General features: G+C 50.8%; 1 protein-coding gene, 10 non-coding genes and 7 pseudogenes across 11 annotated transcripts; 14 read left to right on the top strand and 4 right to left on the bottom strand.

Moving 5' to 3' along the window:
- Positions 1 to 1,744: 1,744 nt before the first annotated feature.
- On the bottom strand, positions 1,745 to 1,908 carry LOC140455835 (U1 spliceosomal RNA). Its single transcript, XR_011953066.1, has one exon. It is a non-coding gene; the product is annotated as a U1 spliceosomal RNA (small nuclear RNA).
- Positions 1,909 to 5,543: 3,635 nt separating this feature from the next.
- Positions 5,544 to 5,707, bottom strand: LOC140455807 (U1 spliceosomal RNA). Its single transcript, XR_011953055.1, has one exon. It is a non-coding gene; the product is annotated as a U1 spliceosomal RNA (small nuclear RNA).
- A 4,039-nt stretch (positions 5,708 to 9,746) lies between these two features.
- On the bottom strand, positions 9,747 to 9,912 carry LOC140455805 (U1 spliceosomal RNA). Its single transcript, XR_011953054.1, has one exon. It is a non-coding gene; the product is annotated as a U1 spliceosomal RNA (small nuclear RNA).
- Positions 9,913 to 19,331: 9,419 nt separating this feature from the next.
- Positions 19,332 to 19,970, bottom strand: LOC140455597 (heat shock 70 kDa protein-like; the record flags this gene model as incomplete). Its single annotated transcript, XM_072550511.1, has 1 exon — positions 19,332 to 19,970. A coding segment is annotated over one exon (639 nt), but the record flags the coding sequence as incomplete, so codon positions are not given.
- A 28,351-nt stretch (positions 19,971 to 48,321) lies between these two features.
- Positions 48,322 to 48,485, top strand: LOC140455792 (U1 spliceosomal RNA). Its single transcript, XR_011953043.1, has one exon. It is a non-coding gene; the product is annotated as a U1 spliceosomal RNA (small nuclear RNA).
- A 4,041-nt stretch (positions 48,486 to 52,526) lies between these two features.
- LOC140455786 (U1 spliceosomal RNA) lies at positions 52,527 to 52,691 on the top strand. Its single transcript, XR_011953038.1, has one exon. It is a non-coding gene; the product is annotated as a U1 spliceosomal RNA (small nuclear RNA).
- Positions 52,692 to 61,719: 9,028 nt separating this feature from the next.
- Positions 61,720 to 61,869, top strand: LOC140455824 (U1 spliceosomal RNA; annotated as a pseudogene).
- Positions 61,870 to 65,927: 4,058 nt separating this feature from the next.
- LOC140455823 (U1 spliceosomal RNA) lies at positions 65,928 to 66,077 on the top strand (annotated as a pseudogene).
- A 4,058-nt stretch (positions 66,078 to 70,135) lies between these two features.
- Positions 70,136 to 70,285, top strand: LOC140455822 (U1 spliceosomal RNA; annotated as a pseudogene).
- A 4,039-nt stretch (positions 70,286 to 74,324) lies between these two features.
- LOC140455834 (U1 spliceosomal RNA) lies at positions 74,325 to 74,488 on the top strand. The gene has a single exon (XR_011953065.1). It is a non-coding gene; the product is annotated as a U1 spliceosomal RNA (small nuclear RNA).
- A 17,627-nt stretch (positions 74,489 to 92,115) lies between these two features.
- On the top strand, positions 92,116 to 92,279 carry LOC140455779 (U1 spliceosomal RNA). The gene has a single exon (XR_011953032.1). It is a non-coding gene; the product is annotated as a U1 spliceosomal RNA (small nuclear RNA).
- Positions 92,280 to 96,337: 4,058 nt separating this feature from the next.
- LOC140455821 (U1 spliceosomal RNA) lies at positions 96,338 to 96,487 on the top strand (annotated as a pseudogene).
- A 4,058-nt stretch (positions 96,488 to 100,545) lies between these two features.
- Positions 100,546 to 100,695, top strand: LOC140455820 (U1 spliceosomal RNA; annotated as a pseudogene).
- A 4,058-nt stretch (positions 100,696 to 104,753) lies between these two features.
- Positions 104,754 to 104,903, top strand: LOC140455819 (U1 spliceosomal RNA; annotated as a pseudogene).
- Positions 104,904 to 108,961: 4,058 nt separating this feature from the next.
- On the top strand, positions 108,962 to 109,111 carry LOC140455818 (U1 spliceosomal RNA; annotated as a pseudogene).
- Positions 109,112 to 118,121: 9,010 nt separating this feature from the next.
- On the top strand, positions 118,122 to 118,286 carry LOC140455785 (U1 spliceosomal RNA). The gene has a single exon (XR_011953036.1). It is a non-coding gene; the product is annotated as a U1 spliceosomal RNA (small nuclear RNA).
- A 4,041-nt stretch (positions 118,287 to 122,327) lies between these two features.
- Positions 122,328 to 122,491, top strand: LOC140455771 (U1 spliceosomal RNA). The gene has a single exon (XR_011953024.1). It is a non-coding gene; the product is annotated as a U1 spliceosomal RNA (small nuclear RNA).
- A 4,039-nt stretch (positions 122,492 to 126,530) lies between these two features.
- On the top strand, positions 126,531 to 126,694 carry LOC140455833 (U1 spliceosomal RNA). The gene has a single exon (XR_011953064.1). It is a non-coding gene; the product is annotated as a U1 spliceosomal RNA (small nuclear RNA).
- Positions 126,695 to 143,513: the final 16,819 nt, after the last annotated feature.

Genomic DNA, 143,513 nt, shown 5'->3' with positions numbered 1-143,513 from the left:
CAGGATGTACATGTATTTGGAAAGGCAAGGACTGATTCGGGATAGTCAACATGGCTTTGTGTGTGGGAAATCCTATCTCCCAAAGTCGATTGAGTTTTTTGAAGAAGTACCAAAGAGGATTGATGAGGGCAGAGCGGTAGATGTGATCTATATGGACTTCAGTGAGGTGTTTGACAAGGTTCCCCATGGGAGACTGGTTAGCAAGGTCAGGGCTCACAGAATAAAGAGAGAACTCGGCATTTGGTACAGAACTGGTTCAAAGGCAGAAGACAGAGGTTGGTGGTGGGAGGTTGTTTTTCAGACTGGAGGCCTGTGACCAGTGGATTGCCACAAGGATTAGTGCTGGGTTCTCCACTTTTTGTCATTTACATGAATGATTTGGATGTGAGCATGAGAGATATAATTAGTAAGTTTGCTCATGACACCAAAATTGGAGGTGTAGTGGACAGCGAAGAAGGTTACCTCAGATTACAACGGGATCTTGATCAGATGGGCCAATGGGCAGAAGTGGCAGATGGAGTTTAACTCAGATAAATGCAACATGCTGCATTTTGAAAGCAAATCTTAGCAGGACGCATACACTTGACGGTAAGGTCCTCGAGAGTGTTGCTGAACAAAGAGACCTTGGAGTGCAGGTTCATAGCTCCTTGAAAGAGGAGTCACAGGTAGATAGAATAGTGAAGAAGGCGTTTGGTATGCTTTCTTTTATTGTCAGAGTACTGAGGACAGGAGTTGGGAGGTCATGCTGCGTCTGTACAGGACATTGGTTAGGCCACTGTTGGAATATTGCATGCAATTCTGGTCTCCTTCCTATCGGAAAGATGTTGTGAAACCTGGAAGGGTTTAGAAAAGATTTACAAGGATGTTGCCAGTGTTGGAAGATTTGAGCTATAGGGAAAGGCTGAACAGGCTGGGGCTGTTTTCCCTGGACCGTCGGAGGCTGAGGGGTGACTTTCTAGAGGTTTATATAATCATGAGGGGAATGGATAGTATGAATACACCAAGTCTTTTCCCTGGGGTCCGGTGGTCCAGAACTAGAGGGCATAGGTTTAGGGTGAGAGGGTCAAAGATATAAAAGCGACCTAAGGGGCAAAGATTTGACTTAGAGGATGGTACGTGTATGGAATGAGCTGCCAGAGGAAGTGGTGGAGGCTGGTACAATTGCAAGACTTAAAAGGCATTTAGATGTGTATATGAATAGGAAGGATTGAGGGATATGGGCCGGGTGCTGTCAAGCAGGAATAGATTGGGTTGGGGTATCAGGTTGGCATGGACAAGTTGGACCGAAGGGTCTGTTTCCATGCTGTAGATCTGGTATTAGAGTGTGCGGCATGGCCAATTGGGGCCGAACAGCCTGCCTCCATCCTGTAAAGTTGTATGATTAGATGACGGCATCCACCGTCTCCTTTTACCTGGAGCAGGTGGTGAAGAATCAGTGGACAGAGCTGAATATAATCTGTCGAATAAATTGTTGAAAGAGGCATTTTGAGCAATAGTGGAATAGGCAGGCGGTAAATAGAGGGAAATGGAGCAAATGCGGGGTGGGTGGGGGGGATATTTGAATGGCTTGGTCGTGTTGTGAAAAGCCTTGAAGATAGCGGTTTATTGCAGGATGAAATAAGACGCGCGGCATTACGTGTGGATTTGAGTGAAACTGAAGTGAACACAGATGCAGAATAAAAAAAAGCCGCAAAAAGCACAAGTCAGCGACATCTATTGGATCATCTGATTTTTGTTTGTAAATCAGGGGAGAGCGCGAACGCAGTCCCCCACTACCACAAATTTTGCAGTCGAGTATCCCGCATTTGGGGACATCGCAGGCGTCAGCACACCCGAAGTGCAATAGGATAGCCTCGTCCTGGGAGAACCTTTTTTTTTATTTCAAAAATATACTTTATTCATAAATGATTTGATGGTCTGTACATTGGATCATGCCATACATATGTCCATATTTACAAACACAGATTCGACTTTATTCTTGTCCTTTACAATCCTGTGCATTTTTTCAATCTTGTATATATACATATATTTGGCTGAGGCATCAGCAGAGCCCAAAAAAACGTCTGTATGGGCCCCCTGTTCTTCTTTCGGCACGCCGATCTTACACAGTGGTCTTTCCCCACCGCGCCTTGGCGGCAGCTGCCCCAAGCTTCAGCGCGTCCCTCAACACGTAGTCTTGGACCTTGGAATGTGCCAGTCTGCAACACTCGGTCGGGGTCAACTCCTTCAGCTGGAAGATCAACAGGTTTCGGACCGCCCAGAGAGCGTCCTTCACCGAGTTGATGATCCTCCAGGCGCAGTTAATGTTCGTCTCGGTGTGAGTCCCGGGGAACAGGCCGTAGAGCACGGAGTCCCGCGTCACGGCGCTGCTCGGGACGAACCTCGACAAGCACCACTGCATTCCTCTCCAGACTTCCTCTGCAAAGGCACATTCCAGAAGGAGGTGTGTGACAGTCTCGTCCCCCCCGCAGCCACTTCGAGGGCAGCGTGCGGTGCGGCAGAGAGTCCGGGCGTGTATAAAGGATCTCACAGGCAGAGCCCTTCTCACCACCAGCCAAGCCACGTCTTGGTGCTTGTTGGAAAGTTCTGGCGATGAGGCATTCTGCCAAATGGCTTTGACAGTCTGTTCAGTGAACCGCTCGACAGGATCCGCCCTCTCCTTTTCCCGAAGGGTCTCAAGGACGCTACGTGCTGACCCCTTCCTGATGGACTTGTGGTTAAAGGTGTTTTTCCTCATAAATTTCTCCACGAAGGACAGGTGATACGGAACGGTCCAACTACTCGGAGCGTTCCGCGGCAGCGAGGCCAGGACCATCCTTCGCAACACCGGGGACAGGTAGAACCTCAGTACGTAGTGACACTTGGTGTTTGCGTACCGGGGATCCACGCACAACTTGATGCAGCCACACACAAAGGTGGCCATCAGGGTGAGGGTGGCATTGGGCGTGTTTTTTCCCCCATTGCACCGGTCTTTGTACATTGAGTCTCTTCGGACCCGGTCCACCTTTGATCTCCAAATGAATTGGAAGATGGCCCGGGTGACTGCGGCGGCACAGGTCCTGGGGATAGGCCAGACCTGGCAGGCTCGCATCCTTCTTGATGGATTCGGCAAATGGCTCTATGCAACACACAAACAAGGCGGGTGAGAGGGGGCATCCCTGCCTGACTCCAGATCTTACAGGGAAGCTATCTGATTCCCACCCATTGATTGAGACTGCACTGACAATGTTGGTGTAGAGCAGTCTGATCCAATTTCCGATTCCCTCCCCAAAGCCCATTTTGGAGAGGACATCCCTCATATATGTATGCGATATCCTGTCAAAGGCTTTCTCCTGGTCCAGGCTGATGAGGCATGTGTCCACCCCCCTGTCCTGCACGTAGGCGATCGTATCCCTGAGGAGTGCGAGACTCTCAGAGATCTTCCTGCCTGGTACAGCACAGGTTTGGTCCGGGTCGATCACCGATCCCAGAGCAGACCTGACCCGGTTGGCGATGACCTTTGACAGGATTTTGTAGTCTGCATTTAACAGTGAGATCGGTCTCCAATTTCTAATTTCCTCCCTCTCCCCCTTCCGCTTGTAGACGAGGGTGATGATGCCTTTCCTCATGGATTCACTCATGGTACCTGCCCAGAGCATACTGACATACACCTCCAGCAGGTCCTGGCCGATCAAGTCCCAAAGAGCGGAATAAACCTCGACCGGTAAGCCGTCGCTTCCGGGAGTTTTATTCTTTTCGAAGGACTCAAGGGCCTTGGTCAGTTCATCCAGATATAGCGGCTGGTCCAGCCTCTCTCGTGTTCCGTCATCTAGGACCTCCGTGATAGAGGACAGGAACGACTGGGAGGCCGCGCTGTCGGTCGGCTTCGAGTCATACAGGCTGGCGTAGAAGGATTTGCTGATCCTCATGACGTCAGCCTGAGATGACGTTACCGAGCCATCTTCTTTCTTCAGGCTGCTGAGCACGGAGCTCTCTTTGTGCACCTTCTGGAAGAAGAAACGTGAGCACGTCTCGTCCTGCTCCACCGAGCGGACCCTGGACCGGAAGATTATCCTGGAGGCCTCCGAGGCAAAGAGCGAGGCTTGCTGGCCCTTCACCTCCTTGAGGTCCTCCGTGACATCCACCCCCATCGTCTGCAGCAGGAGCAGGTTCTGTATACTTTCCTGGAGCTGGGACAGTTTTCCCCGCCTCTCTCTCGCCTCCTGGACACCTTTGAGGATAAAGAACCTCTTGATGTTCCCTTTTACCGTTTCCCACCAGTCCGCTGGAGACTCAAAGAGGGGCTTCACGGTTCTCCAACCTGCGTAATCCCTCTTGAGCTCTTCGATGTTTCCCGGGGTCAACAGCTTAGTGTTCAGTTTCCACGTTCCCTTGCCCGCCCGCTGTTCGTCCTGTAGGTGACAGTCGGCCAGCAGGAGGCAGTGGTCAGAGAAGAACACCGGCTTGACGTCGGTGGATCTGACCGAGAGCGTTCGGGACACAAACAGGTAATCTATCCTTGAGCGGATAGACCCGTCTGCCCGTGACCAGGTGTATCTACGCTGCGCTCCGTCTGCAGGGGCGCTGAAGACGTCGTGCAGCTTGGCGTCTTTGACCGTTTCCATCAGGGCCCTGGACGTAGCGTCCGGTTTACAAAATACCTTCTGTAATTGATCTGTGGGTCGACTTTCAAGGAAGCGTGAACCGACACTCCAAGGTCTTTATGTTCAGCAACACTCCCTACATTCAGAGTGTGGCAAATTCATGGAATTCACTGCCACAGAAGGCCTAGTCAGTTACAAATCACACCACAACAGGTTCATTTGGAAGCACTAGCTTTCAGAGCGCTGCTCCTTCATCACGTGGTTGGGGAGAATAAGATTGTAAGACACAGAATTGAGAGCAAAAGTTTACAGTGTGATGTAACTGAAATTATATACCGAAAAAGACCTCGATTGTTTGTTAAGTCTCTCATGTTTTAGAATGACTATGTTGGTTTCTGTTCTTTCACACATAATCACAAAATGGAGACAATAGATTGGTGAGCCTAACGGCTGTGGTTGCTAAGTTGTGAGAGAGGATTCTGAGAGTTAGGATCTCGAGGCATTTGGGGAGGCGAGGACCCATTTGGAACAGTCAGTGTGGCTTTGTGCGTGGCAAATGGTGAAAGTTGCTCTCTGGTCTTCCAAAAAATTGTTGGTCTTCCAGAACAAGGAGTCGACCTTTCCCACGTGTTGGAGGCACATTCCAAGGTCCAGGACTACATGCTGAGAGAGGCAAGGACTGATTCGGGATAGTCAACATGGCTTTGTGTGTGGGAAATCATATCTCCCAAAGTTGATTGAGTTTTTTGAAGAAGTACCAAAGAGGATTGATGAGGGCAGAGCGGTCCTGTTGTGAAAAGCATTGAAGATAGCGGTTTATTGCAGGATGAAATAAGAGGGGCGGCATTACGTGTGGATTTGAGTGAAACTGAAGTGAACATAGATACAGGGATATATTAGAAGCCGCACGAAGCACAAATGAGCGACATTTATAGGATCATCTGACTTTTGCTTGTAATTCAGGGGAGAGCGCGAACGCAGTCCCCCACTACCACAAATTTTGCAGTCGAGTATCCCGCATTTGGGGACATCGCAGGCGTCAGCACACCCGAAGTGCAATGGGATAGCCTCGTCCTGGGAGAACCTTTTTTTTTTATTTCAAAATATACTTTATTCATAAATGATTTGATGGTCTGTACATTGGATCATGCCATACATATGTCCATATTTACAAACACAGATTCGACTTTATTCTTGTCCTTTACAATCCTGTGCATTTTTTCCATCTTGTATATATACATATATTTGGCTGGGGCATCAGCAGAGCCCAAAAAAACGTCTGTATGGGCCCCCTGTTCTTCTTTCGGCAGGCCGATCTTACACGGTGGTCTTTCCCCACCGCGCCTTGGCGGCAGCTGCCCCAAGCTTCAGCGCGTCCCTCAACACGTAGTCTTGGACCTTGGAATGTGCCAGTCTGCAACACTCGGTCGGGGTCAACTCCTTCAGCTGGAAGATCAACAGGTTTCGGACCGCCCAGAGAGCGTCCTTCACCGAGTTGATGATCCTCCAGGCGCAGTTAATGTTCGTCTCGGTGTGAGTCCCGGGGAACAGGCCGTAGAGCACGGAGTCCCGCGTCACGGCGCTGCTCGGGACGAACCTCGACAAGCACCACTGCATTCCTCTCCAGACTTCCTCTGCATAGGCACATTCCAGAAGGAGGTGTGTGACAGTCTCGTCCCCCCCGCAGCCACTTCGAGGGCAGCGTGCGGTGCGGCAGAGAGTCCGGGCGTGCATAAAGGATCTCACAGGCAGAGCCCTTCTCACCACCAGCCAAGCCACGTCTTGGTGCTTGTTGGAAAGTTCTGGCGATGAGGCATTCTGCCAAATGGCTTTGACAGTCTGCTCAGGGAACCGCTCGACAGGATCCGCCCTCTCCTTTTCCCGAAGGGTCTCAAGGACGCTACGTGCTGACCACTTCCTGATGGACTTGTGGTCAAAGGTGTTTTTCCTCATAAATTTCTCCACGAAGGACAGGTGATACGGAACGGTCCAACTACTCGGAGCGTTCCGCGGCAGCGAGGCCAGGCCCATCCTTCGCAACACCGGGGACAGGTAGAACCTCAGTACGTAGTGACACTTGGTGTTTGCGTACCGGGGATCCACGCACAGCTTGATGCAGCCACACACAAAGGTGGCCATCAGGGTGAGGGTGGCATTGGGCGTGTTTTTTCCCCCATTGCACCGGTCTTTGTACATTGAGTCTCTTCGGACCCGGTCCATCTTTGATCTCCAAATGAATTGGAAGATGGCCCGGGTGACTGCGGCGGCACAGGTCCTGGGGATAGGCCAGACCTGTGCCACATATAGCAATACTGAGAGGACCTCACACCTGATGACCAGGTTTTTTCCCGCGATGGAGAGCGACCGTTGCCCCCATCTGCCTAGTTTCTGTCTCATCTTCCTGATCCGCTCCTCCCAGGTCTTGGCGCACGCCCCAGCCCCCCCGAACCAAATACCCAGCACCTTCAGGTGGTCAGTCCTGACGGTGAAGGGGATAGAGGATTGGTCGGCCCAGTTCCCGAAGAGCATGGCCTCGCTCTTGCCTCGGTTTACCTTGGCCCCCGAGGCCCGTTCGAACTGGTCGCAGATGCACACGAGTCTGTGCACGGACAGCGGATCCGAGCAGAAAACAGCGACGTCATCCATGTACAGGGAGGCCTTAACCTGCAGGCCCCCGCTGCCAGGAATAGTCACCCCCCTCAGGCTCGCATCCTTCCTGATGGATTCGGCAAATGGCTCTATGCAACACACAAACAAGGCGGGTGAGAGGGGGCATCCCTGCCTGACTCCAGATCTTACAGGGAAGCTATCTGATTCCCACCCATTGATTGAGACTGCACTGACAATGTTGGTGTAGAGCAGTCTGATCCAATTTCCGATTCCCTCCCCAAAGCCCATTTTGGAGAGGACATCCCTCATATATGTATGCGATATCCTGTCAAAGGCTTTCTCCTGGTCCAGGCTGATGAGGCAGGTGTCCACCCCCCTGTCCTGCACGTAGGCGATCGTATCCCTGAGGAGTGCGAGACTCTCAGAGATCTTCCTGCCCGGTACAGCACAGGTTTGGTCCGGGTGGATCACCGATCCCAGAGCAGACCTGACCCGGTTGGCGATGACCTTTGACAGGATTTTGTAGTCTGCATTTAACAGTGAGATCGGTCTCCAATTTCTAATTTCCTCCCTCTCCCCCTTCCGCTTGTAGACGAGGGTGATGATGCCTTTCCTCATGGATTCACTCATGGTACCTGCCCGGAGCATACTGACATACACCTCCAGCAGGTCCTGGCCGATCAAGTCCCAAAGAGCGGAATAAACCTCGACCGGTAAGCCGTCGCTTCCGGGAGTTTTATTCTTTTCGAAGGACTCGAGGGCCTTGGTCAGTTCATCCAGAGATAGCGGCTGGTCCAGCCTCTCTCGTGTTCCGTCATCTAGGACCTCCGTGATAGAGGACAGGAACGACTGGGAGGCCGCGCTGTCGGTCGGCTTCGAGTCATACAGGCTGGCGTAGAAGGATTTGCTGATCCTCATGACGTCAGCCTGAGATGACGTTACCGAGCCATCTTCTTTCTTCAGGCTGCTGAGCACGGAGCTCTCTTTGTGCACCTTCTGGAAGAAGAAACGTGAGCACGTCTCGTCCTGCTCCACCGAGCGGACCCTGGACCGGAAGATTATCCTGGAGGCCTCCGAGGCAAAGAGCGAGGCTTGCTGGCCCTTCACCTCCTTGAGGTCCTCCGTGACATCCACCCCCATCGTCTGCAGCAGGAGCAGGTTCTGCATACTTTCCTGGAGCTGGGACAGTTTTCCCCGCCTCTCTCTCGCCTCCTGGACACCTTTGAGGATAAAGAACCTCTTGATGTTCCCTTTTACCGTTTCCCACCAGTCCGCTGGAGACTCAAAGAGGGGCTTCACGGTTCTCCAACCTGCGTAATCCCTCTTGAGCTCTTCGATGTTTCCCGGGGTCAACAGCTTAGTGTTCAGTTTCCACGTTCCCTTGCCCGCCCGCTGTTCGTCCTGTAGGTGACAGTCGGCCAGCAGGAGGCAGTGGTCAGAGAAGAACACCGGCTTGACGTCGGTGGATCTGACCGAGAGCGTTCGGGACACAAACAGGTAATCTATCCTTGAGCGGATAGACCCGTCTGCCCGTGACCAGGTGTATCTACGCTGCGCTCCGTCTGCAGGGGCGCTGAAGACGTCGTGCAGCTTGGCGTCTTTGACCGTTTCCATCAGGGCCCTGGACGTAGCGTCCGGTTTACAAAATACCTTCTGTAATTGATCTGTGAGTCGACTTTCAAGGAAGCGTGAACCGACACTCCAAGGTCTTTATGTTCAGCAACACTCCCTACATTCAGAGTGTGGCAAATTCATGGAATTCACTGCCACAGAAGGCCTAGTCAGTTACAAATCACACCACAACAGGTTCATTTGGAAGCACTAGCTTTCAGAGCACTGCTCCTTCATCACGTGGTTGGGGAGAATAAGATTGTAAGACACAGAATTGAGAGCAAAAGTTTACAGTGTGATGTAACTGAAATTATATACCGAAAAAGACCTTGATTGTTTGTTAAGTCTCTCATGTTTTAGAATGACTATGTTGGTTTCTGTTCTTTCACACATAATCACAAAATGGAGACAATAGATTGGTGAGCCTAACGGCTGTGGTTGCTAAGTTGTGAGAGAGGATTCTGAGAGTTAGGATCTCGAGGCATTTGGGGAGGCGAGGACCCATTTGGAACAGTCAGTGTGGCTTTGTGCGTGGCAAATGGTGAAAGTTGCTCTCTGGTCTTCCAAAAAATTGTTGGTCTTCCAGAACAAGGAGTCGACCTTTCCCACGTGTTGGAGGCACATTCCAAGGTCCAGGACTACATGCTGAGAGAGGCAAGGACTGATTCGGGATAGTCAACATGGCTTTGTGTGTGGGAAATCATATCTCCCAAAGTTGATTGAGTTTTTTGAAGAAGTACCAAAGAGGATTGATGAGGGCAGAGCGGTCCTGTTGTGAAAAGCATTGAAGATAGCGGTTTATTGCAGGATGAAATAAGAGGGGCGGCATTACGTGTGGATTTGAGTGAAACTGAAGTGAACATAGATACAGGGATATATTAGAAGCCGCACGAAGCACAAATGAGCGACATCTATAGGATCATCTGACTTTTGCTTGTAATTCAGGGGAGAGCGCGAACGCAGTCCCCCACTACCACAAATTTTGCAGTCGAGTATCCCGCATTTGGGGACATCGCAGGCGTCAGCACACCCGAAGTGCAATGGGATAGCCTCGTCCTGGGAGAACCTTTTTTTTTTTATTTCAAAAATATACTTTATTCATAAATGATTTGATGGTCTGTACATTGGATCATGCCATACATATGTCCATATTTACAAACACAGATTCGACTTTATTCTTGTCCTTTACAATCCTGTGCATTTTTTCAATCTTGTATATATACATATATTTGGCTGAGGCATCAGCAGAGCCCAAAAAAACATCTGTATGGGCCCCCTGTTCTTCTTTCGGCAGGCCGATCTTACACGGTGGTCTTTCCCCACCGCGCCTTGGCGGCAGCTGCCCCAAGCTTCAGCGCGTCCCTCAACACGTAGTCTTGGACCTTGGAATGTGCCAGTCTGCAACACTCGGTCGGGGTCAACTCCTTCAGCTGGAAGATCAACAGGTTTCGGACCGCCCAGAGAGCGTCCTTCACCGAGTTGATGATCCTCCAGGCGCAGTTAATGTTCGTCTCGGTGTGAGTCCCGGGGAACAGGCCGTAGAGCACGGAGTCCCGCGTCACGGCGCTGCTCGGGACGAACCTCGACAAGCACCACTGCATTCCTCTCCAGACTTCCTCTGCATAGGCACATTCCAGAAGGAGGTGTGTGACAGTCTCGTCCCCCCCGCAGCCACTTCGAGGGCAGCGTGCGGTGCGGCAGAGAGTCCGGGCGTGCATAAAGGATCTCACAGGCAGAGCCCTTCTCACCACCAGCCAAGCCACGTCTTGGTGCTTGTTGGAAAGTTCTGGCGATGAGGCATTCTGCCAAATGGCTTTGACAGTCTGCTCAGGGAACCGCTCGACAGGATCCGCCCTCTCCTTTTCCCGAAGGGTCTCAAGGACGCTACGTGCTGACCACTTCCTGATGGACTTGTGGTCAAAGGTGTTTTTCCTCATAAATTTCTCCACGAAGGACAGGTGATACGGAACGGTCCAACTACTCGGAGCGTTCCGCGGCAGCGAGGCCAGGCCCATCCTTCGCAACACCGGGGACAGGTAGAACCTCAGTACGTAGTGACACTTGGTGTTTGCGTACCGGGGATCCACGCACAGCTTGATGCAGCCACACACAAAGGTGGCCATCAGGGTGAGGGTGGCATTGGGCGTGTTTTTTCCCCCATTGCACCGGTCTTTGTACATAGAGTCTCTTCGGACCCGGTCCATCTTTGATCTCCAAATGAATTGGAAGATGGCCCGGGTGACTGCGGCGGCACAGGTCCTGGGGATAGGCCAGACCTGTGCCACATATAGCAATACTGAGAGTACCTCACACCTGATGACCAGGTTTTTTCCCGCGATGGAGAGCGACCGTTGCCCCCATCTGCCTAGTTTCTGTCTCATCTTCCTGATCCGCTCCTCCCAGGTCTTGGCGCACGCCCCAGCCCCCCCGAACCAAATACCCAGCACCTTCAGGTGGTCAGTCCTGACGGTGAAGGGGATAGAGGATTGGTCGGCCCAGTTCCCGAAGAGCATGGCCTCGCTCTTGCCTCGGTTTACCTTGGCCCCCGAGGCCCGTTCGAACTGGTCGCAGATGCACACGAGTCTGTGCACGGACAGCGGATCCGAGCAGAAAACAGCGACGTCATCCATGTACAGGGAGGCCTTAACCTGCAGGCCCCCGCTGCCAGGAATAGTCACCCCTCTCAGGCTCGCATCCTTCCTGATGGATTCGGCAAATGGCTCTATGCAACACACAAACAAGGCGGGTGAGAGGGGGCATCCCTGCCTGACTCCAGATCTTACAGGGAAGCTATCTGATTCCCACCCATTGATTGAGACTGCACTGACAATGTTGGTGTAGAGCAGTCTGATCCAATTTCCGATTCCCTCCCCAAAGCCCATTTTGGAGAGGACATCCCTCATATATGTATGCGATATCCTGTCAAAGGCTTTCTCCTGGTCCAGGCTGATGAGGCAGGTGTCCACCCCCCTGTCCTGCACGTAGGCGATCGTATCCCTGAGGAGTGCGAGACTCTCAGAGATCTTCCTGCCCGGTACAGCACAGGTTTGGTCCGGGTGGATCACCGATCCCAGAGCAGACCTGACCCGGTTGGCGATGACCTTTGACAGGATTTTGTAGTCTGCATTTAACAGTGAGATCGGTCTCCAATTTCTAATTTCCTCCCTCTCCCCCTTCCGCTTGTAGACGAGGGTGATGATGCCTTTCCTCATGGATTCACTCATGGTACCTGCCCGGAGCATACTGACATACACCTCCAGCAGGTCCTGGCCGATCAAGTCCCAAAGAGCGGAATAAACCTCGACCGGTAAGCCGTCGCTTCCGGGAGTTTTATTCTTTTCGAAGGACTCGAGGGCCTTGGTCAGTTCATCCAGAGATAGCGGCTGGTCCAGCCTCTCTCGTGTTCCGTCATCTAGGACCTCCGTGATAGAGGACAGGAACGACTGGGAGGCCGCGCTGTCGGTCGGCTTCGAGTCATACAGGCTGGCGTAGAAGGATTTGCTGATCCTCATGACGTCAGCCTGAGATGACGTTACCGAGCCATCTTCTTTCTTCAGGCTGCTGAGCACGGAGCTCTCTTTGTGCACCTTCTGGAAGAAGAAACGTGAGCACGTCTCGTCCTGCTCCACCGAGCGGACCCTGGACCGGAAGATTATCCTGGAGGCCTCCGAGGCGAAGAGCGAGGCTTGCTGGCCCTTCACCTCCTTGAGGTCCTCCGTGACATCCACCCCCATCGTCTGCAGCAGGAGCAGGTTCTGCATACTTTCCTGGAGCTGGGACAGTTTTCCCCGCCTCTCTCTCGCCTCCTGGACACCTTTGAGGATAAAGAACCTCTTGATGTTCCCTTTTACCGTTTCCCACCAGTCCGCTGGAGACTCAAAGAGGGGCTTCACGGTTCTCCAACCTGCGTAATCCCTCTTGAGCTCTTCGATGTTTCCCGGGGTCAACAGCTTAGTGTTCAGTTTCCACGTTCCCTTGCCCGCCCGCTGTTCGTCCTGTAGGTGACAGTCGGCCAGCAGGAGGCAGTGGTCAGAGAAGAACACCGGCTTGACGTCGGTGGATCTGACCGAGAGCGTTCGGGACACAAACAGGTAATCTATCCTTGAGCGGATAGACCCGTCTGCCCGTGACCAGGTGTATCTACGCTGCGCTCCGTCTGCAGGGGCGCTGAAGACGTCGTGCAGCTTGGCGTCTTTGACCGTTTCCATCAGGGCCCTGGACGTAGCGTCCGGTTTACTGTCCCCCCCGCCGGATCGTCCATCAGCATCAATGATGCAGTTGAAGTCTCCGGCCAGAATGACCGGCCTGGACGTAGCCAGCAGCAGTGGAAGCTGTTGCAGGACGGCCAACCGTTCACTCTTACCCACTGGGGCGTACACGTTGATTAGTCTCACGGGAGCGTTTCTGTATTTGACGTCCACGACGAGGAGGCGCCCGCCCACCACCTCCTTAACCTCGGAGATGGTGAAGTTGCCTCCCCGCAACAGGATACCCAGGCCGGAGGCGCGGCTATCGTTGCCCCCCGACCACACTGACGGCCCGTGGGCCCACAAGCTCGACCATCTCCTGTAACTGCTGAGGTGCGGTATCCCGCACTCCTGCAGAAACAGGACATCGGCTTTGACGTTGGCCAGGAAGGCCAGCGTTGAAACACATCGCGTAGCCGCTTTAATGCTACGCACATTTATGCTGGCAATTTTAAACCCCATTTTAACAGTTTGCGGGGTTACCAGTGTCCATTTTCTTCTGGTCTTGCTCCAGTGGGGTAGCTGCGTGCATCCCCGTGGTGACAGCAAACTGCTGGACCTTCCCAGGGCTGAGGTAGTTGTCCGGCTCCACGCTGGAGTCATTTCCCCGCTCTGGTGTCATCGTGTCAGACCCAGGGTCCGCATCGCCCCGTTCTCCATCTGACATCAGGGCTGTCACTGGGACGCTGCTCCCAGTTCCCTGGAGCTGTGGGCCGGTGGGTACCCCTTGGTTCTCACCGGGTAGGGGGAGGCCTTCACCCATCCCCTCAGAGGGATCGTCTTTTCCTTCTTGGGCGGTGTTGCCCTCCTTTCTCCCCACGGCGCTCTGCCTCTTCCTCCGGAGGCGACCCTTCTTGCGCCCGTCCTCACCCTCGGAGGAGCTGCCTGTATCCTCCTCTTGGAGGTGTCTCTTCCCCCTTCGCTTGGTGGCTTTGGGGCCCTCGAGAGGTTTCCTTTTCCTGTTTTTAACGATAATCCACTGCTCTGCCTCCTTTGATCCCTCCTCTTCCATTTCCTCCGTCTGTCTTGCAGGAGCTTGGGTCGGCTGCTGCATCTCCCCGCTGTCTGCTGCCTGCTCCTCTACAACTTTCCCTTCCTTCTGGGTGCCTCCAGGCACCGTTCCTTTGCTGATTCGCGGTACCTCGTTAGACTTTGTCGGTCCGCGGCTCGTGTTGCCACCTCCGGCCATCTGTGCGTAGGTGGCGGCTCCTCGTCTCGGGCAGGCCTTGTACATGTGGCCCGCCTCCCCGCACAGGTTGCAGCTCTTTTCCTCCCGACAGTCCTTTGTCAAGTGACCCTCCTGTTTGCAGTTCCTGCAGATGGTCACTTTGCAATCCACCGCCACGTGTCCCGACTTCCCGCAGGTTCGGCACACTTTGGGCTGCCCTGCATATGTCAGGTAGCCTCTGCTCCCTCCGATTGCGAAGCTCGAGGGTGGGTGGAGGATGTTCCCACTGTCATCGGCCCTCAGAGTTACCTTGACCTGCCTCTTACTGGTCCAGATCCCAAAGGGGTCGATCACATCGGTGGCTTCTCCCTCGACTTGGACGTACCTTCCCAGGAAGGTCAGGACATCAGCCGCTGGAACGTAGGGGTTGTACATATGGATTGTAACAACCCGGTTCCTCTGTGCAGGAAGCACACACAATGGCGTCGCCGACAAGATGGAGAACAGCGGCTCCCCTTCCTTCTCCTTGAAGACCTTCAGGAGCTGTTCGCACTGCTTCACGCTTCTGAAGGTCACATCGAAGTAGCCTGCCCCAGGGAAATCCTGCAGGCAGTACACGTCTGCGGCTGCAAGGCCGCAACACTCCAGCAGAACTTTCTTCACAAACACCCTCCGATCCACCGGTGTGTGCTCCTCCACCTTCTTCACAGTCACCCTGACTGTGTTCCGAATGCCCTGGCCCGGGCGGCGAGTGGCTGCTGAGGCCATAGCTCAGAGGTTGGCTGGTCCCTGAATTGGCGTTAGGCCGAAGCCAGCATGAAGATCCACCAAGAGCAGGTCAGCACAACCAAACGATCCTCCAACGTCCAATCACGATCCAGCGATGGTCTCCAGCAGCTCCGACGACTCGCAACACGACCCCCGCAGTTTTTCCCCCGCCAGCACGCTTCTGCTGCGTCGAACCTCCAACACTCGAGAGAACCACCTTGGTGATCATGGTATCTCCCCTGCCAGGTAAGTATGCTCATTACTCTCACTCGCTCAAACCCAACAACAGCCCATACCTCTTACACTCATACTAACTGCGTTTTCGAAAATCGGAAATACATCTCTCTAAGGTTCCCTGCCTGTACAACAGCGCAATTTCTCACCTGGATCACAGAACATCCAGAAAGACTCAGGTTTCACTGAATACGACACTCACTGGGCGACGTGAGAAGCTGCGCTAATTTGCATTTCGTCCTTAAACGGAAATACTCCGCTCCGCCCCGCCCCGCCCCCTTCACAGTATCTCCTCTTTCACCAAAACAAAGCCGCAGAATTCTCTCATACACTTGAAGCACTCTGTTATCAAACACTATTTACAATGTGAGGTGAACGCGAATAAAAGCAATTTGTAAGCTTTGCTGGTGAAACTTGAAAGATATTTTGAAATCACTTGTTCCTAATTCCTACAAATTGAACAAATCTTCTTTTGTGAAACTGCAGCTTTGCAATCTTCCCCCCTCTGTGTTCCACCATGTAAATCAATCACTTCAGGAGACCTCACGGTTAAGATTAAAGGTGCCAGGAACAAGGAAATATTCCTCAACGCTGTTTAGATGTGACATTAAACTGAGAGCACCACCTTTTCTGGATGCACATTCCATGTTTTCAACACCCTCTGTTGTTTCGAAAAACAGTCGCCTGTGATTCAAATGTAAATATTATTTTCATATATGTCTTTGATTTACTTGCACTAATAATGACACGTGGTTATTATGGTTGAAGTACAAGATTAGATTCCCTACGGTGTGGAAACAGGCCCTTCAGCCCAACAAGTCCACACAGACCCTTGGAAGAGGAATCCACCCAGAACCATTTCCCCTCTGATGCACCCAACACTACAGGCAATTTTAGCACTGCCAATTCACTTAACCTGCACACAGTCGCCCGAGGCTGGAATCAAACCCGTGTCCCTGGTGCTGTGAGGCAGCGGTGCTAACCACTGAGCCACCGTGCTACTCCCATATAGCACCTCTATAAAACCCATCTGTCCTTCTCATTTCCAGAGCAACTTTACAGTTCTTTAATGCCTGTGCCCTCTGGCTTTGAGAACGCAAGATAATGTTTAATTTTAAAAATTATACTTTATTCATTTAAATGTCTTTACATATATATGGTGGCTCAGTGGTTAGCACATGTGAGAGGTAATTTCGGTTTAAACTTTAAGATGTGCCTGGACCACAGACTGATCCATAATAAAAGACAAAACTTTTGTTTCTTTTCTAGAACATTTTATATACTCAAAAGTAGAATAGTTTAAATTGTGCATATTGCTGACAATTTGTAAGCAGAGTGACGTCTTTTCTAAAACATTAGACTTTTTGTTTTTTTTCTAAAAACATTTTGTATACTCAAAAGTAGAATAGTTTAAATTGTGCAGAATGCTGACAATTTGTGAGCAGAGTAAAACAAGCAGGCCCTTGATTGACGAAACCATAAACACAGACAGTGAAGGAGAAGTCCTTGACTGATAGAGGCTGCAAGACAGGGAAACGACTCGAGAGACATCTGCTACAGATTGATACAGAGACATCTGCTACAGCACAGAGAAGAATAAGTCTTTGACTGATAAGACTACAGGGAGAGAAAAATAACACCTCTAGGGTCTGGAGACATTTGTTGCAGACTTTGTGATAAGGATGCAAGTTGGAGAATAATGATGTTCTTAAGAATGTGAACCTCATGGCTCATTAAGAGCCAGGAAGGGGAGGGTCTGGAGACATTTGTTGCAGACTTTGTGATAAGGATACAAGTTGGAGAATAATGATGTTTTTTTTTAAGAATGTGAACCTCATGGCTCGTTAGAACCAAGGAGGGGAGGGACTTGTACTGTATATAATGAGAAACTTTGTAAGCCTCGGCGCGCCTTTTACTCAGAAGGCTGCCCGACTCTGCAGACTTGCTAATAAAACTTTGTTTTCCTGAATTTGTCTAGAGCGATTATTAAGAAGCGATTTTCGTTTCTAACAACTTGGGGGCTCGTCGTCCGGGATCAACACTCCGGCCGCGGGGGGAGCTGAGGAAGGACATCGGAGAAGGTGCACCCTGCTGATTTCAGCAGTCCCTGATTCCTTGCTTGTCGCCCCGCGCGGCTTGAGCGAGTGATATCCGGGAGGCTCAGGAAAACAAAGGAGGGGTGTACCCGAGGCAGTGGGGACGGTTAACGATCGAGTAATTTCGGTGCACCGAACCCAGGTAAGAAAAACTTGCGGGGACCGTGTTTCCGGACGCCTGGGGACCTACGGGGTGCCTGTGGATTTTTCTACAGAGACGTAGGACTCAGGTATCTAGAGACCGGGGCTGGCCTGTGAGGGATTTTGCAGAGACCGTGTTTGCGGAGGAACGTGGACCTACGGGGTGCCTGTGATCTGTTTCACAGAGACGTAGGACACAGGAATCCAAAGACCGGGGGTGCCTGCAAAGGAACCTGGGCGATCACGGGACTGAAGGTCCGGGAATTGGCTACATTGTGATAGATTATCACGGGGGAAATATGAAGTCCTCGGAAATGGAAAATAAGGGATCTAAGGCGATTAAGGGATGGGCTGGGGTATGTTTTGTTATTTGTAGATAGAATAAGTATAAGTAGCAGGAAATGATCTTGGAAACATATGTTGTAAAATCCATATAAGTGGGAGCTTATAAAAATAATGGGTAAAGATGCTGCTGGGAGTTGTCCACAGACCCATCAACAGTAGCTTTCTTTGGGACAGAATAGTTCAGGGAGAAAATAAGGTGTGTAAAAAACAGGCAGTATATTTATCACTGGTGATTTTAATTTTCATGTAGATTGGGAAAATCAAGTTGCCTAAGGAAGTCAGAAGGACACTTTTCTAGAATCATATGTTCTACATCCAAATGGGAATCAAGCTATTTTGCGTCTGATAATATATACTGAGGAAGGTTTAATACATGATCACAAAGTAAAAATAAACTCTAAAGGTTACAGTGACCATAATATGATAGAAGTTAGCATTCATGTTAAGAGTAAGAAACTTGGGTTGAAAACAACTGTGCTATAAACTCGAAGAAGGTAGGCATTGTGCAGAGTTAACTGGAGTGGACTCAGAAAGAAGTTTAATAGAAAAGACAACTAATGAACAACTGCACACTTTTATGAAAATAGTTCATGACTCCCAGTTTCCTCAGTGAGGAAAAATGATTCCAGGAAGGGAATATCAAAGAATGATTAACCAAGGGAAAAAAAAAACAGACAGAGTTGAAAGAAAAGTCATAAAAATGGAAAAGATTGTGAGAGAATCAATGTCTGGAAGGTATCAAAAAAAAACTTAAATTTTGCTGCAAACAAAAAAAAATTTATGACAGCAACAGACACACAATGCATGAAAATTGGTCCTATCCACTTAATGATTCAAATGGTTAAACAAGCTTTTGGAGAACACAAAGGACATCATCTGAAAATTGGTTGTGCACGGAGAGAAATTGTATTATTGATAGCCACTGCTCGGATGTTATGCATTTTCCACCAAAGATATTTAATTGTGATTACTTTCCCCAATAATTGCATACAAATTAAGTCTGCAAAGGCTGCCAATTGTTATAACACCACCTTCTTGTGGTCTGTATGAAAATAGAATCTCTGTTGTATACTATATATTATAAGGGAACACTGTTCCAACTACATGACAGAAAGAATAGCTGGCTTGCTTAACTGTAAGTATAACCTGTCTAAACAATAACTTCTCAGGATTAGTGACAACTGACTGAATTTCTGAATCATACGGTGCATTCTTGTAGTGTGCAGAAAACTGAGAAAGAACTCCATTAGCAGCTAAAAGGGTGTAAACTACTCAATGTATAAAACATACAGGAAACAGTTTGCAGAAAAATTCACCATTGACACGTTTAATTGCTACCATTCAAACACCCAAACTTCAGAAATGTAGGCCATCATTTACCTAACTGTGCAAATGTCCAAATCAACTGGGTTTACAGAAGCCCCGAGAAATTCTAAAGGACTGTTGCAATTTCAGGGAGGTGGGGGGATGGAATGGTGGAGAAGAGAGACCAACTGAAAATGATATTACTTTGAAGAGAGTTAAAGTTTCAATCAACCTCTTCAATTGTTGGTCCACCAGAAGGGTCCTTTCTGACTTGTTCTGAGAATGGCCCTTCGGGCATACCTCCCTGGTAAAGTTTGGCAATGATGGGCTTGCATATTTTTTTCAAATCTTTCAACTGCTGCTCAAAGTCCTCCTTCTCTGCTGTTTGGTTTGCCTCCAGCCAGGAGATGGCCTGGTTACACTTTTCGATGACTTTGTTCTTATCTTCCTCACTGATCTTGCCTTTCGTTTTCTCTTCCTCCACTGAACTCTTCATGTTAAATGCGTCCGACTCCAGGGAATTCTTGGCTGTAATTTTCTCACGCTGCATATCATCCTGACCTTTGTACCTCTCCGCTTCCTGCACTATCCTCTCGATCTCCTCCTTACTCAACCTGCCCTTGTTATTGGTGATGGTGATTTTGCTCTCTTTGCCAGTGCTCTTGTCCACAGCAGAGACATTCAAGATGCCATTTGCGTCAATATCAAAGGTGACCTCAATCTGTGGTACACCACGTGGCGCAGGAGGGATCCCACTGAGGTCAAATTTGCCCAAGAGAACTCCGGAGGAAAGGTCTCCTGGCTCACACTCCGCCGCTCGACTTCCTCTTGCATAAGGTGGAGCCCGGAGACTGGGTACTTGTTAAGACCTGGAAGGCCGAAAAGCTCCAGCCGCGGTGGGAAGGACCGTTCCTGGTTCTGTTAACAACTGAAGCAGCTGTTCGGACGAAAGAGAAAGGGTGGGTCCACGCATCGAGGATAAAGGGGCCTGTTCCGCCTGAAGGAGAAAGCACTTGGACATGCGAGCAAGGGGACAAGCCGTTGGTGGTAAAACTGAAAAGACAGCAATAATGAACTCTACTTGGACTGTATTGGTGGGGATATTGATCAATTTACTCCTGTATGTGGGGGAGGGTGAGGGGAGATGTGACAAATGTCGAACTATAGTAAGACTTGGGATTTGAATCTACTCGGGAACATTGTGTCCCATTCCTATGTGGACGATTGGTGTTACGATGTGAGTGCACGACACGAATGTTGGGAGGATGGGAGACCCTATTATCAGGTATATAATAAAGGATACGGTGGCAAAATCCGTGGATGCCCTATAAATGACCGCTGGGTGTCTATTAGCAAAACTGGGAGGTGGGACCTATCCTCCGTGTTGCTCAGGGAACAGGTTGACAGAGTCAAGGAGACCAAGATACAAATCACTGATCGGGGGTTGGGGAAAGAGCAAGACCGTCAGGGAACGGTCGTGCTCTCTAAAGTGCCATCGGTATACGAAGAGGTAGAAGGAAAGATTGAACTCCCTGATGTTACACAAAACCTGTTTATTGATCTCACCTGTAGAATAGCCACTGTTTTAAATGTTAGCAATTGCTGGGTTTGTGGGGGGCCGCATATGTCGGAACAATGGCCGTGGACTGGTCAAAGCTTAGACATAGGGGAATTGCTTCAAACCACTTGGACACATGTCAACGAAAGGAAAAGCCAGGGGTGGAGACTGACAAATAGCCCTGAGGGCCAGTTATGTGTTGAAGGAAAGGGGACCGTGGAGGTAGGAATTAGTCCCTGTCAGAGTATATTGGATGCGACCACACGAGTATGGTGGCCTAAGGATATCACATGGTACATTGCAAAACAGGAGAACCGCAATTGTGTGAGGCTGGGTGATGACTCTCGGTTTTGGAATTGTAGCGGCTCCGGCCCTTATGAGGGCATTCCTGGGGTAAAAGAGGTGTGGAATAAAGTTGCGAAACAGGGGGGGCCTGCTCCAGATGGCCTATTTTGGATATGCGGTAATCAGGCATATTCCAAACTCCCCATGGGATGGGCTGGAGTATGCTTCCTGGGTCTAATACGACCTGAATTCTTCCTATTACCCCGGGAGGAAGGCGATGATTTGGGAATTAAACTCTTTGACTCCCTGCGTAGGTCGCCAAGAGGTATCCAAGTCGGTGATTGGGGGGATGAGTGGCCACCGGCCCGGATTATTGAATACTACGGGCCAGCTACATGGGCACAGGACGGATCATGGGGATACCGTACTCCTATCTATATGTTAAATCGAATTATCAGGCTCCAAGCAGTCGTAGAGGTCATTACTAACCAGACCGCTCTGGCCCTGGAGCTGCTGGCTAAGCAGCAGGATCAGATGAGGGCTGCTATATATCAAAACCGACTTGCCTTGGATTATCTCTTGGCCTCGGAGGGGGGCGTGTGCGGAAAGTTTAACCTGACAAACTGCTGTCTAGAAATTGACGATAATGGTAAAGCGGTTTTGGAAATTTCCGATGAAATTCGGAAATTGGCCCACGTGCCAGTACAATCTTGGCGTCCTCTTAGTGGCATCGGATGGTGGGATGGTCTCCTAAGTGGTAGTTGGTGGCGCACAGCGTTGCTGATGGTTGGAGGGGGCATGATTCTTCTTCTCGTACTACCCTGCCTAATCCCCTGTATTCAGTTTTTAATTCAGAAAAATATTTCCCGACTCCAGGCAGTGGTGGTTCCACAACATGGGACGCGTGAACTTAAAGTGATGTTGCTGCGAAAGACCAAGGATTTCCCGGGCCCTTGAGGAGGGGGGGGTTATCTTGGTCAGGCACATCTTAAAGAAAGAAAAGGGTGGAATTGTGAGAGGTAATTTCGGTTTAAACTTTAAGATGTGCCTGGACCACAGACTGATCCATAATAAAAGACAAAACTTTTGTTTCTTTTCTAGAACATTTTATATACTCAAAAGTAGAATAGTTTAAATTGTGCATATTGCTGACAATTTGTAAGCAGAGTGACGTCTTTTCTAAAACATTAGACTTTTTGTTTTTTTTCTAAAAACATTTTGTATACTCAAAAGTAGAATAGTTTAAATTGTGCAGAATGCTGACAATTTGTGAGCAGAGTAAAACAAGCAGGCCCTTGATTGACGAAACCATAAACACAGACAGTGAAGGAGAAGTCCTTGACTGATAGAGGCTGCAAGACAGGGAAACGACTCGAGAGACATCTGCTACAGATTGATACAGAGACATCTGCTACAGCACAGAGAAGAATAAGTCTTTGACTGATAAGACTACAGGGAGAGAAAAATAACACCTCTAGGGTCTGGAGACATTTGTTGCAGACTTTGTGATAAGGATGCAAGTTGGAGAATAATGATGTTCTTAAGAATGTGAACCTCATGGCTCATTAAGAGCCAGGAAGGGGAGGGTCTGGAGACATTTGTTGCAGACTTTGTGATAAGGATACAAGTTGGAGAATAATGATGTTTTTTTTAAGAATGTGAACCTCATGGCTCGTTAGAACCAAGGAGGGGAGGGACTTGTACTGTATATAATGAGAAACTTTGTAAGCCTCGGCGCGCCTTTTACTCAGAAGGCTGCCCGACTCTGCAGACTTGCTAATAAAACTTTGTTTTCCTGAATTTGTCTAGAGCGATTATTAAGAAGCGATTTTCGTTTCTAACAGCACAGCTGCCTCACAGCATCAGAGTCCCAGGTTCAATCCAGCCTTGGACGACTGTCTGTGTGGAGTTTGCACATCCTCCCTGTGTCTGAGTGGGTTTCCTCCGAGTGCTCCGGCTTCCTCCCACAGTCCAAGGATGTGCAGGTCAGGTGAATCGGACGTGCTAGGTTGCCCATAGTGTTAGGTGCATTAGTCAGAGGGAAATGGGTCAAGGTGGGTTACTGTCCGGAGAGTCGGTGTGAACTGGTTGGGCCCAAGGGCCTTTTTCCATACTCTAGGGAATCTAATCATATATATTTTTTATCACAAATGCAGGGTACAGTAGCATATCAAAGAGACGAATAAACATTGGAGTTTTACTCTAATCAACAAACAAACAAAAGGCATCTCTTATTTGTGCAAGATTGCATTTTCAGAGAGTGATAAAGAGGTTTATACTACCCCAAACTGAAGATCAGGCTGTTCCTCCTGCTCCCAAGGTTTCTGATTCTTGGTGCTAATGTTCTCTTTGGAGTGTGTGAGGGAACCCGTCTGATCGGAGTTGCTTTATTTGACAGGAGGCTGGAAGAACACAGCAAGCCAGGCAACTTCAGGAGATGGAGAAGTCAATGTTTCGGGACTAACCCTTCATCAGGACTGGGCTTTGAACGACTTATCTGGGTCACCTCTGAGTGCTGTTGGGCAGCAACGGTTTGATGTAAGAATGGAATTAGCATAAATTAGTTACTTGATGTTAATTGACATTCTACCTCGGGAAGACTGTTACAAAAGACAGTGTCGGATATTGTAATTTCCCTATTGACTGAGCGGACCCTGGAGCCGAACTGTCTCAATTGCAGTTCGACTGAAATTCAGATCTACTGTTCCACCCGAAACCTTGCAGCATTGTCCTGCCAACACCTATTCAATCAATCAAGTTGAATGGCCTGTATATCTGTCTGACTTGATCCAAGTGAATGCTGCAAGCTTCCTGCCTTCATACCGCAGTTCCCACTGTCCTATTAAAACCTATTCCATATTCAAAGTTTGGGAGAAGATTTGTAGCTCGGGTGCTCGTTGTTGTGGTTCTGTTCGCCGAGCTGGGACATTAAGAACATAATGAAGAACATAATTATACTACCAGCAGACAAAGGCAGAATGACGGTCATCCTGGACAAAGCAGAGTACATGCAAAAAGCACAACAACTACTTGTAGATACCAAATCCCAGCTCGGCGAACACAACCACAACCTATTCCATATCATCAATCAGGGTAACAGGTGTGCATACCTGTTGGTCTGGCCTGATCCAACTTCAGTGATCCAGTTTTCCCAATAGGCCATTCAATTGGCCAATGTTGTTTTCAGAATCCCAAAAGAGCCTGTAATTTCTTTAAAAGGGACAAGATAGCAGACCATCCCTCCCAGATCGTCTCAACACCTTCTATGCTCGCTTTGAGCAGAATTTCGGTGGAGAGGTAACACCTATTCCGACAAGTCCTAATGAACCTATCCCAACAGTCACTGCATCAGAGGTCAGATCAGTTTTCCTTCGTGTGAATCCAAGGAGAGCGATGGGACCAGATGGAGTACCAGGCCGTGCACTCAGGGCATGCGCAGATCAACTGGCAGATGTCTTCTCGGACATCTTCCAGCTCTCCCTGAAGCAGGCTACTGTCGCTGCCTGTTTCAAGAGGGCCAACATCATCCCTGTGCCTAAGAAGGCTCGTGCAGCATGTCTCAATGACTACTGCCCTGTGGCCCTCACTTTGGTGGTCAGGAAGTGCTTTGAAAAGCTGGTCATTGCATTCATCAACTCCAGCCTCCCCTAATACTCTTTGACCCACTCTAATTTGCCTATCGGACCGACAGATCCACGTCAGATGCCATATCACTTGCCCTTCATTCTTCCCTAGAACATCTTGACACCAAGAACAGCTACCTAAGAATCCTACTCATTGACTACAGTTCAGCCTTCAACACTATTATTCACTTGAGGCTGATTACTAAACTGAGTGATCTCAGACTGAGCCCCACTCTCTACAACTGGATCCTCACTTTCCTGACCCACAGGCCACAATCAGTGAAGACTGGGGACAATATTTCATCTTCACTAACACTCAACACTGGAGCCCCCCCAGGGGTGCGTTCTCAGTCCCCCACTGTACACTGTATACCCATGGCTGCATCGCCAAATACCAGACTAATGCCATTTATAAATTTGCTGATCACATCACCACAGTTGATTGAATCTCAGATGGTGACAAATAGGTCACAGACTGGGAGGTGGAAGACCTTGAAAAATGCTGCACTGAGAACAACCTAGCTCTCAATGCCGGCAAAACCAAGGAACTCTTTATTGACTTTCGGTGGGATGTTACTCACACACCCCTACACATTAATAGCACAGAGGTGTTACGAGTGGAGAGTGTCAAGCTCCTGGGAGTGGTCATCCACAACAAACTTTCCTGGACTCTTCACGTGAACGCACTGGTTACAAAGGCCCAACAATGTCTCTTCTTCCTCAGGCAGCTGAGGGAATTTGGCATGACGGAAAATACCCTTGCCAACTTTTATAGGTGCACCACCGAGAGCATTCTGTCTGGATGTATCACTACCTGGTATGGCAACGGTACCATTCAAGATCGGAGACGGTTACAGAGAGTGGTGAACTCGGCCGGACAATCACAAAGGCCAACCTCCCATCTACAGAATCCATCTACCAGGCCCTCTGTCAAGGAAAGGCCGCCAGCATTCTCAAAGATCCATCCCACCGGGGCAATGTTTTGCTACAACCTCTGACCTGGGTGTGTATAACACTAATGCTCCTGCTAAGGGCCTGAACATAATCTAGCAGGGCAGTGGCAGCAAATCCTGGTGCCTACCAGGACTGCGTTAAAGTCTGCATCATGTCCCTCTTGCCCATGTGACCTATGCCATGGGCTGCGAGGGTCAGTGAGTGTAGGTGGGCTCTTGGGCAAATGATGCGGCCGTCAGGGTGTCTGAGCAGCTGTAGGGAAGGAGACTGTGTGGTCCCAATGTGGGGCCCAACTCTCCTTTCCTTGCGGTGGAGAAGCCTCTTGGCCAGCTCGCACTGCCTCCATTGAGTCAGGCAAGACTGGGGCCTTCCCTATTCTGGGGTATGCAGGGGGAGGCAGGACGGCCTCCCAGGCTGCTGGGTCAGCTGAGGCATTCCCCAGGGTGACACGGTCAGTGGCAGAGGTATGGGCAGCTCATTTTATAATGGCTAGGGCGGAGGGTAAAAGGACCGCTTCCAGGAGGTTAGAGGTCAGCGCAGTGTGTTGTAGTGGCCTCCCTGCTGACGTGATGAAGCCTCTTTGTTTCCAAAGTGGGCTAAAAATCATGGACGACTCTGAAGGCCTATCTAGAGTCAGTATCAATGTTTTCCGTGTGACCTTTACCAATGATACAAGCCCTAGTGACCACAAACTGCTCCGCAGTCTGTGAGGATGTGCCATCTGGCAGTGCAGCCGACTCTCGGACTGTGAAAGGGGAACAGACGGCATACCCTGCCAGTGTACAGTGGTCTGAGGGCCTGAAGGATGAGCCATCTGTATAGAGTATGAGGTCAGGATTGTCTAGAGGTGTTTCACAGAGGTCAGTGCGTGGAGTGACAACCTGCTGAACAAGATCTAAACAGTCCTGGTCGTCCGCAATGGCGTTCTGAGTGAGTGGGAGCAGGGTGGTGGGGTTCAGAGCAGGGGTACATTGTAGGGGCAGGTCAGCTTTAGACAGTAAAGCGACCTCATAGCTAGTTCTCCGGGTGGCAGTGAAATGTTGGGTTGTGTCAGAATTTAGCAGCAGGGAGACCGAATGGGGAACCAAAACAGTCCATGGGTGATCCAGCACAATGGGGGTTAGCCTTCTCTACTGTTCCCACGGTTGCTGCCATAGCACTCAGACATGCCAGTGTTCCCCATACAACAGGCAGTAAGTGTACAGAGTCAAAAGCAACAGGGCGCTGGGATCCCCAGGCAGCTGTGTTAAAATGCTGGATGCAAACCCCTCGGATTTGTTGACGTACAGGTAGAAGGGCTGAGAGTAATCTGGGACCCCCAGGGCTGTTTTAGATCAGTGAATGCCTGTTCTAACTTTGGTGTCCAGGTCACTTTCGCTGGCTGCTTTGGTGAGGATGCCTCCCACAGGGGTTCATCAATGGCACGGTGGTCTGGGATCCAGTGCCTGAAAGAATTCCCCATCCCCAGGAAAATCTGCAGCTGAGCTCTTGTGACTGGCGGGGGAAGCTGGGTGATGGGCGTGACTCTCTCTCTCTCTCGATCATGCCCTGAGGCCATGTGAGAGTTTGTACCCCAAGTACTGGACTGGGTATTGGCAGAGTTGCATTTTCTCCATGGAGAGCCTGTGTCCACCCTTTGCCTGACAGCAGAGCATCCTGTATCCATGATTCAGTGGAGGTGGAGGCCAGGAACAAGTCGTCTGCCTATTGCAGGAGGGTGCTGTTGCATGGCAGGTGTAGAGTAGAGAGGGTACAGTGTGCTGCAGCGGCATAGACTATGTGGCTGTCCGTGTAACCCTGGGGAGGCCTGGTCCATGTCTACTGGCAGCTGCTGTATGTAAAAGGGAAAAGGTACTGGCTCTCAGGGGACAGTTTGATGGAGAAAAGAGTTGGGCAGAGGTCAGTTACAGAAAAGCAGGTGGAGGAAGCAGGGATGCTGGTGAGTATGGCATTAGTGTCCGGGACCACTGGGGAACAGGGAATCACAATTCCATTGACAGCACTCAGATCCTGGAGAAAACATCACTTTACTGGCCTCCCGGGTTTTGGGATGGGTAGGATGGGTGTATTACAGGGATTGCTTGTTGGCATGAGGACACCCTGTTGTAGGAGGGAGTCAATCAGCAGCTTGATCCCTTCTACTGCTGCCGGGGACAGTGGGTATTGCTGTAGAGATGGCAGGATGGTTCCCTGTTTGAGTGTGACAGTGTGTGTGTGGTGTTACAGACTCACCTGACCTGCATGGCTGGGGTGCTGAGCCCATAGTGCTGCTGGAAGCTCCACTAGCAACAGGGGGTTTTTGTAGGAAGGGGCAGGGCCTGGGGCTTGGGTGGCAAAAGAGGCCTGGATGGTTGTAGGAGGGCAGCGTACTCAAAACTCATCCTGTCCAAGTTAGGCAACCTGTACCGGGGCGGGGGTTGGGAGGGGGGGGGGCCCTGACTAAGGGATGCAAAGTGGAGGGGTTACACTTATAAAAGAGAAAGCCCAACCCTGGTCCAACTGAGGGCGACTCGAAGTGTGTGCGAGCACGAGCAGGCACAGTGGGAGCTGGGTGGGTCGGAGGATCCAGGGCTGTGGGATATTGTTGCCAGCAGCATGGAGTACTGTGTGTATCCGGGATTTCCAGCAGGAGACCCTGAGAGGAGCAGTGGATGAGCAGGAGACCCTGAGAGGAGCAGTGGATGCTGGCATCCAACTCGCACAACATCTGCCCACCCAGGAGGGCCACTGGGCATGAAGCAGAAATGATTGTAGTGTTGGGGACAGTGACAGGTCCGACGCTGAAGTTGACAGGATCAGATAGTTGCTCCACCCTGGGTACACCCTACACCCTGGGTACACCCTCCTCCCTGGGTACTCCCTCCGCCCTGGGTACACCCTCCTCCCTGGGTACTGCCCCCTCCCTGGGTACTCCCCCCTCCCTGAGTACTCCCTACTCCCTGGGTACTCCCTCCGCCCTGGGTACACCCTCCTCCCTGGGTACACCCTCCTCCCTGGGTACTCCCCCCTCCCTGGGTACTCCCTACTCCCCGGGTACTCCCCCCTCCCTGAGTACTCCCTACTCCCTGGGTACTCCCTCCTCCCTGGGTACTCCCTCCTCCCTGGGTTCTCCCTCCTCCCTGGTTACTCCCTACTCCCCGGGTACTCCCCCCTCCCTGGGTACTCCCTACTCCCTGGGTACTCCCTCCGCCCTGGGTACTCCCTACTCCCTGGGTACTCCCTCCGCCCTGGGTACTCCCTCCTCCCTGGGTACTCCCTCCTCCCCGGGTACTCCCTCCGCCCTGGGTACTCCCTACACCCTGGGTACTCCCCCCTCCCTGGGTACTCCCTACTCCCTGGGTACTCCCTCCGCCCTGGGTACTCCCCCCTCCCTGGGTACTCCCCCCTCCCTGGGTACTCCCTCCTCCCTGGGTACTCCCCCCGCCCTCGGTACTCCCTCCTCCCTGGGTACTCCCTCCTCCCTGGGTACTCCCCCCTCCCTGGGTACTCCCTCCTCCCTGGGTTCTCCCCCCTCCCTGGGTACTCCCTACTCCCTGGGTACTCCCTCCTCCCTGGGTACTCCCTCCTCCCTTGGTACTCCCCCCTCCCTGGGTACTCCCTACTCCCTGGGTACTCCCTCCTCCCTGGGTACTCCCTACTCCCTGGGTACTCCCTCCTCCCTGGGTACTCCCTACTCCCCGGGTACTCCCTCCTCCCTGGGTACTCCCTCCGCCCTGGGTACTCCCTCCTCCCCGGGTACTCCCTCCTCCCTGGGTACTCCCTCCTCCCTGGGTACTCCCTACTCCCTGGGTACTCCCTCCTCCCTGGGTTCTCCCCCCTCCCTGGGTACTCCCTACTCCCTGGGTACTCCCCCCTCCCTGGGTACTCCCCCCTCCCTGGGTACTCCCTCCTCCCTCGGTACTCCCTCCTCCCTCGGTACTCCCTACTCCCCGGGTACTCCCTACTCCCCGGGTACTCCCTCCTCCCCGGGTACTCCCCCCTCCCTGGGTACTCCCTCCTCCCTGGGTACTCCCTCCTCCCTGGGTACTCCCTCCGCCCTGGGTACTCCCTCCTCCCTGGGTACTCCCCCTTCCCTGGGTACTCCCCCTTCCCTGTGTACTCCCTCCTCCCTGGGTACTCCCCACTCCCTGGGTTCTCTCCACTCCCTGGGTACTCCCTCCTCCCTGGGTACTCCCTCCGCCCTGGGTACTCCCTCCTCCCTGGGTACTCCCCCCTCCCTGGGTACTCCCCCCTCCCTGTGTACTCCCTCCTCCCTGAGTACTCCCTACTCCCTGGGTACTCCCCACTCCCTGGGTTCTCTCCACTCCCTGGGTACTCCCTCCTCCCTGGGTACTCCCTCCCCCCTGGGTACTCCCTCCTCCCTGGGTACTCCCCCCTCCCTGGGTACTCCCCCCTCCCTGTGTACTCCCTCCTCCCTGAGTACTCCCTACTCCCTGGGTACTCCCCACTCCCTGGGTTCTCTCCACTCCCTGGGTACTCCCTCCTCCCTGGGTACTCCCTACTCCCTGGGTACTCCCTCATCCCTGAGTACTCCCTCCTCCCTGGGTACTCCCTACTCCCGCCTCCCTGGGTACTCCCTCCTCCCTGGGTACTCCCCCCTCCCTGGGTACTCCCCCCTCCCTGGGTACTCCCTCCTCCCTGGGTACTCCCTACTCCCTGGGTACTCCCCACTCCCTGGGTACTCTCCACTCCCTGGGTACTCCCTCCTCCCTGGGTACTCCCTACTCCCTGGGTACTCCCCACTCCCTGGGTACTCTCCACTCCCTGGGTACTCCCTCCTCCCTGGGTACTCCCTACTCCCTGGGTACTCCCTCCTCCCTGAGTACTCCCTCCTCCCTGGGTACTCCCCCCTCCCTGGGTACTCCCCCCTCCCTGGGTACTCCATCCCCTCTGGGTACTCCCTCCTCCCTGGGTACTCCCTCCTCCCTGGGTACTCCCTCCTCCCTCGGTACTCCCTCCTCCCTGGGTACTCCATCCTCCCTGGGTACTCCCTCCTCCCTGGGTACTACCCCCTCCCTGGGTACTCCCCCCTCCCTGGGTACTCCCTCCTCCCTGGGTACTCCCCCCTCCCTGGGTACTCCCCCCTCCCTGGGTACTCCCTCCTCCCTGGGTACTCCCTCCTCCCTGGGTACTCCATCCTCCCTGGGTACTCCCTCCTCCCTGGGTACTCCCTACTCCCTGCAGAGATGCAGCAGGTTTCAAATTATGTGGTGCCTGAAACAAAATGTAATTATGTCAGTATCATTTTCTGAAAGCCACTTTGGTGATTTAAGAGATTTAGAACCGTCCTCAGATGCAGTTTTACAATTTTCTTTTGTATTTTAATTAAGCCATATAAAGTTCACGTTTATTCTGGTCCAGAGTCATTCTGTACCTCAGTCCAGGATGCTGAAATGTTACTTACACTAGATTGAATTTTAATGTATTATTTTTTATATAAACATACTGCCAAAAACTCTGACAGAGGAGCAGAGTGTAGTCTGATGCCAATTTAAATATAGTGCGACTACTTTAATCCACTTGAGTCAATTCTTTGACTAGTAAGAGAGACCCAGTGGGGGGGGGGGGGGGGGGGGGGGGGGTCGTGGTGTGTCAGAAGGGTGGAAGCGTTAACACCTTATTTATGAAACTTAGGCACAACTTTCAGTTCATAAGCACCAATGGTTCCTTAAAAGAAAAACCATCATAGATCACCAAATGGAAAATAAATCAAGTCATCTCTGAAAGTTGAGCTGCAGAGATTGAAACAGACATTCAGTCACCAGCAAGTAAATGTGTGTGCAAGGCTGAACACAAAGAGTCAAGGTTTCTCCAAGGTTCAGTGTATAGGTGCATCTGGGCACCAGGACCCTGTTGAGTACTAACATGAATTATGGACAGGCTGCCAGACTGTCTGTTCTCTCTCTCTCCCCCTCTGTCCCTCTGTCCCTCTCTCTCTCTCTCTCTGTCGCCTGCCCTGTGCAGCTCATCCAAACCCCAAGGATCATGTTCCTCAGCAACAAGCTAAGTGTGGGGTACTGAGGGAAAGGGGCTGGGACACAGTTTTTGGGACACTGATTTTAAGTTTGGGGGGTGGTGCTGAACACTTCCTTAAACATTTCTAAACTCAGGCCAAGAGGGTCACTGTACCTACTTGCCCTATTCTGCTCCCAAACAATATTGGCTGGTGACCTGTGTAAACAGGATATTCTCTACTGTACTCTCCGAGCATCAGTGGTTACTCTGGCACTTGTGGACTTCTCTGTTCAGTGACAAAGTTGAGGCTAACTTGTTAGACGTTTTTAAGGCAAAGATCAATACATTTTTGAGCTGTAAAGGAATCATAGGTTATGGTGAACATGCAACTAAGTGGAACTAAGTCAACGATAAGATCAGCCATGATCGTATTGATTGGCGAAGCAGGCTCGATGGGCCAGATGCCCTCCTGCTCCTATTTTGTATGTTCTTATGTCGCAAGGAGCAGGAAGGTGAGTGGCACAAGAAATTTCTTCTCCAGAGGGCCGGTGTTCTGGATTTGACAGAAATGGATGATTGGCCTCTTTCTGTGCTGAAGCAGGAGCAAGGAGATAATGTCAAAGAGGTTGTGAGAAGATGATGACATGGAGCTGGAAGGAAATCACGGTGAGGAAAGTCCAGTAGTAAAGTAATCGAGAAGAGGGGTGCAGGACAGTAACTGCTAACCCAGCCCTTGCTGCTGGAGATCTCCATTTCGAGGGGCGCACCCCCAATTCCAGCACCGCCCACGTGACAGCCACTCGGGCTCGCACGCGCTCAGATTTGAACTCGAGAGTGTGGCGCTGGAAAAATCACAGCAACGTCAGGCAGCATCAGTGCAGCAGGAACATCGACATTTCGGACGAAAAAAAAGCCCGAAACGTTGATTCCCCTGCTCCTCGGCTGCTGCCTGACCAGCTGTGCTTTTCCAGCACCACACTATCGACTCTCATCTGCAGTTCTCACTTTCGCCTCAAATTTGAAGTACCGACCGCTGGGTGCCAACCGCCGCTGCGCGTGCTGGACTACAGCTCCCGTCAGACACCGCGGGCTATCCTTTGATTCCATGCAGTAGCCCCTCACTGCGCAGGCGCGTGGCCCACATGCAGCATGGGTAATGTAGTTCGGAGCGGGATTGTGAACCGTTTGGATGAATTGAGCTGAGTCCCTGTGAAGGGGGAGCTTTCTGGGCTTGGGGCTGCAATTCAGTCATGTTTGAGGAGATGGTCTGTCCCTCCCTCCATCAAACACAGGAAGGCACTGCCAGAGAAAATCTCTCCAACATTTTCTCACTTAAAAGTGAGTTTTTGCTGCAATGTCCCAGATATTTATGGAGATGTTGGGTTTCACAAAATTTTGGGACAGATCTGATAAATGTTGACATCTTCTGCTGTGGTTTTTCACAATGGTAGCAGCATCTCCCCATTGACTTTGGGCTTGGAATATGTGTAGTTCCTGAGGACCAGAGGAAGAGATTCTGCTCAAGTGCTGCAGGTTTGACGCCGCGGACGTGTGCTGGTGGGGGAGAAACCACGGGGGTTGTGTTGTGAGTCGTCGGAGCTGCTGGAGACCATCGCTGGATCGTGATTGGACTTTGGAGGATCGTTTGGTTGTGCTGACCTGCTCTTGGTGGACCTTTACTTTATTATTTCAAAAATATATTTTATTCATAAAATAATTTGATGGTCTGTACAGTTGGACATGCCATACATATGTAAACATTCCATTTGTTTGCATACCGAAACAGAGTAATCATTCGTATTTACAGGTCTGTACGATTACATTTTTAGCTGAGGCATCAGCAGAGCCCAAATGACTGGCCCCTGTTCTTTTTTAGGCAGGCAGATGTTACATGGTGGTCTTTCCCCACCACCCTTGGCGGCCGCTGCCCCAAGCTTCAGCGCGTCCCTCAACACGTAGCCGTGGACCTTGGAATGTGCCAGTCTGCAGCACTCAGTCAGGATGAGAGGATGAGAGGTTGAAGTGGGTCTGCTCTAAATTGGGGAGACAGGATGCCCACTTGCAGAGCGCTTCAGGGAACTTCTCCGGGACACCCGCACCAACCAACCCCATCAGCCTATGGTCAAACACTTCAACTCCCACTCCACCCGAGGACATGCAGGGCCTCCTCCATCACCATTCCTTTACCACCCGCTGTCTGAAGGAAGAACACCTCATCTTCTGCCTTGAGACACTAAACCCAAGGCCTCAATGTGGATTTCACCAGTTTCCTCATTTCCCCCCCACTCCCCAGCCTTATCCCAGTTCCAAACTTCCAGCTCAGCACTGCCCTCATGACCTGTCCTACCTGTCCATCTTCCTTCCCACCTGTGACCTTTACCCCCACCTCCATCTACCGATTGGATTCTCAGCTACCTTTGCCACAGCCCCACCTCCCTCCCATTTATCTTTCCACCCCCAAGGCTCCCAGCCTCATTCCTGATGAAGGGCTTTTGCCCAAAACATTGATTTTCCTGCTCCTCGGATGCTGCCCGGCCTGCTGTGCTTTTCCAGCACCGCACTCTCAACTGATAAAGGTAAGTGTCCTCTATGCTTTCTTAACTACCTATTAACCTGTTTAACCACCTTCTGGAATCTGTAGGCAAGCACCCACTATCCCTCTGTTCTTCTGAGCTTCCTAATGTCCTGCCATTCATTGAGTACTCCCTTGTCTCCTTACTTCTTCCAAAGTGTATTACCTCACACTTATCAGGGTCAAATTCCATCTGTCACAGATCTGCCTGGAAGTGTATATATCAACAATATCCTCTTGTAACCTAAAATGTTTCTCCTCACCATGAACCACCCAGCTAATCTACGTATCATCCAAAACCTTACTTATCATCCCCCCACCTTCTTATTTATGTTATTTATAAATAAACACAAACAATAACAGACCCATGGTGATCCCTGTCGTATGCCACTGAACAGTCACACAAATAACCGTCCACAACCACCCTCTGCCTCCTGCCATTAAGCCAATTTTGGATCCAGCTTGTCAAGTAATTCTTGATCCTATGAGCTTTTACCAACTTTATCAGTTTCCAACATGGGACCTTGTCCAAGGCCTTGCTGAAATGTATACAAACTACATTAACTGCAATACCATCTATACGAGTAACCTGGCTTGATAAAACATCTTTTGTCTTATTTTGGTTTTAATGAGGTGGTCTGTAACTGAGACAGAAGCATAGAATGATGTAGATTTTAACCAGAAGAAATGAAGATTTTGTATAATAAACCATATTGTATTTTTTCCTTCTCATTGGAGGACATTGAATAGGCTTGAGCAGCTCGAGAGGGGAACGGATCTGTTGGGGATCACAAGTGGAGGTGATGGTGGGGTTGAGTAAATCAGTCACTGCAGAAATGTTGTGGTGAATGGGGGGGGGTCAAAGGCCTGGATAACGTTTTTTGTTTTGAGTGTGTGGTTATCAGTGAATTGGGAAATAGTTCTTTTTCCCAAGGAGGAATACAGAAGGCCGCAGACCTGGAATGTGAATGTGGGATGTAGATTAGGGTTAGTGATCAGAGCTGGCCTTCTTTGTGATGGAAGGATGAGGATGAGAGGACTAAGGCCAGGTGAGACAGCAAGACCAAGGAGGTGGCAAGGAATCATGGTTGGAGAAATAACTGAAACTGACAGTCAGGACAACCAAGGAAACTTCTAGAAAGATGATTATTCCTCACATATAATCGATACTTTGCAATATTAATTACTGACACACAAAAAAGCAAACATCAATCTGTCTTTTCATTCCTCGAATTGATATAATTAGGAGATCACAATAGGTCAGGCAGCATCTATGGAGAGACAGCGAGCAAATGTTTCAAGTCTAGACGACTCTTCATCAAATTGTGTTTGAAAAGAAAGGGCCGGCCCACAAAAAAGCATCAAATTTGGCAGTAATTACCAAGAGGGAAAAGGTCAAGTTACAATCACCACACCCCCCCAAATTTTGGACAGGCCCAGTGTCCCAATGGATAAGTCACTGTCCTCCCAAAACCAGGGATTGTGGGTTCAAGTCCCAGCTGGGGTGGAGCAAAGTTTGCTCAAGATACAAACCTCAAAGCCCTTTCTCTCGACATTGTTTGATCTGAATGTGGCAATCTAGGCAGTTCCCACTCAGTCCCTTCTCACTCTGTCACTTGCTTTCCAGTGACACAACCAATGTAATACTTCTCTCAAGCTGAGCACCATTGCCATCTCACACCAGTTCCCAGACAAATCCTGTCCCTTTAGATGCTGTCTTCAGTTTAGCCAAATCCCCACAATCACTACTTTGAAATGCCAATTGATGAAGTGTAAAATTCTATTGAGAGATTTATGTCAGAACGGATTTTTTTATTTCAAAAATATACTTTATTCATAAAATAATTTGATGGTCTGTACAGTTGGTCATGCCATACATACGTAAACATTTGCATACACAGATCAGAATTTTAAAAGACCCAGTACAACCCATGGACAAAACCAACATCTTCTACAAAATTCCACGCAAGGACTGCCACAAACACCACGTAGGACAAACAGGAAGAAAGTTAGCCACCAGGATACATGAACACCAGCTAGCCACAAAAAGACACGACCCTCTCTCCCTCGTAGCCCTACACACGGATGAAAAAAACCACCATTTTGACTGAGACAACACATCTATCCTGGGACAGGCTAAGCAAAGACATGCCAGAGAATTCCTCGAGGCCTGGCACTCTAACCACAACGCCATAAACAAGCACATAGATCAAGATGCCATCTATCAACCCCTCAGAAAACAAACAGGAAATGACATCACCACAAACCCCAGGAACCCCATCCAGGAGAAAGATATAAATAGAAAGCAGGAGACAACAGCTTCTAATCACTTCGAGGTCGCCACTGATGATGTTACCGAGCCAGGGAATGAAACGTCTGGATATCAAACCTATCAGGAGGAGAAAGTGAGGACTGCAGATGCTGGAGATCAGAGCTGAAAATGTGTTGCTGGAAAAGCGCAGCAGGTCAGGCAGCATCCAAGGAACAGGAGAATTGATGTTTCGGGCATCAGCCCTTCTTCATCAAACCTATAGCTCAGCGAGCAAAACTACACCTTAAACCTCAAACTACAAACCTTCACAAACCTTGCAAACACCTGTTAGACTATAACCTGGGGTTGTGTGGTTTTTAACTTTCTACACCCCAGTCTAACACTGGCATCTCCCAATCCAGCCTTTCTCTGGTCTGACTGGCTGGGGCAGGACTGGCCGCCAGGTTCGAATTGGGCTATATTTAAAATGTCAGGTTCGCTTACCCTGTTCAGAGAAAAAGGAGCTGTCGACTAATATCGACAAACTGTCAGAGAAATGTCCCAATAAAGCAGAAAGCACACAACCAGATCGGGTGAAATCGACAAGATCTTTATTCCAAGCGATTAAGATTAAAGGTGCCAGGTACAAGTAAATATTTCTCAACATTGTTTGGATGAGAGCTTAAACTGAGAGCACCGTCTTCTCTGGCTGCACATTACACGTTTTCAACACCCTTTTTTGCTTTGAAAAACAGTCGCCTGTGATTCAAATGTAAATATCGTTTACACATGTCTTTGATTTACGGGACTTACTTACTTACACTAATAACGGAACGTGTTTTACCAATGAGATGTACTAATGATCGTTGAAATATAAGATAGATATCTGATTAGATTAGATTCCCTAGAGTGTGGAAACAGGCCCTTCGGCCCCAACAAGGCCACACTGACCCTGTGGGAGAAATTAGCCCAATAAGGCAGATAGTACACAAATCAGATCGGGTGAAATTGACAAGCTGTTTATTACAAGCGATATGGTTGGAAGAGAAACTGACTAGTCTGATACAGAACTGATAGTCTGTACAGGGAGATCAGGGGTTCTCTTCCTTGAGCTGAGGATGAAGTCAGGTTTTATAGGAGTCTGATACAAAAAGATGAATGAAAATGGGGAAAGATACAATGTATCTGGATATGGAGTAATCTAGTTACAAAACAGTTATCGGATGAATGTCCTGAATCACGATACAATGCAACATCCTGACAGTATCAATGGGATCAGGAAATTCCAGCTCTTTGCAGGTTGGTGAGAATATCTCTTCTGTAAAAGTAAGGAGCTTCCATTGTTCCTGTCCTGGGAACAATGTCCTTGGTGCTGTCTCTCCATCTGACCTGTTCTTTGTGTGGCTTTGGTATTGCTGTGTTATGAGACTGCCCTCGGGGTTGTGGGAGGTTCGCAATCTGCTTTGAGAGTGCAAGATTTCTTTTAATTTGAAAATTTATACTTTATTCATAGAAATGTCTTTACATGTAAGTGTTTTCTCACAAATGCAGGGTACAGTAGCATATCAAAGAAGCAATTACACATTGGAGTTTTACCCTAATCATCAAATAAATGGCATCTCTTAGATTAGATTATTTACAGTGTGGAAACAGGCCCTTCGGCCCAACAAGTCCACACCGACCCTCTGAAGAGCCACCCACCCAGACCCATTCCCCTACATTTACCCCTTCACCTAACACTGTGGGTAATCTAGCATGGTCAATTCACCGAGCCTGCACATCTTTGGACTGTGGGAGGAAACCGGAGCACCCGGAGGAAACCCACGCAGTCACGGGGAGAATGTGCAAACTCCACACACACCGTCACCCGAGGCGGGTACTGAACCGGGGTCGCTGGCGCTGTGAGGCAGCAGTGCTAACTACTGTGCCACCGTGCCACTGACAAGATTGCATTTACAGAATATGATAAAGAGGTCTATATTACCCTGTTCATAGTGGGTCAAACTGAAGTTCAGGTTGTTCTTCCTGCTCCCAAAGAAGAATTGAAGCATGGACTATTTCTAAATGGGGAGAACATTTGGAAATCTGAAGTGCAAAGAGACTTGCAAAGTCCACCATTCTCTCAAGGTAAAACTTGTAGGTTGAGTCAGTAGTTGGGAAGGCAAATGCAATGTTGGCATTTACTTTGAGACGAACAAATAACAAAGAAATTTACACAAACAGGCCCTTCAGCCCTCTAAGCCTCTGCCGATTCAGCTTCTCTGTCTAAACCTGCCACCTATTTTCAAAAGCTCTGTGTCGTTTTGTTCCCTCCCCATTCATGTATCTACCTGGATACATCGTCAATGACCTTGTTTTTCCAGCCCCTACCACCTCCACTAACAATGTGTTGCAGGCACCCACAACCTTCTGCCTGATGAACTTTCCACACATAACTCCCCTAAACTTTGCCCCTCTCACTGTGAACATGTGACCCCTAGTGATTGAATCCTCCAGTCTGGGGAAAAGCTTCTTGCTGTCCATCCTGTGTCTACTTCTCATGATTTTTGAGGCCTCAATCAGGGCCCTCCTCAACCTCCGTCATTTACAATGAAGATAATCCTAATCTACTTAACCTCTCTTCATAGTTAGCTATGGTCCATATTGTTTCGGCAATGTTGGGACCAGAACTGCACGTAGTATTCCTAATGTGGCCGAACCAAAGTCTGAAACAACTGTAACATGACCTGCCAACTCTTGCACTCAATACCCGTCTGATGAAGGAAAGGATGCCGTATGCCTTTTTGACCACTCTACTGATCTACGTTGCCACCTTCAGGGAACAATGGACCTGAACACCAAGATCTCTCTGTACGTCAATTTTCCCCAGGACTTTTCCATTTATTCTATAGTTCACTCTGGAATTTGATCTTCCAAGATCCATCACCTCGCATTTGTCCGGAGTGAACACCATCTGCCATTTCTCTGCCCAATTCACCAATCTGTCTGTATTCTGCGGTATTCTCTGACAGACCCCTTCACTCTCTGCTACGCCACCAGTCTTAGTTTCATCTGCAAACTTGCTCATGAAGCAACCCACATGTTCCTGCAAATCATTTATGTACATCACAAGCAACAGTGATCCCAGCATGGATCCCTGTGGAACACCATAGGACACAGGTCTCCATTTTGAGAAGCTCCCCTCCACTAATACTCTCTGTCTGCTGTTGCCCAACCTGTTCTCTGTCCATCTAGCTAGAACAGCCTGGACCCCGTGCGACTTCACCTTCTCCATCAGCTTACCATAGGGAACCCTATCAAATGCCTTACCAAAGTCCATGTATATGACACCTCTGTCCCTTCCCTCATTAATCAACTAGGACTTGAATATAAAAGCAGAGATGTACTTCTGAGGATCTATAAAGCTCTGGACATAGAGTGATAGAGATATACAGCATGGAAACAGACCCTTCAGTCCAACTCATCCATGCCGACCAGATATCCTAACCTAATCTAGGCCCATTTGCCAGCACTTGGCCCATATCCCTCCAAACCCTTCCTATTCATATACCATCCAGATGCCTTTTCAATGCTGTAATTGTACCAGCCTCCACCACTTCCTCTGAAAAATGTGTTGCTGGAAAAGCGCAGCAGGTCAGGCAACATCCAAGAAGAAGGAGAATCGATGTTTCGGGCATAAGCTCTTCTCCACCACTTCCTCTGGCAGCTCATTCCATACACGTACCACACTGTGTGTGAAAACGTTGTCCCTTAGTTCCCTTTGAGATCTTTCAATTCTCACCCTGAACGTATGCCCTCTAGTTCTGGACTCACCCACCCGAGGGAAAAAGATCTTGTCTTTTTATCCTATCCATTCCCCTCATGATTTTATAAACCTCTATAAGGTCACCCCTCAGCCTCCGACACTCCAGGGAAAACAGTCCCAGCCTATTCAGTCTCTCCCAAAAGCTCAAATCCTCCAAACCTGACAACATCCTTGTAAATGTATTCTGAACCATTTCAAGGTTCACAACATCCTTTCGATAGTAAGGAGACCAGAATTGGACACAATACTCCAAACTCTGCCTCACCAATGTCCTGTACAGTCGCAACATAAAATCCCAACTCTGATACTGTACCCTCCAACCAATGAAGGGAAGCACACAAAATACCTTCTGTAATTGATCTGTGAGTCGACTTTCAAGGAAGCGTGAACCGACACTCCAAGGTCTTTATGTTCAGCAACACTCCCTACATTCAGAGTGTGGCAAATTCATGGAATTCACTGCCACAGAAGGCCTAGTCAGTTCCAAATCACACCACAACAGGTTCATTTGGAAGCACTAGCTTTCAGAGCGCTGCTCCTTCATCACGTGGTCGGGGAGAATAAGACACAGAATTTAGAGCAAAAGTTTACAGTGTGATGTAACTGAAATTATATACCGAAAAAGACCTCGATTGTTTGTTAAGTCTCTCATGTTTTAGAATGACTATGTTGGTTTCCGCTCGACAGGATCCGCCCTCTCCTTTTCCCGAAGGGTCTCAAGGACGCTACGTGCTGACCACTTCCTGATGGACTTGTGGTCAAAGGTGTTTTTCCTCATAAATTTCTCCACGAAGGACAGGTGATACGGAACGGTCCAACTACTCGGAGCGTTCCGCGGCAGCGAGGCCAGGCCCATCCTTCGCAACACCGGGGACAGGTAGAACCTCAGTACGTAGTGACACTTGGTGTTTGCGTACCGGGGATCCACGCACAGCTTGATGCAGCAACACACAAAGGTGGCCATCAGGGTGAGGGTGGCATTGGGCGTGTTTTTTCCCCCATTGCACCGGTCTTTGTACATAGAGTCTCTTCGGACCCGGTCCATCTTTGATCTCCAAATGAATTGGAAGATGGCCCGGGTGACTGCGGCGGCACAGGTCCTGGGGATAGGCCAGACCTGTGCCACATATAGCAATACTGAGAGTACCTCACACCTGATGACCAGGTTTTTTCCCGCGATGGAGAGCGACCGTTGCCCCCATCTGCCTAGTTTCTGTCTCATCTTCCTGATCCGCTCCTCCCAGGTCTTGGCGCACGCCCCAGCCCCCCCGAACCAAATACCCAGCACCTTCAGGTGGTCAGTCCTAACGGTGAAGGGGATAGAGGATTGGTCGGCCCAGTTCCCGAAGAGCATGGCCTCGCTCTTGCCTCGGTTTACCTTGGCCCCCGAGGCCCGTTCGAACTGGTCGCAGATGCACACGAGTCTGTGCACGGACAGCGGATCCGAGCAGAAAACAGCGACGTCATCCATGTACAGGGAGGCCTTAACCTGCAGGCCCCCGCTGCCAGGAATTGTCACCCCTCTCAGGCTCGCATCCTTCCTGATGGATTCGGCAAATGGCTCTATGCAACACACAAACAAGGCGGGTGAGAGGGGGCATCCCTGCCTGACTCCAGATCTTACAAGGAAGCTATCTGATTCCCAACCATTGATTGAGACTGCACTGACAATGTTGGTGTAGAGCAGTCTGATCCAATTTCCGATTCCCTCCCCAAAGCCCATTTTGGAGAGGACATCCCTCATATATGTATGCGATATCCTGTCAAAGGCTTTCTCCTGGTCCAGGCTGATGAGGCAGGTGTCCACCCCCCTGTCCTGCACGTAGGCGATCGTATCCCTGAGGAATGCGAGACTCTCAGAGATCTTCCTGCCCGGTACAGCACAGGTTTGGTCCGGGTGGATCACCGATCCCAGAGCAGACCTGACCCGGTTGGCGATGACCTTTGACAAGATTTTGTAGTCTGCATTTAACAGTGAGATCGGTCTCCAATTTCTAATTTCCTCCCTCTCCCCCTTCCGCTTGTAGACGAGGGTGATGATGCCTTTCCTCATGGATTCACTCATGGTACCTGCCCGAAGCATACTGACATACACCTCCAGCAGGTCCTGGCCGATCAAGTCCCAGAGAGCGGAATAAACCTCGACCGGTAAGCCGTCGCTTCCGGGAGTTTTATTCTTTTCGAAGGACTCGAGGGCCTTGGTCAGTTCATCCGTGTGACCTTTACCAATGACCACAAACAGGGTGTCCTCATGCCAACAAGCAATCCCTGTAATACACCCATCCTACCCATCCCAAAACCCGGGAGGCCAGTAAAGTGATGTTTTCTCCAGGATCTGAGTGCTGTCAATGGAATTGTGATTCCCTGCTCCCCAGTGGTCCCGGACACTAATGCCATACTCACCAGCATCCCTGCTTCCTCCACCTGCTTTTCTGTAACTGACCTCTGCCCAACTCTTTTCTCCATCAAACTGTCCCCTGAGAGCCAGTACCTTTTCCCTTTTACATACAGCAGCTGCCAGTAGACATGGACCAGGCCTCCCCAGGGTTACACGGACAGCCACATAGTCTATGCCGCTGCAGCACACTGTACCCTCTCTACTCTACACCTGCCATGCAACAGCACCCTCCTGCAATAGGCAGACGACTTGTTCCTGGCCTCCACCTCCACTGAATCATGGATACAGGATGCTCTGCTGTCAGGCAAAGGATGGACACAGGCTCTCCATGGAGAAAATGCAACTCTGCCAATACCCAGTCCAGTACTTGGGGTACAAACTCTCACATGGCCTCAGGGCATGATCGAGAGAGAGAGAGAGAGTCACGCCCATCACCCAGCTTCCCCCGCCAGTCACAAGAGCTCAGCTGCAGATTTTCCTGGGGATGGGGAATTCTTTCAGGCACTGGATCCCAGACCACCGTGCCATTGATGAACCCCTGTGGGAGGCATCCTCACCAAAGCAGCCAGCGAAAGTGACCTGGACACCAAAGTTAGAACAGGCATTCACTGATCTAAAACAGCCCTGGGGGTCCCAGATTACTCTCAGCCCTTCTACCTGTACGTCAACAAATCCGAGGGGTTTGCATCCAGCATTTTAACACAGCTGCCTGGGGATCCCAGCGCCCTGTTGCTTTTGACTCTGTACACTTACTGCCTGTTGTATGGGGAACACTGGCATGTCTGAGTGCTATGGCAGCAACTGTGGGAACAGTAGAGAAGGCTAACCCCCATTGTGCTGGATCACCCATGGACTGTTTTGGTTCCCCATTCGGTCTCCCTGCTGCTAAATTCTGACACAACCCAACATTTCACTGCCACCCGGAGAACTAGCTATGAGGTCGCTTTACTGTCTAAAGCTGACCTGCCCCTACAATGTACCCCTGCTCTGAACCCCACCACCCTGCTCCCACTCACTCAGAACGCCATTGCGGACGACCAGGACTGTTTAGATCTTGTTCAGCAGGTTGTCACTCCACGCACTGACCTCTGTGAAACACCTCTAGACAATCCTGACCTCATACTCTATACAGATGGCTCATCCTTCAGGCCCTCAGACCACTGTACACTGGCAGGGTATGCCGTCTGTTCCCCTTTCACAGTCCGAGAGTCGGCTGCACTGCCAGATGGCACATCCTCACAGACTGCGGAGCAGTTTGTGGTCACTAGGGCTTGTATCATTGGTAAAGGTCACACGGAAAACATTGATACTGACTCTAGATAGGCCTTCAGAGTCGTCCATGATTTTTAGCCCACTTTGGAAACAGAGAGGCTTCATCACGTCAGCAGGGAGGCCACTACAACACACTGCGCTGACCTCTAACCTCCTGGAAGCGGTCCTTTTACCCTCCACCCTAGCCATTATAAAATGAGCTGCCCATACCTCTGCCACTGACCGTGTCACCCTGGGGAATGCCTCAGCTGACCCAGCAGCCTGGGAGGCCGTCCTGCCTCCCCCTGCATACCCCAGAATAGGGAAGGCCCCAGTCTTGCCTGACTCAATGGAGGCAGTGCGAGCTGGCCAAGAGGCTTCTCCACCGCAAGGAAAGGAGAGTTGGGCCCCACATTGGGACCACACAGTCTCCTTCCCTACAGCTGCTCAGACACCCTGACGGCCGCATCATTTGCCCAAGAGCCCACCTACACTCACTGACCCTCGCAGCCCATGGCATAGGTCACATGGGCAAGAGGGACATGATGCAGACTTTAACGCAGTCCTGGTAGGCACCAGGATTTGCTGCCACTGCCCTGCTAGATTATGTTCAGGCCCTTAGCAGGAGCATTAGTGTTATACACACCCAGGTCAGAAGTTGTAGCAAAACATTGCCCCGGTGGGATGGATCTTTGAGAATGCTGGCGGCCTTTCCTTGACAGAGGGCCTGGTAGATGGATTCTGTAGATGGGAGGTTGGCCTTTGTGATTGTCCGGCCGAGTTCACCACTCTCTGTAACCGTCTCCGATCTTGAATGGTACCGTTGCCATACCAGGTAGTGATACATCCAGACAGAATGCTCTCGGTGGTGCACCTATAAAAGTTGGCAAGGGTATTTTCCGTCATGCCAAATTCCCTCAGCTGCCTGAGGAAGAAGAGACATTGTTGGGCCTTTGTAACCAGTGCGTTCACGTGAAGAGTCCAGGAAAGTTTGTTGTGGATGACCACTCCCAGGAGCTTGACACTCTCCACTCGTAACACCTCTGTGCTATTAATGTGTAGGGGTGTGTGAGTAACATCCCACCGAAAGTCAATAAAGAGTTCCTTGGTTTTGCCGGCATTGAGAGCTAGGTTGTTCTCAGTGCAGCATTTTTCAAGGTCTTCCACCTCCCAGTCTGTGACCTATTTGTCACCATCTGAGATTCAATCAACTGTGGTGATGTGATCAGCAAATTTATAAATGGCATTAGTCTGGTATTTGGCGATGCAGCCATGGGTATACAGTGTACAGTGGGGGACTGAGAACGCACCCCTGGGGGGGCTCCAGTGTTGAGTGTTAGTGAAGATGAAATATTGTCCCCAGTCTTCACTGATTGTGGCCTGTGGGTCAGGAAAGTGAGGATCCAGTTGTAGAGAGTGGGGCTCAGTCTGAGATCACTCAGTTTAGTAATCAGCCTCAAGTGAATAATAGTGTTGAAGGCTGAACTGTAGTCAATGAGTAGGATTCTTAGGTAGCTGTTCTTGGTGTCAAGATGTTCTAGGGAAGAATGAAGGGCAAGTGATATGGCATCTGACGTGGATCTGTCGGTCCGATAGGCAAATTAGAGTGGGTCAAAGAGTAGTGGGGAGGCTGGAGTTGATGAATGCAATGACCAGCTTTTCAAAGCACTTCCTGACCACCAAAGTGAGGGCCACAGGGCAGTAGTCATTGAGACATGCTGCACGAGCCTTCTTAGGCACAGGGATGATGTTGGCCCTCTTGAAACAGGCAGCGACAGTAGCCTGCTTCAGGGAGAGCTGGAAGATGTCCGAGAAGACATCTGCCAGTTGATCTGCGCATGCCCTGAGTGCACGGCCTGGTACTCCATCTGGTCCCATCGCTCTCCTTGGATTCACACGAAGGAAAACTGATCTGACCTCTGATGCAGTGACTGTTGGGATAGGTTCATTAGGACTTGTCGGAATAGGTGTTACCTCTCCACCGAAATTCTGCTCAAAGCGAGCATAGAAGGTGTTGAGACGATCTGGGAGGGATGGTCTGCTATCTTGTCCCTTTTAAAGAAATTACAGGCTCTTTTGGGATTCTGAAAACAACATTGGCCAATTGAATGGCCTATTGGGAAAACTGGATCACTGAAGTTGGATCAGGCCAGACCAACAGGTATGCACACCTGTTACCCTGATTGATGATATGGAATAGGTTGTGGTTGTGTTCGCCGAGCTGGGATTTGGTATCTACAAGTAGTTGTTGTGCTTTTTGCATGTACTCTGCTTTGTCCAGGATGACCGTCATTCTGCCTTTGTCTGCTGGTAGTATAATTATGTTCTTCATTATGTTCTTAATGTCCCAGCTCGGCGAACAGAACCACAACAACGAGCACCCGAGCTACAAATCTTCTCCCAAACTTTGAATATGGAATAGGTTTTAATAGGACAGTGGGAACTGCGGTATGAAGGCAGGAAGCTTGCAGCATTCACTTGGATCAAGTCAGACAGATATACAGGCCATTCAACTTGATTGATTGAATAGGTGTTGGCAGGACAATGCTGCAAGGTTTCGGGTGGAACAGTAGATCTGAATTTCAGTCGAACTGCAATTGAGACAGTTCGGCTCCAGGGTCCGCTCAGTCAATAGGGAAATTACAATATCCGACACTGTCTTTTGTAACAGTCTTCCCGAGGTAGAATGTCAATTAACATCAAGTAACTAATTTATGCTAATTCCATTCTTACATCAAACCGTTGCTGCCCAACAGCACTCAGAGGTGACCCAGATAAGTCGTTCAAAGCCCAGTCCTGATGAAGGGTTAGTCCCGAAACATTGACTTCTCCATCTCCTGAAGTTGCCTGGCTTGCTGTGTTCTTCCAGCCTCCTGTCAAATAAAGCAACTCCGATCAGACGGGTTCCCTCACACACTCCAAAGAGAACATTAGCACCAAGAATCAGAAACCTTGGGAGCAGGAGGAACAGCCTGATCTTCAGTTTGGGGTAGTATAAACCTCTTTATCACTCTCTGAAAATGCAATCTTGCACAAATAAGAGATGCCTTTTGTTTGTTTGTTGATTAGAGTAAAACTCCAATGTTTATTCGTCTCTTTGATATGCTACTGTACCCTGCATTTGTGATAAAAAATATATATGATTAGATTCCCTAGAGTATGGAAAAAGGCCCTTGGGCCCAACCAGTTCACACCGACTCTCCGGACAGTAACCCACCTTGACCCATTTCCCTCTGACTAATGCACCTAACACTATGGGCAACCTAGCACGTCCGATTCACCTGACCTGCACATCCTTGGACTGTGGGAGGAAGCCGGAGCACTCGGAGGAAACCCACTCAGACACAGGGAGGATGTGCAAACTCCACACAGACAGTCGTCCAAGGCTGGATTGAACCTGGGACTCTGATGCTGTGAGGCAGCTGTGCTAACCACTGAGCCACCATATATATGTAAAGACATTTAAATGAATAAAGTATAATTTTTAAAATTAAACATTATCTTGCGTTCTCAAAGCCAGAGGGCACAGGCATTAAAGAACTGTAAAGTTGCTCTGGAAATGAGAAGGACAGATGGGTTTTATAGAGGTGCTATATGGGAGTAGCACGGTGGCTCAGTGGTTAGCACCGCTGCCTCACAGCACCAGGGACACGGGTTTGATTCCAGCCTCGGGCGACTGTGTGCAGGTTAAGTGAATTGGCAGTGCTAAAATTGCCTGTAGTGTTGGGTGCATCAGAGGGGATTCCTCTTCCAAGGGTCTGTGTGGACTTGTTGGGCTGAAGGGCCTGTTTCCACACCGTAGGGAATCTAATCTTGTACTTCAACCATAATAACCACGTGTCATTATTAGTGCAAGTAAATCAAAGACATATATGAAAATAATATTTACATTTGAATCACAGGCGACTGTTTTTCGAAACAACAGAGGGTGTTGAAAACATGGAATGTGCATCCAGAAAAGGTGGTGCTCTCAGTTTAATGTCACATCTAAACAGCGTTGAGGAATATTTCCTTGTTCCTGGCACCTTTAATCTTAACCGTGAGGTCTCCTGAAGTGATTGATTTACATGGTGGAACACAGAGGGGGGAAGATTGCAAAGCTGCAGTTTCACAAAAGAAGATTTGTTCAATTTGTAGGAATTAGGAACAAGTGATTTCAAAATATCTTTCAAGTTTCACCAGCAAAGCTTACAAATTGCTTTTATTCGCGTTCACCTCACATTGTAAATAGTGTTTGATAACAGAGTGCTTCAAGTGTATGAGAGAGTTCTGCGGCTTTGTTTTGGTGAAAGAGGAGATACTGTGAAGGGGGCGGGGCGGAGCGGAGTATTTCCGTTTAAGGACGAAATGCAAATTAGCGCAGCTTCTCACGTCGCCCAGTGAGTGTCGTATTCAGTGAAACCTGAGTCTTTCTGGATGTTCTGTGATCCAGGTGAGAAATTGCGCTGTTGTACAGGCAGGGAACCTTAGAGAGATGTATTTCCGATTTTCGAAAACGCAGTTAGTATGAGTGTAAGAGGTATGGGCTGTTGTTGGGTTTGAGCGAGTGAGAATATTAAGCATACTTACCTGGCAGGGGAGATACCATGATCACCAAGGTGGTTCTCCCAGGACGAGGCTATCCCATTGCACTTCGGGTGTGCTGACGCCTGCGATGTCCCCAAATGCGGGATACTCGACTGCAAAATTTGTGGTAGTGGGGGACTGCGTTCGCGCTCTCCCCTGAATTACAAGCAAAAGTCAGATGATCCTATAGATGTCGCTCATTTGTGCTTCGTGCGGCTTCTAATATATCCCTGTATCTATGTTCACTTCAGTTTCACTCAAATTCACACGTAATGCCGCCCCTCTTATTTCATCCTGCAATAAACCGCTATCTTCAATGCTTTTCACAACAGGACCGCTCTGCCCTCATCAATCCTCTTTGGTACTTCTTCAAAAAACTCAATCAACTTTGGGAGATATGATTTCCCACACACAAAGCCATGTTGACTATCCCGAATCAGTCCTTGCCTCTCTCAGCATGTAGTCCTGGACCTTGGAATGTGCCTCCAACACGTGGGAAAGGTCGACTCCTTGTTCTGGAAGACCAACAATTTTTTGGAAGACCAGAGAGCAACTTTCACCATTTGCCACGCACAAAGCCACACTGACTGTTCCAAATGGGTCCTCGCCTCCCCAAATGCCTCGAGATCCTAACTCTCAGAATCCTCTCTCACAACTTAGCAACCACAGCCGTTAGGCTCACCAATCTATTGTCTCCATTTTGTGATTATGTGTGAAAGAACAGAAACCAACATAGTCATTCTAAAACATGAGAGACTTAACAAACAATCGAGGTCTTTTTCGGTATATAATTTCAGTTACATCACACTGTAAACTTTTGCTCTCAATTCTGTGTCTTACAATCTTATTCTCCCCAACCACGTGATGAAGGAGCAGTGCTCTGAAAGCTAGTGCTTCCAAATGAACCTGTTGTGGTGTGATTTGTAGCTGACTAGGCCTTCTGTGGCAGTGAATTCAATGAATTTGCCACACTCTGAATGTAGGGAGTGTTGCTGAACATAAAGACCTTGGAGTGTCGGTTCACGCTTCCTTGAAAGTCGACTCACAGATCAATTACAGAAGGTATTTTGTAAACCGGACGCTACGTCCAGGGCCCTGATGGAAACGGTCAAAGACGCCAAGCTGCACGACGTCTTCAGCGCCCCTGCAGACGGAGCGCAGCGTAGATACACCTGGTCACGGGCAGACGGGTCTATCCGCTCAAGGATAGATTACCTGTTTGTGTCCCGAACGCTCTCGGTCAGATCCACCGACGTCAAGCCGGTGTTCTTCTCTGACCACTGCCTCCTGCTGGCCGACTGTCACCTACAGGACGAACAGCGGGCGGGCAAGGGAACGTGGAAACTGAACACTAAGCTGTTGACCCCGGGAAACATCGAAGAGCTCAAGAGGGATTACGCAGGTTGGAGAACCGTGAAGCCCCTCTTTGAGTCTCCAGCGGACTGGTGGGAAACGGTAAAAGGGAACATCAAGAGGTTCTTTATCCTCAAAGGTGTCCAGGAGGCGAGAGAGAGGCGGGGAAAACTGTCCCAGCTCCAGGAAAGTATGCAGAACCTGCTCCTGCTGCAGACGATGGGGGTGGATGTCACGGAGGACCTCAAGGAGGTGAAGGGCCAGCAAGCCTCGCTCTTTGCCTCGGAGGCCTCCAGGATAATCTTCCGGTCCAGGGTCCGCTCGGTGGAGCAGGACGAGACGTGCTCACGTTTCTTCTTCCAGAAGGTGCACAAAGAGAGCTCCGTGCTCAGCAGCCTGAAGAAAGAAGATGGCTCGGTAACGTCATCTCAGGCTGACGTCATGAGGATCAGCAAATCCTTCTACGCCAGCCTGTATGACTCGAAGCCGACCGACAGCGCGGCCTCCCAGTCGTTCCTGTCCTCTATCACGGAGGTCCTAGATGACGGAACACGAGAGAGGCTGGACCAGCCGCTATCTCTGGATGAACTGACCAAGGCCCTCGAGTCCTTCGAAAAGAATAAAACTCCCGGAAGCGACGGCTTACCGGTCGAGGTTTATTCCGCTCTTTGGGACTCGATCGGCCAGGACCTGCTGGAGGTGTATGTCAGTATGCTTCGGGCAGGTACCATGAGTGAATCCATGAGGAAAGGCATCATCACCCTCGTCTACAAGCGGAAGGGAGAGAGGGAGGAAATTAGAAATTGGAGACCGATCTCACTGTTAAATGCAGACTACAAAATCTTGTCAAAGGTCATCGCCAACCGGGTCAGGTCTGCTCTGGGATCGGTGATCCACCCGGACCAAACCTGTGCTGTACCGGGCAGGAAGATCTCTGAGAGTCTCGCACTCCTCAGGGATACGATCGCCTACGTGCAGGACAGGGGGGTGGACACCTGTCTCATCAGCCTGGACCAGGAGAAAGCCTTTGACAGGATATCGCATACATATATGAGGGATGTCCTCTCCAAAATGGGCTTTGGGGAGGGAATCGGAAATTGGATCAGACTGCTCTACACCAACATTGTCAGTGCAGTCTCAATCAATGGGTGGGAATCAGATAGCTTCCCTGTAAGATCTGGAGTCAGGCAGGGATGCCCCCTCTCACCCGCCTTGTTTGTGTGTTGCATAGAGCCATTTGCCGAATCCATCAGGAAGGATGCGAGCCTGAGAGGGGTGACTATTCCTGGCAGCGGGGGCCTGCAGGTTAAGGCCTCCCTGTACATGGATGACGTCGCTGTTTTCTGCTCGGATCCGCTGTCCGTGCACAGACTCGTGTGCATCTGCGACCAGTTCGAACGGGCCTCGGGGGCCAAGGTAAACCGAGGCAAGAGCGAGGCCATGCTCTTCGGGAACTGGGCCGACCAATCCTCTATCCCCTTCACCGTCAGGACTGACCACCTGAAGGTGCTGGGTATTTGGTTCGGGGGGGCTGGGGCGTGCGCCAAGACCTGGGAGGAGCGGATCAGGAAGATGAGACAGAAACTAGGCAGATGGGGGCAACGGTCGCTCTCCATCGCGGGAAAAAACCTGGTCATCAGGTGTGAGGTCCTCTCAGTATTGCTATATGTGGCACAGGTCTGGCCTATCCCCAGGACCTGTGCCGCCGCAGTCACCCGGGCCATCTTCCAATTCATTTGGAGATCAAAGATGGACCGGGTCCGAAGAGACTCAATGTACAAAGACCGGTGCAATGGGGGAAAAAACACGCCCAATGCCACCCTCACCCTGATGGCCACCTTTGTGTGTGGCTGCATCAAGCTGTGCGTGGATCCCCGGTACGCAAACACCAAGTGTCACTACGTACTGAGGTTCTACCTGTCCCCGGTGTTGCGAAGGATGGGCCTGGCCTCGCTGCCGCGGAACGCTCCGAGTAGTTGGACCGTTCCGTATCACCTGTCCTTCGTGGAGAAATTTATGAGGAAAAACACCTTTGACCACAAGTCCATCAGGAAGGGGTCAGCACGTAGCGTCCTTGAGACCCTTCGGGAAAAGGAGAGGGCGGATCCTGTCGAGCGGTTCCCTGAGCAGACTGTCAAAGCCATTTGGCAGAATGCCTCATCGCCAGAACTTTCCAACAAGCACCAAGACGTGGCTTGGCTGGTGGTGAGAAGGGCTCTGCCTGTGAGATCCTTTATGCACGCCCGGACTCTCTGCCGCACCGCACGCTGCCCTCGAAGTGGCTGCGGGGGGGACGAGACTGTCACACACCTCCTTCTGGAATGTGCCTATGCAGAGGAAGTCTGGAGAGGAATGCAGTGGTGCTTGTCGAGGTTCGTCCCGAGCAGCGCCGTGACGCGGGACTCCGTGCTCTACGGCCTGTTCCCCGGGACTCACACCGAGACGAACATTAACTGCGCCTGGAGGATCATCAACTCGGTGAAGGACGCTCTCTGGGCGGTCCGAAACCTGTTGATCTTCCAGCTGAAGGAGTTGACCCCGACCGAGTGTTGCAGACTGGCACATTCCAAGGTCCAAGACTACGTGTTGAGGGACGCGCTGAAGCTTGGGGCAGCTGCCGCCAAGGCGCGGTGGGGAAAGACCACCGTGTAAGATCGGCCTGCCGAAAGAAGAACAGGGGGCCCATACAGACGTTTTTTTTTGGGCTCTGCTGATGCCTCAGCCAAATATATGTATATATACAAGATTGAAAAAATGCACAGGATTGTAAAGGACAAGAATAAAGTCGAATCTGTGTTTGTAAATATGGACATATGTATGGCATGATCCAATGTACAGACCATCAAATCATTTATGAATAAAGTATATTTTTGAAATAAAAAAAAAAGGTTCTCCCAGGACGAGGCTATCCCATTGCACTTCGGGTGTGCTGACGCCTGCGATGTCCCCAAATGCGGGATACTCGACTGCAAAATTTGTGGTAGTGGGGGACTGCGTTCGCGCTCTCCCCTGAATTACAAGCAAAAGTCAGATGATCCTATAGATGTCGCTCATTTGTGCTTCGTGCGGCTTCTAATATATCCCTGTATCTATGTTCACTTCAGTTTCACTCAAATTCACACGTAATGCCGCCCCTCTTATTTCATCCTGCAATAAACCGCTATCTTCAATGCTTTTCACAACAGGACCGCTCTGCCCTCATCAATCCTCTTTGGTACTTCTTCAAAAAACTCAATCAACTTTGGGAGATATGATTTCCCACACACAAAGCCATGTTGACTATCCCGAATCAGTCCTTGCCTCTCTCAGCATGTAGTCCTGGACCTTGGAATGTGCCTCCAACACGTGGGAAAGGTCGACTCCTTGTTCTGGAAGACCAACAATTTTTTGGAAGACCAGAGAGCAACTTTCACCATTTGCCACGCACAAAGCCACACTGACTGTTCCAAATGGGTCCTCGCCTCCCCAAATGCCTCGAGATCCTAACTCTCAGAATCCTCTCTCACAACTTAGCAACCACAGCCGTTAGGCTCACCAATCTATTGTCTCCATTTTGTGATTATGTGTGAAAGAACAGAAACCAACATAGTCATTCTAAAACATGAGAGACTTAACAAACAATCGAGGTCTTTTTCGGTATATAATTTCAGTTACATCACACTGTAAACTTTTGCTCTCAATTCTGTGTCTTACAATCTTATTCTCCCCAACCACGTGATGAAGGAGCAGTGCTCTGAAAGCTAGTGCTTCCAAATGAACCTGTTGTGGTGTGATTTGTAGCTGACTAGGCCTTCTGTGGCAGTGAATTCAATGAATTTGCCACACTCTGAATGTAGGGAGTGTTGCTGAACATAAAGACCTTGGAGTGTCGGTTCACGCTTCCTTGAAAGTCGACTCACAGATCAATTACAGAAGGTATTTTGTAAACCGGACGCTACGTCCAGGGCCCTGATGGAAACGGTCAAAGACGCCAAGCTGCACGACGTCTTCAGCGCCCCTGCAGACGGAGCGCAGCGTAGATACACCTGGTCACGGGCAGACGGGTCTATCCGCTCAAGGATAGATTACCTGTTTGTGTCCCGAACGCTCTCGGTCAGATCCACCGACGTCAAGCCGGTGTTCTTCTCTGACCACTGCCTCCTGCTGGCCGACTGTCACCTACAGGACGAACAGCGGGCGGGCAAGGGAACGTGGAAACTGAACACTAAGCTGTTGACCCCGGGAAACATCGAAGAGCTCAAGAGGGATTACGCAGGTTGGAGAACCGTGAAGCCCCTCTTTGAGTCTCCAGCGGACTGGTGGGAAACGGTAAAAGGGAACATCAAGAGGTTCTTTATCCTCAAAGGTGTCCAGGAGGCGAGAGAGAGGCGGGGAAAACTGTCCCAGCTCCAGGAAAGTATGCAGAACCTGCTCCTGCTGCAGACGATGGGGGTGGATGTCACGGAGGACCTCAAGGAGGTGAAGGGCCAGCAAGCCTCGCTCTTTGCCTCGGAGGCCTCCAGGATAATCTTCCGGTCCAGGGTCCGCTCGGTGGAGCAGGACGAGACGTGCTCACGTTTCTTCTTCCAGAAGGTGCACAAAGAGAGCTCCGTGCTCAGCAGCCTGAAGAAAGAAGATGGCTCGGTAACGTCATCTCAGGCTGACGTCATGAGGATCAGCAAATCCTTCTACGCCAGCCTGTATGACTCGAAGCCGACCGACAGCGCGGCCTCCCAGTCGTTCCTGTCCTCTATCACGGAGGTCCTAGATGACGGAACACGAGAGAGGCTGGACCAGCCGCTATCTCTGGATGAACTGACCAAGGCCCTCGAGTCCTTCGAAAAGAATAAAACTCCCGGAAGCGACGGCTTACCGGTCGAGGTTTATTCCGCTCTTTGGGACTCGATCGGCCAGGACCTGCTGGAGGTGTATGTCAGTATGCTTCGGGCAGGTACCATGAGTGAATCCATGAGGAAAGGCATCATCACCCTCGTCTACAAGCGGAAGGGAGAGAGGGAGGAAATTAGAAATTGGAGACCGATCTCACTGTTAAATGCAGACTACAAAATCTTGTCAAAGGTCATCGCCAACCGGGTCAGGTCTGCTCTGGGATCGGTGATCCACCCGGACCAAACCTGTGCTGTACCGGGCAGGAAGATCTCTGAGAGTCTCGCACTCCTCAGGGATACGATCGCCTACGTGCAGGACAGGGGGGTGGACACCTGTCTCATCAGCCTGGACCAGGAGAAAGCCTTTGACAGGATATCGCATACATATATGAGGGATGTCCTCTCCAAAATGGGCTTTGGGGAGGGAATCGGAAATTGGATCAGACTGCTCTACACCAACATTGTCAGTGCAGTCTCAATCAATGGGTGGGAATCAGATAGCTTCCCTGTAAGATCTGGAGTCAGGCAGGGATGCCCCCTCTCACCCGCCTTGTTTGTGTGTTGCATAGAGCCATTTGCCGAATCCATCAGGAAGGATGCGAGCCTGAGAGGGGTGACTATTCCTGGCAGCGGGGGCCTGCAGGTTAAGGCCTCCCTGTACATGGATGACGTCGCTGTTTTCTGCTCGGATCCGCTGTCCGTGCACAGACTCGTGTGCATCTGCGACCAGTTCGAACGGGCCTCGGGGGCCAAGGTAAACCGAGGCAAGAGCGAGGCCATGCTCTTCGGGAACTGGGCCGACCAATCCTCTATCCCCTTCACCGTCAGGACTGACCACCTGAAGGTGCTGGGTATTTGGTTCGGGGGGGCTGGGGCGTGCGCCAAGACCTGGGAGGAGCGGATCAGGAAGATGAGACAGAAACTAGGCAGATGGGGGCAACGGTCGCTCTCCATCGCGGGAAAAAACCTGGTCATCAGGTGTGAGGTCCTCTCAGTATTGCTATATGTGGCACAGGTCTGGCCTATCCCCAGGACCTGTGCCGCCGCAGTCACCCGGGCCATCTTCCAATTCATTTGGAGATCAAAGATGGACCGGGTCCGAAGAGACTCAATGTACAAAGACCGGTGCAATGGGGGAAAAAACACGCCCAATGCCACCCTCACCCTGATGGCCACCTTTGTGTGTGGCTGCATCAAGCTGTGCGTGGATCCCCGGTACGCAAACACCAAGTGTCACTACGTACTGAGGTTCTACCTGTCCCCGGTGTTGCGAAGGATGGGCCTGGCCTCGCTGCCGCGGAACGCTCCGAGTAGTTGGACCGTTCCGTATCACCTGTCCTTCGTGGAGATATTTATGAGGAAAAACACCTTTGACCACAAGTCCATCAGGAAGGGGTCAGCACGTAGCGTCCTTGAGACCCTTCGGGAAAAGGAGAGGGCGGATCCTGTCGAGCGGTTCCCTGAGCAGACTGTCAAAGCCATTTGGCAGAATGCCTCATCGCCAGAACTTTCCAACAAGCACCAAGACGTGGCTTGGCTGGTGGTGAGAAGGGCTCTGCCTGTGAGATCCTTTATGCACGCCCGGACTCTCTGCCGCACCGCACGCTGCCCTCGAAGTGGCTGCGGGGGGGACGAGACTGTCACACACCTCCTTCTGGAATGTGCCTATGCAGAGGAAGTCTGGAGAGGAATGCAGTGGTGCTTGTCGAGGTTCGTCCCGAGCAGCGCCGTGACGCGGGACTCCGTGCTCTACGGCCTGTTCCCCGGGACTCACACCGAGACGAACATTAACTGCGCCTGGAGGATCATCAACTCGGTGAAGGACGCTCTCTGGGCGGTCCGAAACCTGTTGATCTTCCAGCTGAAGGAGTTGACCCCGACCGAGTGTTGCAGACTGGCACATTCCAAGGTCCAAGACTACGTGTTGAGGGACGCGCTGAAGCTTGGGGCAGCTGCCGCCAAGGCGCGGTGGGGAAAGACCACCGTGTAAGATCGGCCTGCCGAAAGAAGAACAGGGGGCCCATACAGACGTTTTTTTTTGGGCTCTGCTGATGCCTCAGCCAAATATATGTATATATACAAGATTGAAAAAATGCACAGGATTGTAAAGGACAAGAATAAAGTCGAATCTGTGTTTGTAAATATGGACATATGTATGGCATGATCCAATGTACAGACCATCAAATCATTTATGAATAAAGTATATTTTTGAAATAAAAAAAAAAAAAGTGTACTGCCTGCAGGATTTCCCTGGGGCAGGCTACTTCGATGTGACCTTCAGAAGCGTGAAGCAGTGCGAACAGCTCCTGAAGGTCTTCAAGGAGAAGGAAGGGGAGCCGCTGTTCTCCATCTTGTCGGCGACGCCATTGTGTGTGCTTCCTGCACAGAGGAACCGGGTTGTTACAATCCATATGTACAACCCCTACGTTCCAGCGGCTGATGTCCTGACCTTCCTGGGAAGGTACGTCCAAGTCGAGGGAGAAGCCACCGATGTGATCGACCCCTTTGGGATCTGGACCAGTAAGAGGCAGGTCAAGGCAACTCTGAGGGCCGATGACAGTGGGAACATCCTCCACCCACCCTCGAGCTTCGCAATCGGAGGGAGCAGAGGCTACCTGACATATGCAGGGCAGCCCAAAGTGTGCCGAACCTGCGGGAAGTCGGGACACGTGGCGGTGGATTGCAAAGTGACCGTCTGCAGGAACTGCAAACAGGAGGGTCACTTGACAAAGGACTGTCGGGAGGAAAAGAGCTGCAACCTGTGCGGGGAGGCGGGCCACATGTACAAGGCCTGCCCAAGACGAGGAGCCGCCACCTACGCACAGATGGCCGGAGGTGGCAACACGAGCCGCGGACCGACAAAGTCTAACGAGGTACCGCGAATCAGCAAAGGAACGGTGCCTGGAGGCACCCAGAAGGAAGGGAAAGTTGTAGAGGAGCAGGCAGCAGACAGCGGGGAGATGCAGCAGCCGACCCAAGCTCCTGCAAGACAGACGGAGGAAATGGAAGAGGAGGGATCAAAGGAGGCAGAGCAGTGGATTATCGTTAAAAACAGGAAAAGGAAACCTCTCGAGGGCCCCAAAGCCACCAAGCGAAGGGGGAAGAGACACCTCCAAGAGGAGGATACAGGCAGCTCCTCCGAGGGTGAGGACGGGCGCAAGAAGGGTCGCCTCCGGAGGAAGAGGCAGAGCGCCGTGGGGAGAAAGGAGGGCAACACCGCCCAAGAAGGAAAAGACGATCCCTCTGAGGGGATGGGCGAAGGCCTCCCCCTACCCGGTGAGAACCAAGGGGTACCCACCGGCCCACAGCTCCAGGGAACTGGGAGCAGCGTCCCAGTGACAGCCCTGATGTCAGATGGAGAACGGGGCGATGCGGACCCTGGGTCTGACACGATGACACCAGAGCGGGGAAATGACTCCAGCGTGGAGCCGGACAACTACCTCAGCCCTGGGAAGGTCCAGCAGTTTGCTGTCACCACGGGGATGCACGCAGCTACCCCACTGGAGCAAGACCAGAAGAAAATGGACACTGGTAACCCCGCAAACTGTTAAAATGGGGTTTAAAATTGCCAGCATAAATGTGCGTAGCATTAAAGCGGCTACGCGATGTGTTTCAACGCTGGCCTTCCTGGCCAACGTCAAAGCCGATGTCCTGTTTCTGCAGGAGTGCGGGATACCGCACCTCAGCAGTTACAGGAGATGGTCGAGCTTGTGGGCCCACGGGCCGTCAGTGTGGTCGGGGGGCAACGATAGCCGCGCCTCCGGCCTGGGTATCCTGTTGCGGGGAGGCAACTTCACCATCTCCGAGGTTAAGGAGGTGGTGGGCGGGCGCCTCCTCGTCGTGGACGTCAAATACAGAAACGCTCCCGTGAGACTAATCAACGTGTACGCCCCAGTGGGTAAGAGTGAACGGTTGGCCGTCCTGCAACAGCTTCCACTGTTGCTGGCTACGTCCAGGCCGGTCATTCTGGCCGGAGACTTCAACTGCATCATTGATGCTGATGGACGATCCGGCGGGGGGGACAGTAAACCGGACGCTACGTCCAGGGCCCTGATGGAAACGGTCAAAGACGCCAAGCTGCACGACGTCTTCAGCGCCCCTGCAGACGGAGCGCAGCGTAGATACACCTGGTCACGGGCAGACGGGTCTATCCGCTCAAGGATAGATTACCTGTTTGTGTCCCGAACGCTCTCGGTCAGATCCACCGACGTCAAGCCGGTGTTCTTCTCTGACCACTGCCTCCTGCTGGCCGACTGTCACCTACAGGACGAACAGCGGGCGGGCAAGGGAACGTGGAAACTGAACACTAAGCTGTTGACCCCGGGAAACATCGAAGAGCTCAAGAGGGATTACGCAGGTTGGAGAACCGTGAAGCCCCTCTTTGAGTCTCCAGCGGACTGGTGGGAAACGGTAAAAGGGAACATCAAGAGGTTCTTTATCCTCAAAGGTGTCCAGGAGGCGAGAGAGAGGCGGGGAAAACTGTCCCAGCTCCAGGAAAGTATGCAGAACCTGCTCCTGCTGCAGACGATGGGGGTGGATGTCACGGAGGACCTCAAGGAGGTGAAGGGCCAGCAAGCCTCGCTCTTTGCCTCGGAGGCCTCCAGGATAATCTTCCGGTCCAGGGTCCGCTCGGTGGAGCAGGACGAGACGTGCTCACGTTTCTTCTTCCAGAAGGTGCACAAAGAGAGCTCCGTGCTCAGCAGCCTGAAGAAAGAAGATGGCTCGGTAACGTCATCTCAGGCTGACGTCATGAGGATCAGCAAATCCTTCTACGCCAGCCTGTATGACTCGAAGCCGACCGACAGCGCGGCCTCCCAGTCGTTCCTGTCCTCTATCACGGAGGTCCTAGATGACGGAACACGAGAGAGGCTGGACCAGCCGCTATCTCTGGATGAACTGACCAAGGCCCTCGAGTCCTTCGAAAAGAATAAAACTCCCGGAAGCGACGGCTTACTGGTCGAGGTTTATTCCGCTCTTTGGGACTTGATGGGCCAGGACCTGCTGGAGGTGTATGTCAGTATGCTCCGGGCAGGTACCATGAGTGAATCCATGAGGAAAGGCATCATCACCCTCGTCTACAAGCGGAAGGGGGAGAGGGAGGAAATTAGAAATTGGAGACCGATCTCACTGTTAAATGCAGACTACAAAATCCTGTCAAAGGTCATCGCCAACCGGGTCAGGTCTGCTCTGGGATCGGTGATCCACCCGGACCAAACCTGTGCTGTACCGGGCAGGAAGATCTCTGAGAGTCTCGCACTCCTCAGGGATACGATCGCCTACGTGCAGGACAGGGGGGTGGACACCTGCCTCATCAGCCTGGACCAGGAGAAAGCCTTTGACAGGATATCGCATACATATATGAGGGATGTCCTCTCCAAAATGGGCTTTGGGGAGGGAATCGGAAATTGGATCAGACTGCTCTACACCAACATTGTCAGTGCAGTCTCAATCAATGGGTGGGAATCAGATAGCTTCCCTGTAAGATCTGGAGTCAGGCAGGGATGCCCCCTCTCACCCGCCTTGTTTGTGTGTTGCATAGAGCCATTTGCCGAATCCATCAGGAAGGATGCGAGCCTGAGGGGGGTGACTATTCCTGGCAGCGGGGGCCTGCAGGTTAAGGCCTCCCTGTACATGGATGACGTCGCTGTTTTCTGCTCGGATCCGCTGTCCGTGCACAGACTCGTGTGCATCTGCGACCAGTTCGAACGGGCCTCGGGGGCCAAGGTAAACCGAGGCAAGAGCGAGGCCATGCTCTTCGGGAACTGGGCCGACCAATCCTCTATCCCCTTCACCGTCAGGACTGACCACCTGAAGGTGCTGGGTATTTGGTTCGGGGGGGCTGGGGCGTGCGCCAAGACCTGGGAGGAGCGGATCAGGAAGATGAGACAGAAACTAGGCAGATGGGGGCAACGGTCGCTCTCCATCGCGGGAAAAAACCTGGTCATCAGGTGTGAGGTACTCTCAGTATTGCTATATGTGGCACAGGTCTGGCCTATCCCCAGGACCTGTGCCGCCGCAGTCACCCGGGCCATCTTCCAATTCATTTGGAGATCAAAGATGGACCGGGTCCGAAGAGACTCAATGTACAAAGACCGGTGCAATGGGGGAAAAAACACGCCCAATGCCACCCTCACCCTGATGGCCACCTTTGTGTGTGGCTGCATCAAGCTGTGCGTGGATCCCCGGTACGCAAACACCAAGTGTCACTACGTACTGAGGTTCTACCTGTCCCCGGTGTTGCGAAGGATGGGCCTGGCCTCGCTGCCGCGGAACGCTCCGAGTAGTTGGACCGTTCCGTATCACCTGTCCTTCGTGGAGAAATTTATGAGGAAAAACACCTTTGACCACAAGTCCATCAGGAAGGGGTCAGCACGTAGCGTCCTTGAGACCCTTCGGGAAAAGGAGAGGGCGGATCCTGTCGAGCGGTTCCCTGAGCAGACTGTCAAAGCCATTTGGCAGAATGCCTCATCGCCAGAACTTTCCAACAAGCACCAAGACGTGGCTTGGCTGGTGGTGAGAAGGGCTCTGCCTGTGAGATCCTTTATACACGCCCGGACTCTCTGCCGCACCGCACGCTGCCCTCGAAGTGGCTGCGGGGGGGACGAGACTGTCACACACCTCCTTCTGGAATGTGCCTATGCAGAGGAAGTCTGGAGAGGAATGCAGTGGTGCTTGTCGAGGTTCGTCCCGAGCAGCGCCGTGACGCGGGACTCCGTGCTCTACGGCCTGTTCCCCGGGACTCACACCGAGACGAACATTAACTGCGCCTGGAGGATCATCAACTCGGTGAAGGACGCTCTCTGGGCGGTCCGAAACCTGTTGATCTTCCAGCTGAAGGAGTTGACCCCGACCGAGTGTTGCAGACTGGCACATTCCAAGGTCCAAGACTACGTGTTGAGGGACGCGCTGAAGCTTGGGGCAGCTGCCGCCAAGGCGCGGTGGGGAAAGACCACCGTGTAAGATCGGCCTGCCGAAAGAAGAACAGGGGGCCCATACAGACGTTTTTTTTTGGGCTCTGCTGATGCCTCAGCCAAATATATGTATATATACAAGATTGAAAAAATGCACAGGATTGTAAAGGACAAGAATAAAGTCGAATCTGTGTTTGTAAATATTGACATATGTATGGCATGATCCAATGTACAGACCATCAAATCATTTATGAATAAAGTATATTTTTGAAATAAAAAAAAAAAAGGTTCTCCCAGGACGAGGCTATCCCATTGCACTTCGGGTGTGCTGACGCCTGCGATGTCCCCAAATGCGGGATACTCGACTGCAAAATTTGTGGTAGTGGGGGACTGCGTTCGCGCTCTCCCCTGAATTACAAGCAAAAGTCAGATGATCCTATAGATGTCGCTCATTTGTGCTTCGTGCGGCTTCTAATATATCCCTGTATCTATGTTCACTTCAGTTTCACTCAAATTCACACGTAATGCCGCCCCTCTTATTTCATCCTGCAATAAACCGCTATCTTCAATGCTTTTCACAACAGGACCGCTCTGCCCTCATCAATCCTCTTTGGTACTTCTTCAAAAAACTCAATCAACTTTGGGAGATATGATTTCCCACACACAAAGCCATGTTGACTATCCCGAATCAGTCCTTGCCTCTCTCAGCATGTAGTCCTGGACCTTGGAATGTGCCTCCAACACGTGGGAAAGGTCGACTCCTTGTTCTGGAAGACCAACAATTTTTTGGAAGACCAGAGAGCAACTTTCACCATTTGCCACGCACAAAGCCACACTGACTGTTCCAAATGGGTCCTCGCCTCCCCAAATGCCTCGAGATCCTAACTCTCAGAATCCTCTCTCACAACTTAGCAACCACAGCCGTTAGGCTCACCAATCTATTGTCTCCATTTTGTGATTATGTGTGAAAGAACAGAAACCAACATAGTCATTCTAAAACATGAGAGACTTAACAAACAATCGAGGTCTTTTTCGGTATATAATTTCAGTTACATCACACTGTAAACTTTTGCTCTCAATTCTGTGTCTTACAATCTTATTCTCCCCAACCACGTGATGAAGGAGCAGTGCTCTGAAAGCTAGTGCTTCCAAATGAACCTGTTGTGGTGTGATTTGTAGCTGACTAGGCCTTCTGTGGCAGTGAATTCAATGAATTTGCCACACTCTGAATGTAGGGAGTGTTGCTGAACATAAAGACCTTGGAGTGTCGGTTCACGCTTCCTTGAAAGTCGACTCACAGATCAATTACAGAAGGTATTTTGTAAACCGGACGCTACGTCCAGGGCCCTGATGGAAACGGTCAAAGACGCCAAGCTGCACGACGTCTTCAGCGCCCCTGCAGACGGAGCGCAGCGTAGATACACCTGGTCACGGGCAGACGGGTCTATCCGCTCAAGGATAGATTACCTGTTTGTGTCCCGAACGCTCTCGGTCAGATCCACCGACGTCAAGCCGGTGTTCTTCTCTGACCACTGCCTCCTGCTGGCCGACTGTCACCTACAGGACGAACAGCGGGCGGGCAAGGGAACGTGGAAACTGAACACTAAGCTGTTGACCCCGGGAAACATCGAAGAGCTCAAGAGGGATTACGCAGGTTGGAGAACCGTGAAGCCCCTCTTTGAGTCTCCAGCGGACTGGTGGGAAACGGTAAAAGGGAACATCAAGAGGTTCTTTATCCTCAAAGGTGTCCAGGAGGCGAGAGAGAGGCGGGGAAAACTGTCCCAGCTCCAGGAAAGTATGCAGAACCTGCTCCTGCTGCAGACGATGGGGGTGGATGTCACGGAGGACCTCAAGGAGGTGAAGGGCCAGCAAGCCTCGCTCTTTGCCTCGGAGGCCTCCAGGATAATCTTCCGGTCCAGGGTCCGCTCGGTGGAGCAGGACGAGACGTGCTCACGTTTCTTCTTCCAGAAGGTGCACAAAGAGAGCTCCGTGCTCAGCAGCCTGAAGAAAGAAGATGGCTCGGTAACGTCATCTCAGGCTGACGTCATGAGGATCAGCAAATCCTTCTACGCCAGCCTGTATGACTCGAAGCCGACCGACAGCGCGGCCTCCCAGTCGTTCCTGTCCTCTATCACGGAGGTCCTAGATGACGGAACACGAGAGAGGCTGGACCAGCCGCTATCTCTGGATGAACTGACCAAGGCCCTCGAGTCCTTCGAAAAGAATAAAACTCCCGGAAGCGACGGCTTACCGGTCGAGGTTTATTCCGCTCTTTGGGACTCGATCGGCCAGGACCTGCTGGAGGTGTATGTCAGTATGCTTCGGGCAGGTACCATGAGTGAATCCATGAGGAAAGGCATCATCACCCTCGTCTACAAGCGGAAGGGAGAGAGGGAGGAAATTAGAAATTGGAGACCGATCTCACTGTTAAATGCAGACTACAAAATCTTGTCAAAGGTCATCGCCAACCGGGTCAGGTCTGCTCTGGGATCGGTGATCCACCCGGACCAAACCTGTGCTGTACCGGGCAGGAAGATCTCTGAGAGTCTCGCACTCCTCAGGGATACGATCGCCTACGTGCAGGACAGGGGGGTGGACACCTGTCTCATCAGCCTGGACCAGGAGAAAGCCTTTGACAGGATATCGCATACATATATGAGGGATGTCCTCTCCAAAATGGGCTTTGGGGAGGGAATCGGAAATTGGATCAGACTGCTCTACACCAACATTGTCAGTGCAGTCTCAATCAATGGGTGGGAATCAGATAGCTTCCCTGTAAGATCTGGAGTCAGGCAGGGATGCCCCCTCTCACCCGCCTTGTTTGTGTGTTGCATAGAGCCATTTGCCGAATCCATCAGGAAGGATGCGAGCCTGAGAGGGGTGACTATTCCTGGCAGCGGGGGCCTGCAGGTTAAGGCCTCCCTGTACATGGATGACGTCGCTGTTTTCTGCTCGGATCCGCTGTCCGTGCACAGACTCGTGTGCATCTGCGACCAGTTCGAACGGGCCTCGGGGGCCAAGGTAAACCGAGGCAAGAGCGAGGCCATGCTCTTCGGGAACTGGGCCGACCAATCCTCTATCCCCTTCACCGTCAGGACTGACCACCTGAAGGTGCTGGGTATTTGGTTCGGGGGGGCTGGGGCGTGCGCCAAGACCTGGGAGGAGCGGATCAGGAAGATGAGACAGAAACTAGGCAGATGGGGGCAACGGTCGCTCTCCATCGCGGGAAAAAACCTGGTCATCAGGTGTGAGGTCCTCTCAGTATTGCTATATGTGGCACAGGTCTGGCCTATCCCCAGGACCTGTGCCGCCGCAGTCACCCGGGCCATCTTCCAATTCATTTGGAGATCAAAGATGGACCGGGTCCGAAGAGACTCAATGTACAAAGACCGGTGCAATGGGGGAAAAAACACGCCCAATGCCACCCTCACCCTGATGGCCACCTTTGTGTGTGGCTGCATCAAGCTGTGCGTGGATCCCCGGTACGCAAACACCAAGTGTCACTACGTACTGAGGTTCTACCTGTCCCCGGTGTTGCGAAGGATGGGCCTGGCCTCGCTGCCGCGGAACGCTCCGAGTAGTTGGACCGTTCCGTATCACCTGTCCTTCGTGGAGAAATTTATGAGGAAAAACACCTTTGACCACAAGTCCATCAGGAAGTGGTCAGCACGTAGCGTCCTTGAGACCCTTCGGGAAAAGGAGAGGGCGGATCCTGTCGAGCGGTTCCCTGAGCAGACTGTCAAAGCCATTTGGCAGAATGCCTCATCGCCAGAACTTTCCAACAAGCACCAAGACGTGGCTTGGCTGGTGGTGAGAAGGGCTCTGCCTGTGAGATCCTTTATGCACGCCCGGACTCTCTGCCGCACCGCACGCTGCCCTCGAAGTGGCTGCGGGGGGGACGAGACTGTCACACACCTCCTTCTGGAATGTGCCTATGCAGAGGAAGTCTGGAGAGGAATGCAGTGGTGCTTGTCGAGGTTCGTCCCGAGCAGCGCCGTGACGCGGGACTCCGTGCTCTACGGCCTGTTCCCCGGGACTCACACCGAGACGAACATTAACTGCGCCTGGAGGATCATCAACTCGGTGAAGGACGCTCTCTGGGCGGTCCGAAACCTGTTGATCTTCCAGCTGAAGGAGTTGACCCCGACCGAGTGTTGCAGACTGGCACATTCCAAGGTCCAAGACTACGTGTTGAGGGACGCGCTGAAGCTTGGGGCAGCTGCCGCCAAGGCGCGGTGGGGAAAGACCACCGTGTAAGATCGGCCTGCCGAAAGAAGAACAGGGGGCCCATACAGACGTTTTTTTTTGGGCTCTGCTGATGCCTCAGCCAAATATATGTATATATACAAGATTGAAAAAATGCACAGGATTGTAAAGGACAAGAATAAAGTCGAATCTGTGTTTGTAAATATTGACATATGTATGGCATGATCCAATGTACAGACCATCAAATCATTTATGAATAAAGTATATTTTTGAAATAAAAAAAAAAAAGGTTCTCCCAGGACGAGGCTATCCCATTGCACTTCGGGTGTGCTGACGCCTGCGATGTCCCCAAATGCGGGATACTCGACTGCAAAATTTGTGGTAGTGGGGGACTGCGTTCGCGCTCTCCCCTGAATTACAAGCAAAAGTCAGATGATCCTATAGATGTCGCTCATTTGTGCTTCGTGCGGCTTCTAATATATCCCTGTATCTATGTTCACTTCAGTTTCACTCAAATTCACACGTAATGCCGCCCCTCTTATTTCATCCTGCAATAAACCGCTATCTTCAATGCTTTTCACAACAGGACCGCTCTGCCCTCATCAATCCTCTTTGGTACTTCTTCAAAAAACTCAATCAACTTTGGGAGATATGATTTCCCACACACAAAGCCATGTTGACTATCCCGAATCAGTCCTTGCCTCTCTCAGCATGTAGTCCTGGACCTTGGAATGTGCCTCCAACACGTGGGAAAGGTCGACTCCTTGTTCTGGAAGACCAACAATTTTTTGGAAGACCAGAGAGCAACTTTCACCATTTGCCACGCACAAAGCCACACTGACTGTTCCAAATGGGTCCTCGCCTCCCCAAATGCCTCGAGATCCTAACTCTCAGAATCCTCTCTCACAACTTAGCAACCACAGCCGTTAGGCTCACCAATCTATTGTCTCCATTTTGTGATTATGTGTGAAAGAACAGAAACCAACATAGTCATTCTAAAACATGAGAGACTTAACAAACAATCGAGGTCTTTTTCGGTATATAATTTCAGTTACATCACACTGTAAACTTTTGCTCTCAATTCTGTGTCTTACAATCTTATTCTCCCCAACCACGTGATGAAGGAGCAGTGCTCTGAAAGCTAGTGCTTCCAAATGAACCTGTTGTGGTGTGATTTGTAGCTGACTAGGCCTTCTGTGGCAGTGAATTCAATGAATTTGCCACACTCTGAATGTAGGGAGTGTTGCTGAACATAAAGACCTTGGAGTGTCGGTTCACGCTTCCTTGAAAGTCGACTCACAGATCAATTACAGAAGGTATTTTGTAAACCGGACGCTACGTCCAGGGCCCTGATGGAAACGGTCAAAGACGCCAAGCTGCACGACGTCTTCAGCGCCCCTGCAGACGGAGCGCAGCGTAGATACACCTGGTCACGGGCAGACGGGTCTATCCGCTCAAGGATAGATTACCTGTTTGTGTCCCGAACGCTCTCGGTCAGATCCACCGACGTCAAGCCGGTGTTCTTCTCTGACCACTGCCTCCTGCTGGCCGACTGTCACCTACAGGACGAACAGCGGGCGGGCAAGGGAACGTGGAAACTGAACACTAAGCTGTTGACCCCGGGAAACATCGAAGAGCTCAAGAGGGATTACGCAGGTTGGAGAACCGTGAAGCCCCTCTTTGAGTCTCCAGCGGACTGGTGGGAAACGGTAAAAGGGAACATCAAGAGGTTCTTTATCCTCAAAGGTGTCCAGGAGGCGAGAGAGAGGCGGGGAAAACTGTCCCAGCTCCAGGAAAGTATGCAGAACCTGCTCCTGCTGCAGACGATGGGGGTGGATGTCACGGAGGACCTCAAGGAGGTGAAGGGCCAGCAAGCCTCGCTCTTTGCCTCGGAGGCCTCCAGGATAATCTTCCGGTCCAGGGTCCGCTCGGTGGAGCAGGACGAGACGTGCTCACGTTTCTTCTTCCAGAAGGTGCACAAAGAGAGCTCCGTGCTCAGCAGCCTGAAGAAAGAAGATGGCTCGGTAACGTCATCTCAGGCTGACGTCATGAGGATCAGCAAATCCTTCTACGCCAGCCTGTATGACTCGAAGCCGACCGACAGCGCGGCCTCCCAGTCGTTCCTGTCCTCTATCACGGAGGTCCTAGATGACGGAACACGAGAGAGGCTGGACCAGCCGCTATCTCTGGATGAACTGACCAAGGCCCTCGAGTCCTTCGAAAAGAATAAAACTCCCGGAAGCGACGGCTTACCGGTCGAGGTTTATTCCGCTCTTTGGGACTCGATCGGCCAGGACCTGCTGGAGGTGTATGTCAGTATGCTTCGGGCAGGTACCATGAGTGAATCCATGAGGAAAGGCATCATCACCCTCGTCTACAAGCGGAAGGGAGAGAGGGAGGAAATTAGAAATTGGAGACCGATCTCACTGTTAAATGCAGACTACAAAATCTTGTCAAAGGTCATCGCCAACCGGGTCAGGTCTGCTCTGGGATCGGTGATCCACCCGGACCAAACCTGTGCTGTACCGGGCAGGAAGATCTCTGAGAGTCTCGCACTCCTCAGGGATACGATCGCCTACGTGCAGGACAGGGGGGTGGACACCTGTCTCATCAGCCTGGACCAGGAGAAAGCCTTTGACAGGATATCGCATACATATATGAGGGATGTCCTCTCCAAAATGGGCTTTGGGGAGGGAATCGGAAATTGGATCAGACTGCTCTACACCAACATTGTCAGTGCAGTCTCAATCAATGGGTGGGAATCAGATAGCTTCCCTGTAAGATCTGGAGTCAGGCAGGGATGCCCCCTCTCACCCGCCTTGTTTGTGTGTTGCATAGAGCCATTTGCCGAATCCATCAGGAAGGATGCGAGCCTGAGAGGGGTGACTATTCCTGGCAGCGGGGGCCTGCAGGTTAAGGCCTCCCTGTACATGGATGACGTCGCTGTTTTCTGCTCGGATCCGCTGTCCGTGCACAGACTCGTGTGCATCTGCGACCAGTTCGAACGGGCCTCGGGGGCCAAGGTAAACCGAGGCAAGAGCGAGGCCATGCTCTTCGGGAACTAGGCCGACCAATCCTCTATCCCCTTCACCGTCAGGACTGACCACCTGAAGGTGCTGGGTATTTGGTTCGGGGGGGCTGGGGCGTGCGCCAAGACCTGGGAGGAGCGGATCAGGAAGATGAGACAGAAACTAGGCAGATGGGGGCAACGGTCGCTCTCCATCGCGGGAAAAAACCTGGTCATCAGGTGTGAGGTCCTCTCAGTATTGCTATATGTGGCACAGGTCTGGCCTATCCCCAGGACCTGTGCCGCCGCAGTCACCCGGGCCATCTTCCAATTCATTTGGAGATCAAAGATGGACCGGGTCCGAAGAGACTCAATGTACAAAGACCGGTGCAATGGGGGAAAAAACACGCCCAATGCCACCCTCACCCTGATGGCCACCTTTGTGTGTGGCTGCATCAAGCTGTGCGTGGATCCCCGGTACGCAAACACCAAGTGTCACTACGTACTGAGGTTCTACCTGTCCCCGGTGTTGCGAAGGATGGTCCTGGCCTCGCTGCCGCGGAACGCTCCGAGTAGTTGGACCGTTCCGTATCACCTGTCCTTCGTGGAGAAATTTATGAGGAAAAACACCTTTGACCACAAGTCCATCGGGAAGTGGTCAGCACGTAGCGTCCTTGAGACCCTTCGGGAAAAGGAGAGGGCGGATCCTGTCGAGCGGTTCCCTGAACAGACTGTCAAAGCCATTTGGCAGAATGCCTCATCGCCAGAACTTTCCAACAAGCACCAAGACGTGGCTTGGCTGGTGGTGAGAAGGGCTCTGCCTGTGAGATCCTTTATACACGCCCGGACTCTCTGCCGCACCGCAAGCTGCCCTCGAAGTGGCTGCGGGGGGGACGAGACTGTCACACACCTCCTTCTGGAATGTGCCTATGCAGAGGAAGTCTGGAGAGGAATGCAGTGGTGCTTGTCGAGGTTCGTCCCGAGCAGCGCCGTGACGCGGGACTCCGTGCTCTACGGCCTGTTCCCCGGGACTCACACCGAGACGAACATTAACTGCGCCTGGAGGATCATCAACTCGGTGAAGGACGCTCTCTGGGCGGTCCGAAACCTGTTGATCTTCCAGCTGAAGGAGTTGACCCCGACCGAGTGTTGCAGACTGGCACATTCCAAGGTCCAAGACTACGTGTTGAGGGACGCGCTGAAGCTTGGGGCAGCTGCCGCCAAGGCGCGGTGGGGAAAGACCACCGTGTAAGATCGGCCTGCCGAAAGAAGAACAGGGGGCCCATACAGACGTTTTTTTTTGGGCTCTGCTGATGCCTCAGCCAAATATATGTATATATACAAGATTGAAAAAATGCACAGGATTGTAAAGGACAAGAATAAAGTCGAATCTGTGTTTGTAAATATTGACATATGTATGGCATGATCCAATGTACAGACCATCAAATCATTTATGAATAAAGTATATTTTTGAAATAAAAAAAAAAAAGGTTCTCCCAGGACGAGGCTATCCCATTGCACTTCGGGTGTGCTGACGCCTGCGATGTCCCCAAATGCGGGATACTCGACTGCAAAATTTGTGGTAGTGGGGGACTGCGTTCGCGCTCTCCCCTGAATTACAAGCAAAAGTCAGATGATCCTATAGATGTCGCTCATTTGTGCTTCGTGCGGCTTCTAATATATCCCTGTATCTATGTTCACTTCAGTTTCACTCAAATTCACACGTAATGCCGCCCCTCTTATTTCATCCTGCAATAAACCGCTATCTTCAATGCTTTTCACAACAGGACCGCTCTGCCCTCATCAATCCTCTTTGGTACTTCTTCAAAAAACTCAATCAACTTTGGGAGATATGATTTCCCACACACAAAGCCATGTTGACTATCCCGAATCAGTCCTTGCCTCTCTCAGCATGTAGTCCTGGACCTTGGAATGTGCCTCCAACACGTGGGAAAGGTCGACTCCTTGTTCTGGAAGACCAACAATTTTTTGGAAGACCAGAGAGCAACTTTCACCATTTGCCACGCACAAAGCCACACTGACTGTTCCAAATGGGTCCTCGCCTCCCCAAATGCCTCGAGATCCTAACTCTCAGAATCCTCTCTCACAACTTAGCAACCACAGCCGTTAGGCTCACCAATCTATTGTCTCCATTTTGTGATTATGTGTGAAAGAACAGAAACCAACATAGTCATTCTAAAACATGAGAGACTTAACAAACAATCGAGGTCTTTTTCGGTATATAATTTCAGTTACATCACACTGTAAACTTTTGCTCTCAATTCTGTGTCTTACAATCTTATTCTCCCCAACCACGTGATGAAGGAGCAGTGCTCTGAAAGCTAGTGCTTCCAAATGAACCTGTTGTGGTGTGATTTGTAGCTGACTAGGCCTTCTGTGGCAGTGAATTCAATGAATTTGCCACACTCTGAATGTAGGGAGTGTTGCTGAACATAAAGACCTTGGAGTGTCGGTTCACGCTTCCTTGAAAGTCGACTCACAGATCAATTACAGAAGGTATTTTGTAAACCGGACGCTACGTCCAGGGCCCTGATGGAAACGGTCAAAGACGCCAAGCTGCACGACGTCTTCAGCGCCCCTGCAGACGGAGCGCAGCGTAGATACACCTGGTCACGGGCAGACGGGTCTATCCGCTCAAGGATAGATTACCTGTTTGTGTCCCGAACGCTCTCGGTCAGATCCACCGACGTCAAGCCGGTGTTCTTCTCTGACCACTGCCTCCTGCTGGCCGACTGTCACCTACAGGACGAACAGCGGGCGGGCAAGGGAACGTGGAAACTGAACACTAAGCTGTTGACCCCGGGAAACATCGAAGAGCTCAAGAGGGATTACGCAGGTTGGAGAACCGTGAAGCCCCTCTTTGAGTCTCCAGCGGACTGGTGGGAAACGGTAAAAGGGAACATCAAGAGGTTCTTTATCCTCAAAGGTGTCCAGGAGGCGAGAGAGAGGCGGGGAAAACTGTCCCAGCTCCAGGAAAGTATGCAGAACCTGCTCCTGCTGCAGACGATGGGGGTGGATGTCACGGAGGACCTCAAGGAGGTGAAGGGCCAGCAAGCCTCGCTCTTTGCCTCGGAGGCCTCCAGGATAATCTTCCGGTCCAGGGTCCGCTCGGTGGAGCAGGACGAGACGTGCTCACGTTTCTTCTTCCAGAAGGTGCACAAAGAGAGCTCCGTGCTCAGCAGCCTGAAGAAAGAAGATGGCTCGGTAACGTCATCTCAGGCTGACGTCATGAGGATCAGCAAATCCTTCTACGCCAGCCTGTATGACTCGAAGCCGACCGACAGCGCGGCCTCCCAGTCGTTCCTGTCCTCTATCACGGAGGTCCTAGATGACGGAACACGAGAGAGGCTGGACCAGCCGCTATCTCTGGATGAACTGACCAAGGCCCTCGAGTCCTTCGAAAAGAATAAAACTCCCGGAAGCGACGGCTTACCGGTCGAGGTTTATTCCGCTCTTTGGGACTCGATCGGCCAGGACCTGCTGGAGGTGTATGTCAGTATGCTTCGGGCAGGTACCATGAGTGAATCCATGAGGAAAGGCATCATCACCCTCGTCTACAAGCGGAAGGGAGAGAGGGAGGAAATTAGAAATTGGAGACCGATCTCACTGTTAAATGCAGACTACAAAATCTTGTCAAAGGTCATCGCCAACCGGGTCAGGTCTGCTCTGGGATCGGTGATCCACCCGGACCAAACCTGTGCTGTACCGGGCAGGAAGATCTCTGAGAGTCTCGCACTCCTCAGGGATACGATCGCCTACGTGCAGGACAGGGGGGTGGACACCTGTCTCATCAGCCTGGACCAGGAGAAAGCCTTTGACAGGATATCGCATACATATATGAGGGATGTCCTCTCCAAAATGGGCTTTGGGGAGGGAATCGGAAATTGGATCAGACTGCTCTACACCAACATTGTCAGTGCAGTCTCAATCAATGGGTGGGAATCAGATAGCTTCCCTGTAAGATCTGGAGTCAGGCAGGGATGCCCCCTCTCACCCGCCTTGTTTGTGTGTTGCATAGAGCCATTTGCCGAATCCATCAGGAAGGATGCGAGCCTGAGAGGGGTGACTATTCCTGGCAGCGGGGGCCTGCAGGTTAAGGCCTCCCTGTACATGGATGACGTCGCTGTTTTCTGCTCGGATCCGCTGTCCGTGCACAGACTCGTGTGCATCTGCGACCAGTTCGAACGGGCCTCGGGGGCCAAGGTAAACCGAGGCAAGAGCGAGGCCATGCTCTTCGGGAACTGGGCCGACCAATCCTCTATCCCCTTCACCGTCAGGACTGACCACCTGAAGGTGCTGGGTATTTGGTTCGGGGGGGCTGGGGCGTGCGCCAAGACCTGGGAGGAGCGGATCAGGAAGATGAGACAGAAACTAGGCAGATGGGGGCAACGGTCGCTCTCCATCGCGGGAAAAAACCTGGTCATCAGGTGTGAGGTCCTCTCAGTATTGCTATATGTGGCACAGGTCTGGCCTATCCCCAGGACCTGTGCCGCCGCAGTCACCCGGGCCATCTTCCAATTCATTTGGAGATCAAAGATGGACTGGGTCCGAAGAGACTCAATGTACAAAGACCGGTGCAATGGGGGAAAAAACACGCCCAATGCCACCCTCACCCTGATGGCCACCTTTGTGTGTGGCTGCATCAAGCTGTGCGTGGATCCCCGGTACGCAAACACCAAGTGTCACTACGTACTGAGGTTCTACCTGTCCCCGGTGTTGCGAAGGATGGTCCTGGCCTCGCTGCCGCGGAACGCTCCGAGTAGTTGGACCGTTCCGTATCACCTGTCCTTCGTGGAGAAATTTATGAGGAAAAACACCTTTGACCACAAGTCCATCGGGAAGTGGTCAGCACGTAGCGTCCTTGAGACCCTTCGGGAAAAGGAGAGGGCGGATCCTGTCGAGCGGTTCCCTGAACAGACTGTCAAAGCCATTTGGCAGAATGCCTCATCGCCAGAACTTTCCAACAAGCACCAAGACGTGGCTTGGCTGGTGGTGAGAAGGGCTCTGCCTGTGAGATCCTTTATACACGCCCGGACTCTCTGCCGCACCGCAAGCTGCCCTCGAAGTGGCTGCGGGGGGGACGAGACTGTCACACACCTCCTTCTGGAATGTGCCTATGCAGAGGAAGTCTGGAGAGGAATGCAGTGGTGCTTGTCGAGGTTCGTCCCGAGCAGCGCCGTGACGCGGGACTCCGTGCTCTACGGCCTGTTCCCCGGGACTCACACCGAGACGAACATTAACTGCGCCTGGAGGATCATCAACTCGGTGAAGGACGCTCTCTGGGCGGTCCGAAACCTGTTGATCTTCCAGCTGAAGGAGTTGACCCCGACCGAGTGTTGCAGACTGGCACATTCCAAGGTCCAAGACTACGTGTTGAGGGACGCGCTGAAGCTTGGGGCAGCTGCCGCCAAGGCGCGGTGGGGAAAGACCACTGTGTAAGATCGGCCTGCCGAAAGAAGAACAGGGGGCCCATACAGACGTTTTTTTGGGCTCTGCTGATGCCTCAGCCAAATATATGTATATATACAAGATTGAAAAAATGCACAGGATTGTAAAGGACAAGAATAAAGTCGAATCTGTGTTTGTAAATATGGACATATGTATGGCATGATCCAATGTACAGACCATCAAATCATTTATGAATAAAGTATATTTTTGAAATAAAAAAAAAGGTTCTCCCAGGACGAGGCTATCCTATTGCACTTCGGGTGTGCTGACGCCTGCGATGTCCCCAAATGCGGGATACTCGACTGCAAAATTTGTGGTAGTGGGGGACTGCGTTCGCGCTCTCCCCTGATTTACAAACAAAAATCAGATGATCCAATAGATGTCGCTGACTTGTGCTTTTTGCGGCTTTTTTTTATTCTGCATCTGTGTTCACTTCAGTTTCACTCAAATCCACACGTAATGCCGCGCGTCTTATTTCATCCTGCAATAAACCGCTATCTTCAAGGCTTTTCACAACACGACCAAGCCATTCAAATATCCCCCCCACCCACCCCGCATTTGCTCCAATTCCCTCTATTTACCGCCTTCCTATTCCAGTATTGCTCAAAATGCCTCTTTCAACAATTTATTCGACAGATTATATTCAGCTCTGTCCACTGATTCTTCACCACCTGCTCCAGGTAAAAGGAGACGGTGGATGCCGTCATCTAATCATACAACTTTACAGGATGGAGGCAGGCTGTTCGGCCCCAATTGGCCATGCCGCACACTCTAATACCAGATCTACAGCATGGAAACAGACCCTTCGGTCCAACTTGTCCATGCCAACCTGATACCCCAACCCAATCTATTCCTGCTTGACAGCACCCGGCCCATATCCCTCAATCCTTCCTATTCATATACACATCTAAATGCCTTTTAAGTCTTGCAATTGTACCAGCCTCCACCACTTCCTCTGGCAGCTCATTCCATACACGTACCATCCTCTAAGTCAAATCTTTGCCCCTTAGGTCGCTTTTATATCTTTGACCCTCTCACCCTAAACCTATGCCCTCTAGTTCTGGACCACCGGACCCCAGGGAAAAGACTTGGTGTATTCATACTATCCATTCCCCTCATGATTATATAAACCTCTAGAAAGTCACCCCTCAGCCTCCGACGGTCCAGGGAAAACAGCCCCAGCCTGTTCAGCCTCTCCCTATAGCTCAAATCTTCCAACACTGGCAACATCCTTGTAAATCTTTTCTAAACCCTTCCAGGTTTCACAACATCTTTCCGATAGGAAGGAGACCAGAATTGCATGCAATATTCCAACAGTGGCCTAACCAATGTCCTGTACAGCCACAGCATGACCTCCCAACTCCTGTACTCAATACTCTGACCAATAAAGGAAAGCATACCAAACGCCTTCTTCACTATTCTATCTACCTGTGACTCCTCTTTCAAGGAGCTATGAACCTGCACTCCAAGGTCTCTTTGTTCACCAACACTCTCGAGGACCTTACCATCAAGTGTATGCGTCCTGCTAAGATTTGCTTTCAAAATGCAGCACCTCGCATTTATCTGAGTTAAACTCCATCTGCCACTTCTGCCCATTGGCCCATCTGATCAAGATCCCGCTGTAATCTGAGGTAACCTTCTTCGCTGTCCACTACACCTCCAATTTTGCTGTCATGAGCAAACTTACTAATTATATCTCTCATGCTCACATCCAAATCATTCATGTAAATGACAAAAAGTGGAGAACCCAGCACTAATCCTTGTGGCAATCCACTGGTCACAGGCCTCCAGTCTGACAAACAACCTCCCCCATTTTCACTTTGGCAGAGAGACCTCCGACAGTGGTCTTTCCCCACTGTGTCTTGGCAGCAGTTGCCCCAAGCTTTAGTGTGTTCTTCAGTGCATAGTCCAGGATCTTGTGATGTGCCAGTCTGCAACGCCTGGTCAGGGTCAACTCCTTGCTCTGGAAGACCAACAAGTTTCGGGCAGACCAAAGAACGTCTGTCATTGAGTGGACGGTCCTCCAGGTGCAGTCTCGGTGTGTGTCCCGGAGAGCACAGAGTCACGGAGCTGCTCGGGACAAACCTCGACCTAAACCATTACATCTCCCTCCAGATCTTATTTGCAAAGGCACACACCAGCAGGAGCTGGGTGACAGTCTCTTCACCAATGCAGCCACTTCAAAGGCAGTGTGCGGTGGCACATAGAAACCGGGCTCACATGAAGGATCGAACGGGCAGTGCCCTTCTCACCACCAGCCAAGCGACATCATGGTGCTTGGAGCAAAGTTCCGGCCAAGAGACATTCTGCCAAATTCCTTTGACAGTCTGCTCAGGGGACCACATGTCAGTGTTTGTGAGAGCTGCTCAGGAGAGTCAAATTAATCTGTGTGTGAGGGGTGGGGGGTGATCCAAAGCATTCAGAAGACAAAAGAGAAGCTTGAGGATGGTATTGATGTAATGAAACCAAGTTAAACAGTAATGGCAGTTTTGGTAATTCTCGTACTAATCAGGGCAGGCAAGAGCACGGCAGGAAGCAAGGGAAGCCTTCAGTGAAATTGCATTGATTTCAAAGCAAGGGGCCTGACAGGTAAGGCAAAAGAACTCACAGCATAGATTGGAGACAATAGATTGGTGAGCCTAACGGCTGTGGTTGCTAAGTTGTGAGAGGGGATTCTGAGAGTTAGGATCTCGAGGCATTTGGAGAGGCGAGGACCCATTTGGAACAGTCAGTGTGGCTTTGTGCGTGGCAAATGGTGAAAGTTGCTCTCTGGTCTTCCAAAAAATTGTTGGTCTTCCAGAACAAGGAGTCGACCTTTCCCACGTGTTGGAGGCACATTCCAAGATCCAGCACTACATGCTGAGGGACGCACTAAAGCCTGAATGCAGCTGCCAGCAAAACCTAGTTGGGGAAGACCATTGTCAAAGGTCTCCCTGCTCAAGGTAAACAGGGGGCCATTCTGTTATTGGACATTCCTGGTGCATCAAATACAGTCATAGGGTCACAGAGATGTACTGTATGGAAACAAACCCTTCGGTCCAACTTGTCCATGCCGATCAGATATCGGAAACCAATCTAGTCCCACCTGCCAGCACCCGGCCCGCATCCCTCCAAACCCTTCCTATTCATATACCCATCCAGATGCCTTGGAAGTTGCCTGTACAAATAAGAGATTCCTTTGGTGTGTTTGTTGGAGAGCATCACACTCCAATGTTTACTTGATTTCTTCATGTGCTATTTCACAGAACTGAACTGTGTCTGTGACTATTGGAGATGCCGGTGTTGCACTGGGGTGTACAAATAGAGGGTGGGGAGTGGAACAGGCTGCCTGAGGGAGTGGTGGAGTGGAGCATAATTTTGTCATTTAAGAAACATTTGGACAAGTCGATGGATGGGACAGATATGGAGGAGTGTGGACCAAATACAGGCAAATGGGACTAATTTAATTGTGAACACAAATACATTAAGGACAAAAGGATAACTAGGGAGAGAGTAGGGGGCCCTCAAAGATCAGCAAGGCAGCCTTTGTGTGGAGCTGCAGAAAATAGGAGAGATACTAAATGAGTATTTTGCATCAGTATTTACTGTGGAAAAGGACATGGAAGATATAAAAAGTCGCGAAATAGATGGTGACACCTTGCAAAATGTCCATATTACAGAGGAGGAAGTGCTGGATGTCTTGAAATGAATAAAGGTGGATAAAACCCCAGGACCTGATAAGGTGTACCCTAGAACTCTGCAAGAAGCTAGGGAAGTGATTGCTGGGCCTCTTGCTGAGATATTTGTATCATCGATAGTCACAGGTGAGGTGCTGGAAGACTGGAGCTCTGAAAAAAACACATTTTTCAGAGGAAGTGGTGGAGGCTGGTACAATTACAGCATTGAAAAGGCATCTGGATGGTATATGAATAGGAAGGGTTTGGAGGGATATGGGCCAAGTGCTGGCAAATGGGCCTAGATTAGGTTAGGATATCTGGTCGGCATGGATGAGTTGGACTGAAGGGTCTGTTTCCATGCTGTATATCTCTATCACTCTATGTCCAGAGCTTTATAGATCCTCAGAAGTACATCTCAGCTTTTATATTCAAGTCCTAGTTGATTAATGAGGGAAGGGACAGAGGTGTCATATACATGGACTTTGGTAAGGCATTTGATAGGGTTCCCTATGGTAAGCTGATGGAGAAGGTGAAGTCGCACGGGGTCCAGGCTGTTCTAGCTAGATGGACAGAGAACAGGTTGGGCAACAGCAGACAGAGAGTATTAGTGGTGGGGAACTTCTCAAAATGGAGACCTGTGTCCAATGGTGTTCCACAGGGATCCATGCTGGGATCACTGTTGCTTGTGATGTACATAAATGATTTGCAGGAACATGTGGGTTGCTTCATGAGCAAGTTTGCAGATGAAACTAAGACTGGTGGAGTAGCAGAGAGTGAAGGGGTCTGTCAGAGAATACCGCAGAATACAGACAGTTTGGTGAATTCCTGCAGTTTGGGGATCACAAGTGGAGGTGATGGTGGGGTTGAGTAAATCAGTCACTGCAGAAATGTTGTGGTGAATGGGGGGGGGGTCAAAGGCCTGGATAACGTTTTTTGTTTTGAGTGTGTGGTTATCAGTGAATTGGGAAATAGTTCTTTTTCCCAAGGAGGAATACAGAAGGCCGCAGACCTGGAATGTGAATGTGGGATGTAGATTAGGGTTAGTGATCAGAGCTGGCCTTCTTTGTGATGGAAGGATGAGGATGAGAGGACTAAGGCCAGGTGAGACAGCAAGACCAAGGAGGTGGCAAGGAATCATGGTTGGAGAAATAACTGAAACTGACAGTCAGGACAACCAAGGAAACTTCTAGAAAGATGATTATTCCTCACATATAATCGATACTTTGCAATATTAATTACTGACACACAAAAAAGCAAACATCAATCTGTCTTTTCATTCCTCGAATTGATATAATTAGGAGATCACAATAGGTCAGGCAGCATCTATGGAGAGACAGCGAGCAAATGTTTCAAGTCTAGACGACTCTTCATCAAATTGTGTTTGAAAAGAAAGGGCCGGCCCACAAAAAAGCATCAAATTTGGCAGTAATTACCTCGAGGGAAAAGGTCAAGTTACAATCACCACACCCCCCCCAAATTTTGGACAGGCCCAGTGTCCCAATGGATAAGTCACTGTCCTCCCAAAACCAGGGATTGTGGGTTCAAGTCCCAGCTGGGGTGGAGCAAAGTTTGCTCAAGATACAAACCTCAAAGCCCTTTCTCTCGACATTGTTTGATCTGAATGTGGCAATCTAGGCAGTTCCCACTCAGTCCCTTCTCACTCTGTCACTTGCTTTCCAGTGACACAACCAATGTAATACTTCTCTCAAGCTGAGCACCATTGCCATCTCACACCAGTTCCCAGACAAATCCTGTCCCTTTAGATGCTGTCTTCAGTTTAGCCAAATCCCCACAATCACTACTTTGAAATGCCAATTGATGAAGTGTAAAATTCTATTGAGAGATTTATGTCAGAACGGATTTTTTTATTTCAAAAATATACTTTATTCATAAAATAATTTGATGGTCTGTACAGTTGGTCATGCCATACATACGTAAACATTTGCATACACAGATCAGAATTTTAAAAGACCCAGTACAACCCATGGACAAAACCAACATCTTCTACAAAATTCCACGCAAGGACTGCCACAAACACCACGTAGGACAAACAGGAAGAAAGTTAGCCACCAGGATACATGAACACCAGCTAGCCACAAAAAGACACGACCCTCTCTCCCTCGTAGCCCTACACACGGATGAAAAAAACCACCATTTTGACTGAGACAACACATCTATCCTGGGACAGGCTAAGCAAAGACATGCCAGAGAATTCCTCGAGGCCTGGCACTCTAACCACAACGCCATAAACAAGCACATAGATCAAGATGCCATCTATCAACCCCTCAGAAAACAAACAGGAAATGACATCACCACAAACCCCAGGAACCCCATCCAGGAGAAAGATATAAATAGAAAGCAGGAGACAACAGCTTCTAATCACTTCGAGGTCGCCACTGATGATGTTACCGAGCCAGGGAATGAAACGTCTGGATATCAAACCTATCAGGAGGAGAAAGTGAGGACTGCAGATGCTGGAGATCAGAGCTGAAAATGTGTTGCTGGAAAAGCGCAGCAGGTCAGGCAGCATCCAAGGAACAGGAGAATTGATGTTTCGGGCATCAGCCCTTCTTCATCAAACCTATAGCTCAGCGAGCAAAACTACACCTTAAACCTCAAACTACAAACCTTCACAAACCTTGCAAACACCTGTTAGACTATAACCTGGGGTTGTGTGGTTTTTAACTTTCTACACCCCAGTCTAACACTGGCATCTCCCAATCCAGCCTTTCTCTGGTCTGACTGGCTGGGGCAGGACTGGCCGCCAGGTTCGAATTGGGCTATATTTAAAATGTCAGGTTCGCTTACCCTGTTCAGAGAAAAAGGAGCTGTCGACTAATATCGACAAACTGTCAGAGAAATGTCCCAATAAAGCAGAAAGCACACAACCAGATCGGGTGAAATCGACAAGATCTTTATTCCAAGCGATTAAGATTAAAGGTGCCAGGTACAAGTAAATATTTCTCAACATTGTTTGGATGAGAGCTTAAACTGAGAGCACCGTCTTCTCTGGCTGCACATTACACGTTTTCAACACCCTTTTTTGCTTTGAAAAACAGTCGCCTGTGATTCAAATGTAAATATCGTTTACACATGTCTTTGATTTACGGGACTTACTTACTTACACTAATAACGGAACGTGTTTTACCAATGAGATGTACTAATGATCGTTGAAATATAAGATAGATATCTGATTAGATTAGATTCCCTAGAGTGTGGAAACAGGCCCTTCGGCCCCAACAAGGCCACACTGACCCTGTGGGAGAAATTAGCCCAATAAGGCAGATAGTACACAAATCAGATCGGGTGAAATTGACAAGCTGTTTATTACAAGCGATATGGTTGGAAGAGAAACTGACTAGTCTGATACAGAACTGATAGTCTGTACAGGGAGATCAGGGGTTCTCTTCCTTGAGCTGAGGATGAAGTCAGGTTTTATAGGAGTCTGATACAAAAAGATGAATGAAAATGGGGAAAGATACAATGTATCTGGATATGGAGTAATCTAGTTACAAAACAGTTATCGGATGAATGTCCTGAATCACGATACAATGCAACATCCTGACAGTATCAATGGGATCAGGAAATTCCAGCTCTTTGCAGGTTGGTGAGAATATCTCTTCTGTAAAAGTAAGGAGCTTCCATTGTTCCTGTCCTGGGAACAATGTCCTTGGTGCTGTCTCTCCATCTGACCTGTTCTTTGTGTGGCTTTGGTATTGCTGTGTTATGAGACTGCCCTCGGGGTTGTGGGAGGTTCGCAATCTGCTTTGAGAGTGCAAGATTTCTTTTAATTTGAAAATTTATACTTTATTCATAGAAATGTCTTTACATGTAAGTGTTTTCTCACAAATGCAGGGTACAGTAGCATATCAAAGAAGCAATTACACATTGGAGTTTTACCCTAATCATCAAATAAATGGCATCTCTTAGATTAGATTATTTACAGTGTGGAAACAGGCCCTTCGGCCCAACAAGTCCACACCGACCCTCTGAAGAGCCACCCACCCAGACCCATTCCCCTACATTTACCCCTTCACCTAACACTGTGGGTAATCTAGCATGGTCAATTCACCGAGCCTGCACATCTTTGGACTGTGGGAGGAAACCGGAGCACCCGGAGGAAACCCACGCAGTCACGGGGAGAATGTGCAAACTCCACACACACCGTCACCCGAGGCGGGTACTGAACCGGGGTCGCTGGCGCTGTGAGGCAGCAGTGCTAACTACTGTGCCACCGTGCCACTGACAAGATTGCATTTACAGAATATGATAAAGAGGTCTATATTACCCTGTTCATAGTGGGTCAAACTGAAGTTCAGGTTGTTCTTCCTGCTCCCAAAGAAGAATTGAAGCATGGACTATTTCTAAATGGGGAGAACATTTGGAAATCTGAAGTGCAAAGAGACTTGCAAAGTCCACCATTCTCTCAAGGTAAAACTTGTAGGTTGAGTCAGTAGTTGGGAAGGCAAATGCAATGTTGGCATTTACTTTGAGACGAACAAATAACAAAGAAATTTACACAAACAGGCCCTTCAGCCCTCTAAGCCTCTGCCGATTCAGCTTCTCTGTCTAAACCTGCCACCTATTTTCAAAAGCTCTGTGTCGTTTTGTTCCCTCCCCATTCATGTATCTACCTGGATACATCGTCAATGACCTTGTTTTTCCAGCCCCTACCACCTCCACTAACAATGTGTTGCAGGCACCCACAACCTTCTGCCTGATGAACTTTCCACACATAACTCCCCTAAACTTTGCCCCTCTCACTGTGAACATGTGACCCCTAGTGATTGAATCCTCCAGTCTGGGGAAAAGCTTCTTGCTGTCCATCCTGTGTCTACTTCTCATGATTTTTGAGGCCTCAATCAGGGCCCTCCTCAACCTCCGTCATTTACAATGAAGATAATCCTAATCTACTTAACCTCTCTTCATAGTTAGCTATGGTCCATATTGTTTCGGCAATGTTGGGACCAGAACTGCACGTAGTATTCCTAATGTGGCCGAACCAAAGTCTGAAACAACTGTAACATGATCTGCCAACTCTTGCACTCAATACCCGTCTGATGAAGGAAAGGATGCCGTATGCCTTTTTGACCACTCTACTGATCTACGTTGCCACCTTCAGGGAACAATGGACCTGAACACCAAGATCTCTCTGTACGTCAATTTTCCCCAGGACTTTTCCATTTATTCTATAGTTCACTCTGGAATTTGATCTTCCAAGATCCATCACCTCGCATTTGTCCGGAGTGAACACCATCTGCCATTTCTCTGCCCAATTCACCAATCTGTCTGTATTCTGCGGTATTCTCTGACAGACCCCTTCACTCTCTGCTACGCCACCAGTCTTAGTTTCATCTGCAAACTTGCTCATGAAGCAACCCACATGTTCCTGCAAATCATTTATGTACATCACAAGCAACAGTGATCCCAGCATGGATCCCTGTGGAACACCATAGGACACAGGTCTCCATTTTGAGAAGCTCCCCTCCACTAATACTCTCTGTCTGCTGTTGCCCAACCTGTTCTCTGTCCATCTAGCTAGAACAGCCTGGACCCCGTGCGACTTCACCTTCTCCATCAGCTTACCATAGGGAACCCTATCAAATGCCTTACCAAAGTCCATGTATATGACACCTCTGTCCCTTCCCTCATTAATCAACTAGGACTTGAATATAAAAGCAGAGATGTACTTCTGAGGATCTATAAAGCTCTGGACATAGAGTGATAGAGATATACAGCATGGAAACAGACCCTTCAGTCCAACTCATCCATGCCGACCAGATATCCTAACCTAATCTAGGCCCATTTGCCAGCACTTGGCCCATATCCCTCCAAACCCTTCCTATTCATATACCATCCAGATGCCTTTTCAATGCTGTAATTGTACCAGCCTCCACCACTTCCTCTGAAAAATGTGTTGCTGGAAAAGCGCAGCAGGTCAGGCAACATCCAAGAAGAAGGAGAATCGATGTTTCGGGCATAAGCTCTTCTCCACCACTTCCTCTGGCAGCTCATTCCATACACGTACCACACTGTGTGTGAAAACGTTGTCCCTTAGTTCCCTTTGAGATCTTTCAATTCTCACCCTGAACGTATGCCCTCTAGTTCTGGACTCACCCACCCGAGGGAAAAAGATCTTGTCTTTTTATCCTATCCATTCCCCTCATGATTTTATAAACCTCTATAAGGTCACCCCTCAGCCTCCGACACTCCAGGGAAAACAGTCCCAGCCTATTCAGTCTCTCCCAAAAGCTCAAATCCTCCAAACCTGACAACATCCTTGTAAATGTATTCTGAACCATTTCAAGGTTCACAACATCCTTTCGATAGTAAGGAGACCAGAATTGGACACAATACTCCAAACTCTGCCTCACCAATGTCCTGTACAGTCGCAACATAAAATCCCAACTCTGATACTGTACCCTCCAACCAATGAAGGGAAGCACACAAAATACCTTCTGTAATTGATCTGTGAGTCGACTTTCAAGGAAGCGTGAACCGACACTCCAAGGTCTTTATGTTCAGCAACACTCCCTACATTCAGAGTGTGGCAAATTCATGGAATTCACTGCCACAGAAGGCCTAGTCAGTTCCAAATCACACCACAACAGGTTCATTTGGAAGCACTAGCTTTCAGAGCGCTGCTCCTTCATCACGTGGTCGGGGAGAATAAGACACAGAATTTAGAGCAAAAGTTTACAGTGTGATGTAACTGAAATTATATACCGAAAAAGACCTCGATTGTTTGTTAAGTCTCTCATGTTTTAGAATGACTATGTTGGTTTCCGCTCGACAGGATCCGCCCTCTCCTTTTCCCGAAGGGTCTCAAGGACGCTACGTGCTGACCACTTCCTGATGGACTTGTGGTCAAAGATGTTTTTCCTCATAAATTTCTCCACGAAGGACAGGTGATACGGAACGGTCCAACTACTCGGAGCGTTCCGCGGCAGCGAGGCCAGGCCCATCCTTCGCAACACCGGGGACAGGTAGAACCTCAGTACGTAGTGACACTTGGTGTTTGCGTACCGGGGATCCACGCACAGCTTGATGCAGCAACACACAAAGGTGGCCATCAGGGTGAGGGTGGCATTGGGCGTGTTTTTTCCCCCATTGCACCGGTCTTTGTACATAGAGTCTCTTCGGACCCGGTCCATCTTTGATCTCCAAATGAATTGGAAGATGGCCCGGGTGACTGCGGCGGCACAGGTCCTGGGGATAGGCCAGACCTGTGCCACATATAGCAATACTGAGAGTACCTCACACCTGATGACCAGGTTTTTTCCCGCGATGGAGAGCGACCGTTGCCCCGATCTGCCTAGTTTCTGTCTCATCTTCCTGATCCGCTCCTCCCAGGTCTTGGCGCACGCCCCAGCCCCCCCGAACCAAATACCCAGCACCTTCAGGTGGTCAGTCCTAACGGTGAAGGGGATAGAGGATTGGTCGGCCCAGTTCCCGAAGAGCATGGCCTCGCTCTTGCCTCGGTTTACCTTGGCCCCCGAGGCCCGTTCGAACTGGTCGCAGATGCACACGAGTCTGTGCACGGACAGCGGATCCGAGCAGAAAACAGCGACGTCATCCATGTACAGGGAGGCCTTAACCTGCAGGCCCCCGCTGCCAGGAATTGTCACCCCTCTCAGGCTCGCATCCTTCCTGATGGATTCGGCAAATGGCTCTATGCAACACACAAACAAGGCGGGTGAGAGGGGGCATCCCTGCCTGACTCCAGATCTTACAAGGAAGCTATCTGATTCCCAACCATTGATTGAGACTGCACTGACAATGTTGGTGTAGAGCAGTCTGATCCAATTTCCGATTCCCTCCCCAAAGCCCATTTTGGAGAGGACATCCCTCATATATGTATGCGATATCCTGTCAAAGGCTTTCTCCTGGTCCAGGCTGATGAGGCAGGTGTCCACCCCCCTGTCCTGCACGTAGGCGATCGTATCCCTGAGGAATGCGAGACTCTCAGAGATCTTCCTGCCCGGTACAGCACAGGTTTGGTCCGGGTGGATCACCGATCCCAGAGCAGACCTGACCCGGTTGGCGATGACCTTTGACAAGATTTTGTAGTCTGCATTTAACAGTGAGATCGGTCTCCAATTTCTAATTTCCTCCCTCTCCCCCTTCCGCTTGTAGACGAGGGTGATGATGCCTTTCCTCATGGATTCACTCATGGTACCTGCCCGAAGCATACTGACATACACCTCCAGCAGGTCCTGGCCGATCAAGTCCCAGAGAGCGGAATAAACCTCGACCGGTAAGCCGTCGCTTCCGGGAGTTTTATTCTTTTCGAAGGACTCGAGGGCCTTGGTCAGTTCATCCGTGTGACCTTTACCAATGACCACAAACAGGGTGTCCTCATGCCAACAAGCAATCCCTGTAATACACCCATCCTACCCATCCCAAAACCCGGGAGGCCAGTAAAGTGATGTTTTCTCCAGGATCTGAGTGCTGTCAATGGAATTGTGATTCCCTGCTCCCCAGTGGTCCCGGACACTAATGCCATACTCACCAGCATCCCTGCTTCCTCCACCTGCTTTTCTGTAACTGACCTCTGCCCAACTCTTTTCTCCATCAAACTGTCCCCTGAGAGCCAGTACCTTTTCCCTTTTACATACAGCAGCTGCCAGTAGACATGGACCAGGCCTCCCCAGGGTTACACGGACAGCCACATAGTCTATGCCGCTGCAGCACACTGTACCCTCTCTACTCTACACCTGCCATGCAACAGCACCCTCCTGCAATAGGCAGACGACTTGTTCCTGGCCTCCACCTCCACTGAATCATGGATACAGGATGCTCTGCTGTCAGGCAAAGGATGGACACAGGCTCTCCATGGAGAAAATGCAACTCTGCCAATACCCAGTCCAGTACTTGGGGTACAAACTCTCACATGGCCTCAGGGCATGATCGAGAGAGAGAGAGAGAGTCACGCCCATCACCCAGCTTCCCCCGCCAGTCACAAGAGCTCAGCTGCAGATTTTCCTGGGGATGGGGAATTCTTTCAGGCACTGGATCCCAGACCACCGTGCCATTGATGAACCCCTGTGGGAGGCATCCTCACCAAAGCAGCCAGCGAAAGTGACCTGGACACCAAAGTTAGAACAGGCATTCACTGATCTAAAACAGCCCTGGGGGTCCCAGATTACTCTCAGCCCTTCTACCTGTACGTCAACAAATCCGAGGGGTTTGCATCCAGCATTTTAACACAGCTGCCTGGGGATCCCAGCGCCCTGTTGCTTTTGACTCTGTACACTTACTGCCTGTTGTATGGGGAACACTGGCATGTCTGAGTGCTATGGCAGCAACTGTGGGAACAGTAGAGAAGGCTAACCCCCATTGTGCTGGATCACCCATGGACTGTTTTGGTTCCCCATTCGGTCTCCCTGCTGCTAAATTCTGACACAACCCAACATTTCACTGCCACCCGGAGAACTAGCTATGAGGTCGCTTTACTGTCTAAAGCTGACCTGCCCCTACAATGTACCCCTGCTCTGAACCCCACCACCCTGCTCCCACTCACTCAGAACGCCATTGCGGACGACCAGGACTGTTTAGATCTTGTTCAGCAGGTTGTCACTCCACGCACTGACCTCTGTGAAACACCTCTAGACAATCCTGACCTCATACTCTATACAGATGGCTCATCCTTCAGGCCCTCAGACCACTGTACACTGGCAGGGTATGCCGTCTGTTCCCCTTTCACAGTCCGAGAGTCGGCTGCACTGCCAGATGGCACATCCTCACAGACTGCGGAGCAGTTTGTGGTCACTAGGGCTTGTATCATTGGTAAAGGTCACACGGAAAACATTGATACTGACTCTAGATAGGCCTTCAGAGTCGTCCATGATTTTTAGCCCACTTTGGAAACAGAGAGGCTTCATCACGTCAGCAGGGAGGCCACTACAACACACTGCGCTGACCTCTAACCTCCTGGAAGCGGTCCTTTTACCCTCCACCCTAGCCATTATAAAATGAGCTGCCCATACCTCTGCCACTGACCGTGTCACCCTGGGGAATGCCTCAGCTGACCCAGCAGCCTGGGAGGCCGTCCTGCCTCCCCCTGCATACCCCAGAATAGGGAAGGCCCCAGTCTTGCCTGACTCAATGGAGGCAGTGCGAGCTGGCCAAGAGGCTTCTCCACCGCAAGGAAAGGAGAGTTGGGCCCCACATTGGGACCACACAGTCTCCTTCCCTACAGCTGCTCAGACACCCTGACGGCCGCATCATTTGCCCAAGAGCCCACCTACACTCACTGACCCTCGCAGCCCATGGCATAGGTCACATGGGCAAGAGGGACATGATGCAGACTTTAACGCAGTCCTGGTAGGCACCAGGATTTGCTGCCACTGCCCTGCTAGATTATGTTCAGGCCCTTAGCAGGAGCATTAGTGTTATACACACCCAGGTCAGAGGTTGTAGCAAAACATTGCCCCGGTGGGATGGATCTTTGAGAATGCTGGCGGCCTTTCCTTGACAGAGGGCCTGGTAGATGGATTCTGTAGATGGGAGGTTGGCCTTTGTGATTGTCCGGCCGAGTTCACCACTCTCTGTAACCGTCTCCGATCTTGAATGGTACCGTTGCCATACCAGGTAGTGATACATCCAGACAGAATGCTCTCGGTGGTGCACCTATAAAAGTTGGCAAGGGTATTTTCCGTCATGCCAAATTCCCTCAGCTGCCTGAGGAAGAAGAGACATTGTTGGGCCTTTGTAACCAGTGCGTTCACGTGAAGAGTCCAGGAAAGTTTGTTGTGGATGACCACTCCCAGGAGCTTGACACTCTCCACTCGTAACACCTCTGTGCTATTAATGTGTAGGGGTGTGTGAGTAACATCCCACCGAAAGTCAATAAAGAGTTCCTTGGTTTTGCCGGCATTGAGAGCTAGGTTGTTCTCAGTGCAGCATTTTTCAAGGTCTTCCACCTCCCAGTCTGTGACCTATTTGTCACCATCTGAGATTCAGTCAACTGTGGTGATGTGATCAGCAAATTTATAAATGGCATTAGTCTGGTATTTGGCGATGCAGCCATGGGTATACAGTGTACAGTGGGGGACTGAGAACGCACCCCTGGGGGGGCTCCAGTGTTGAGTGTTAGTGAAGATGAAATATTGTCCCCAGTCTTCACTGATTGTGGCCTGTGGGTCAGGAAAGTGAGGATCCAGTTGTAGAGAGTGGGGCTCAGTCTGAGATCACTCAGTTTAGTAATCAGCCTCAAGTGAATAATAGTGTTGAAGGCTGAACTGTAGTCAATGAGTAGGATTCTTAGGTAGCTGTTCTTGGTGTCAAGATGTTCTAGGGAAGAATGAAGGGCAAGTGATATGGCATCTGACGTGGATCTGTCGGTCCGATAGGCAAATTAGAGTGGGTCAAAGAGTAGTGGGGAGGCTGGAGTTGATGAATGCAATGACCAGCTTTTCAAAGCACTTCCTGACCACCAAAGTGAGGGCCACAGGGCAGTAGTCATTGAGACATGCTGCACGAGCCTTCTTAGGCACAGGGATGATGTTGGCCCTCTTGAAACAGGCAGCGACAGTAGCCTGCTTCAGGGAGAGCTGGAAGATGTCCGAGAAGACATCTGCCAGTTGATCTGCGCATGCCCTGAGTGCACGGCCTGGTACTCCATCTGGTCCCATCGCTCTCCTTGGATTCACACGAAGGAAAACTGATCTGACCTCTGATGCAGTGACTGTTGGGATAGGTTCATTAGGACTTGTCGGAATAGGTGTTACCTCTCCACCGAAATTCTGCTCAAAGCGAGCATAGAAGGTGTTGAGACGATCTGGGAGGGATGGTCTGCTATCTTGTCCCTTTTAAAGAAATTACAGGCTCTTTTGGGATTCTGAAAACAACATTGGCCAATTGAATGGCCTATTGGGAAAACTGGATCACTGAAGTTGGATCAGGCCAGACCAACAGGTATGCACACCTGTTACCCTGATTGATGATATGGAATAGGTTGTGGTTGTGTTCGCCGAGCTGGGATTTGGTATCTACAAGTAGTTGTTGTGCTTTTTGCATGTACTCTGCTTTGTCCAGGATGACCGTCATTCTGCCTTTGTCTGCTGGTAGTATAATTATGTTCTTCATTATGTTCTTAATGTCCCAGCTCGGCGAACAGAACCACAACAACGAGCACCCGAGCTACAAATCTTCTCCCAAACTTTGAATATGGAATAGGTTTTAATAGGACAGTGGGAACTGCGGTATGAAGGCAGGAAGCTTGCAGCATTCACTTGGATCAAGTCAGACAGATATACAGGCCATTCAACTTGATTGATTGAATAGGTGTTGGCAGGACAATGCTGCAAGGTTTCGGGTGGAACAGTAGATCTGAATTTCAGTCGAACTGCAATTGAGACAGTTCGGCTCCAGGGTCCGCTCAGTCAATAGGGAAATTACAATATCCGACACTGTCTTTTGTAACAGTCTTCCCGAGGTAGAATGTCAATTAACATCAAGTAACTAATTTATGCTAATTCCATTCTTACATCAAACCGTTGCTGCCCAACAGCACTCAGAGGTGACCCAGATAAGTCGTTCAAAGCCCAGTCCTGATGAAGGGTTAGTCCCGAAACATTGACTTCTCCATCTCCTGAAGTTGCCTGGCTTGCTGTGTTCTTCCAGCCTCCTGTCAAATAAAGCAACTCCGATCAGACGGGTTCCCTCACACACTCCAAAGAGAACATTAGCACCAAGAATCAGAAACCTTGGGAGCAGGAGGAACAGCCTGATCTTCAGTTTGGGGTAGTATAAACCTCTTTATCACTCTCTGAAAATGCAATCTTGCACAAATAAGAGATGCCTTTTGTTTGTTTGTTGATTAGAGTAAAACTCCAATGTTTATTCGTCTCTTTGATATGCTACTGTACCCTGCATTTGTGATAAAAAATATATATGATTAGATTCCCTAGAGTATGGAAAAAGGCCCTTGGGCCCAACCAGTTCACACCGACTCTCCGGACAGTAACCCACCTTGACCCATTTCCCTCTGACTAATGCACCTAACACTATGGGCAACCTAGCACGTCCGATTCACCTGACCTGCACATCCTTGGACTGTGGGAGGAAGCCGGAGCACTCGGAGGAAACCCACTCAGACACAGGGAGGATGTGCAAACTCCACACAGACAGTCGTCCAAGGCTGGATTGAACCTGGGACTCTGATGCTGTGAGGCAGCTGTGCTAACCACTGAGCCACCATATATATGTAAAGACATTTAAATGAATAAAGTATAATTTTTAAAATTAAACATTATCTTGCGTTCTCAAAGCCAGAGGGCACAGGCATTAAAGAACTGTAAAGTTGCTCTGGAAATGAGAAGGACAGATGGGTTTTATAGAGGTGCTATATGGGAGTAGCACGGTGGCTCAGTGGTTAGCACCGCTGCCTCACAGCACCAGGGACACGGGTTTGATTCCAGCCTCGGGCGACTGTGTGCAGGTTAAGTGAATTGGCAGTGCTAAAATTGCCTGTAGTGTTGGGTGCATCAGAGGGGATTCCTCTTCCAAGGGTCTGTGTGGACTTGTTGGGCTGAAGGGCCTGTTTCCACACCGTAGGGAATCTAATCTTGTACTTCAACCATAATAACCACGTGTCATTATTAGTGCAAGTAAATCAAAGACATATATGAAAATAATATTTACATTTGAATCACAGGCGACTGTTTTTCGAAACAACAGAGGGTGTTGAAAACATGGAATGTGCATCCAGAAAAGGTGGTGCTCTCAGTTTAATGTCACATCTAAACAGCGTTGAGGAATATTTCCTTGTTCCTGGCACCTTTAATCCTAACCGTGAGGTCTCCTGAAGTGATTGATTTACATGGTGGAACACAGAGGGGGGAAGATTGCAAAGCTGCAGTTTCACAAAAGAAGATTTGTTCAATTTGTAGGAATTAGGAACAAGTGATTTCAAAATATCTTTCAAGTTTCACCAGCAAAGCTTACAAATTGCTTTTATTCGCGTTCACCTCACATTGTAAATAGTGTTTGATAACAGAGTGCTTCAAGTGTATGAGAGAGTTCTGCGGCTTTGTTTTGGTGAAAGAGGAGATACTGTGAAGGGGGCGGGGCGGAGCGGAGTATTTCCGTTTAAGGACGAAATGCAAATTAGCGCAGCTTCTCACGTCGCCCAGTGAGTGTCGTATTCAGTGAAACCTGAGTCTTTCTGGATGTTCTGTGATCCAGGTGAGAAATTGCGCTGTTGTACAGGCAGGGAACCTTAGAGAGATGTATTTCCGATTTTCGAAAACGCAGTTAGTATGAGTGTAAGAGGTATGGGCTGTTGTTGGGTTTGAGCGAGTGAGAATATTAAGCATACTTACCTGGCAGGGGAGATACCATGATCACCAAGGTGGTTCTCCCAGGACGAGGCTATCCCATTGCACTTCGGGTGTGCTGACGCCTGCGATGTCCCCAAATGCGGGATACTCGACTGCAAAATTTGTGGTAGTGGGGGACTGCGTTCGCGCTCTCCCCTGAATTACAAGCAAAAGTCAGATGATCCTATAGATGTCGCTCATTTGTGCTTCGTGCGGCTTCTAATATATCCCTGTATCTATGTTCACTTCAGTTTCACTCAAATTCACACGTAATGCCGCCCCTCTTATTTCATCCTGCAATAAACCGCTATCTTCAATGCTTTTCACAACAGGACCGCTCTGCCCTCATCAATCCTCTTTGGTACTTCTTCAAAAAACTCAATCAACTTTGGGAGATATGATTTCCCACACACAAAGCCATGTTGACTATCCCGAATCAGTCCTTGCCTCTCTCAGCATGTAGTCCTGGACCTTGGAATGTGCCTCCAACACGTGGGAAAGGTCGACTCCTTGTTCTGGAAGACCAACAATTTTTTGGAAGACCAGAGAGCAACTTTCACCATTTGCCACGCACAAAGCCACACTGACTGTTCCAAATGGGTCCTCGCCTCCCCAAATGCCTCGAGATCCTAACTCTCAGAATCCTCTCTCACAACTTAGCAACCACAGCCGTTAGGCTCACCAATCTATTGTCTCCATTTTGTGATTATGTGTGAAAGAACAGAAACCAACATAGTCATTCTAAAACATGAGAGACTTAACAAACAATCGAGGTCTTTTTCGGTATATAATTTCAGTTACATCACACTGTAAACTTTTGCTCTCAATTCTGTGTCTTACAATCTTATTCTCCCCAACCACGTGATGAAGGAGCAGTGCTCTGAAAGCTAGTGCTTCCAAATGAACCTGTTGTGGTGTGATTTGTAGCTGACTAGGCCTTCTGTGGCAGTGAATTCAATGAATTTGCCACACTCTGAATGTAGGGAGTGTTGCTGAACATAAAGACCTTGGAGTGTCGGTTCACGCTTCCTTGAAAGTCGACTCACAGATCAATTACAGAAGGTATTTTGTAAACCGGACGCTACGTCCAGGGCCCTGATGGAAACGGTCAAAGACGCCAAGCTGCACGACGTCTTCAGCGCCCCTGCAGACGGAGCGCAGCGTAGATACACCTGGTCACGGGCAGACGGGTCTATCCGCTCAAGGATAGATTACCTGTTTGTGTCCCGAACGCTCTCGGTCAGATCCACCGACGTCAAGCCGGTGTTCTTCTCTGACCACTGCCTCCTGCTGGCCGACTGTCACCTACAGGACGAACAGCGGGCGGGCAAGGGAACGTGGAAACTGAACACTAAGCTGTTGACCCCGGGAAACATCGAAGAGCTCAAGAGGGATTACGCAGGTTGGAGAACCGTGAAGCCCCTCTTTGAGTCTCCAGCGGACTGGTGGGAAACGGTAAAAGGGAACATCAAGAGGTTCTTTATCCTCAAAGGTGTCCAGGAGGCGAGAGAGAGGCGGGGAAAACTGTCCCAGCTCCAGGAAAGTATGCAGAACCTGCTCCTGCTGCAGACGATGGGGGTGGATGTCACGGAGGACCTCAAGGAGGTGAAGGGCCAGCAAGCCTCGCTCTTTGCCTCGGAGGCCTCCAGGATAATCTTCCGGTCCAGGGTCCGCTCGGTGGAGCAGGACGAGACGTGCTCACGTTTCTTCTTCCAGAAGGTGCACAAAGAGAGCTCCGTGCTCAGCAGCCTGAAGAAAGAAGATGGCTCGGTAACGTCATCTCAGGCTGACGTCATGAGGATCAGCAAATCCTTCTACGCCAGCCTGTATGACTCGAAGCCGACCGACAGCGCGGCCTCCCAGTCGTTCCTGTCCTCTATCACGGAGGTCCTAGATGACGGAACACGAGAGAGGCTGGACCAGCCGCTATCTCTGGATGAACTGACCAAGGCCCTCGAGTCCTTCGAAAAGAATAAAACTCCCGGAAGCGACGGCTTACCGGTCGAGGTTTATTCCGCTCTTTGGGACTTGATGGGCCAGGACCTGCTGGAGGTGTATGTCAGTATGCTTCGGGCAGGTACCATGAGTGAATCCATGAGGAAAGGCATCATCACCCTCGTCTACAAGCGGAAGGGAGAGAGGGAGGAAATTAGAAATTGGAGACCGATCTCACTGTTAAATGCAGACTACAAAATCTTGTCAAAGGTCATCGCCAACCGGGTCAGGTCTGCTCTGGGATCGGTGATCCACCCGGACCAAACCTGTGCTGTACCGGGCAGGAAGATCTCTGAGAGTCTCGCACTCCTCAGGGATACGATCGCCTACGTGCAGGACAGGGGGGTGGACACCTGTCTCATCAGCCTGGACCAGGAGAAAGCCTTTGACAGGATATCGCATACATATATGAGGGATGTCCTCTCCAAAATGGGCTTTGGGGAGGGAATCGGAAATTGGATCAGACTGCTCTACACCAACATTGTCAGTGCAGTCTCAATCAATGGGTGGGAATCAGATAGCTTCCCTGTAAGATCTGGAGTCAGGCAGGGATGCCCCCTCTCACCCGCCTTGTTTGTGTGTTGCATAGAGCCATTTGCCGAATCCATCAGGAAGGATGCGAGCCTGAGAGGGGTGACTATTCCTGGCAGCGGGGGCCTGCAGGTTAAGGCCTCCCTGTACATGGATGACGTCGCTGTTTTCTGCTCGGATCCGCTGTCCGTGCACAGACTCGTGTGCATCTGCGACCAGTTCGAACGGGCCTCGGGGGCCAAGGTAAACCGAGGCAAGAGCGAGGCCATGCTCTTCGGGAACTGGGCCGACCAATCCTCTATCCCCTTCACCGTCAGGACTGACCACCTGAAGGTGCTGGGTATTTGGTTCGGGGGGGCTGGGGCGTGCGCCAAGACCTGGGAGGAGCGGATCAGGAAGATGAGACAGAAACTAGGCAGATGGGGGCAACGGTCGCTCTCCATCGCGGGAAAAAACCTGGTCATCAGGTGTGAGGTCCTCTCAGTATTGCTATATGTGGCACAGGTCTGGCCTATCCCCAGGACCTGTGCCGCCGCAGTCACCCGGGCCATCTTCCAATTCATTTGGAGATCAAAGATGGACCGGGTCCGAAGAGACTCAATGTACAAAGACCGGTGCAATGGGGGAAAAAACACGCCCAATGCCACCCTCACCCTGATGGCCACCTTTGTGTGTGGCTGCATCAAGCTGTGCGTGGATCCCCGGTACGCAAACACCAAGTGTCACTACGTACTGAGGTTCTACCTGTCCCCGGTGTTGCGAAGGATGGGCCTGGCCTCGCTGCCGCGGAACGCTCCGAGTAGTTGGACCGTTCCGTATCACCTGTCCTTCGTGGAGAAATTTATGAGGAAAAACACCTTTGACCACAAGTCCATCAGGAAGGGGTCAGCACGTAGCGTCCTTGAGACCCTTCGGGAAAAGGAGAGGGCGGATCCTGTCGAGCGGTTCCCTGAGCAGACTGTCAAAGCCATTTGGCAGAATGCCTCATCGCCAGAACTTTCCAACAAGCACCAAGACGTGGCTTGGCTGGTGGTGAGAAGGGCTCTGCCTGTGAGATCCTTTATGCACGCCCGGACTCTCTGCCGCACCGCACGCTGCCCTCGAAGTGGCTGCGGGGGGGACGAGACTGTCACACACCTCCTTCTGGAATGTGCCTATGCAGAGGAAGTCTGGAGAGGAATGCAGTGGTGCTTGTCGAGGTTCGTCCCGAGCAGCGCCGTGACGCGGGACTCCGTGCTCTACGGCCTGTTCCCCGGGACTCACACCGAGACGAACATTAACTGCGCCTGGAGGATCATCAACTCGGTGAAGGACGCTCTCTGGGCGGTCCGAAACCTGTTGATCTTCCAGCTGAAGGAGTTGACCCCGACCGAGTGTTGCAGACTGGCACATTCCAAGGTCCAAGACTACGTGTTGAGGGACGCGCTGAAGCTTGGGGCAGCTGCCGCCAAGGCGCGGTGGGGAAAGACCACCGTGTAAGATCGGCCTGCCGAAAGAAGAACAGGGGGCCCATACAGACGTTTTTTTTTGGGCTCTGCTGATGCCTCAGCCAAATATATGTATATATACAAGATTGAAAAAATGCACAGGATTGTAAAGGACAAGAATAAAGTCGAATCTGTGTTTGTAAATATTGACATATGTATGGCATGATCCAATGTACAGACCATCAAATCATTTATGAATAAAGTATATTTTTGAAATAAAAAAAAAAAAGGTTCTCCCAGGACGAGGCTATCCCATTGCACTTCGGGTGTGCTGACGCCTGCGATGTCCCCAAATGCGGGATACTCGACTGCAAAATTTGTGGTAGTGGGGGACTGCGTTCGCGCTCTCCCCTGAATTACAAGCAAAAGTCAGATGATCCTATAGATGTCGCTCATTTGTGCTTCGTGCGGCTTCTAATATATCCCTGTATCTATGTTCACTTCAGTTTCACTCAAATTCACACGTAATGCCGCCCCTCTTATTTCATCCTGCAATAAACCGCTATCTTCAATGCTTTTCACAACAGGACCGCTCTGCCCTCATCAATCCTCTTTGGTACTTCTTCAAAAAACTCAATCAACTTTGGGAGATATGATTTCCCACACACAAAGCCATGTTGACTATCCCGAATCAGTCCTTGCCTCTCTCAGCATGTAGTCCTGGACCTTGGAATGTGCCTCCAACACGTGGGAAAGGTCGACTCCTTGTTCTGGAAGACCAACAATTTTTTGGAAGACCAGAGAGCAACTTTCACCATTTGCCACGCACAAAGCCACACTGACTGTTCCAAATGGGTCCTCGCCTCCCCAAATGCCTCGAGATCCTAACTCTCAGAATCCTCTCTCACAACTTAGCAACCACAGCCGTTAGGCTCACCAATCTATTGTCTCCATTTTGTGATTATGTGTGAAAGAACAGAAACCAACATAGTCATTCTAAAACATGAGAGACTTAACAAACAATCGAGGTCTTTTTCGGTATATAATTTCAGTTACATCACACTGTAAACTTTTGCTCTCAATTCTGTGTCTTACAATCTTATTCTCCCCAACCACGTGATGAAGGAGCAGTGCTCTGAAAGCTAGTGCTTCCAAATGAACCTGTTGTGGTGTGATTTGTAGCTGACTAGGCCTTCTGTGGCAGTGAATTCAATGAATTTGCCACACTCTGAATGTAGGGAGTGTTGCTGAACATAAAGACCTTGGAGTGTCGGTTCACGCTTCCTTGAAAGTCGACTCACAGATCAATTACAGAAGGTATTTTGTAAACCGGACGCTACGTCCAGGGCCCTGATGGAAACGGTCAAAGACGCCAAGCTGCACGACGTCTTCAGCGCCCCTGCAGACGGAGCGCAGCGTAGATACACCTGGTCACGGGCAGACGGGTCTATCCGCTCAAGGATAGATTACCTGTTTGTGTCCCGAACGCTCTCGGTCAGATCCACCGACGTCAAGCCGGTGTTCTTCTCTGACCACTGCCTCCTGCTGGCCGACTGTCACCTACAGGACGAACAGCGGGCGGGCAAGGGAACGTGGAAACTGAACACTAAGCTGTTGACCCCGGGAAACATCGAAGAGATCAAGAGGGATTACGCAGGTTGGAGAACCGTGAAGCCCCTCTTTGAGTCTCCAGCGGACTGGTGGGAAACGGTAAAAGGGAACATCAAGAGGTTCTTTATCCTCAAAGGTGTCCAGGAGGCGAGAGAGAGGCGGGGAAAACTGTCCCAGCTCCAGGAAAGTATGCAGAACCTGCTCCTGCTGCAGACGATGGGGGTGGATGTCACGGAGGACCTCAAGGAGGTGAAGGGCCAGCAAGCCTCGCTCTTTGCCTCGGAGGCCTCCAGGATAATCTTCCGGTCCAGGGTCCGCTCGGTGGAGCAGGACGAGACGTGCTCACGTTTCTTCTTCCAGAAGGTGCACAAAGAGAGCTCCGTGCTCAGCAGCCTGAAGAAAGAAGATGGCTCGGTAACGTCATCTCAGGCTGACGTCATGAGGATCAGCAAATCCTTCTACGCCAGCCTGTATGACTCGAAGCCGACCGACAGCGCGGCCTCCCAGTCGTTCCTGTCCTCTATCACGGAGGTCCTAGATGACGGAACACGAGAGAGGCTGGACCAGCCGCTATCTCTGGATGAACTGACCAAGGCCCTCGAGTCCTTCGAAAAGAATAAAACTCCCGGAAGCGACGGCTTACCGGTCGAGGTTTATTCCGCTCTTTGGGACTCGATCGGCCAGGACCTGCTGGAGGTGTATGTCAGTATGCTTCGGGCAGGTACCATGAGTGAATCCATGAGGAAAGGCATCATCACCCTCGTCTACAAGCGGAAGGGAGAGAGGGAGGAAATTAGAAATTGGAGACCGATCTCACTGTTAAATGCAGACTACAAAATCTTGTCAAAGGTCATCGCCAACCGGGTCAGGTCTGCTCTGGGATCGGTGATCCACCCGGACCAAACCTGTGCTGTACCGGGCAGGAAGATCTCTGAGAGTCTCGCACTCCTCAGGGATACGATCGCCTACGTGCAGGACAGGGGGGTGGACACCTGTCTCATCAGCCTGGACCAGGAGAAAGCCTTTGACAGGATATCGCATACATATATGAGGGATGTCCTCTCCAAAATGGGCTTTGGGGAGGGAATCGGAAATTGGATCAGACTGCTCTACACCAACATTGTCAGTGCAGTCTCAATCAATGGGTGGGAATCAGATAGCTTCCCTGTAAGATCTGGAGTCAGGCAGGGATGCCCCCTCTCACCCGCCTTGTTTGTGTGTTGCATAGAGCCATTTGCCGAATCCATCAGGAAGGATGCGAGCCTGAGAGGGGTGACTATTCCTGGCAGCGGGGGCCTGCAGGTTAAGGCCTCCCTGTACATGGATGACGTCGCTGTTTTCTGCTCGGATCCGCTGTCCGTGCACAGACTCGTGTGCATCTGCGACCAGTTCGAACGGGCCTCGGGGGCCAAGGTAAACCGAGGCAAGAGCGAGGCCATGCTCTTCGGGAACTGGGCCGACCAATCCTCTATCCCCTTCACCGTCAGGACTGACCACCTGAAGGTGCTGGGTATTTGGTTCGGGGGGGCTGGGGCGTGCGCCAAGACCTGGGAGGAGCGGATCAGGAAGATGAGACAGAAACTAGGCAGATGGGGGCAACGGTCGCTCTCCATCGCGGGAAAAAACCTGGTCATCAGGTGTGAGGTCCTCTCAGTATTGCTATATGTGGCACAGGTCTGGCCTATCCCCAGGACCTGTGCCGCCGCAGTCACCCGGGCCATCTTCCAATTCATTTGGAGATCAAAGATGGACCGGGTCCGAAGAGACTCAATGTACAAAGACCGGTGCAATGGGGGAAAAAACACGCCCAATGCCACCCTCACCCTGATGGCCACCTTTGTGTGTGGCTGCATCAAGCTGTGCGTGGATCCCCGGTACGCAAACACCAAGTGTCACTACGTACTGAGGTTCTACCTGTCCCCGGTGTTGCGAAGGATGGGCCTGGCCTCGCTGCCGCGGAACGCTCCGAGTAGTTGGACCGTTCCGTATCACCTGTCCTTCGTGGAGAAATTTATGAGGAAAAACACCTTTGACCACAAGTCCATCAGGAAGGGGTCAGCACGTAGCGTCCTTGAGACCCTTCGGGAAAAGGAGAGGGCGGATCCTGTCGAGCGGTTCCCTGAGCAGACTGTCAAAGCCATTTGGCAGAATGCCTCATCGCCAGAACTTTCCAACAAGCACCAAGACGTGGCTTGGCTGGTGGTGAGAAGGGCTCTGCCTGTGAGATCCTTTATGCACGCCCGGACTCTCTGCCGCACCGCACGCTGCCCTCGAAGTGGCTGCGGGGGGGACGAGACTGTCACACACCTCCTTCTGGAATGTGCCTATGCAGAGGAAGTCTGGAGAGGAATGCAGTGGTGCTTGTCGAGGTTCGTCCCGAGCAGCGCCGTGACGCGGGACTCCGTGCTCTACGGCCTGTTCCCCGGGACTCACACCGAGACGAACATTAACTGCGCCTGGAGGATCATCAACTCGGTGAAGGACGCTCTCTGGGCGGTCCGAAACCTGTTGATCTTCCAGCTGAAGGAGTTGACCCCGACCGAGTGTTGCAGACTGGCACATTCCAAGGTCCAAGACTACGTGTTGAGGGACGCGCTGAAGCTTGGGGCAGCTGCCGCCAAGGCGCGGTGGGGAAAGACCACCGTGTAAGATCGGCCTGCCGAAAGAAGAACAGGGGGCCCATACAGACGTTTTTTTTTGGGCTCTGCTGATGCCTCAGCCAAATATATGTATATATACAAGATTGAAAAAATGCACAGGATTGTAAAGGACAAGAATAAAGTCGAATCTGTGTTTGTAAATATTGACATATGTATGGCATGATCCAATGTACAGACCATCAAATCATTTATGAATAAAGTATATTTTTGAAATAAAAAAAAAAAAGGTTCTCCCAGGACGAGGCTATCCCATTGCACTTCGGGTGTGCTGACGCCTGCGATGTCCCCAAATGCGGGATACTCGACTGCAAAATTTGTGGTAGTGGGGGACTGCGTTCGCGCTCTCCCCTGAATTACAAGCAAAAGTCAGATGATCCTATAGATGTCGCTCATTTGTGCTTCGTGCGGCTTCTAATATATCCCTGTATCTATGTTCACTTCAGTTTCACTCAAATTCACACGTAATGCCGCCCCTCTTATTTCATCCTGCAATAAACCGCTATCTTCAATGCTTTTCACAACAGGACCGCTCTGCCCTCATCAATCCTCTTTGGTACTTCTTCAAAAAACTCAATCAACTTTGGGAGATATGATTTCCCACACACAAAGCCATGTTGACTATCCCGAATCAGTCCTTGCCTCTCTCAGCATGTAGTCCTGGACCTTGGAATGTGCCTCCAACACGTGGGAAAGGTCGACTCCTTGTTCTGGAAGACCAACAATTTTTTGGAAGACCAGAGAGCAACTTTCACCATTTGCCACGCACAAAGCCACACTGACTGTTCCAAATGGGTCCTCGCCTCCCCAAATGCCTCGAGATCCTAACTCTCAGAATCCTCTCTCACAACTTAGCAACCACAGCCGTTAGGCTCACCAATCTATTGTCTCCATTTTGTGATTATGTGTGAAAGAACAGAAACCAACATAGTCATTCTAAAACATGAGAGACTTAACAAACAATCGAGGTCTTTTTCGGTATATAATTTCAGTTACATCACACTGTAAACTTTTGCTCTCAATTCTGTGTCTTACAATCTTATTCTCCCCAACCACGTGATGAAGGAGCAGTGCTCTGAAAGCTAGTGCTTCCAAATGAACCTGTTGTGGTGTGATTTGTAGCTGACTAGGCCTTCTGTGGCAGTGAATTCAATGAATTTGCCACACTCTGAATGTAGGGAGTGTTGCTGAACATAAAGACCTTGGAGTGTCGGTTCACGCTTCCTTGAAAGTCGACTCACAGATCAATTACAGAAGGTATTTTGTAAACCGGACGCTACGTCCAGGGCCCTGATGGAAACGGTCAAAGACGCCAAGCTGCACGACGTCTTCAGCGCCCCTGCAGACGGAGCGCAGCGTAGATACACCTGGTCACGGGCAGACGGGTCTATCCGCTCAAGGATAGATTACCTGTTTGTGTCCCGAACGCTCTCGGTCAGATCCACCGACGTCAAGCCGGTGTTCTTCTCTGACCACTGCCTCCTGCTGGCCGACTGTCACCTACAGGACGAACAGCGGGCGGGCAAGGGAACGTGGAAACTGAACACTAAGCTGTTGACCCCGGGAAACATCGAAGAGATCAAGAGGGATTACGCAGGTTGGAGAACCGTGAAGCCCCTCTTTGAGTCTCCAGCGGACTGGTGGGAAACGGTAAAAGGGAACATCAAGAGGTTCTTTATCCTCAAAGGTGTCCAGGAGGCGAGAGAGAGGCGGGGAAAACTGTCCCAGCTCCAGGAAAGTATGCAGAACCTGCTCCTGCTGCAGACGATGGGGGTGGATGTCACGGAGGACCTCAAGGAGGTGAAGGGCCAGCAAGCCTCGCTCTTTGCCTCGGAGGCCTCCAGGATAATCTTCCGGTCCAGGGTCCGCTCGGTGGAGCAGGACGAGACGTGCTCACGTTTCTTCTTCCAGAAGGTGCACAAAGAGAGCTCCGTGCTCAGCAGCCTGAAGAAAGAAGATGGCTCGGTAACGTCATCTCAGGCTGACGTCATGAGGATCAGCAAATCCTTCTACGCCAGCCTGTATGACTCGAAGCCGACCGACAGCGCGGCCTCCCAGTCGTTCCTGTCCTCTATCACGGAGGTCCTAGATGACGGAACACGAGAGAGGCTGGACCAGCCGCTATCTCTGGATGAACTGACCAAGGCCCTCGAGTCCTTCGAAAAGAATAAAACTCCCGGAAGCGACGGCTTACCGGTCGAGGTTTATTCCGCTCTTTGGGACTCGATCGGCCAGGACCTGCTGGAGGTGTATGTCAGTATGCTTCGGGCAGGTACCATGAGTGAATCCATGAGGAAAGGCATCATCACCCTCGTCTACAAGCGGAAGGGAGAGAGGGAGGAAATTAGAAATTGGAGACCGATCTCACTGTTAAATGCAGACTACAAAATCTTGTCAAAGGTCATCGCCAACCGGGTCAGGTCTGCTCTGGGATCGGTGATCCACCCGGACCAAACCTGTGCTGTACCGGGCAGGAAGATCTCTGAGAGTCTCGCACTCCTCAGGGATACGATCGCCTACGTGCAGGACAGGGGGGTGGACACCTGTCTCATCAGCCTGGACCAGGAGAAAGCCTTTGACAGGATATCGCATACATATATGAGGGATGTCCTCTCCAAAATGGGCTTTGGGGAGGGAATCGGAAATTGGATCAGACTGCTCTACACCAACATTGTCAGTGCAGTCTCAATCAATGGGTGGGAATCAGATAGCTTCCCTGTAAGATCTGGAGTCAGGCAGGGATGCCCCCTCTCACCCGCCTTGTTTGTGTGTTGCATAGAGCCATTTGCCGAATCCATCAGGAAGGATGCGAGCCTGAGAGGGGTGACTATTCCTGGCAGCGGGGGCCTGCAGGTTAAGGCCTCCCTGTACATGGATGACGTCGCTGTTTTCTGCTCGGATCCGCTGTCCGTGCACAGACTCGTGTGCATCTGCGACCAGTTCGAACGGGCCTCGGGGGCCAAGGTAAACCGAGGCAAGAGCGAGGCCATGCTCTTCGGGAACTGGGCCGACCAATCCTCTATCCCCTTCACCGTCAGGACTGACCACCTGAAGGTGCTGGGTATTTGGTTCGGGGGGGCTGGGGCGTGCGCCAAGACCTGGGAGGAGCGGATCAGGAAGATGAGACAGAAACTAGGCAGATGGGGGCAACGGTCGCTCTCCATCGCGGGAAAAAACCTGGTCATCAGGTGTGAGGTCCTCTCAGTATTGCTATATGTGGCACAGGTCTGGCCTATCCCCAGGACCTGTGCCGCCGCAGTCACCCGGGCCATCTTCCAATTCATTTGGAGATCAAAGATGGACCGGGTCCGAAGAGACTCAATGTACAAAGACCGGTGCAATGGGGGAAAAAACACGCCCAATGCCACCCTCACCCTGATGGCCACCTTTGTGTGTGGCTGCATCAAGCTGTGCGTGGATCCCCGGTACGCAAACACCAAGTGTCACTACGTACTGAGGTTCTACCTGTCCCCGGTGTTGCGAAGGATGGGCCTGGCCTCGCTGCCGCGGAACGCTCCGAGTAGTTGGACCGTTCCGTATCACCTGTCCTTCGTGGAGAAATTTATGAGGAAAAACACCTTTGACCACAAGTCCATCAGGAAGGGGTCAGCACGTAGCGTCCTTGAGACCCTTCGGGAAAAGGAGAGGGCGGATCCTGTCGAGCGGTTCCCTGAGCAGACTGTCAAAGCCATTTGGCAGAATGCCTCATCGCCAGAACTTTCCAACAAGCACCAAGACGTGGCTTGGCTGGTGGTGAGAAGGGCTCTGCCTGTGAGATCCTTTATGCACGCCCGGACTCTCTGCCGCACCGCACGCTGCCCTCGAAGTGGCTGCGGGGGGGACGAGACTGTCACACACCTCCTTCTGGAATGTGCCTATGCAGAGGAAGTCTGGAGAGGAATGCAGTGGTGCTTGTCGAGGTTCGTCCCGAGCAGCGCCGTGACGCGGGACTCCGTGCTCTACGGCCTGTTCCCCGGGACTCACACCGAGACGAACATTAACTGCGCCTGGAGGATCATCAACTCGGTGAAGGACGCTCTCTGGGCGGTCCGAAACCTGTTGATCTTCCAGCTGAAGGAGTTGACCCCGACCGAGTGTTGCAGACTGGCACATTCCAAGGTCCAAGACTACGTGTTGAGGGACGCGCTGAAGCTTGGGGCAGCTGCCGCCAAGGCGCGGTGGGGAAAGACCACCGTGTAAGATCGGCCTGCCGAAAGAAGAACAGGGGGCCCATACAGACGTTTTTTTTTGGGCTCTGCTGATGCCTCAGCCAAATATATGTATATATACAAGATTGAAAAAATGCACAGGATTGTAAAGGACAAGAATAAAGTCGAATCTGTGTTTGTAAATATTGACATATGTATGGCATGATCCAATGTACAGACCATCAAATCATTTATGAATAAAGTATATTTTTGAAATAAAAAAAAAAAAGGTTCTCCCAGGACGAGGCTATCCCATTGCACTTCGGGTGTGCTGACGCCTGCGATGTCCCCAAATGCGGGATACTCGACTGCAAAATTTGTGGTAGTGGGGGACTGCGTTCGCGCTCTCCCCTGAATTACAAGCAAAAGTCAGATGATCCTATAGATGTCGCTCATTTGTGCTTCGTGCGGCTTCTAATATATCCCTGTATCTATGTTCACTTCAGTTTCACTCAAATTCACACGTAATGCCGCCCCTCTTATTTCATCCTGCAATAAACCGCTATCTTCAATGCTTTTCACAACAGGACCGCTCTGCCCTCATCAATCCTCTTTGGTACTTCTTCAAAAAACTCAATCAACTTTGGGAGATATGATTTCCCACACACAAAGCCATGTTGACTATCCCGAATCAGTCCTTGCCTCTCTCAGCATGTAGTCCTGGACCTTGGAATGTGCCTCCAACACGTGGGAAAGGTCGACTCCTTGTTCTGGAAGACCAACAATTTTTTGGAAGACCAGAGAGCAACTTTCACCATTTGCCACGCACAAAGCCACACTGACTGTTCCAAATGGGTCCTCGCCTCCCCAAATGCCTCGAGATCCTAACTCTCAGAATCCTCTCTCACAACTTAGCAACCACAGCCGTTAGGCTCACCAATCTATTGTCTCCATTTTGTGATTATGTGTGAAAGAACAGAAACCAACATAGTCATTCTAAAACATGAGAGACTTAACAAACAATCGAGGTCTTTTTCGGTATATAATTTCAGTTACATCACACTGTAAACTTTTGCTCTCAATTCTGTGTCTTACAATCTTATTCTCCCCAACCACGTGATGAAGGAGCAGTGCTCTGAAAGCTAGTGCTTCCAAATGAACCTGTTGTGGTGTGATTTGTAGCTGACTAGGCCTTCTGTGGCAGTGAATTCAATGAATTTGCCACACTCTGAATGTAGGGAGTGTTGCTGAACATAAAGACCTTGGAGTGTCGGTTCACGCTTCCTTGAAAGTCGACTCACAGATCAATTACAGAAGGTATTTTGTAAACCGGACGCTACGTCCAGGGCCCTGATGGAAACGGTCAAAGACGCCAAGCTGCACGACGTCTTCAGCGCCCCTGCAGACGGAGCGCAGCGTAGATACACCTGGTCACGGGCAGACGGGTCTATCCGCTCAAGGATAGATTACCTGTTTGTGTCCCGAACGCTCTCGGTCAGATCCACCGACGTCAAGCCGGTGTTCTTCTCTGACCACTGCCTCCTGCTGGCCGACTGTCACCTACAGGACGAACAGCGGGCGGGCAAGGGAACGTGGAAACTGAACACTAAGCTGTTGACCCCGGGAAACATCGAAGAGCTCAAGAGGGATTACGCAGGTTGGAGAACCGTGAAGCCCCTCTTTGAGTCTCCAGCGGACTGGTGGGAAACGGTAAAAGGGAACATCAAGAGGTTCTTTATCCTCAAAGGTGTCCAGGAGGCGAGAGAGAGGCGGGGAAAACTGTCCCAGCTCCAGGAAAGTATGCAGAACCTGCTCCTGCTGCAGACGATGGGGGTGGATGTCACGGAGGACCTCAAGGAGGTGAAGGGCCAGCAAGCCTCGCTCTTTGCCTCGGAGGCCTCCAGGATAATCTTCCGGTCCAGGGTCCGCTCGGTGGAGCAGGACGAGACGTGCTCACGTTTCTTCTTCCAGAAGGTGCACAAAGAGAGCTCCGTGCTCAGCAGCCTGAAGAAAGAAGATGGCTCGGTAACGTCATCTCAGGCTGACGTCATGAGGATCAGCAAATCCTTCTACGCCAGCCTGTATGACTCGAAGCCGACCGACAGCGCGGCCTCCCAGTCGTTCCTGTCCTCTATCACGGAGGTCCTAGATGACGGAACACGAGAGAGGCTGGACCAGCCGCTATCTCTGGATGAACTGACCAAGGCCCTCGAGTCCTTCGAAAAGAATAAAACTCCCGGAAGCGACGGCTTACCGGTCGAGGTTTATTCCGCTCTTTGGGACTCGATCGGCCAGGACCTGCTGGAGGTGTATGTCAGTATGCTTCGGGCAGGTACCATGAGTGAATCCATGAGGAAAGGCATCATCACCCTCGTCTACAAGCGGAAGGGAGAGAGGGAGGAAATTAGAAATTGGAGACCGATCTCACTGTTAAATGCAGACTACAAAATCTTGTCAAAGGTCATCGCCAACCGGGTCAGGTCTGCTCTGGGATCGGTGATCCACCCGGACCAAACCTGTGCTGTACCGGGCAGGAAGATCTCTGAGAGTCTCGCACTCCTCAGGGATACGATCGCCTACGTGCAGGACAGGGGGGTGGACACCTGTCTCATCAGCCTGGACCAGGAGAAAGCCTTTGACAGGATATCGCATACATATATGAGGGATGTCCTCTCCAAAATGGGCTTTGGGGAGGGAATCGGAAATTGGATCAGACTGCTCTACACCAACATTGTCAGTGCAGTCTCAATCAATGGGTGGGAATCAGATAGCTTCCCTGTAAGATCTGGAGTCAGGCAGGGATGCCCCCTCTCACCCGCCTTGTTTGTGTGTTGCATAGAGCCATTTGCCGAATCCATCAGGAAGGATGCGAGCCTGAGAGGGGTGACTATTCCTGGCAGCGGGGGCCTGCAGGTTAAGGCCTCCCTGTACATGGATGACGTCGCTGTTTTCTGCTCGGATCCGCTGTCCGTGCACAGACTCGTGTGCATCTGCGACCAGTTCGAACGGGCCTCGGGGGCCAAGGTAAACCGAGGCAAGAGCGAGGCCATGCTCTTCGGGAACTGGGCCGACCAATCCTCTATCCCCTTCACCGTCAGGACTGACCACCTGAAGGTGCTGGGTATTTGGTTCGGGGGGGCTGGGGCGTGCGCCAAGACCTGGGAGGAGCGGATCAGGAAGATGAGACAGAAACTAGGCAGATGGGGGCAACGGTCGCTCTCCATCGCGGGAAAAAACCTGGTCATCAGGTGTGAGGTCCTCTCAGTATTGCTATATGTGGCACAGGTCTGGCCTATCCCCAGGACCTGTGCCGCCGCAGTCACCCGGGCCATCTTCCAATTCATTTGGAGATCAAAGATGGACCGGGTCCGAAGAGACTCAATGTACAAAGACCGGTGCAATGGGGGAAAAAACACGCCCAATGCCACCCTCACCCTGATGGCCACCTTTGTGTGTGGCTGCATCAAGCTGTGCGTGGATCCCCGGTACGCAAACACCAAGTGTCACTACGTACTGAGGTTCTACCTGTCCCCGGTGTTGCGAAGGATGGGCCTGGCCTCGCTGCCGCGGAACGCTCCGAGTAGTTGGACCGTTCCGTATCACCTGTCCTTCGTGGAGAAATTTATGAGGAAAAACACCTTTGACCACAAGTCCATCAGGAAGGGGTCAGCACGTAGCGTCCTTGAGACCCTTCGGGAAAAGGAGAGGGCGGATCCTGTCGAGCGGTTCCCTGAGCAGACTGTCAAAGCCATTTGGCAGAATGCCTCATCGCCAGAACTTTCCAACAAGCACCAAGACGTGGCTTGGCTGGTGGTGAGAAGGGCTCTGCCTGTGAGATCCTTTATGCACGCCCGGACTCTCTGCCGCACCGCACGCTGCCCTCGAAGTGGCTGCGGGGGGGACGAGACTGTCACACACCTCCTTCTGGAATGTGCCTATGCAGAGGAAGTCTGGAGAGGAATGCAGTGGTGCTTGTCGAGGTTCGTCCCGAGCAGCGCCGTGACGCGGGACTCCGTGCTCTACGGCCTGTTCCCCGGGACTCACACCGAGACGAACATTAACTGCGCCTGGAGGATCATCAACTCGGTGAAGGACGCTCTCTGGGCGGTCCGAAACCTGTTGATCTTCCAGCTGAAGGAGTTGACCCCGACCGAGTGTTGCAGACTGGCACATTCCAAGGTCCAAGACTACGTGTTGAGGGACGCGCTGAAGCTTGGGGCAGCTGCCGCCAAGGCGCGGTGGGGAAAGACCACCGTGTAAGATCGGCCTGCCGAAAGAAGAACAGGGGGCCCATACAGACGTTTTTTTTTGGGCTCTGCTGATGCCTCAGCCAAATATATGTATATATACAAGATTGAAAAAATGCACAGGATTGTAAAGGACAAGAATAAAGTCGAATCTGTGTTTGTAAATATTGACATATGTATGGCATGATCCAATGTACAGACCATCAAATCATTTATGAATAAAGTATATTTTTGAAATAAAAAAAAAAAAGGTTCTCCCAGGACGAGGCTATCCCATTGCACTTCGGGTGTGCTGACGCCTGCGATGTCCCCAAATGCGGGATACTCGACTGCAAAATTTGTGGTAGTGGGGGACTGCGTTCGCGCTCTCCCCTGAATTACAAGCAAAAGTCAGATGATCCTATAGATGTCGCTCATTTGTGCTTCGTGCGGCTTCTAATATATCCCTGTATCTATGTTCACTTCAGTTTCACTCAAATTCACACGTAATGCCGCCCCTCTTATTTCATCCTGCAATAAACCGCTATCTTCAATGCTTTTCACAACAGGACCGCTCTGCCCTCATCAATCCTCTTTGGTACTTCTTCAAAAAACTCAATCAACTTTGGGAGATATGATTTCCCACACACAAAGCCATGTTGACTATCCCGAATCAGTCCTTGCCTCTCTCAGCATGTAGTCCTGGACCTTGGAATGTGCCTCCAACACGTGGGAAAGGTCGACTCCTTGTTCTGGAAGACCAACAATTTTTTGGAAGACCAGAGAGCAACTTTCACCATTTGCCACGCACAAAGCCACACTGACTGTTCCAAATGGGTCCTCGCCTCCCCAAATGCCTCGAGATCCTAACTCTCAGAATCCTCTCTCACAACTTAGCAACCACAGCCGTTAGGCTCACCAATCTATTGTCTCCATTTTGTGATTATGTGTGAAAGAACAGAAACCAACATAGTCATTCTAAAACATGAGAGACTTAACAAACAATCGAGGTCTTTTTCGGTATATAATTTCAGTTACATCACACTGTAAACTTTTGCTCTCAATTCTGTGTCTTACAATCTTATTCTCCCCAACCACGTGATGAAGGAGCAGTGCTCTGAAAGCTAGTGCTTCCAAATGAACCTGTTGTGGTGTGATTTGTAGCTGACTAGGCCTTCTGTGGCAGTGAATTCAATGAATTTGCCACACTCTGAATGTAGGGAGTGTTGCTGAACATAAAGACCTTGGAGTGTCGGTTCACGCTTCCTTGAAAGTCGACTCACAGATCAATTACAGAAGGTATTTTGTAAACCGGACGCTACGTCCAGGGCCCTGATGGAAACGGTCAAAGACGCCAAGCTGCACGACGTCTTCAGCGCCCCTGCAGACGGAGCGCAGCGTAGATACACCTGGTCACGGGCAGACGGGTCTATCCGCTCAAGGATAGATTACCTGTTTGTGTCCCGAACGCTCTCGGTCAGATCCACCGACGTCAAGCCGGTGTTCTTCTCTGACCACTGCCTCCTGCTGGCCGACTGTCACCTACAGGACGAACAGCGGGCGGGCAAGGGAACGTGGAAACTGAACACTAAGCTGTTGACCCCGGGAAACATCGAAGAGCTCAAGAGGGATTACGCAGGTTGGAGAACCGTGAAGCCCCTCTTTGAGTCTCCAGCGGACTGGTGGGAAACGGTAAAAGGGAACATCAAGAGGTTCTTTATCCTCAAAGGTGTCCAGGAGGCGAGAGAGAGGCGGGGAAAACTGTCCCAGCTCCAGGAAAGTATGCAGAACCTGCTCCTGCTGCAGACGATGGGGGTGGATGTCACGGAGGACCTCAAGGAGGTGAAGGGCCAGCAAGCCTCGCTCTTTGCCTCGGAGGCCTCCAGGATAATCTTCCGGTCCAGGGTCCGCTCGGTGGAGCAGGACGAGACGTGCTCACGTTTCTTCTTCCAGAAGGTGCACAAAGAGAGCTCCGTGCTCAGCAGCCTGAAGAAAGAAGATGGCTCGGTAACGTCATCTCAGGCTGACGTCATGAGGATCAGCAAATCCTTCTACGCCAGCCTGTATGACTCGAAGCCGACCGACAGCGCGGCCTCCCAGTCGTTCCTGTCCTCTATCACGGAGGTCCTAGATGACGGAACACGAGAGAGGCTGGACCAGCCGCTATCTCTGGATGAACTGACCAAGGCCCTCGAGTCCTTCGAAAAGAATAAAACTCCCGGAAGCGACGGCTTACCGGTCGAGGTTTATTCCGCTCTTTGGGACTCGATCGGCCAGGACCTGCTGGAGGTGTATGTCAGTATGCTTCGGGCAGGTACCATGAGTGAATCCATGAGGAAAGGCATCATCACCCTCGTCTACAAGCGGAAGGGAGAGAGGGAGGAAATTAGAAATTGGAGACCGATCTCACTGTTAAATGCAGACTACAAAATCTTGTCAAAGGTCATCGCCAACCGGGTCAGGTCTGCTCTGGGATCGGTGATCCACCCGGACCAAACCTGTGCTGTACCGGGCAGGAAGATCTCTGAGAGTCTCGCACTCCTCAGGGATACGATCGCCTACGTGCAGGACAGGGGGGTGGACACCTGTCTCATCAGCCTGGACCAGGAGAAAGCCTTTGACAGGATATCGCATACATATATGAGGGATGTCCTCTCCAAAATGGGCTTTGGGGAGGGAATCGGAAATTGGATCAGACTGCTCTACACCAACATTGTCAGTGCAGTCTCAATCAATGGGTGGGAATCAGATAGCTTCCCTGTAAGATCTGGAGTCAGGCAGGGATGCCCCCTCTCACCCGCCTTGTTTGTGTGTTGCATAGAGCCATTTGCCGAATCCATCAGGAAGGATGCGAGCCTGAGAGGGGTGACTATTCCTGGCAGCGGGGGCCTGCAGGTTAAGGCCTCCCTGTACATGGATGACGTCGCTGTTTTCTGCTCGGATCCGCTGTCCGTGCACAGACTCGTGTGCATCTGCGACCAGTTCGAACGGGCCTCGGGGGCCAAGGTAAACCGAGGCAAGAGCGAGGCCATGCTCTTCGGGAACTGGGCCGACCAATCCTCTATCCCCTTCACCGTCAGGACTGACCACCTGAAGGTGCTGGGTATTTGGTTCGGGGGGGCTGGGGCGTGCGCCAAGACCTGGGAGGAGCGGATCAGGAAGATGAGACAGAAACTAGGCAGATGGGGGCAACGGTCGCTCTCCATCGCGGGAAAAAACCTGGTCATCAGGTGTGAGGTCCTCTCAGTATTGCTATATGTGGCACAGGTCTGGCCTATCCCCAGGACCTGTGCCGCCGCAGTCACCCGGGCCATCTTCCAATTCATTTGGAGATCAAAGATGGACCGGGTCCGAAGAGACTCAATGTACAAAGACCGGTGCAATGGGGGAAAAAACACGCCCAATGCCACCCTCACCCTGATGGCCACCTTTGTGTGTGGCTGCATCAAGCTGTGCGTGGATCCCCGGTACGCAAACACCAAGTGTCACTACGTACTGAGGTTCTACCTGTCCCCGGTGTTGCGAAGGATGGGCCTGGCCTCGCTGCCGCGGAACGCTCCGAGTAGTTGGACCGTTCCGTATCACCTGTCCTTCGTGGAGAAATTTATGAGGAAAAACACCTTTGACCACAAGTCCATCAGGAAGGGGTCAGCACGTAGCGTCCTTGAGACCCTTCGGGAAAAGGAGAGGGCGGATCCTGTCGAGCGGTTCCCTGAGCAGACTGTCAAAGCCATTTGGCAGAATGCCTCATCGCCAGAACTTTCCAACAAGCACCAAGACGTGGCTTGGCTGGTGGTGAGAAGGGCTCTGCCTGTGAGATCCTTTATGCACGCCCGGACTCTCTGCCGCACCGCACGCTGCCCTCGAAGTGGCTGCGGGGGGGACGAGACTGTCACACACCTCCTTCTGGAATGTGCCTATGCAGAGGAAGTCTGGAGAGGAATGCAGTGGTGCTTGTCGAGGTTCGTCCCGAGCAGCGCCGTGACGCGGGACTCCGTGCTCTACGGCCTGTTCCCCGGGACTCACACCGAGACGAACATTAACTGCGCCTGGAGGATCATCAACTCGGTGAAGGACGCTCTCTGGGCGGTCCGAAACCTGTTGATCTTCCAGCTGAAGGAGTTGACCCCGACCGAGTGTTGCAGACTGGCACATTCCAAGGTCCAAGACTACGTGTTGAGGGACGCGCTGAAGCTTGGGGCAGCTGCCGCCAAGGCGCGGTGGGGAAAGACCACCGTGTAAGATCGGCCTGCCGAAAGAAGAACAGGGGGCCCATACAGACGTTTTTTTTTGGGCTCTGCTGATGCCTCAGCCAAATATATGTATATATACAAGATTGAAAAAATGCACAGGATTGTAAAGGACAAGAATAAAGTCGAATCTGTGTTTGTAAATATGGACATATGTATGGCATGATCCAATGTACAGACCATCAAATCATTTATGAATAAAGTATATTTTTGAAATAAAAAAAAAAAAGTGTACTGCCTGCAGGATTTCCCTGGGGCAGGCTACTTCGATGTGACCTTCAGAAGCGTGAAGCAGTGCGAACAGCTCCTGAAGGTCTTCAAGGAGAAGGAAGGGGAGCCGCTGTTCTCCATCTTGTCGGCGACGCCATTGTGTGTGCTTCCTGCACAGAGGAACCGGGTTGTTACAATCCATATGTACAACCCCTACGTTCCAGCGGCTGATGTCCTGACCTTCCTGGGAAGGTACGTCCAAGTCGAGGGAGAAGCCACCGATGTGATCGACCCCTTTGGGATCTGGACCAGTAAGAGGCTGGTCAAGGCAACTCTGAGGGCCGATGACAGTGGGAACATCCTCCACCCACCCTCGAGCTTCGCAATCGGAGGGAGCAGAGGCTACCTGACATATGCAGGGCAGCCCAAAGTGTGCCGAACCTGCGGGAAGTCGGGACACGTGGCGGTGGATTGCAAAGTGACCGTCTGCAGGAACTGCAAACAGGAGGGTCACTTGACAAAGGACTGTCGGGAGGAAAAGAGCTGCAACCTGTGCGGGGAGGCGGGCCACATGTACAAGGCCTGCCCAAGACGAGGAGCCGCCACCTACGCACAGATGGCCGGAGGTGGCAACACGAGCCGCGGACCGACAAAGTCTAACGAGGTACCGCGAATCAGCAAAGGAACGGTGCCTGGAGGCACCCAGAAGGAAGGGAAAGTTGTAGAGGAGCAGGCAGCAGACAGCGGGGAGATGCAGCAGCCGACCCAAGCTCCTGCAAGACAGACGGAGGAAATGGAAGAGGAGGGATCAAAGGAGGCAGAGCAGTGGATTATCGTTAAAAACAGGAAAAGGAAACCTCTCGAGGGCCCCAAAGCCACCAAGCGAAGGGGGAAGAGACACCTCCAAGAGGAGGATACAGGCAGCTCCTCCGAGGGTGAGGACGGGCGCAAGAAGGGTCGCCTCCGGAGGAAGAGGCAGAGCGCCGTGGGGAGAAAGGAGGGCAACACCGCCCAAGAAGGAAAAGACGATCCCTCTGAGGGGATGGGCGAAGGCCTCCCCCTACCCGGTGAGAACCAAGGGGTACCCACCGGCCCACAGCTCCAGGGAACTGGGAGCAGCGTCCCAGTGACAGCCCTGATGTCAGATGGAGAACGGGGCGATGCGGACCCTGGGTCTGACACGATGACACCAGAGCGGGGAAATGACTCCAGCGTGGAGCCGGACAACTACCTCAGCCCTGGGAAGGTCCAGCAGTTTGCTGTCACCACGGGGATGCACGCAGCTACCCCACTGGAGCAAGACCAGAAGAAAATGGACACTGGTAACCCCGCAAACTGTTAAAATGGGGTTTAAAATTGCCAGCATAAATGTGCGTAGCATTAAAGCGGCTACGCGATGTGTTTCAACGCTGGCCTTCCTGGCCAACGTCAAAGCCGATGTCCTGTTTCTGCAGGAGTGCGGGATACCGCACCTCAGCAGTTACAGGAGATGGTCGAGCTTGTGGGCCCACGGGCCGTCAGTGTGGTCGGGGGGCAACGATAGCCGCGCCTCCGGCCTGGGTATCCTGTTGCGGGGAGGCAACTTCACCATCTCCGAGGTTAAGGAGGTGGTGGGCGGGCGCCTCCTCGTCGTGGACGTCAAATACAGAAACGCTCCCGTGAGACTAATCAACGTGTACGCCCCAGTGGGTAAGAGTGAACGGTTGGCCGTCCTGCAACAGCTTCCACTGCTGCTGGCTACGTCCAGGCCGGTCATTCTGGCCGGAGACTTCAACTGCATCATTGATGCTGATGGACGATCCGGCGGGGGGGACAGTAAACCGGACGCTACGTCCAGGGCCCTGATGGAAACGGTCAAAGACGCCAAGCTGCACGACGTCTTCAGCGCCCCTGCAGACGGAGCGCAGCGTAGATACACCTGGTCACGGGCAGACGGGTCTATCCGCTCAAGGATAGATTACCTGTTTGTGTCCCGAACGCTCTCGGTCAGATCCACCGACGTCAAGCCGGTGTTCTTCTCTGACCACTGCCTCCTGCTGGCCGACTGTCACCTACAGGACGAACAGCGGGCGGGCAAGGGAACGTGGAAACTGAACACTAAGCTGTTGACCCCGGGAAACATCGAAGAGCTCAAGAGGGATTACGCAGGTTGGAGAACCGTGAAGCCCCTCTTTGAGTCTCCAGCGGACTGGTGGGAAACGGTAAAAGGGAACATCAAGAGGTTCTTTATCCTCAAAGGTGTCCAGGAGGCGAGAGAGAGGCGGGGAAAACTGTCCCAGCTCCAGGAAAGTATGCAGAACCTGCTCCTGCTGCAGACGATGGGGGTGGATGTCACGGAGGACCTCAAGGAGGTGAAGGGCCAGCAAGCCTCGCTCTTTGCCTCGGAGGCCTCCAGGATAATCTTCCGGTCCAGGGTCCGCTCGGTGGAGCAGGACGAGACGTGCTCACGTTTCTTCTTCCAGAAGGTGCACAAAGAGAGCTCCGTGCTCAGCAGCCTGAAGAAAGAAGATGGCTCGGTAACGTCATCTCAGGCTGACGTCATGAGGATCAGCAAATCCTTCTACGCCAGCCTGTATGACTCGAAGCCGACCGACAGCGCGGCCTCCCAGTCGTTCCTGTCCTCTATCACGGAGGTCCTAGATGACGGAACACGAGAGAGGCTGGACCAGCCGCTATCTCTGGATGAACTGACCAAGGCCCTCGAGTCCTTCGAAAAGAATAAAACTCCCGGAAGCGACGGCTTACCGGTCGAGGTTTATTCCGCTCTTTGGGACTCGATCGGCCAGGACCTGCTGGAGGTGTATGTCAGTATGCTTCGGGCAGGTACCATGAGTGAATCCATGAGGAAAGGCATCATCACCCTCGTCTACAAGCGGAAGGGAGAGAGGGAGGAAATTAGAAATTGGAGACCGATCTCACTGTTAAATGCAGACTACAAAATCTTGTCAAAGGTCATCGCCAACCGGGTCAGGTCTGCTCTGGGATCGGTGATCCACCCGGACCAAACCTGTGCTGTACCGGGCAGGAAGATCTCTGAGAGTCTCGCACTCCTCAGGGATACGATCGCCTACGTGCAGGACAGGGGGGTGGACACCTGCCTCATCAGCCTGGACCAGGAGAAAGCCTTTGACAGGATATCGCATACATATATGAGGGATGTCCTCTCCAAAATGGGCTTTGGGGAGGGAATCGGAAATTGGATCAGACTGCTCTACACCAACATTGTCAGTGCAGTCTCAATCAATGGGTGGGAATCAGATAGCTTCCCTGTAAGATCTGGAGTCAGGCAGGGATGCCCCCTCTCACCCGCCTTGTTTGTGTGTTGCATAGAGCCATTTGCCGAATCCATCAGGAAGGATGCGAGCCTGAGGGGGGTGACTATTCCTGGCAGCGGGGGCCTGCAGGTTAAGGCCTCCCTGTACATGGATGACGTCGCTGTTTTCTGCTCGGATCCGCTGTCCGTGCACAGACTCGTGTGCATCTGCGACCAGTTCGACCGGGCCTCGGGGGCCAAGGTAAACCGAGGCAAGAGCGAGGCCATGCTCTTCGGGAACTGGGCCGACCAATCCTCTATCCCCTTCACCGTCAGGACTGACCACCTGAAGGTGCTGGGTATTTGGTTCGGGGGGGCTGGGGCGTGCGCCAAGACCTGGGAGGAGCGGATCAGGAAGATGAGACAGAAACTAGGCAGATGGGGGCAACGGTCGCTCTCCATCGCGGGAAAAAACCTGGTCATCAGGTGTGAGGTACTCTCAGTATTGCTATATGTGGCACAGGTCTGGCCTATCCCCAGGACCTGTGCCGCCGCAGTCACCCGGGCCATCTTCCAATTCATTTGGAGATCAAAGATGGACCGGGTCCGAAGAGACTCAATGTACAAAGACCGGTGCAATGGGGGAAAAAACACGCCCAATGCCACCCTCACCCTGATGGCCACCTTTGTGTGTGGCTGCATCAAGCTGTGCGTGGATCCCCGGTACGCAAACACCAAGTGTCACTACGTACTGAGGTTCTACCTGTCCCCGGTGTTGCGAAGGATGGGCCTGGCCTCGCTGCCGCGGAACGCTCCGAGTAGTTGGACCGTTCCGTATCACCTGTCCTTCGTGGAGAAATTTATGAGGAAAAACACCTTTGACCACAAGTCCATCAGGAAGGGGTCAGCACGTAGCGTCCTTGAGACCCTTCGGGAAAAGGAGAGGGCGGATCCTGTCGAGCGGTTCCCTGAGCAGACTGTCAAAGCCATTTGGCAGAATGCCTCATCGCCAGAACTTTCCAACAAGCACCAAGACGTGGCTTGGCTGGTGGTGAGAAGGGCTCTGCCTGTGAGATCCTTTATGCACGCCCGGACTCTCTGCCGCACCGCACGCTGCCCTCGAAGTGGCTGCGGGGGGGACGAGACTGTCACACACCTCCTTCTGGAATGTGCCTATGCAGAGGAAGTCTGGAGAGGAATGCAGTGGTGCTTGTCGAGGTTCGTCCCGAGCAGCGCCGTGACGCGGGACTCCGTGCTCTACGGCCTGTTCCCCGGGACTCACACCGAGACGAACATTAACTGCGCCTGGAGGATCATCAACTCGGTGAAGGACGCTCTCTGGGCGGTCCGAAACCTGTTGATCTTCCAGCTGAAGGAGTTGACCCCGACCGAGTGTTGCAGACTGGCACATTCCAAGGTCCAAGACTACGTGTTGAGGGACGCGCTGAAGCTTGGGGCAGCTGCCGCCAAGGCGCGGTGGGGAAAGACCACCGTGTAAGATCGGCCTGCCGAAAGAAGAACAGGGGGCCCATACAGACGTTTTTTTTTGGGCTCTGCTGATGCCTCAGCCAAATATATGTATATATACAAGATTGAAAAAATGCACAGGATTGTAAAGGACAAGAATAAAGTCGAATCTGTGTTTGTAAATATTGACATATGTATGGCATGATCCAATGTACAGACCATCAAATCATTTATGAATAAAGTATATTTTTGAAATAAAAAAAAAAGGTTCTCCCAGGACGAGGCTATCCCATTGCACTTCGGGTGTGCTGACGCCTGCGATGTCCCCAAATGCGGGATACTCGACTGCAAAATTTGTGGTAGTGGGGGACTGCGTTCGCGCTCTCCCCTGAATTACAAGCAAAAGTCAGATGATCCTATAGATGTCGCTCATTTGTGCTTCGTGCGGCTTCTAATATATCCCTGTATCTATGTTCACTTCAGTTTCACTCAAATTCACACGTAATGCCGCCCCTCTTATTTCATCCTGCAATAAACCGCTATCTTCAATGCTTTTCACAACAGGACCGCTCTGCCCTCATCAATCCTCTTTGGTACTTCTTCAAAAAACTCAATCAACTTTGGGAGATATGATTTCCCACACACAAAGCCATGTTGACTATCCCGAATCAGTCCTTGCCTCTCTCAGCATGTAGTCCTGGACCTTGGAATGTGCCTCCAACACGTGGGAAAGGTCGACTCCTTGTTCTGGAAGACCAACAATTTTTTGGAAGACCAGAGAGCAACTTTCACCATTTGCCACGCACAAAGCCACACTGACTGTTCCAAATGGGTCCTCGCCTCCCCAAATGCCTCGAGATCCTAACTCTCAGAATCCTCTCTCACAACTTAGCAACCACAGCCGTTAGGCTCACCAATCTATTGTCTCCATTTTGTGATTATGTGTGAAAGAACAGAAACCAACATAGTCATTCTAAAACATGAGAGACTTAACAAACAATCGAGGTCTTTTTCGGTATATAATTTCAGTTACATCACACTGTAAACTTTTGCTCTCAATTCTGTGTCTTACAATCTTATTCTCCCCAACCACGTGATGAAGGAGCAGTGCTCTGAAAGCTAGTGCTTCCAAATGAACCTGTTGTGGTGTGATTTGTAGCTGACTAGGCCTTCTGTGGCAGTGAATTCAATGAATTTGCCACACTCTGAATGTAGGGAGTGTTGCTGAACATAAAGACCTTGGAGTGTCGGTTCACGCTTCCTTGAAAGTCGACTCACAGATCAATTACAGAAGGTATTTTGTAAACCGGACGCTACGTCCAGGGCCCTGATGGAAACGGTCAAAGACGCCAAGCTGCACGACGTCTTCAGCGCCCCTGCAGACGGAGCGCAGCGTAGATACACCTGGTCACGGGCAGACGGGTCTATCCGCTCAAGGATAGATTACCTGTTTGTGTCCCGAACGCTCTCGGTCAGATCCACCGACGTCAAGCCGGTGTTCTTCTCTGACCACTGCCTCCTGCTGGCCGACTGTCACCTACAGGACGAACAGCGGGCGGGCAAGGGAACGTGGAAACTGAACACTAAGCTGTTGACCCCGGGAAACATCGAAGAGCTCAAGAGGGATTACGCAGGTTGGAGAACCGTGAAGCCCCTCTTTGAGTCTCCAGCGGACTGGTGGGAAACGGTAAAAGGGAACATCAAGAGGTTCTTTATCCTCAAAGGTGTCCAGGAGGCGAGAGAGAGGCGGGGAAAACTGTCCCAGCTCCAGGAAAGTATGCAGAACCTGCTCCTGCTGCAGACGATGGGGGTGGATGTCACGGAGGACCTCAAGGAGGTGAAGGGCCAGCAAGCCTCGCTCTTTGCCTCGGAGGCCTCCAGGATAATCTTCCGGTCCAGGGTCCGCTCGGTGGAGCAGGACGAGACGTGCTCACGTTTCTTCTTCCAGAAGGTGCACAAAGAGAGCTCCGTGCTCAGCAGCCTGAAGAAAGAAGATGGCTCGGTAACGTCATCTCAGGCTGACGTCATGAGGATCAGCAAATCCTTCTACGCCAGCCTGTATGACTCGAAGCCGACCGACAGCGCGGCCTCCCAGTCGTTCCTGTCCTCTATCACGGAGGTCCTAGATGACGGAACACGAGAGAGGCTGGACCAGCCGCTATCTCTGGATGAACTGACCAAGGCCCTCGAGTCCTTCGAAAAGAATAAAACTCCCGGAAGCGACGGCTTACCGGTCGAGGTTTATTCCGCTCTTTGGGACTCGATCGGCCAGGACCTGCTGGAGGTGTATGTCAGTATGCTTCGGGCAGGTACCATGAGTGAATCCATGAGGAAAGGCATCATCACCCTCGTCTACAAGCGGAAGGGAGAGAGGGAGGAAATTAGAAATTGGAGACCGATCTCACTGTTAAATGCAGACTACAAAATCTTGTCAAAGGTCATCGCCAACCGGGTCAGGTCTGCTCTGGGATCGGTGATCCACCCGGACCAAACCTGTGCTGTACCGGGCAGGAAGATCTCTGAGAGTCTCGCACTCCTCAGGGATACGATCGCCTACGTGCAGGACAGGGGGGTGGACACCTGTCTCATCAGCCTGGACCAGGAGAAAGCCTTTGACAGGATATCGCATACATATATGAGGGATGTCCTCTCCAAAATGGGCTTTGGGGAGGGAATCGGAAATTGGATCAGACTGCTCTACACCAACATTGTCAGTGCAGTCTCAATCAATGGGTGGGAATCAGATAGCTTCCCTGTAAGATCTGGAGTCAGGCAGGGATGCCCCCTCTCACCCGCCTTGTTTGTGTGTTGCATAGAGCCATTTGCCGAATCCATCAGGAAGGATGCGAGCCTGAGAGGGGTGACTATTCCTGGCAGCGGGGGCCTGCAGGTTAAGGCCTCCCTGTACATGGATGACGTCGCTGTTTTCTGCTCGGATCCGCTGTCCGTGCACAGACTCGTGTGCATCTGCGACCAGTTCGAACGGGCCTCGGGGGCCAAGGTAAACCGAGGCAAGAGCGAGGCCATGCTCTTCGGGAACTGGGCCGACCAATCCTCTATCCCCTTCACCGTCAGGACTGACCACCTGAAGGTGCTGGGTATTTGGTTCGGGGGGGCTGGGGCGTGCGCCAAGACCTGGGAGGAGCGGATCAGGAAGATGAGACAGAAACTAGGCAGATGGGGGCAACGGTCGCTCTCCATCGCGGGAAAAAACCTGGTCATCAGGTGTGAGGTCCTCTCAGTATTGCTATATGTGGCACAGGTCTGGCCTATCCCCAGGACCTGTGCCGCCGCAGTCACCCGGGCCATCTTCCAATTCATTTGGAGATCAAAGATGGACCGGGTCCGAAGAGACTCAATGTACAAAGACCGGTGCAATGGGGGAAAAAACACGCCCAATGCCACCCTCACCCTGATGGCCACCTTTGTGTGTGGCTGCATCAAGCTGTGCGTGGATCCCCGGTACGCAAACACCAAGTGTCACTACGTACTGAGGTTCTACCTGTCCCCGGTGTTGCGAAGGATGGGCCTGGCCTCGCTGCCGCGGAACGCTCCGAGTAGTTGGACCGTTCCGTATCACCTGTCCTTCGTGGAGAAATTTATGAGGAAAAACACCTTTGACCACAAGTCCATCAGGAAGTGGTCAGCACGTAGCGTCCTTGAGACCCTTCGGGAAAAGGAGAGGGCGGATCCTGTCGAGCGGTTCCCTGAGCAGACTGTCAAAGCCATTTGGCAGAATGCCTCATCGCCAGAACTTTCCAACAAGCACCAAGACGTGGCTTGGCTGGTGGTGAGAAGGGCTCTGCCTGTGAGATCCTTTATGCACGCCCGGACTCTCTGCCGCACCGCACGCTGCCCTCGAAGTGGCTGCGGGGGGGACGAGACTGTCACACACCTCCTTCTGGAATGTGCCTATGCAGAGGAAGTCTGGAGAGGAATGCAGTGGTGCTTGTCGAGGTTCGTCCCGAGCAGCGCCGTGACGCGGGACTCCGTGCTCTACGGCCTGTTCCCCGGGACTCACACCGAGACGAACATTAACTGCGCCTGGAGGATCATCAACTCGGTGAAGGACGCTCTCTGGGCGGTCCGAAACCTGTTGATCTTCCAGCTGAAGGAGTTGACCCCGACCGAGTGTTGCAGACTGGCACATTCCAAGGTCCAAGACTACGTGTTGAGGGACGCGCTGAAGCTTGGGGCAGCTGCCGCCAAGGCGCGGTGGGGAAAGACCACCGTGTAAGATCGGCCTGCCGAAAGAAGAACAGGGGGCCCATACAGACGTTTTTTTTTGGGCTCTGCTGATGCCTCAGCCAAATATATGTATATATACAAGATTGAAAAAATGCACAGGATTGTAAAGGACAAGAATAAAGTCGAATCTGTGTTTGTAAATATTGACATATGTATGGCATGATCCAATGTACAGACCATCAAATCATTTATGAATAAAGTATATTTTTGAAATAAAAAAAAAGGTTCTCCCAGGACGAGGCTATCCCATTGCACTTCGGGTGTGCTGACGCCTGCGATGTCCCCAAATGCGGGATACTCGACTGCAAAATTTGTGGTAGTGGGGGACTGCGTTCGCGCTCTCCCCTGAATTACAAGCAAAAGTCAGATGATCCTATAGATGTCGCTCATTTGTGCTTCGTGCGGCTTCTAATATATCCCTGTATCTATGTTCACTTCAGTTTCACTCAAATTCACACGTAATGCCGCCCCTCTTATTTCATCCTGCAATAAACCGCTATCTTCAATGCTTTTCACAACAGGACCGCTCTGCCCTCATCAATCCTCTTTGGTACTTGTTCAAAAAACTCAATCAACTTTGGGAGATATGATTTCCCACACACAAAGCCATGTTGACTATCCCGAATCAGTCCTTGCCTCTCTCAGCATGTAGTCCTGGACCTTGGAATGTGCCTCCAACACGTGGGAAAGGTCGACTCCTTGTTCTGGAAGACCAACAATTTTTTGGAAGACCAGAGAGCAACTTTCACCATTTGCCACGCACAAAGCCACACTGACTGTTCCAAATGGGTCCTCGCCTCCCCAAATGCCTCGAGATCCTAACTCTCAGAATCCTCTCTCACAACTTAGCAACCACAGCCGTTAGGCTCACCAATCTATTGTCTCCATTTTGTGATTATGTGTGAAAGAACAGAAACCAACATAGTCATTCTAAAACATGAGAGACTTAACAAACAATCGAGGTCTTTTTCGGTATATAATTTCAGTTACATCACACTGTAAACTTTTGCTCTCAATTCTGTGTCTTACAATCTTATTCTCCCCAACCACGTGATGAAGGAGCAGTGCTCTGAAAGCTAGTGCTTCCAAATGAACCTGTTGTGGTGTGATTTGTAGCTGACTAGGCCTTCTGTGGCAGTGAATTCAATGAATTTGCCACACTCTGAATGTAGGGAGTGTTGCTGAACATAAAGACCTTGGAGTGTCGGTTCACGCTTCCTTGAAAGTCGACTCACAGATCAATTACAGAAGGTATTTTGTAAACCGGACGCTACGTCCAGGGCCCTGATGGAAACGGTCAAAGACGCCAAGCTGCACGACGTCTTCAGCGCCCCTGCAGACGGAGCGCAGCGTAGATACACCTGGTCACGGGCAGACGGGTCTATCCGCTCAAGGATAGATTACCTGTTTGTGTCCCGAACGCTCTCGGTCAGATCCACCGACGTCAAGCCGGTGTTCTTCTCTGACCACTGCCTCCTGCTGGCCGACTGTCACCTACAGGACGAACAGCGGGCGGGCAAGGGAACGTGGAAACTGAACACTAAGCTGTTGACCCCGGGAAACATCGAAGAGCTCAAGAGGGATTACGCAGGTTGGAGAACCGTGAAGCCCCTCTTTGAGTCTCCAGCGGACTGGTGGGAAACGGTAAAAGGGAACATCAAGAGGTTCTTTATCCTCAAAGGTGTCCAGGAGGCGAGAGAGAGGCGGGGAAAACTGTCCCAGCTCCAGGAAAGTATGCAGAACCTGCTCCTGCTGCAGACGATGGGGGTGGATGTCACGGAGGACCTCAAGGAGGTGAAGGGCCAGCAAGCCTCGCTCTTTGCCTCGGAGGCCTCCAGGATAATCTTCCGGTCCAGGGTCCGCTCGGTGGAGCAGGACGAGACGTGCTCACGTTTCTTCTTCCAGAAGGTGCACAAAGAGAGCTCCGTGCTCAGCAGCCTGAAGAAAGAAGATGGCTCGGTAACGTCATCTCAGGCTGACGTCATGAGGATCAGCAAATCCTTCTACGCCAGCCTGTATGACTCGAAGCCGACCGACAGCGCGGCCTCCCAGTCGTTCCTGTCCTCTATCACGGAGGTCCTAGATGACGGAACACGAGAGAGGCTGGACCAGCCGCTATCTCTGGATGAACTGACCAAGGCCCTCGAGTCCTTCGAAAAGAATAAAACTCCCGGAAGCGACGGCTTACCGGTCGAGGTTTATTCCGCTCTTTGGGACTCGATCGGCCAGGACCTGCTGGAGGTGTATGTCAGTATGCTTCGGGCAGGTACCATGAGTGAATCCATGAGGAAAGGCATCATCACCCTCGTCTACAAGCGGAAGGGAGAGAGGGAGGAAATTAGAAATTGGAGACCGATCTCACTGTTAAATGCAGACTACAAAATCTTGTCAAAGGTCATCGCCAACCGGGTCAGGTCTGCTCTGGGATCGGTGATCCACCCGGACCAAACCTGTGCTGTACCGGGCAGGAAGATCTCTGAGAGTCTCGCACTCCTCAGGGATACGATCGCCTACGTGCAGGACAGGGGGGTGGACACCTGTCTCATCAGCCTGGACCAGGAGAAAGCCTTTGACAGGATATCGCATACATATATGAGGGATGTCCTCTCCAAAATGGGCTTTGGGGAGGGAATCGGAAATTGGATCAGACTGCTCTACACCAACATTGTCAGTGCAGTCTCAATCAATGGGTGGGAATCAGATAGCTTCCCTGTAAGATCTGGAGTCAGGCAGGGATGCCCCCTCTCACCCGCCTTGTTTGTGTGTTGCATAGAGCCATTTGCCGAATCCATCAGGAAGGATGCGAGCCTGAGAGGGGTGACTATTCCTGGCAGCGGGGGCCTGCAGGTTAAGGCCTCCCTGTACATGGATGACGTCGCTGTTTTCTGCTCGGATCCGCTGTCCGTGCACAGACTCGTGTGCATCTGCGACCAGTTCGAACGGGCCTCGGGGGCCAAGGTAAACCGAGGCAAGAGCGAGGCCATGCTCTTCGGGAACTGGGCCGACCAATCCTCTATCCCCTTCACCGTCAGGACTGACCACCTGAAGGTGCTGGGTATTTGGTTCGGGGGGGCTGGGGCGTGCGCCAAGACCTGGGAGGAGCGGATCAGGAAGATGAGACAGAAACTAGGCAGATGGGGGCAACGGTCGCTCTCCATCGCGGGAAAAAACCTGGTCATCAGGTGTGAGGTCCTCTCAGTATTGCTATATGTGGCACAGGTCTGGCCTATCCCCAGGACCTGTGCCGCCGCAGTCACCCGGGCCATCTTCCAATTCATTTGGAGATCAAAGATGGACTGGGTCCGAAGAGACTCAATGTACAAAGACCGGTGCAATGGGGGAAAAAACACGCCCAATGCCACCCTCACCCTGATGGCCACCTTTGTGTGTGGCTGCATCAAGCTGTGCGTGGATCCCCGGTACGCAAACACCAAGTGTCACTACGTACTGAGGTTCTACCTGTCCCCGGTGTTGCGAAGGATGGTCCTGGCCTCGCTGCCGCGGAACGCTCCGAGTAGTTGGACCGTTCCGTATCACCTGTCCTTCGTGGAGAAATTTATGAGGAAAAACACCTTTGACCACAAGTCCATCGGGAAGTGGTCAGCACGTAGCGTCCTTGAGACCCTTCGGGAAAAGGAGAGGGCGGATCCTGTCGAGCGGTTCCCTGAACAGACTGTCAAAGCCATTTGGCAGAATGCCTCATCGCCAGAACTTTCCAACAAGCACCAAGACGTGGCTTGGCTGGTGGTGAGAAGGGCTCTGCCTGTGAGATCCTTTATACACGCCCGGACTCTCTGCCGCACCGCAAGCTGCCCTCGAAGTGGCTGCGGGGGGGACGAGACTGTCACACACCTCCTTCTGGAATGTGCCTATGCAGAGGAAGTCTGGAGAGGAATGCAGTGGTGCTTGTCGAGGTTCGTCCCGAGCAGCGCCGTGACGCGGGACTCCGTGCTCTACGGCCTGTTCCCCGGGACTCACACCGAGACGAACATTAACTGCGCCTGGAGGATCATCAACTCGGTGAAGGACGCTCTCTGGGCGGTCCGAAACCTGTTGATCTTCCAGCTGAAGGAGTTGACCCCGACCGAGTGTTGCAGACTGGCACATTCCAAGGTCCAAGACTACGTGTTGAGGGACGCGCTGAAGCTTGGGGCAGCTGCCGCCAAGGCGCGGTGGGGAAAGACCACTGTGTAAGATCGGCCTGCCGAAAGAAAAACAGGGGGCCCATACAGACGTTTTTTTGGGCTCTGCTGATGCCTCAGCCAAATATATGTATATATACAAGATTGAAAAAATGCACAGGATTGTAAAGGACAAGAATAAAGTCGAATCTGTGTTTGTAAATATGGACATATGTATGGCATGATCCAATGTACAGACCATCAAATCATTTATGAATAAAGTATATTTTTGAAATAAAAAAAAAGGTTCTCCCAGGACGAGGCTATCCTATTGCACTTCGGGTGTGCTGACGCCTGCGATGTCCCCAAATGCGGGATACTCGACTGCAAAATTTGTGGTAGTGGGGGACTGCGTTCGCGCTCTCCCCTGATTTACAAACAAAAATCAGATGATCCAATAGATGTCGCTGACTTGTGCTTTTTGCGGCTTTTTTTTATTCTGCATCTGTGTTCACTTCAGTTTCACTCAAATCCACACGTAATGCCGCGCGTCTTATTTCATCCTGCAATAAACCGCTATCTTCAAGGCTTTTCACAACACGACCAAGCCATTCAAATATCCCCCCCACCCACCCCGCATTTGCTCCAATTCCCTCTATTTACCGCCTTCCTATTCCAGTATTGCTCAAAATGCCTCTTTCAACAATTTATTCGACAGATTATATTCAGCTCTGTCCACTGATTCTTCACCACCTGCTCCAGGTAAAAGGAGACGGTGGATGCCGTCATCTAATCATACAACTTTACAGGATGGAGGCAGGCTGTTCGGCCCCAATTGGCCATGCCGCACACTCTAATACCAGATCTACAGCATGGAAACAGACCCTTCGGTCCAACTTGTCCATGCCAACCTGATACCCCAACCCAATCTATTCCTGCTTGACAGCACCCGGCCCATATCCCTCAATCCTTCCTATTCATATACACATCTAAATGCCTTTTAAGTCTTGCAATTGTACCAGCCTCCACCACTTCCTCTGGCAGCTCATTCCATACACGTACCATCCTCTAAGTCAAATCTTTGCCCCTTAGGTCGCTTTTATATCTTTGACCCTCTCACCCTAAACCTATGCCCTCTAGTTCTGGACCACCGGACCCCAGGGAAAAGACTTGGTGTATTCATACTATCCATTCCCCTCATGATTATATAAACCTCTAGAAAGTCACCCCTCAGCCTCCGACGGTCCAGGGAAAACAGCCCCAGCCTGTTCAGCCTCTCCCTATAGCTCAAATCTTCCAACACTGGCAACATCCTTGTAAATCTTTTCTAAACCCTTCCAGGTTTCACAACATCTTTCCGATAGGAAGGAGACCAGAATTGCATGCAATATTCCAACAGTGGCCTAACCAATGTCCTGTACAGCCACAGCATGACCTCCCAACTCCTGTACTCAATACTCTGACCAATAAAGGAAAGCATACCAAACGCCTTCTTCACTATTCTATCTACCTGTGACTCCTCTTTCAAGGAGCTATGAACCTGCACTCCAAGGTCTCTTTGTTCACCAACACTCTCGAGGACCTTACCATCAAGTGTATGCGTCCTGCTAAGATTTGCTTTCAAAATGCAGCACCTCGCATTTATCTGAGTTAAACTCCATCTGCCACTTCTGCCCATTGGCCCATCTGATCAAGATCCCGCTGTAATCTGAGGTAACCTTCTTCGCTGTCCACTACACCTCCAATTTTGCTGTCATGAGCAAACTTACTAATTATATCTCTCATGCTCACATCCAAATCATTCATGTAAATGACAAAAAGTGGAGAACCCAGCACTAATCCTTGTGGCAATCCACTGGTCACAGGCCTCCAGTCTGACAAACAACCTCCCCCATTTTCACTTTGGCAGAGAGACCTCCGACAGTGGTCTTTCCCCACTGTGTCTTGGCAGCAGTTGCCCCAAGCTTTAGTGTGTTCTTCAGTGCATAGTCCAGGATCTTGTGATGTGCCAGTCTGCAACGCCTGGTCAGGGTCAACTCCTTGCTCTGGAAGACCAACAAGTTTCGGGCAGACCAAAGAACGTCTGTCATTGAGTGGACGGTCCTCCAGGTGCAGTCTCGGTGTGTGTCCCGGAGAGCACAGAGTCACGGAGCTGCTCGGGACAAACCTCGACCTAAACCATTACATCTCCCTCCAGATCTTATTTGCAAAGGCACACACCAGCAGGAGCTGGGTGACAGTCTCTTCACCAATGCAGCCACTTCAAAGGCAGTGTGCGGTGGCACATAGAAACCGGGCTCACATGAAGGATCGAACGGGCAGTGCCCTTCTCACCACCAGCCAAGCGACATCATGGTGCTTGGAGCAAAGTTCCGGCCAAGAGACATTCTGCCAAATTCCTTTGACAGTCTGCTCAGGGGACCACATGTCAGTGTTTGTGAGAGCTGCTCAGGAGAGTCAAATTAATCTGTGTGTGAGGGGTGGGGGGTGATCCAAAGCATTCAGAAGACAAAAGAGAAGCTTGAGGATGGTATTGATGTAATGAAACCAAGTTAAACAGTAATGGCAGTTTTGGTAATTCTCGTACTAATCAGGGCAGGCAAGAGCACGGCAGGAAGCAAGGGAAGCCTTCAGTGAAATTGCATTGATTTCAAAGCAAGGGGCCTGACAGGTAAGGCAAAAGAACTCACAGCATAGATTGGAGACAATAGATTGGTGAGCCTAACGGCTGTGGTTGCTAAGTTGTGAGAGGGGATTCTGAGAGTTAGGATCTCGAGGCATTTGGAGAGGCGAGGACCCATTTGGAACAGTCAGTGTGGCTTTGTGCGTGGCAAATGGTGAAAGTTGCTCTCTGGTCTTCCAAAAAATTGTTGGTCTTCCAGAACAAGGAGTCGACCTTTCCCACGTGTTGGAGGCACATTCCAAGATCCAGCACTACATGCTGAGGGACGCACTAAAGCCTGAATGCAGCTGCCAGCAAAACCTAGTTGGGGAAGACCATTGTCAAAGGTCTCCCTGCTCAAGGTAAACAGGGGGCCATTCTGTTATTGGACATTCCTGGTGCATCAAATACAGTCATAGGGTCACAGAGATGTACTGTATGGAAACAAACCCTTCGGTCCAACTTGTCCATGCCGATCAGATATCGGAAACCAATCTAGTCCCACCTGCCAGCACCCGGCCCGCATCCCTCCAAACCCTTCCTATTCATATACCCATCCAGATGCCTTGGAAGTTGCCTGTACAAATAAGAGATTCCTTTGGTGTGTTTGTTGGAGAGCATCACACTCCAATGTTTACTTGATTTCTTCATGTGCTATTTCACAGAACTGAACTGTGTCTGTGACTATTGGAGATGCCGGTGTTGCACTGGGGTGTACAAATAGAGGGTGGGGAGTGGAACAGGCTGCCTGAGGGAGTGGTGGAGTGGAGCATAATTTTGTCATTTAAGAAACATTTGGACAAGTCGATGGATGGGACAGATATGGAGGAGTGTGGACCAAATACAGGCAAATGGGACTAATTTAATTGTGAACACAAATACATTAAGGACAAAAGGATAACTAGGGAGAGAGTAGGGGGCCCTCAAAGATCAGCAAGGCAGCCTTTGTGTGGAGCTGCAGAAAATAGGAGAGATACTAAATGAGTATTTTGCATCAGTATTTACTGTGGAAAAGGACATGGAAGATATAAAAAGTCGCGAAATAGATGGTGACACCTTGCAAAATGTCCATATTACAGAGGAGGAAGTGCTGGATGTCTTGAAATGAATAAAGGTGGATAAAACCCCAGGACCTGATAAGGTGTACCCTAGAACTCTGCAAGAAGCTAGGGAAGTGATTGCTGGGCCTCTTGCTGAGATATTTGTATCATCGATAGTCACAGGTGAGGTGCTGGAAGACTGGAGCTCTGAAAAAAACACATTTTTCAGAGGAAGTGGTGGAGGCTGGTACAATTACAGCATTGAAAAGGCATCTGGATGGTATATGAATAGGAAGGGTTTGGAGGGATATGGGCCAAGTGCTGGCAAATGGGCCTAGATTAGGTTAGGATATCTGGTCGGCATGGATGAGTTGGACTGAAGGGTCTGTTTCCATGCTGTATATCTCTATCACTCTATGTCCAGAGCTTTATAGATCCTCAGAAGTACATCTCAGCTTTTATATTCAAGTCCTAGTTGATTAATGAGGGAAGGGACAGAGGTGTCATATACATGGACTTTGGTAAGGCATTTGATAGGGTTCCCTATGGTAAGCTGATGGAGAAGGTGAAGTCGCACGGGGTCCAGGCTGTTCTAGCTAGATGGACAGAGAACAGGTTGGGCAACAGCAGACAGAGAGTATTAGTGGTGGGGAACTTCTCAAAATGGAGACCTGTGTCCAATGGTGTTCCACAGGGATCCATGCTGGGATCACTGTTGCTTGTGATGTACATAAATGATTTGCAGGAACATGTGGGTTGCTTCATGAGCAAGTTTGCAGATGAAACTAAGACTGGTGGAGTAGCAGAGAGTGAAGGGGTCTGTCAGAGAATACCGCAGAATACAGACAGTTTGGTGAATTCCTGCAGTTTGGGGATCACAAGTGGAGGTGATGGTGGGGTTGAGTAAATCAGTCACTGCAGAAATGTTGTGGTGAATGGGGGGGGGGTCAAAGGCCTGGATAACGTTTTTTGTTTTGAGTGTGTGGTTATCAGTGAATTGGGAAATAGTTCTTTTTCCCAAGGAGGAATACAGAAGGCCGCAGACCTGGAATGTGAATGTGGGATGTAGATTAGGGTTAGTGATCAGAGCTGGCCTTCTTTGTGATGGAAGGATGAGGATGAGAGGACTAAGGCCAGGTGAGACAGCAAGACCAAGGAGGTGGCAAGGAATCATGGTTGGAGAAATAACTGAAACTGACAGTCAGGACAACCAAGGAAACTTCTAGAAAGATGATTATTCCTCACATATAATCGATACTTTGCAATATTAATTACTGACACACAAAAAAGCAAACATCAATCTGTCTTTTCATTCCTCGAATTGATATAATTAGGAGATCACAATAGGTCAGGCAGCATCTATGGAGAGACAGCGAGCAAATGTTTCAAGTCTAGACGACTCTTCATCAAATTGTGTTTGAAAAGAAAGGGCCGGCCCACAAAAAAGCATCAAATTTGGCAGTAATTACCAAGAGGGAAAAGGTCAAGTTACAATCACCACACCCCCCCAAATTTTGGACAGGCCCAGTGTCCCAATGGATAAGTCACTGTCCTCCCAAAACCAGGGATTGTGGGTTCAAGTCCCAGCTGGGGTGGAGCAAAGTTTGCTCAAGATACAAACCTCAAAGCCCTTTCTCTCGACATTGTTTGATCTGAATGTGGCAATCTAGGCAGTTCCCACTCAGTCCCTTCTCACTCTGTCACTTGCTTTCCAGTGACACAACCAATGTAATACTTCTCTCAAGCTGAGCACCATTGCCATCTCACACCAGTTCCCAGACAAATCCTGTCCCTTTAGATGCTGTCTTCAGTTTAGCCAAATCCCCACAATCACTACTTTGAAATGCCAATTGATGAAGTGTAAAATTCTATTGAGAGATTTATGTCAGAACGGATTTTTTTATTTCAAAAATATACTTTATTCATAAAATAATTTGATGGTCTGTACAGTTGGTCATGCCATACATACGTAAACATTTGCATACACAGATCAGAATTTTAAAAGACCCAGTACAACCCATGGACAAAACCAACATCTTCTACAAAATTCCACGCAAGGACTGCCACAAACACCACGTAGGACAAACAGGAAGAAAGTTAGCCACCAGGATACATGAACACCAGCTAGCCACAAAAAGACACGACCCTCTCTCCCTCGTAGCCCTACACACGGATGAAAAAAACCACCATTTTGACTGAGACAACACATCTATCCTGGGACAGGCTAAGCAAAGACATGCCAGAGAATTCCTCGAGGCCTGGCACTCTAACCACAACGCCATAAACAAGCACATAGATCAAGATGCCATCTATCAACCCCTCAGAAAACAAACAGGAAATGACATCACCACAAACCCCAGGAACCCCATCCAGGAGAAAGATATAAATAGAAAGCAGGAGACAACAGCTTCTAATCACTTCGAGGTCGCCACTGATGATGTTACAAGCCAGGGAATGAAACGTCTGGATATCAAACCTATCAGGAGGAGAAAGTGAGGACTGCAGATGCTGGAGATCAGAGCTGAAAATGTGTTGCTGGAAAAGCGCAGCAGGTCAGGCAGCATCCAAGGAACAGGAGAATTGATGTTTCGGGCATCAGCCCTTCTTCATCAAACCTATAGCTCAGCGAGCAAAACTACACCTTAAACCTCAAACTACAAACCTTCACAAACCTTGCAAACACCTGTTAGACTATAACCTGGGGTTGTGTGGTTTTTAACTTTCTACACCCCAGTCTAACACTGGCATCTCCCAATCCAGCCTTTCTCTGGTCTGACTGGCTGGGGCAGGACTGGCCGCCAGGTTCGAATTGGGCTATATTTAAAATGTCAGGTTCGCTTACCCTGTTCAGAGAAAAAGGAGCTGTCGACTAATATCGACAAACTGTCAGAGAAATGTCCCAATAAAGCAGAAAGCACACAACCAGATCGGGTGAAATCGACAAGATCTTTATTCCAAGCGATTAAGATTAAAGGTGCCAGGTACAAGTAAATATTTCTCAACATTGTTTGGATGAGAGCTTAAACTGAGAGCACCGTCTTCTCTGGCTGCACATTACACGTTTTCAACACCCTTTTTTGCTTTGAAAAACAGTCGCCTGTGATTCAAATGTAAATATCGTTTACACATGTCTTTGATTTACGGGACTTACTTACTTACACTAATAACGGAACGTGTTTTACCAATGAGATGTACTAATGATCGTTGAAATATAAGATAGATATCTGATTAGATTAGATTCCCTAGAGTGTGGAAACAGGCCCTTCGGCCCCAACAAGGCCACACTGACCCTGTGGGAGAAATTAGCCCAATAAGGCAGATAGTACACAAATCAGATCGGGTGAAATTGACAAGCTGTTTATTACAAGCGATATGGTTGGAAGAGAAACTGACTAGTCTGATACAGAACTGATAGTCTGTACAGGGAGATCAGGGGTTCTCTTCCTTGAGCTGAGGATGAAGTCAGGTTTTATAGGAGTCTGATACAAAAAGATGAATGAAAATGGGGAAAGATACAATGTATCTGGATATGGAGTAATCTAGTTACAAAACAGTTATCGGATGAATGTCCTGAATCACGATACAATGCAACATCCTGACAGTATCAATGGGATCAGGAAATTCCAGCTCTTTGCAGGTTGGTGAGAATATCTCTTCTGTAAAAGTAAGGAGCTTCCATTGTTCCTGTCCTGGGAACAATGTCCTTGGTGCTGTCTCTCCATCTGACCTGTTCTTTGTGTGGCTTTGGTATTGCTGTGTTATGAGACTGCCCTCGGGGTTGTGGGAGGTTCGCAATCTGCTTTGAGAGTGCAAGATTTCTTTTAATTTGAAAATTTATACTTTATTCATAGAAATGTCTTTACATGTAAGTGTTTTCTCACAAATGCAGGGTACAGTAGCATATCAAAGAAGCAATTACACATTGGAGTTTTACCCTAATCATCAAATAAATGGCATCTCTTAGATTAGATTATTTACAGTGTGGAAACAGGCCCTTCGGCCCAACAAGTCCACACCGACCCTCTGAAGAGCCACCCACCCAGACCCATTCCCCTACATTTACCCCTTCACCTAACACTGTGGGTAATCTAGCATGGTCAATTCACCGAGCCTGCACATCTTTGGACTGTGGGAGGAAACCGGAGCACCCGGAGGAAACCCACGCAGTCACGGGGAGAATGTGCAAACTCCACACACACCGTCACCCGAGGCGGGTACTGAACCGGGGTCGCTGGCGCTGTGAGGCAGCAGTGCTAACTACTGTGCCACCGTGCCACTGACAAGATTGCATTTACAGAATATGATAAAGAGGTCTATATTACCCTGTTCATAGTGGGTCAAACTGAAGTTCAGGTTGTTCTTCCTGCTCCCAAAGAAGAATTGAAGCATGGACTATTTCTAAATGGGGAGAACATTTGGAAATCTGAAGTGCAAAGAGACTTGCAAAGTCCACCATTCTCTCAAGGTAAAACTTGTAGGTTGAGTCAGTAGTTGGGAAGGCAAATGCAATGTTGGCATTTACTTTGAGACGAACAAATAACAAAGAAATTTACACAAACAGGCCCTTCAGCCCTCTAAGCCTCTGCCGATTCAGCTTCTCTGTCTAAACCTGCCACCTATTTTCAAAAGCTCTGTGTCGTTTTGTTCCCTCCCCATTCATGTATCTACCTGGATACATCGTCAATGACCTTGTTTTTCCAGCCCCTACCACCTCCACTAACAATGTGTTGCAGGCACCCACAACCTTCTGCCTGATGAACTTTCCACACATAACTCCCCTAAACTTTGCCCCTCTCACTGTGAACATGTGACCCCTAGTGATTGAATCCTCCAGTCTGGGGAAAAGCTTCTTGCTGTCCATCCTGTGTCTACTTCTCATGATTTTTGAGGCCTCAATCAGGGCCCTCCTCAACCTCCGTCATTTACAATGAAGATAATCCTAATCTACTTAACCTCTCTTCATAGTTAGCTATGGTCCATATTGTTTCGGCAATGTTGGGACCAGAACTGCACGTAGTATTCCTAATGTGGCCGAACCAAAGTCTGAAACAACTGTAACATGACCTGCCAACTCTTGCACTCAATACCCGTCTGATGAAGGAAAGGATGCCGTATGCCTTTTTGACCACTCTACTGATCTACGTTGCCACCTTCAGGGAACAATGGACCTGAACACCAAGATCTCTCTGTACGTCAATTTTCCCCAGGACTTTTCCATTTATTCTATAGTTCACTCTGGAATTTGATCTTCCAAGATCCATCACCTCGCATTTGTCCGGAGTGAACACCATCTGCCATTTCTCTGCCCAATTCACCAATCTGTCTGTATTCTGCGGTATTCTCTGACAGACCCCTTCACTCTCTGCTACGCCACCAGTCTTAGTTTCATCTGCAAACTTGCTCATGAAGCAACCCACATGTTCCTGCAAATCATTTATGTACATCACAAGCAACAGTGATCCCAGCATGGATCCCTGTGGAACACCATAGGACACAGGTCTCCATTTTGAGAAGCTCCCCTCCACTAATACTCTCTGTCTGCTGTTGCCCAACCTGTTCTCTGTCCATCTAGCTAGAACAGCCTGGACCCCGTGCGACTTCACCTTCTCCATCAGCTTACCATAGGGAACCCTATCAAATGCCTTACCAAAGTCCATGTATATGACACCTCTGTCCCTTCCCTCATTAATCAACTAGGACTTGAATATAAAAGCAGAGATGTACTTCTGAGGATCTATAAAGCTCTGGACATAGAGTGATAGAGATATACAGCATGGAAACAGACCCTTCAGTCCAACTCATCCATGCCGACCAGATATCCTAACCTAATCTAGGCCCATTTGCCAGCACTTGGCCCATATCCCTCCAAACCCTTCCTATTCATATACCATCCAGATGCCTTTTCAATGCTGTAATTGTACCAGCCTCCACCACTTCCTCTGAAAAATGTGTTGCTGGAAAAGCGCAGCAGGTCAGGCAACATCCAAGAAGAAGGAGAATCGATGTTTCGGGCATAAGCTCTTCTCCACCACTTCCTCTGGCAGCTCATTCCATACACGTACCACACTGTGTGTGAAAACGTTGTCCCTTAGTTCCCTTTGAGATCTTTCAATTCTCACCCTGAACGTATGCCCTCTAGTTCTGGACTCACCCACCCGAGGGAAAAAGATCTTGTCTTTTTATCCTATCCATTCCCCTCATGATTTTATAAACCTCTATAAGGTCACCCCTCAGCCTCCGACACTCCAGGGAAAACAGTCCCAGCCTATTCAGTCTCTCCCAAAAGCTCAAATCCTCCAAACCTGACAACATCCTTGTAAATGTATTCTGAACCATTTCAAGGTTCACAACATCCTTTCGATAGTAAGGAGACCAGAATTGGACACAATACTCCAAACTCTGCCTCACCAATGTCCTGTACAGTCGCAACATAAAATCCCAACTCTGATACTGTACCCTCCAACCAATGAAGGGAAGCACACAAAATACCTTCTGTAATTGATCTGTGAGTCGACTTTCAAGGAAGCGTGAACCGACACTCCAAGGTCTTTATGTTCAGCAACACTCCCTACATTCAGAGTGTGGCAAATTCATGGAATTCACTGCCACAGAAGGCCTAGTCAGTTCCAAATCACACCACAACAGGTTCATTTGGAAGCACTAGCTTTCAGAGCGCTGCTCCTTCATCACGTGGTCGGGGAGAATAAGACACAGAATTTAGAGCAAAAGTTTACAGTGTGATGTAACTGAAATTATATACCGAAAAAGACCTCGATTGTTTGTTAAGTCTCTCATGTTTTAGAATGACTATGTTGGTTTCCGCTCGACAGGATCCGCCCTCTCCTTTTCCCGAAGGGTCTCAAGGACGCTACGTGCTGACCACTTCCTGATGGACTTGTGGTCAAAGGTGTTTTTCCTCATAAATTTCTCCACGAAGGACAGGTGATACGGAACGGTCCAACTACTCGGAGCGTTCCGCGGCAGCGAGGCCAGGCCCATCCTTCGCAACACCGGGGACAGGTAGAACCTCAGTACGTAGTGACACTTGGTGTTTGCGTACCGGGGATCCACGCACAGCTTGATGCAGCAACACACAAAGGTGGCCATCAGGGTGAGGGTGGCATTGGGCGTGTTTTTTCCCCCATTGCACCGGTCTTTGTACATAGAGTCTCTTCGGACCCGGTCCATCTTTGATCTCCAAATGAATTGGAAGATGGCCCGGGTGACTGCGGCGGCACAGGTCCTGGGGATAGGCCAGACCTGTGCCACATATAGCAATACTGAGAGTACCTCACACCTGATGACCAGGTTTTTTCCCGCGATGGAGAGCGACCGTTGCCCCCATCTGCCTAGTTTCTGTCTCATCTTCCTGATCCGCTCCTCCCAGGTCTTGGCGCACGCCCCAGCCCCCCCGAACCAAATACCCAGCACCTTCAGGTGGTCAGTCCTAACGGTGAAGGGGATAGAGGATTGGTCGGCCCAGTTCCCGAAGAGCATGGCCTCGCTCTTGCCTCGGTTTACCTTGGCCCCCGAGGCCCGTTCGAACTGGTCGCAGATGCACACGAGTCTGTGCACGGACAGCGGATCCGAGCAGAAAACAGCGACGTCATCCATGTACAGGGAGGCCTTAACCTGCAGGCCCCCGCTGCCAGGAATTGTCACCCCTCTCAGGCTCGCATCCTTCCTGATGGATTCGGCAAATGGCTCTATGCAACACACAAACAAGGCGGGTGAGAGGGGGCATCCCTGCCTGACTCCAGATCTTACAAGGAAGCTATCTGATTCCCAACCATTGATTGAGACTGCACTGACAATGTTGGTGTAGAGCAGTCTGATCCAATTTCCGATTCCCTCCCCAAAGCCCATTTTGGAGAGGACATCCCTCATATATGTATGCGATATCCTGTCAAAGGCTTTCTCCTGGTCCAGGCTGATGAGGCAGGTGTCCACCCCCCTGTCCTGCACGTAGGCGATCGTATCCCTGAGGAATGCGAGACTCTCAGAGATCTTCCTGCCCGGTACAGCACAGGTTTGGTCCGGGTGGATCACCGATCCCAGAGCAGACCTGACCCGGTTGGCGATGACCTTTGACAAGATTTTGTAGTCTGCATTTAACAGTGAGATCGGTCTCCAATTTCTAATTTCCTCCCTCTCCCCCTTCCGCTTGTAGACGAGGGTGATGATGCCTTTCCTCATGGATTCACTCATGGTACCTGCCCGAAGCATACTGACATACACCTCCAGCAGGTCCTGGCCGATCAAGTCCCAGAGAGCGGAATAAACCTCGACCGGTAAGCCGTCGCTTCCGGGAGTTTTATTCTTTTCGAAGGACTCGAGGGCCTTGGTCAGTTCATCCGTGTGACCTTTACCAATGACCACAAACAGGGTGTCCTCATGCCAACAAGCAATCCCTGTAATACACCCATCCTACCCATCCCAAAACCCGGGAGGCCAGTAAAGTGATGTTTTCTCCAGGATCTGAGTGCTGTCAATGGAATTGTGATTCCCTGCTCCCCAGTGGTCCCGGACACTAATGCCATACTCACCAGCATCCCTGCTTCCTCCACCTGCTTTTCTGTAACTGACCTCTGCCCAACTCTTTTCTCCATCAAACTGTCCCCTGAGAGCCAGTACCTTTTCCCTTTTACATACAGCAGCTGCCAGTAGACATGGACCAGGCCTCCCCAGGGTTACACGGACAGCCACATAGTCTATGCCGCTGCAGCACACTGTACCCTCTCTACTCTACACCTGCCATGCAACAGCACCCTCCTGCAATAGGCAGACGACTTGTTCCTGGCCTCCACCTCCACTGAATCATGGATACAGGATGCTCTGCTGTCAGGCAAAGGATGGACACAGGCTCTCCATGGAGAAAATGCAACTCTGCCAATACCCAGTCCAGTACTTGGGGTACAAACTCTCACATGGCCTCAGGGCATGATCGAGAGAGAGAGAGAGTCACGCCCATCACCCAGCTTCCCCCGCCAGTCACAAGAGCTCAGCTGCAGATTTTCCTGGGGATGGGGAATTCTTTCAGGCACTGGATCCCAGACCACCGTGCCATTGATGAACCCCTGTGGGAGGCATCCTCACCAAAGCAGCCAGCGAAAGTGACCTGGACACCAAAGTTAGAACAGGCATTCACTGATCTAAAACAGCCCTGGGGGTCCCAGATTACTCTCAGCCCTTCTACCTGTACGTCAACAAATCCGAGGGGTTTGCATCCAGCATTTTAACACAGCTGCCTGGGGATCCCAGCGCCCTGTTGCTTTTGACTCTGTACACTTACTGCCTGTTGTATGGGGAACACTGGCATGTCTGAGTGCTATGGCAGCAACTGTGGGAACAGTAGAGAAGGCTAACCCCCATTGTGCTGGATCACCCATGGACTGTTTTGGTTCCCCATTCGGTCTCCCTGCTGCTAAATTCTGACACAACCCAACATTTCACTGCCACCCGGAGAACTAGCTATGAGGTCGCTTTACTGTCTAAAGCTGACCTGCCCCTACAATGTACCCCTGCTCTGAACCCCACCACCCTGCTCCCACTCACTCAGAACGCCATTGCGGACGACCAGGACTGTTTAGATCTTGTTCAGCAGGTTGTCACTCCACGCACTGACCTCTGTGAAACACCTCTAGACAATCCTGACCTCATACTCTATACAGATGGCTCATCCTTCAGGCCCTCAGACCACTGTACACTGGCAGGGTATGCCGTCTGTTCCCCTTTCACAGTCCGAGAGTCGGCTGCACTGCCAGATGGCACATCCGCACAGACTGCGGAGCAGTTTGTGGTCACTAGGGCTTGCATCATTGCAAAAGGTCACACGGCAAACATTGATACTGACTCTAGATAGGCCTTCAGAGTCGTCCATGATTTTTAGCCCACTTTGGAAACAGAGAGGCTTCATCACGTCAGCAGGGAGGCCACTACAACACACTGCGCTGACCTCTAACCTCCTGGAAGCGGTCCTTTTACCCTCCGCCCTAGCCATTATAAAATGAGCTGCCCATACCTCTGCCACTGACCGTGTCACCCTGGGGAATGCCTCAGCTGACCCAGCAGCCTGGGAGGCCGTCCTGCCTCCCCCTGCATACCCCAGAATAGGGAAGGCCCCAGTCTTGCCTGACTCAATGGAGGCAGTGCGAGCTGGCCAAGAGGCTTCTCCACCGCAAGGAAAGGAGAGTTGGGCCCCACAATGGGACCACACAGTCTCCTTCCCTCATGAGGTGAAAGGATAGGATAAACAGACAAGATCTTTTTCCCTCGGGTGGGTGAGTCCAGAACTAGAGGGCATACGTTCAGGGTGAGAAGTGAAAGATCTCAAAGGGAACTAAGGGACAACGTTTTCACACACAGTGTGGTACGTGTATGGAATGAGCTGCCAGAGGAAGTGGTGGAGAAGAGCTTATGCCCGAAACATCGATTCTCCTTCTTCTTGGATGTTGCCTGACCTGCTGCGCTTTTCCAGCAACACATTTTTCAGAGGAAGTGGTGGAGGCTGGTACAATTACAGCATTGAAAAGGCATCTGGATGGTATATGAATAGGAAGGGTTTGGAGGGATATGGGCCAAGTGCTGGCAAATGGGCCTAGATTAGGTTAGGATATCTGGTCGGCATGGATGAGTTGGACTGAAGGGTCTGTTTCCATGCTGTATATCTCGATCACTCTATGTCCAGAGCTTTATAGAATCTCAGAAGTACATCTCTGCTTTTATATTCAAGTCCTAGTTGATTAATGAGGGAAGGGACGTCGGTGTCATATACATGGACTTTGGTAAGGCATTTGATAGGGTTCCCTATGGTAAGCTGATGGAGAAGGTGAAGTCGCACGGTCCAGTCTGGTCTAGCTAGATGGACAGAGAACAGGTTGGGCAACAGCAGACAGAGAGTATTAGTGGAGGGGAGCTTCTCAAAATGGAGACCTGTGTCCAATGGTGTTCCACAGGGATCCATGCTGGGATCACTGTTGCTTGTGATGTACATAAATGATTTGCAGGAACATGTGGGTTGCTTCATGAGCAAGTTTGCAGATGAAACTAAGACTGGTGGAGTAGCAGAGAGTGAAGGGGTCTGTCAGAGAATACCGCAGAATACAGACAGTTTGGTGAATTGGGCAGAGAAATGGCAGATGGTGTTCACTCCGGACAAATACGAGGTGATGGATCTTGGAAGATCAAATTCCAGAGTGAACTATAGATAAAATGGAAAAGTCCTGGGGAAAATTGACGTACAGAGAGATCTTGGTGTTCAGGTCCATTGTTCCCTGAAGGCGGCAACGTAGATCAGTAGAGTGGTCAAAAAGGCATACGGCATCCTTTCCTTCATCAGACGGGGTATTGAGTGCAAGAGTTGGCAGGTCATGTTACAGTTGTTTCAGACTTTGGTTCGGCCACGTTAGGAATACTACGTGCAGTTCTGGTCCCAACATTGCCGAAAGAATGTGGACCATGGCTAACTATGAAGAGAGGTTAAGTAGATTAGGATTATTTTCCCTCGGATGGGTGAGTCCCCAACTAGAGGGCATACATTCAGGGTGAGAAGTGAAAGATTTGAAAGGGAAGTAACGGACAACTTTTTCACACAGAGTGTGGTACATGTATGGAACGAGCTGCCAGAGGAAGTGGTGGAGGCTGGTACAATTGTAGCATTGAAAATGTATCTGGATGGGTTTGTGAGACATGATTTCCCACACAAATCCATGTTGACTATCCCTAATCAGTCCTTGCCTTTCCAAATACATGTACATCCTGTCCCTCAGGATTCCCTCCAACAACTTGCCAACCACAGAAGTCAGGCTCACTGGTCTATAGTTCCCTGGCTTGCCGAGTGCCAGCTCTCCAGCACCATGCCCTACCTCCCTCTTGACCATGACCCTAACATCTCCCACACGTGACCTCATCACCTCCAACACCCCCAACCTCATAGTCCCCCAGCCCCACACTACCCAATTCAACATGCTTCCCAGGATCTAAAAGCCCAACTCCCGCGGCTGACACATTGTCTCTGCGTGCTCCTGCCCCACCGAACCCATTTCCTCCTCCCCTGACTCCATTCTCTCCCTCTTTGCCCAGGTAACTCCCACCTACATCCAGGAAACAAACCACCTCCTCAGAAACGTCTCGTTCCCTGGACCCCAGTACTTCATCATCACTATGGATGTGCAGTCCTTATATACATCTATACCCCAAATGACGGCCTGCAAGCCCTTGGCTTTTTCCTGTCCAAAAGAACCATCCAGTTTCCGCTCCCCCCCCCCCCCCCACCACTCCTCTGACTTGCTAGATTAGTTCTCACCCTCAATACCTTTCTCTTCACTTCTTCCTAATCCAGGAGGTAGCCATTGGTACTCGCATGAGCCTGAGCTATGCCTGCCTCTTTGTTTGTTATGTTGAACAGTGCGTCTCCAGTATGTACACCAGTACAGTTCCCCAGTTCTTCCACTTGTATCAATGACTGCATCCTGCACCCAGGCTGAACTGGAGCAGTTCATCGACTTCACTAACAACTTCCACCCCGCCCTCAAATTCACTTGGTCCATCTCAGACACATCCCTCCCCATTCTTCACCTCTCCACTTCCATCTCCAGCTTGAACAGTTTAAGGACCAACATTTATTATAAACCCACCGACTCTTATAGCTACCTGGACTACCCCTCCTCCCACTCTCTATCCTGTAAAAACTCCATTCTGTTTTCCCAATTCCTCTGTTGCTGTCGCATCTGCTCTGGTCAGGAGACGTTCCACTCCCGAGCATCCCAGATGTCCTCCTATTTTCAACAATGCGCTTCCCTCCATGCCGTCATCAGGACACCCTCCACTGCAACACCACCATTCCCCACCCTACTGCACTAAACCACCCCCCACCCCACCTCCAACAGGATAGGGTTCCCTTGTCTTAACTTTCCAACCCACCAGCCTCCACATTCAACATGTCATCCTCAAACACTTCTGTCAACTCCAATTAGCCTCTGTATCCAATGTACCATCCTGAAACACTTTCACCAACTCCCCTCCCCAGCCTTCTATGCCTTCTGCAAGGAATATTCCCTTTGTCAATCCCTGGTTTGCGACACACTCCCCAACATCCCCCCCACCTCTGTGTCTCAGCTCCCCAACACAATGTCCTACCTCCCTCTTGACTATGACCCTATCGTTTCCCGTATAAATGACAAAGATGCAAGCCCTGCTCGTACACCACCTCCCTCACCTCCAACCAGGTCCTCAAACAGTCCTTCCAGGTGAGACAGACGTTCACCTGCATCTCCTCCAACCTAGTCTCCTGCATCCAGTGCTCCTGATATTTTTTCTATACACTGCTGAGACCAAATGTAAACCAAGTGACTGGTTCACCGAGCATCGATGCTAGGCCTTAAAAAGCCAACCTGACCTCCTTGTCACCCACCATCTCAATTTCCTCTTCCCACTCCATCTCCGACATGTCCATCCTTGGTCTCCTCCATTGCTGCAGTGAATCAGACTGCAAATTGGAAGAATAATACCTCATCTTCTGCCTGGGCAGCCCACAGCCTGGAGGACAC

This window comes from Chiloscyllium punctatum, chromosome 30, assembly GCF_047496795.1.
Source record: "Chiloscyllium punctatum isolate Juve2018m chromosome 30, sChiPun1.3, whole genome shotgun sequence".
Classification (NCBI taxonomy): domain Eukaryota; kingdom Metazoa; phylum Chordata; class Chondrichthyes; order Orectolobiformes; family Hemiscylliidae; genus Chiloscyllium; species Chiloscyllium punctatum.
Note: the sequence above shows the minus strand (reverse complement) of the source record. Positions and strands in the feature narration are given on the sequence as shown.